We start from the raw sequence: 134391 nt of genomic DNA, 5'->3' as shown, positions 1-134391 counted from the left end.
CAGGTAATCAACCACACCAGTGCTGCAGTAGTAGTTTTCCTTGGTTCTGCCTTTAGCAATGTTAAATGGTAGAAGTTTTTTGTCACTGAAGGTGACTTTAACAGCCAACAAAGACAAACAAAACCCAAAGAGAGAGGAAAAAAGATCCAACTGTGGGCTCAAGGGATTGGGAGAGGGGATCCGTGGTATTAGAGGGTGCCATCTGACATTTTAGGGGAAATGAGGCATTGGTATAATCTAGCTCAGCAAACAGGATTTTATGAGAAGCTGAAATTAAAAAATTGAAAAAAGAAATGGAATAAGTAAAGAAATGCAAATCAAAAGGTTATATTTTATTTGCGTGGGCTGTGGAAACTAATGCTACCGCAGATGGAACAATCAAGCCTGGCGTCATTTAAACAGAAAAGAGGAGCGATAGCTCTTTTCAACCCCGCAAATAGGCCTGGGTAACATTGGCAGGGGGGGCTATGTATTGTGTGTACACTATATTCACACTCACATCACTGTACACACACTCCATACATGGGAGTTGCCCAGTATAAGCACAGTTTCACAAATACAGAGTAACAGCAACACTGACCAAATTACCTTACAACGACCAAACGACAGCAGGTGTGTATGATAGTTTCTCAAACTATAGGTTGAGAAAAATCTATATAATTGTGCCTTAATCAGTACTGTATGTATGACTCATATTTGATCTGTATATAAGGTCTAATGTTTGGTTAGTGAGGGTTAATTGCCCTTTCACCTTAAAAACTGTAATTAAAAAATAATTGCCTCCTATCCACACATATCTGACTGTACAAGGGAAGCTTTTAATAACACATGCATTAAGGTACAATGCAATCCCAACACACGATAAATAACAACAGAAATAAATATACAGTTTTAGCATCAGAGAACAATATAGCTCCGTTGTAATTTTGGCGATACAAAGATCAAATTTAGCTGACCGTGGTGATACACACAGATCAAATGTTTCTGCTTGTGGCACACAGGGACTTCCATTTTTTTTTTATGGAAAACAGGTGCTAGTGTTATCACTTACACCCAGCAGACAGCTGTACAACTGAACAGGCTACTTGATGTGAAAGACAATACCTTGATTTTCACTCTGAAGACAAGAGCCTTGACCTTGTGACCAGTGGCCTGAGGTATTTAGTAGTAAACTCCTAACACATTATCCTCAGGCATGTAGGCATATGTTTTCAAACTGTTAAACCAATATGTATGTCCTTATAAGGCTAATGTAAATTATTTTCACTTATATACTGAATTTAAAGCCCATAATGCTTCTTAATCAGTATATCATTATGATATTCATCCGTTAGAAGTGTGGAGGAACACTCGGTAAAAATGCATTATAAGAAACATTGATCAGGTTTGTCAGGTTGCACCTGCGCCATGTAACTTAATCACTTCAGTAAATCATATAGAAACGTATGATTTGAAAGTGAAATATCATTTGTTTATATTACTGACATGAACAGACATTGCAAAAGGAGAAATACTGTGGTAAAAAAACGACTTATTTATAGCGTAGTTTGTCATCATGGTTTGATATATCCTCATGACAACAGGTCATATACATATTTACATGATATAAGCATAGAAAAACATGGCCCATGTAACATAATTCAGTTCGTCCACAGCCATGTTTTGAATATGAGTAGAGTGGATTTTTGGTGGGGTTTGGGTTTACTGTGTGGGTAAAGGGGGAGGAAAAGGGTGTAGTTCATTTTAGCCCCCCAGCATGATGCCTAAACAGTGGTAAGTGAATGTGACAATGAGGCCCCAGGGCTGCTGCAGATGGTCTTGGCCTTGCTGTGTGGCCATGCATGCGTGACTGTCTGTGGGTGTGTTTACATGTGCCACCATGTTCTTGTGTGGATACAAGGAAAGAAGTAGAGCACATGTGAGACGATTCATGAACACTGCTCACCCCAGGTCGTGACTCCTCTGACTGTTATACTCACACTGGCATGGGATCTGTGCTCTGTGCTCTTTATTTTACTGCCAACTTCATCGTGAACGATAAAATAAGACATTAATCAGAGTAGAGATAGCAGTTATATCAGTGAAAGTTGCAGTATTTTAATTTATCCCACACAGCAAGGTAGAACTGTAATGTGTGAAATAATTCTGTGGGAAGGCTGTTGATGTCTGTAGGTGGATTCACTTAATAAACAAATAAATAAGGGGGAAGGATATTTAAGAGTCCATATGGTAAATCTACATTATGGTAGAACAAAGACGATGTAGATGAATTGATATACATGTAGATGAATTGATATAAGCATATTAAAGAAGGATTTTGGAGCAACTAAGAAGTGGATTGTGCAAAATGAACTGCATCTTAATATCTGGGAGGTTTTCTTAATCAGTGTATTGATGCTCCACCAGATGTGCAGTTTTGGGATAGGACATTATTATTAACACTGTACCTTACTGCATTAACTTTAATTGAGACATTTATTTAAAGAAAAAACACAGACAAAAGACACAAACAAAGCATATACTTTGACATATTAGCTTACATAAATAGTGTCTAGGCCTTGAAAAAAGTTTAATATTAAAGGGAAATTTTGGCTCTTATTCTCACATTTTGGCCCTTTATGACTATTAGTCATGGTAACAACTTAACAGCTACAGGGATTTCCAAGGAACTACTTTTAAAAAGTGTTTGAAATAATTCCTGTTACATTTTTGAAAAGCTGCAGCACACTTGTGCTCCTTGCCTCCATCAACATTACTATCATGAGCAATGGTGAAAATATGAGAATCCAACCCAATACTGTAAATTTCCCTGGGCACAAATGTACATTAAATATCAAAGAAAATGTTTAAATACACTGCTACCACGCAACTTCACTTTACACTCTATCATGTGCTATCCTCTACCTAGCTAATGAATTGAGATCAGATAGGTAACAACACAGTGCGCTTCAGTGGTCATACTATTTCTTACATATATACACACACACACACACACACACACACACACACACACACACACACACACACACACACACACAGAGTCCCCCCGCCCCTCCCTGTCCCTCTGGCCAACCCTGTCCCTGGCGTGTGTGCAGACAGGCTGGGTAATCCCTCAGGATGGGGCCTCTTGTTTTGACAACTCCTGTGAAGCCCAGTGTCTCTTACAACAAAACACAGACCGGCCTATCATCAGCAAAATGTCAACCCTCGCCTCACTCCTTCGTTACCCAAAGGAAGATCAGGTTGCCTTTACACTATGCGACCCATTAACTCAGAATAGAAACATTCTCAGCTCCGGTATAATGATCCCCCTTTGTTTGCTAAGACAATGACAATGATAAGAGACAATCCACGCTTGTGGCTCCTGATAGAAGTGTGTATAAGGTTACATGTTGCCAGGGCAGGAGTGATGTGGCTCCTAAACAGAGTGCAGGGTGGTGTACTCTTACCCTCTACTGGTCCCAATGGGATGAAAAGACACCTGCAGGTCAATCAGCATCAGGACACATGCACACTCTTTAAATTAGAACTGCTATAACAGGGTTGAAGAAGTTAACAGGTCAAAGGGACTAATTATAAAATACTAAAGAGGAGATGTGTGTCTGTAGAGGTCAGTGGAAAGAGTAAAGGAGTACGTTTCTGATGTCTGATTACCTTCTTTGGAGGGCCATCAACATCAACATTAAGGCACTACTCGATGGTGTGGATAAAATACTTGCTTTATAATTTGAGTTCATATATTACAGAAACATAACATCTCGAACTGTGACTTTAAAACTTTCCAGGATAAAATAGATACATTTTATTTAAACTTAAAAATTCATCTCTTGAGTGAAATAGTTTATAATTTTCGGAAATGTGCTCATTCGTTTTCTTGCCGAGAGTTTGATGAGAAGATCAATACCACTCAGCCAGTTAGCTTAGCTTAGCACAAAGTCTAGAAATTGTTTTCAGTCTTTATGCAAAACTGAGCTAACATAGCGTCACATATAAGGGCTCAGGCATGCTCTGTGGGGGAGGGTGTGGGTGCACTGTCAACAACAATTTATGTATAAATACTTGCGCAAGCCAAGCTCCTGTCACTCTGCCTCTGACACTGTAGTGGGTGCTGTGGACCAGTCTGCAGCAAGCACACGGAAAAGGCTGCTGTAAAAGAAGCAGGAAAAGCAGAACGTGACGGCTCTTAGTTAAAACATTTATAGTGGCTGCATATTGCCACTACAGCACATCTTCTGGTCTTTATAAATATGTCAGTTATCTGATTATCTGTGTTTTGGAAGGATGCTGAATAGGAAGAGATTGGGTCGGGGTTTCCACAGACTTATGAGCCAATCTTCAACAAGGAGCTAGCGCAGTTAATGTGGCTGCAGACATGGATGTTTCAAATTTTGAGATGCATGCGCTGGGTTTGCGGGACCTGTGCAAGAAGCATGCAGGCGATTTAAGAGTGGAATCTTCTCATCTAACTCTCAGCAGAATAAAACTAAATAAGCATATTCCCCAAAATGTTGAACTATGCCTTTAATTTCTTTCTCTAAATTACTAATTCTGTTTTGTGATTAACAATTTTTTATTTCTCATTTTTTTTAACATAATACAAAACATACAACTCACAACATGAACACGTCCCCCTCCCCCCTTCGTCATCGCCACCCACCCAGAGAAAAATCAAGAAAAGATGACACAGTAACTGCAATATTCAAAACCATTCAACAGAATAGAAACAAAATAGACAATAAACAACAAACCAAATATACAGGTATAAATGACAACACCATAAGCCCATCATACACATCTCTCCCCAGCACAAAGCTTCTTAGGAGTCCTCCAGAAAGTTCAGGTACTTTCCCCATTTTCTAGTATAGCCATCCAATCTGGCAAACCGTTTATATGACATTTTTTCAAACGCCCTCACCCTAGCCATCTCACGGATCTCACAATCTCATGGATTGACGGCACCCCTTTATTCTTCCATCCTCTTAAAATAAAAGTCTGGCTATCATTAAACTAGTCTGAACCCAGCTTTTTATGTGCTTATCCATCCCGTTTAGGATTGACCCATCTCCCAGAACAAATAATCTTGGGCTGAATGGAACCTGGGTCTCTGCAATCTGACATAGGTTATCCAAAATTCCTGGACCTTATCACAGGACCATAGGACATGAAGTAATTGGCTGTCCACTGTCTTACATTTCCAACAATTTGGTGTGTCTTTCAGACCAATTCTAAACAATCTGGAGGGAGTCCAATAGAAGCTATGCATAATCTTGAACTGATGAATTGCTAATTCTAATTTAGACCCTAACTCAAATGACCATTGAAAGATATGACAGGATTTCAGAGGCAAGCCATATCTGTAATACAGCCCCACATTTCCTGAATACTGTATTTTAACCTTTTAAGACTTCAATTCCACTCTGCCGAAAGGACCACAGTACATGCATGCACTACAGTAACCTTTTCCCATCTCCCTCTCAATTCATGATACCAACACCCCAGCCTGCTACAGCAACCCCAGCCACTTTCTCATTGGTTAGCCCCAAGGCACAGAGGAGCATATCTGTAGCCAACCTTGACGTGCTAAACTAGGACGCTGAAGGGGACAGAAATGGGAGGAGAGAAGAGGAGAGGCAGGGGAGCGAGCGAAAGGAGAGGAGAGGGGAAAAAAAGCATAATGAAAGGCTGGTGGAAGAGTGGCAGAAATACAGAAGTGAGGCTGGAGAGCTGAGAGGGTGATGGAAAAGAGGGGATAGAGAAAGGAGCGGTGGAGAGGGAAGAGAGTGAAGGTGGAGAGTGCAAGTAAAAAGAGGGAGGGAAAAGGGTGGATTTGGTGATTTGTACTCTGGCTGCATATGCGCCTGGTCTCCATCTCCTCCATTCTCTGCTTGAAAACTTGAAAAATCAATACCCCCACAGTCTAGTGTATCCCCACACGAACTGACTCATTAAAAATATATAATCAAACACCCCACTGTAATTTTTCATCACTTTTACCATAATCACGAATCTGAACAGGCATGGATATCGGTATATGACCAACATGGCTGTAACAATGTAATAACCCAATCAATGGGCATCTAATTATTTCAGTGCCTCAGTTAATCGTCCAGTTAAAGCAGTCTTTCAGCCTTGACTCTCAGAATGGCACACGGAGACAGGCTGCTTGTTAACAAATGCACAACCGAAGCCAGGCTGTTGTAATAAGAATATCTGACTTCTCAGCTTCACAACTCAATCCAACTCAGGGTCACAGTGTTGCCTAGTAACGATGGCACACTACTGACCTTATCTATGTGGTCATAAAAATGTATGAAGAAGCCCCCACTCCTCGCCTTCCAACCCCCTCCCTGCCTTCGTTCAGTCCTTCCTACAACCAAACTACCACGCTCACAGCCCTTATCTCCCCCTCTCTGAGTAGCATCTAGCCAGGGGGCAAGTACCCTCAACACTATCCAACCCTTGCCAGGGCAGCTCTGCTGTGGGTGTTATATTTTATTATGGAGGGGGCCAGGAAACATGTACACACTTGAGCCTTTCGCAAAAACACAATATGCTTATGTACACTGTATGCTTACAGTGCATGCACGCAGAACACAACAGATACAGCACTAGTGGGCGGGTAGTGGGAGGCTGGAAGGATGCAGATTGCATGCTATGAAACTGATAGATAGCTGTAAGAACAGAGGGACACAGTCAAGCGCAAAGGAGACTCAATACCACATCGCAAGGTGAGTCGGTGTACCAGCCTTCATGAAAATATTACTTCAGAGTGGAATTTTCATTCTGGCTGCTGTGGGAGCAAAGAAACATGGCAGAGTGTGAGAAAGCGTGCTCGTTTGTATGAGGAAACAACAGACATACAGTAGGCCAACCTCTGCAATAAGCATTACAAATATGCTGTATTTGTGAAAGCAATTTGCTTGTGAGAGATGAGCTGTATCTGATCTCTATCATCTCAGAAGTCCTAAGAGCCAGGTTCAGCTTTTCTAATTGGCTATCACCTTGGAGATGCCCATCCTAATGGGGAAACAAACTCCAGGTGTTGCACCTGATATAACCCCTGAGAGTCACATGGGGGAGTGTGACACGTACTGTATACACACACACACCTGCTCTCCATCTGCCTGCTCTACAATTAACACCGTCAGGCCATAATATGTCAGGATTTCAACCACAAAGTCAAAGCAAAGATCTGCAAACTGCTTCTATGTAATTTATTTAACTCTTGTTTGGAAGCCAAAAACCAGAGCCAGAAAGACCTAAACCAAAGTTACCCTATCTATTATTTTAGTTATTACAAACCAGAGAAACAGTCTAATCTGCAAAAGATAATACTATGGATGACCTCAGATGGATTTTTTTACAGGGTGAAATAAAAACACAACTGTCTACCTGTTGTGGTGAATAATTATAACAACAGCTGCATTAAACTGATCCCAGTACAGAATTCCCTAACTATATCGGCAAACAGCATCTCAACAATGAGAACAGCCACAGTTCGCCACCGCTCTCCTGCCCACTACTACAGCTACATCTGCTCTGTGGCACCCGACGCATCAGGTGGGTTTGGTGGTATTTAAACAAACACAGATGGCATATGTTTGTGTATGTAAGCCTTAGAGTAACTAGGGAGACTGGTGAGGGTATGAGTAGTGCCTTGAGGCGAGGAGCAGAAGGGGTGGCAGTGTTCCTGACTGCCACCGTAGCCTGTTTAGACACTAGCCTCTATGACTCATCTACGTGTCACTAATGCTTTTTTTATGAATGAACGAACAGATACAGATACACTGTAGAGAGGCAACGCTACCACCACGGGGGTTGGAGTAAGTGTGAATAGCCTGTGAGACTAGCATGAGCCATCCTTAGTCATACTCCCGCCTGTCTAAGCAGTGAGAGTTGCCATACAGTTACAAGTAATTGATCTAAAAAAAACAAAATAAATCAAAACCAGCTGTCAGCTGGAATGAGCAGTGTTGTACCCATGCACCTGTTGTCTGGCTCTTTCCTCTCATCTTATTCAGGCTCTCCTCATTTGGGCTGCTCACCTGCAGTAGCAGCTGTGAATATGTACACCTTGTTAGGAGGTTGACAGTTCTGGCAGAGGGAGAGACAGGAAAGTTGCTTGGTATGAAGAACAGGTTAACTATATGTCAATCCCTGCTATGCAGAGAGAGGAAACACAAAAGCAGACAAAGAATAAACAAATGATCTTCCTTTACATACGAAAACATAAAAATAGTCTTTTCATCTCAGTCTAAAGGAATTAATAAAGCAAGCTACATTATATCAATTTAAATATTTGAATGTACTGAGCTGAAAGCTAATTGACCCCAGCCACTCTGCTAATAAAACAGCATGGTAGACTGGATATCAAAATGAGATTTGCCTCAGAAACATGTGGCCGGCATGCTCATTATGACCTGCCCCTGCCGCCCATTCAGCTCTGTCATGCCTGTGCTGTAATTACACTGCATCCAATATCACAGGAATCACAGATCGACTTACAGTGATTGTGTCTGTGTGGCTGCTTATCACAGGCCTGTGTGACACTATAAAAGGCCGAGAGGTGGGGTCACAGAACTGGAAATCTGGCAAATTCAAGACTTCATAACACATTGTTTCTAATGTTAGACTAAACTTGAAAAATGTATTCCTAAATGTAATGTAATACATTTTAATGTAAAATGTAAATAAGTTAATTTGCTTTCTTGCTGAGAGTTAATTGAGAAGATTGATATCACTCTCGTGTCTCATGCATAAAGACTGTAAACGGGGAAACAGCTAACCTGGCTCTGTCGAAACGTAACAAAGCCACAACTTGTCATTTCTACACTTTGGATATGTGTTAATTAGTGAGCTTTAGAGGAGCTGCTATAGGTGAATTGTGTTAGCTGAGCCATGCTAGCTGCCCCCCCCCCCCGTTTCTAGTCTATGAAAATGGTATTGTTTTTTTTTCATCTTGCACTTGTACACTAATAAAACAAATGAGTGTATTTTGTCCAAATATTCTTTCTTTTTTAGTACAGCTAGGTGAGAAAGGGGAGAGAGGGGGAAGACATGCAGGAAATCGTCACAGGCATGCAATTTACATTCTTTTTTCACAAAGTTTTTTTTTGTCTTATTTTGCTGTTGTGGATCTTTGGTCTTTTTTCTTCCAGGTATACAGGCGTAATTGTCTTTCTGTGGATTATAGATTACATGATGTGCCCTTTAAAACACAAATCACAGATGCACTCACTTCATGCCGTAACACATCTGCAGTAAAACTGAAACAATAAATCAATTAATATTTTTTTTTTCAGAAACAGTTTTGATAATCTAATATTCACGTAAGTAATTTATCAAGAACAAAACCGTCTCTGGTAGCAGCTACTCAAATGTTTTCTGTGCTTTTCTGTCTTTTAATTGTATAAATAAATATATTTGAGTTTGGGACTGTTGGTGAGACGAAATAAGAAATTTAAAGATGTCGCCTTCGGCTCTGGGAAACTGTAATGGACACTTTTATTGACTAAAAGATTAATCAATGATGCAAATTATTAGTTGCATCCCTGGTTAACATTAGCATTAGTTGTAAAAAGAATTATACAAAAAGTATTACTTTTGTATTACTGCTGGAGTTTTTTGTTTAACTCTTACAGTTAAATAAATTATATTAGGTTGTGATATTGTGTTAATTAGTTGACATACTGTTTTTATTTCTTATTAAAATAAAAACAGATATTGCATCAGGTAGTAGAAACTCACTTAGCAGCTTCAAAATTAAACTCACACTGCTTGTGTTAAATTATACAAAACTCATCCACATTTGTAACAATGAGTGACCACAAAGCAAAAGATTGGAATTTATATTGATTAGGTGGAGATTTGTGTTGTGTTGTTAAGGCAAAAGTAGATGCATATGAGATAACGTAGAGTGCTCTCATTCTCTCTGATCAGCTGTAATGATCAGAGCTGTGAGGATTAAGTCCCAATGTCCCAGTAAAGGAGCTTTGCACTGACAAATGTAGGACCACTGGCTCTCCTAAGATGCCTAATTTGCTCACACAGACGATGCTAGTGTTGCTCAGAATGGATTAAAGGCAGAGAAATGGTGTGGAGTGCCGTGTAGTGGCCAGCAGTGGAACTGCAGAAGGAAGCTGATGGGTAAATACTGAATCAACAGATAAAACACAGGCACATTATTAAAATATAACCAACAACAAAAGCTACTGAGTAAATGAAAGTTGTGCAGAGACAATTGTGACATTTTTTCCCACATTTCTTCAAATATTTTCAGTCACCAATAACCCTTTGTTTCGTGAAAAATAAAGTCTTCTTGATCTATCTGATTAATGCTTGTCTGATAAAAACATTAAATATGTTAGTTATCTATTACCATTTATAATACATTTGCAGCTCTGTATGCACTAGAGAAAAACAAATGCATCAACCTCACAGGCCTCTAATTGCTGGATTCATAATCATTTTTTTTGTTACCTAAAAATGAGGTCGTGAGGCGCCCGGATAACTCAGTTGGTAGAGCAGGCGCCCGCATATAGAGGTTTACTCCTCGACGCAGCAGGCCCAGGTTCGACTCCGACCTGTGGCCCTTTGCTGCGTATCATTCCCCCTCTCTCTCCCCTTTCATTTCTTCAGCTGTCCTTTCAATAAAGGCCTAAAAATGCCCAAAAAAATATGTGCCAATAAATTGAGAAACCCTTTAATCCAAGGAGGTATAACACACATGATCCACCACTGGATTCACTTTGTTTCATGGGCAGTAACAGACAATTTAACAATGCATTCCTGCTTCCCCTTGTTTTTATACTCTCAGGCTAAGGAAGTATCTCAAAGTCACAGGGAAGAAAAAATAGGAATTGTGCTTAAATGGGTCATTCACAAGACCGAGTGCATGACAAGCAATACCCCGGAAAGATGATCATTTGTGGTCACAGTCGTTCCTCATATTATTCAGGTTATTGTAACTATAGTGATTAACTTCAATGAGCAAGTGAGACAGAGAGGGAGATGGGGTGAACATGTGACAGTGTAACTGTGAACTCATGAGGAATCCAGAGCGAGACAGTGGTTGTCTGTGTGTGAAACAGGCAGCATGGAGAAGGCCTGTGACATTGATCTCGCCTTACGACTGGGATCCTCTTCCTCTTTCTCTGCACTGTCTGTGGCAAATTAGACTGTCCTGGCTGAGCCATGCAAAGAACAAAAACCTCTGAGTTTCTAACTTGGAAAATGAAATGCAGTGTTTTCTATACCCATAACAACAATCTTACAAGAGCTGGTATTATTCCTCATATTGTAGTGGACAATTATTGACCAGCAGTTGGTGCTTGGGTACACAGTGCACTACAGCATGCAAGAAATGCATTTGATTGCTGTGTGATGCTGATCGGCATCATTTTTGGATGACTCATATTAATATCAAAATGATAATCCTATCTTCTAAGTTTACATGCAATGGGAGTAAATGGGGGGTTTAAAACACTTCTGCATCAGGCTTAATTAAATAACAGCATAGAACTGTGCATGTCATCATATTGTGCTTACGTGAGCATGTGAATTTATGAGAAATTTGAGACTTGAAAGGAGTTTGTCTTACTGGGTCTGTTATAAATATAATATAATAAACTGAATGTGTTTCGATAGATTTGAATGGATAACTCAAAATACAAACTGTAAATATCATCCTAATGGCCTTATGTTAATCAGTGTGCAATACTGAGTGTTTTGAAATCTCAATGGGGTTTTGGACTGTAATAGCTAAGAAACATATAAGCTACATGTTGTCTATGGGGATTGTCTTTAAAAATTCAAAAAGTTAAAAGCATAACACTCATAAATAAGAAAACCCATAGCATGGTCTACAAAAAAATTTGCACAATTTGACATATTTGGTCTTGGTAGCATTAACACCTGTATTGTAGCGTACCTGGAAAACATGTAGGCTACAATACAGAGATGATCAGAAAACATGCAGAGCACAACTTTTTTAACTTAATTATGAATATTTCATAACGTATGCTGATTGTAACATTAAGTCTCTGGGGCAAGCATAAGGGAACTTTATTTTTTGTGACTGGACATATTTAAAATACTGAGTATCCCAAGACGACCAAAGGCTAAGGGCAAATGGTAGAAGAATGGATTTGCACTGTAAATAAAAAAATACATTAAGAATATCAAAAACTTTGGAACACTGTCTTATTTGTGTAACGCTGTTAAAAGAACAGACACACTTCCTAGTTATCTGTCCGGCGTGTTCACATGGTGGGAAGTTATTCCATGGTTGGTTAATCTGTCACCTACCTAGCATCCGGAAAGGGGTCAAACAGCAACGTCAATGCAGTAAAAATTAGACCAACGGTTAGGCCACTTTTCTTTCAAAATAAAGGTTTTCAAAATAAATAAAAAAAGCAAAATGACACTAAAATACAAAAAAAGTCGTATAATTTAACTTAATTAAATAAAATGCTAAATGTTCACGTAACATACACTATACCCTGAAATATGAAGCAAGCACCAGAAAGCATTTCAGCAAGAGTTAAAGGAGTCGAATGACTTCTTCATTGACTTATCCTCATGCATTTTTTTTGGTATGATTGGTGACTGCATTTTGTGATTTTCTTTCTTTGTATAATGCTGTATGTGGCTTATATGCCTACATAAAAAGACTGCTCTGTTTTTACGTTACAAAAACAATAGCTAATGGTTTAGCTAGATTCAATTTAATTTGAAAGTGCATATAACCGGAAGTAATAATTCGTTTTTGAAGCTTGACCCACTTGGCTAGGGGAGCGTATGGAGGCGAAACATCTCGGAGAAGTATACCGACTGCTGTCAAACATTTGTTGTAGTTGTAGTCATATTTTGTTACCATGTCTGTATGTTTAGCTGCTTTTTGACGGTGGAGAGGCCGTGTTTCCATGGTGGCGGTTACCACAGCACAGGCGATTCCAAGATGGCTAAACTGAAAACTTAAGGAGAAAACTTTGAGCAAGGAGTTGGGAATCTTTTCCAAAACTTTCCCTTTTATCACTATAAAAAGTAACACCACCATGGCATACTCTACTTCTGTTTCGATTTGGGCATTTATTTTAAGTTTTTACTTCGGCGTGTCCAAGTGTTACTTTGCTATACCACTTAAAATATACACAGGGAGGTACAATGTATCCTCTGATGTAGATTTCACTCAGCGAGTCGTGTTAACGTCTGATGGAAACGGCCTCTCGTTGGCCTCTGATCCAACTGGTACCGTGAACTTTCTGGACATGATACATAACTTGCAAGGGGACTCTGGAAGAGGCTACTACATAGAAATGTCAATTGGTACTCCTGGCCAAAAGGTAATGTTATCACAAGACAAACCCTGTTACTGTGTGTATCTGTTGTTTTTGTTTGAGACCTGTATCATTTGTGCAGGTGGTTTTCAGTTTTTTAGTATTTAAGATTATTGAGCAGAATTACATTAAAAATACCCCTCTCTTTTCGTTTTTCTACTTTCCTTTTTAGTCATTGGATTGAAACAGGGTCATGTGTTATATTCAGTCAATTCTTTCAGGTATGGTGTGTCTGCTGTGTGTAGATCCGTCCACCATGTGATCCATTGAAGTGGGCTGAGTGTGTTTGTTTCAACCCAGGGCTTTGGCTACCTATTTTTGCAATATTTGATATAGCCTACTTAATGACTGTTTGCTATGACCCCAGAAGCAGAACAACAACTTGGGTCATGGTAAGAGTTTAGGATGCCATATTATGCTATCAATGTCCTTATAAAACAAAACCAGATGTTTATTTACAGGGCTGCCTGGGGCCATCCTGGCAGGATGGTAGCTTGGCTGTGGAGGGCAGCAGCTGGGTCAAGTCTTTACAGCCTTGGGGTCTGTAGGTAGACTTCATCCCCGCTCACATGCACTCACATGATGCAGCCTGTGAGGAACACTGTTTCTTACCAGGCAGCTGACAGGGATTATGAGGCTCCCGGGGAGCAAGAACAACTCCACAGTTCTACAAAACAGCACTAGCCCTGGTTTAGGCATATTTGCTGCTTATTTTCTTTTGGTTGCACGGAAATATGCCTGTGTAATTTACTGTCATCATTTTATACTGCTGGTTATGTAAAGTGCCTAACAAGATCATATTAATGATTAAAGCGGACTAAATGGTCCCGGAAGAGTTGGCAGAGGGATTCTCCTGTCACTATTAAAAATACATGACGCTTTAGGGTGTTGCAGGTTTAAGGCTATACGCTTTGCCATTGTGTTGTAAGTAGATGTGTTTTAAATGGAGCTTAAAACAAAAGTAAATTATCTCATTAGTGACTTGACCTGTTGTTCATAGGCCTCTCAAGTTAAACAGATTCAAGAATCTTGGGTGGCACAGCTGAGCTCAGTTTCTCAGGCTCACAGAGGCTTATCAGTGCTGCCTGCCATGTCACTGCCCTGTGTCAACCTCTGAGAGGATAAGGCAGCAGTTCCCACATAACTTTACAACCAGTCCATAGTTGTACTTTGGAAAATATGCTTCAAATCTGCTGTTCTAATCGAACACCACTCTTTAAAGCATTGCTCAAGGAAGGGAATTCCCCAAATGTTTGTTCAAACCGTAATTTATTTATTTTTATTAACGTTTTATTCCTGTGGACCATCCTCAGACTGCATAGGGATCAAGTGATACACTAAACTATACATGTACAAATACAAAAACATAAGTGTTTTATAATTAGTCATTTAAACAATTAGTTTCTATATATAGCTACTAGGACTAAAATGTTTAGTGATTTATGTATTGTTCTGTGTATGTAAGGCATCTGTGATTACTTAGTGTCAAAGTTGATTTCTGATAGACCTTTGTCCCAGCAGACATTTTTACTTGTCATATCATAGCAGGAAAAGAACGATGGCTCAGTTCCATTAAGTGTCCCAGTAAGGTAAACAAAGTAATTGTGGCAAAGGAAACAGTTCCACTTCTTGATATTGCTCTTCTGATATTCCAGCCGTTATACTCATGTTTCCTGTACATAGTTATTGTGAAACCTTTATGTCAGTTATTAATGGCAGCAGTCAGATCTCAATCCACTTAGGTTGATATTGGTTATGCAGTGCCAAAATGTCCTGTAACTCAGTACTATTAAGGTATACTCTCAATATTATTCCAACTAAATAATGATGTGATTATTACAAGGCCACAGTGTTAAATGAGGCACTATTCAAATGAGTCACTAATTGCCGCATCTGTTAGCATGTGGCACAGCTAGGCTGAGGTGTCGGCTGGAAAGCCTCACATGTGCTAATTGGTACAAACAGGTAGCAGATGCACGTTGCTGCCATGGAGCCACTGCCAATTAGACAGTGAACGCTCAACCGCAGGCTGCCACAGCAGCGGGGGTAGAGATTTGCCTGAGGCTCAGCAGCCGAGCTAAGGGAGGATAGTGTGACAAGAAAAGATAGGCGGTGTGGGCATAAGGAAATACCCCCTCTCCCCCTTCCTAACCACGAGGTTTCAGTATATCCAGTCTGGCCTGTTTGGCTGGTTCAGGGCTTGTGGACTGATGCCATCTGCAAGGCAGCAGTCCTAGTGATGGGACCAGGGCCTGTCCAATGAGGAGGAACTGATAAGCCTGACTCCCATGGACAGGCCAACTGGGGCTTCCCGTGCCCAACTGAACCAGTTGATAACACATTGTTGATAATTACAGGTTTTTTTCCCAATTGTTTCATAAGGACTCATGTACACCTGAGCATGACAGTGGCAGTTGCCTAAAAGGGATAACATACGATACTTTTGGCTTCTGAGGAAATAGTGCAGTGTAATGATGAACAGGCTCTAGCTGTGTTTGAAATCACATACTTCCGTACTGCCTTCTACATACTCAAAGTGTATGCACTGCATACTGGCTACTAAATAAACAATTAAGTATGACATGACCAACAGCGTTTTCTGAAGTATGCTCAAGCAAGACGATGGCCCAGCCAGCGGTTCTAACATCTGTGAAAACGTTGCATCAAATTCTTGCTGATGTAGTACTGTATACATCTTGGCATTTTTTTGCATACACAAAATCCACATATTATGCAGTGTGAACACACTAAATAGTACATTTCAGGTCATACTTAGTATAAATAGTGTGCTAGTATGCAATTGCAAACACAGTAATAATTTGGGTATAATAGGCTTGAAAAAAACAAGCTTGAGGAAGTGGATTTTTTCATCTAATTGTTAGACTTCCTTATTCCTTGCCTGTCAAACACATACATATTTTAACTCCAGTACTTCCTGCTGTTTTGGTCTTTTTAAAACAATGGAAGCCATAGAGGAGCCATGTTAGATTGATTGTTGCACTTACTGTTTGTGCCTGCATATTCCTATAGACTGTGTCATGTGATATCATTGAAAAGCCACTGTATAGACCTCTTTGTTGTTGAGTCATCAGGTCGTAATGGGGCATTAGCTTTATGACCCCGTCATGGTGAGGAATGCTTGCTAGTGTGTGTGTTAATGTGGCCACTGCTCAGTAGTGGAGGTCACAGAAGTCTGCAAGCTAATTAGTTCTCGTTGACTTGATGCCTGGAAGACAACATTATCTCAACTGCTGTTAGCTGGTCCCCACTGTGCCCATGACACATACCAGGATGGCTGGATAGGTCATTTAGTCCGGTTAGTAGCTAGAGGCTGTCATGTTTGACTCATAGATCACACATTAGAGAGCAATTATATCGGAGGTGCATAGTCATTTTTGCTCAATTGCAAAGCTCTTTACAGCAGTTTGTGTGACACCGAAATCTCTAGCAATGAGGGAAACCCCAGTCAGTTTTTTTTGTACCTGATCAATGTGAAATTCCTGCTTATGCCCATATCCGAAATGATGATAATTAAGGAATAACCAGCCTGCAACAAAACACGGACCAAAACGTTGACTGTTTACCGCATCAAACAAAACGCAGTGTCTGCTAATAGACATACAGCAGAACAAGAACAGCAAAGCTCATCAAAGTCAAATCAATTTCTATTGATATCCCTATATCACAAATCAAAATATTTGCCTCTAGGGGCTTCAGAATGTCTTCTGTACACCAAAAGACATTCTCTATCCTTAGACCCTCGACTCGAATGAGGAACAACTCCCAGGCTTTGATCTTGTCCTTCATCCTTCTCTCTGCAATGAGCTGCCAATCTGCCACAGCTTGTTGTAGAGAGGACGAGTAAGGTTTTCCAAGATGGCTTTGATTTTGTCCCTCATGCTCCTCTCCACCTCTGCCTCCACATTGTCCAGCTCCAACCTGATCACCTAGCTGGCCTTCTTTAACAGCCTGTTGAGACTGCTGACCTCAAAGCCTTGATGCCACCACCCCAGGCAGCACACACAGCGTGAAGAACAGAGCACTGGCTACAGACTGATAGAAGATCTGCAGGAGCCTGTTGCACACACTGAAGGAGCTGAGTCTCCTCAGGAAGGGATGGTCTGCTCCATCCCTTCCTGAAGAGGGCTTCAGTGTTGTGATTCCAGTCCAGTTTTTTTATTGATTTGGACTCCATGGTACTTGTATGAGTCCACCCACTTCCTCTCCCTGGATGACAACCAGGACAGGGGGGCTTTCTGTTTTTCTGGTAGTCCAGCACAAGCTCATTGGGTTTGCTGATTTTGAGCTTCAGGAGATTGTCGTCGCACCATGTGACAAAGCTCTATCAGTCCTCTGTACTCCTCTGTAAAAACAGTCTCTAAGTGAAGACGGCTGAAATTATTCACTGGAAAGGACTCCTACATGTCAATATAGTGATAACTTCCATTTCGCCAAAAGAATACACTTAATACCTATTTATTAAATTCCTTCAAAGTCCTGGTTGGCGGAGGCATACAACAGCAAGGCGGTGATTCTAGTTTGCGTCTTTTTTTGTGTGTCATCTTATGTTCGCTCCTCACTATTTCCAGTTTAATTTCCTGGAAATTATGTTGTTGTTCTCCCTCTACACACTCTGCTCTTCTTCATTTTCCTCCTCTAATTGTTAGAATTCATACAAACACAGCGACTTTAATGTCTTAGTGGCATTTAAAAAAAGCTTAAAGTCTCACTGTTTTACAGCTGTTACTTTGACTCTGTGACTCAGGAGCTCTGTAAGGTAGCGGTGGGGTTGACCTGAAGCAGACAACTGTTAATGGTTGTTAAAGCAAACACTGCCTTGTGTCATTACAGGTGAACATCCTGGTGGATACAGGCAGCAGTAACTTTGCCGTGGCTGCGGCTCCACACCCATTCATTACTCACTACTTCAACACTGCGCTGTAAGTGGCTGGGACTCATTGTTTAATAATAATAATAAAAGTAATAATAATAAACTAAACAAAAACTTTGTTTAATCCGAAACACAAACTCTTGGAAACATCATACCAATATTGAGTTTTAATTTATTTCTTGTTTTACCTTGAATGCTTTTCATAGTAGCTTTTTCACAGAAAGAATGGACATTCCTAGTACTACTATACAAATTCATGATCTTTGCTATGTAATGTCTGTCCACAAATTTAGCTTTTTTATCTACCTACCAGAGGCCTTTATAACTATTCACACATCTTGGCTTCTTCCCCTGTGTCTAGCTCCAGTACCTACCAGTCAGTTGGCCGGACTGTGGCTGTCAGGTACACCCAGGGTAACTGGGAAGGTGAACTGGGCGTTGACCGTGTCTCCATCCCCAAAGGCCTAAATGGGACCATCATCATCAACATAGCTGCCATCTTGTCATCTGACGGCTTCTTCCTTCCTGGGGTCAACTGGCAGGGCATCCTGGGACTGGCCTATCCCATGCTGGCACGGGTGAGAGAGATGCTCTTAAAGTTTAAATCTTACCTTAAATCTTAGATCGCACAGTAAGTAGAAAAAAGCTTACATTTCTCTCTCACTGATTTTACTCGTAGCTGAGTGTGATGTTAAGTATGAAAACAGCAGATTCACTCTAAAAAGATAATTCAACTTCATTAAAACAAGAACAAAAATGCATGTGTTGTCAAAAACAGTTTAGAAAATATGTAATCAATTGTGAAGCTGCTCTTTTCTCCCTTAAGTAGAAGTGATTACTGTCTGGTTACTGCTCATGACTTGACTACGGATTCTTTGTTTTTTTTGTTTATGATTAGTATTTAGTAAAATTCAACAATGAATAAATCAAATGGGGCTATTGTAATTCCATTGCTGCCGTTTAAAATACGCAAAATTAATTAAATACACTATTTTACTTTACAATCAATAAATACAGATACTTTTACACTACTTTATATTATGCTGCAAAGAACTAGGAGCAGTATATGAATTGTGAATGTATTGTGTAACTTTTAGATGCAGTTTATAAAACGTTACAGATGCATGTAAGAAACAGACACGTCAGTGTGGAAAATGCAGGGTGAACAGATCAGGTTTTATCAAGTTAATCAAGCAGTACTGCATAACTTCCTGCTGTCCCACATGTCTTTTACAGCACTGAATAACTTGAACGGAGATCTTATCTGGGTGTAGTCATGGACATTTCACATGACAACAGCAAAGTTCCGTGTTCATGATTTAGTTTCAGCAGCAAAGGTGTGATGCTTTTGTGTAATGGAAGTTTTTTTTTTTTTTTTAATATTCCCAGTTTAATGAAATTACACTGAATATTAGACACAAATTTAAAAAAAAAATATATATATACATATATATATATATATATATATATATATAAATAACCCATATTCTACTAATTCAGTAAATTAGTTTTGTCATAGGTAATTAATGAACTTAGAGCATTCATTTATTTGGATAAAAACTAATCTCATTAGAAAAATCAAAATCTCTATACCGTGAGAGAAGCACATTTTCAAAGTGCTATACTTTTTTCAGTGAATTTAATTCATTCACAAAAACATCCTATATAGTATGTTTGTTTGAAGTAGGACGGAGGCACAGAACCAAGGTGCTTCGCCCAATGGCTGCTTAACGTGATCATTTAGTGTTGATGGGACAAGAATAACGCCAGCATAAACCGGCACAATACATTCTTTCATTCTGTGCGGACTACAGTAACCTTTGGGATCAAATGCCAGTGAGTGAGGGGCAGAAACATGCTAACTCTGACCACTTTGTGCTGCTGGCGTCTCCCGGGTGTTCAGGTTCAACTTGCCTGAGGGCTGCTGTTTGTCATGCGTGACATGATAACACAGCACTGACAATAGAACCTATCTGAGGAAAAACCTGATGAACAATCTTTAGTCAAGGGGCATACCACTGCCTCATACTTACACCAGTCCACACACGCATTCGTACACAGTGGTCAGAATATTGTTAAAATCATAACCTTTAAAAAAAAAAAAAAAAAACATTTTCATCTGTTTTAAAATATGTCTGTTGCAACATTAGTAAAACAAATACCAGCAGTTAACTTTGCATTTCTCACATCTATTTAATGTAACTTTGTCCAGCTCCACAGGCTGATAGATAATGATTTAAGTGTTTTAACATGCATGGCTGCCTAATCAGGAAAAAAAGTTGTCTACGATTACTTACCATGAAAAGGGTTATGGTCATATCTTTTAGTATCAATTATAGTAGCAACCAGTGTACTTTTCCTTTTTGCTCCCATAGCATTGTAAAGCCTTGTTTTTCAGTCAGTTGTGTATTTCCAGTATTCACACAAAACAGTTATTTTTTTTAATTTTTTTTTAACATTTTCACGTTTTTATAATTTATGTTACTGGCTGTGTATACTTTGGCAAAGAGAACATTTAATTTATTCTAAGTTAGTCTGGATAATCTCACAAACGTTAAGCTTAAAATGCAAATGTATAAGCTCAGGTAACGATTATACATCTCCTGTCTCTCAATTAGCCTGACTCGTCCGTGGAGCCCTTCTTCAACTCTTTGGTGCAACAGCTGGGAATTCCTGACATCTTTTCCCTCCAGATGTGTGGTGCTGGACTGTCAGCCAGCAGCACAGCTGACCCCGCAGGAGGCAGTCTTGTGAGTAGTCAGGAGGGGCTGAGTATGATCAAATTAACTTATCAAAAAAGGTTGGATTGTAAAGTTAGCTCAAAGGCAAAGACCTATGTTCTAAACAGTCTTTGGGACCTTTTTTTTTAGATTTTGTATCACGTTTGCCTCTAATTCTGTATTCTTGTATAACAGTTTGTGCCTAAAGTTATTTAACATGCAGTATCAATTATGTGCTTTACTCATAGGGGACTGGAATGTGGTTGAGCAGACAAAATAAACCCTTCACTAGTGGATCAGACATAGCAGCTGAGTAGAGTTAGCTGAGTTAGAAACATAATAGCTGGTATCCTCCTTGTCAAATGGGTTTTCTCCATTGGAGGCCCATTCTTGTTAGAGTGGAGCTAATTAAGCTAAGATAGCATCCTGCTGAGAGCAGGTCTGTCACTGTTTCACGGCCTCAGTGCCTCGCTTACTGCATCTCCATCATGTGACCCACTGACACAGACAGATGGATAAGATGGCAGGGTGCTTGTGTGTGCGTGTGTATTTTGCCAAATTTTGAAAGGATGATATTAACCTTTGCTAGAGCATACTTTTTTTGGATATGGATATGTTGGCTATTCACGGTGTTGTTGTGGTCACAGTTGACTCATAGATGATTGATAAGTATTTTGGTTCCTTCCTCAGATCATGGGAGGGGCTGAACCAACTCTGTATCGGGGGTCAGTGTGGTACACCCCTATAGTAGAGGAGTGGTACTACCAAGTGGAGGTTTTGAAGCTGGAGGTTGGCGACCAGAATCTGGACCTGGACTGCAGAGAGGTAAACATGAAACTCTGCATTGCAACACCACCCATCACTATTCAAAGATGGTAATTAAAAGATATCTTTAAGTTTGAAGCAGAAAAGCGATACTAATTGGAAACGGTTAACATTCATTCTTAATGAGATGACTGTGTCAAGGTTACAACACGAAAATGAAACTTGAATTTGAATAGCAATACTGCAAGGGAATGTAATGAAAACCTTTCTTGTTTTACATTCTTCAATTTGCTCAAGGTCCTCCATAGAAAAATACGACTGCACTTCACTCTTTCTCCCTTTCTTTCAGTATAACATGGATAAAGCTATAGTTGACAGTGGTACGACACTGCTGCGTCTTCCTGTCAACGTCTTCAATGCGGTGGTAGAAGCCATCACACGCAGCTCTCTGGTAAGCTGCCTTCTCTCCACAGACAGTGATGAAACATGTTGTCAGAGCAAAGTGATGCAGGGGAGGATAGCACACATTCACTGCTCAAGGACATAGTTTTGAGAGGAAAGATCAGGAGTTTATAAAAATATGTGTGCACGCCCATGCTTCTGTTTGTTTTTTCCCATTCTACTTTACAAATTTTTCGTAACTGCACACAAACCGTACTCCAAGGTTAATTTAAACCTAGAAGCACAGTTTTCAATTAACATATGCACATCCTTGCAGATTAATCCCAGGTCGGGGAATGAAAGAGAACAGCAAAACCTGTTTTGGTGCTGTACTGACCTTCCTGTTTCTGTCTGTTGTTCCCTCTGCCTATTTCTCTTTTGTTTCTCTTTGGTTCAGATCCAGGACTTTTCTTCAGGGTTCTGGGATGGCAGCAAGCTTGCATGCTGGATGAAGGGAGAGACCCCCTGGATGTTTTTCCCCAAGCTGTCCATCTACCTAAGGGCCACGAACACCAGCCAGTCCTTCCGTATCACCATCCTGCCTCAGGTATCTGGATAAACATAAACACAAAAACAAGTCATCCCTCCTTCTCCATCAACCTAAGAGACACAAACACTTATCGAACATGCATCGAACAGTCATGGGTTCTTCTCTGTTGTTTCACAGCTGTACATCCAGCCAATCACAGATGTGGACGGCACACTGGACTGCTTCCGTTTTGGATTGTCTTCGTCAGCTAATGGCCTGGTGATCGGCGCTACTGTTATGGAAGGCTTCTACGTGGTGTTTGACCGTGCCCAGCGGAGACTGGGCTTTGCACTCAGCAACTGTGCAGGTGAGGGTACATACTGTACAAGACTAATGCTAAGACAGAAAGGCTGCGTGTCCAAACATTGTAAGTTAAGGAATTGGTTTACTGTGTATCTTAAACCATTAGTTAGGATAGTAATCTGCAAACAAGAAAGTATTTGTGCACAAAGTTCTACAGATTTTTATACCCATATTACTATTTGTATCAGCCTTATGGTAACATTTTGTATGTGGTTTAAAATGTGTGTTGCCAAGCTCAGTATGCTACTTTTAGTGTGGATGTTTATATGAAGTACTGAACTCAATAATTTACAGCAGAAAAGACAGAAGTTTGCACAAAAGGGCTTTGTTCATCAATTGTGCACTAAAATCACCAGAACACTTACGCCATCAGCGTCGCCAGGTCATTTTTCCGAATGTTTTGACTGTAGTCCCAAATGCAATTTTAATTGTAGGCAACACAAAGCTTAGGTGCGCAATAATAATGATTTTGTTTAAAGTTCACGTGACGTGACGTTACAGTTTATGGTTCAGGCTCAAACACACAGAGCTCTGAAGCAGACCGGTGCGTCACTTTGTGTCCACTTTCTCTGTAAAAATAGAGATGAGCAGCGCGGCTTCCGTGGTCTGTGCAGCTTCAGGTAATTATAATGGATGCGCTCTGCTGTGGGCATGCTGTGGCAGACATGTCGCGCTGTGTCCATGCTCCATGTATTTCTGTCGTTTTCCACCTCCAATGTTAAGCAGCGCACAGCCGCTTGCCTAAACTTTCTCATTCAAATGTTGGTGCCATCTCACTAACTAATCTACAAACAGGGCAGCTGAAATGAACATACACTGACTATTAACAAGCTGGGCAAGCCAATCACCATTTTGCATTGCATTCAGTTTATTTAAATGGGTACAGGCTAAGCCCCGAACCTCCTCAAGTCCTATAAACGCCCCTGACTTACACAATATCATAATTACTCAAAATCACTGTCAAATGTCAGTGTAAGCAAGTAGTAGGTACTAACATGCATATGAATGAGGCACCATTACATATACTCAGTTATTTACAAGGTGCTTATGTAAAAAATAAAACCTGCAGAGGAAAGATGGATCTCTCATAGTTGTTTAGAGCAGCACGTTACATATTTTATGAAAGGGCTATAGTTGAATCTCTTTTGTATTGCATCAGCTGGTGATAGAATCAGCAAGATGTCAGCAGATTACATTTATGTATAGCAAATGTTGCTGATGATATTGCTTCAAGACATTTAACTTTTAACACGGAAGGAAAACTCAGTCCAGAAGTTCGTAAAGTGCTGCCCTTGATTAACGATTACTGTAAAGTACAATGTATTATTTAACAATACTTGCCAGTTCACTGACCAAAACCCAGAGAATACCCTGTTCATCGTGACCTAAACAGCAAAGGTTAAACCTTGAACAGTGGTACTTTCCGGTAGTTCTGTGTAAATTCCCACTCCAATCCTAAAGTACAAAGATCACTTTTGTTCCGTATTAGGCAAACAGACTTGGAGCAGATGTAGGCTGAAGGTTAAGGATGCAGGCTTGTGACAGTAGGGTTGTCAGCTCTAATTTCTAAACTGGGTGGCTAAAAAAACAATACTAATTTTATTTTTTTTAAGGGTCATTAGGTTCATTATGAGTTTTTTGGCCGGTACATTGATATTTACATGATCAGGTGTGGGTTTTCCAGCACTTTGATATTTTACTTTTTACTTCATATGTGACTCAGCCAGTCAGAAGTGAGGTGTGCAACTATCTGTCTTGTATCTCTTTGCAGTAAGCGGTGAAGTGGCTCTTTCAGAGATCGCAGGGCCCTTCTCAGCAACAGACGTGGCGGCCAACTGCTCTGCCGGGGTGCTGAAGGAGCCTCTTCTCTGGGTGATCTCCTACGCCCTGATGGCGGTCTGCGCAGTAGTCCTCATCATCCTGTTACTCCTGCTGGTCCTGCCCTGCCGAAACAGAAATCGCTCCGGGGAGATAACCGACGAGTCCTCTCTGGTCCGCCACCGCATCAAGTGACTGAGAGGAAACAGACAGGCGGGCAGGGTGAGCAGGCAGGGGGACAGCGAGCAGAGCGCATCCACAGCGGTGGAGAAAGGGGTGAGGCTCAGCTTGCACCCAACAGTGACCTCTGAATGTCTGACTGACTCTAGACTGCATTCATCAGCCTGGCCCATGGAGCTAGACACAGGCAGATCAACTGCCTCTTGACAGAAAATCCACCCCAAAAACACTTGCTGTTGGCTCTTTCTTATTATCACTGATGATTGGTCATATCATGTCATATGTGACACAGAGGAAGGCATCCAGCATAGAAGAAAAAGAACAGATACCATGTAGCTACAGGGCAGTTTTCAGTAATGGGTATGACTTACTTTTCTCAACTCAAGACTCATTCTCTTTAGGGCTGTCAGAGGTATTCTAGGAAATATAGGACATCACAAACAGAAGGGTGAACCCACGAATAAAACACTGTATCACAAAATAAACACTCAACATCACACCAGCAATGATATTAGCGAAGGGTGGAGTTACTTCCTTACAGACAATCGCAGGCGAGCAGGTGGGGAGAACATAAAACAGTCAGGCTCAACAACAACCATTGATTCATTCTTGAACAGTTTAAAAGTTACTGATTTTATTTCCAGGCAAACTGTGTATTATTATTTTCTTAAGGCATACAACCTCTTAAAATGTGCCTTTACAGTCTGTGTTCAGTAAAGGAATGTTTTTTTCGTGCCTTCTTATATTTTGAAGTTGAAACGAATGCCTGTGTATGTTGAAGTTAACGGGAAAAGCTGCTGAAACAATCACTGTTAATAGGAAGACCATTACTAGAGGTTAAACACATGTTTACAGTGCCTGTGGTGCCTTTTAAGTCTCAGCTCACTGCTAATACAAACTGAAAAACAATAGCAGCAGTTTGAGACTTACTCTGCTGAATTGCACTTTGTTTCAAGTGTAATATAAAGCTAAAGATCAACATTTCTCGATTTGTTATGCAATTTGTTGTATTAATGTAATTTTACTAATTCTGTATACGTAAGTTTATATTTAAATCTCTTTGAATGTGATTGTATTATTCCAAATTTCTGCTTTTTAGACACTATATGTTCAAGGGTACATATTTCTACTGCACATTTTATACAAACACTAAATTAGAAGCCAAAGGACTTTTGAAGCTAACACATTGGAAACACGTGGACTACAGTTCTAGAAAAACTGACCGACCAGTTAGCATAAAAAAGAATCAGTGACTCGAGCTGCACAAACGTGTCGCTGTCTGACAAAATTTAAAGTTGTCAAATCGAAGGTACACTTGAATCTTAGAATGTTCACTTGTAAGTGTTTTTTTTTTTCTGTGCCAAAATTGTACTTACTTGCTGGAAATGCAAGAACTTGTGTCCAAATCAAAGATGTAAATCAATTTAAATTAATAAAGATTTTGTGAAAGGTTAATCAGGAACAAAAGCATTCTTTGGGAGTCAGTGGGAACAAGCTTGATGTGGTTTGTGAGTGACATCTTGTGTCGACACATGGCATCTTCATTTACTGGCTTTAAATATCACTATTAATTAAATAAAACATTTCAATAATATTTACAGACTAAAATAAAGACTTTATATATTTCACACCAAAACCAAAGTGCTCCAACAGTGATTCAAATCATGAAGACACAGAACAGTAATATCATGTAGGAAATAAGTTATGTAACTGATAAAGATATTGTTGAGGCATTGAAATAAAAATGTATCTGCACACTTTTGTACACACTAACATCTCACATGGTAAATCGTTGGTCCTATCATCAGTCATCTTGATGCTTCTGTAAACAAAAATAAATGAACAATTAGTTTTGTTTCATGTGATAATTGTGTTTTGTTTTTTTCACAGCCATAATTAAGATTATCCACACACTACACTATAAAAACTCAAACTGTACATCCAGCATGAGTCAATCAGTATTACTTGGAGCACCAGACAGATAAACCTTCTTATTGCATCTGGTCCTCCAAGCAGATTAAATCAAACGCTTTAAATGATCTGTACATGGACATTTTTCCATATTATTTGGAATCAGATTTTTGTTTAACTGCATTTACAACTCTAATCTTCCTTTATTTTTTACCCTCATCTGATGGTAGATCCAATCCAGAAAATAGGTGACGTTGCCATAAACACCTGGTTTATTCTGCTCAGTGCAGTGTTCCCCCCAAATACTGTCCCCTATGAGCCACCATACTCCATCCTTCAAGGACATCAGAGGGCCGCCGCTGTCAGTCTGAGAAAGAATTCAGCACAAAACTGAGTGATATTTTTATGAACTAAACCCTCTGGAAGATATATATATAACACTTATCAAGCTTCCCACATTTAAGGTCAAGAGCTTTACAATGATCTCAATGTCTCTTTTGGTGAAATGCAAACACTAAATGCTATTCATTCGATTTAAGGTCTTCCCAGGCTTTCTAAGATCAATAAATAAAACACATCATGGTCAGCTCAGCTGCCGACTCAGTGCTCTAACTTTACATTCATTGTTGACTCGACTGTATGGCTGGTTTGTTATAAGCCACAAAGCGGAACTGTTTATCTTGAGCTGTTACCATGTACCGAACATAATGCAGGTCTTGTTTGACTACGCCTCAAAGCAAGATACATAAGAGCATGAAAATGCTTTAAATTCTTAAGAACAGGAACTGCTCAATTTGTGCAAGAAAAATTGAATTGTACCGGAACATATCTCATTATAAAGTGTGTTTTTTGCTGCTTGTGTGAACACTCATTTCTTTGAGGAGAATGTTCTATAGGATCACTTGAGTATGTATTTAAAGAATGTATTGTCAGCTTAACGCCTGAACATATTAACCCTGCGGGCTGGTACTTGCTGTAGAATGAAACAAACTGCACTTAGCACTTCATGTCATTATTTATACAAAAAATATATATTTCATTTGTGTTGGTTTCAGCATTCAAATTTAATTTTCACTCTATGAGCGAAGACCGTGTGGTTTGTCTTACATGGCACATGTAGTCGGCTACTGCCTCCGTCTCTCTGGCACATAACATGTCCTGTGATATCCTGCTATTGTAAGCGATGGAGCTGTTGCAGTCTGCAGTATCTATAAGAGAAACCTGAGCCTCCATCAGGTGTGGAAAGCCAGAGTCTGTCAAAATCAAATCAAAAGGATGCAGTGTGACAATCATTTAATGTCATTTTAGAATTTGTTCATATTTATTGTATATGATAATAGGCAGTGGTAGAAAGTATCAAAGTACATTTACTGAAGAACTGTAGTTAAAAACAATTTGGAGGTGCTTGTTCTTTATTTACTAGATACAACTTACTTTGCAGAATCAGATTAATAATTATTATATGTAGTCCAGGATAAGACTTTACTGATCCCGGGGGGGAATTCATCCAGCAGTATATAAAGTCAATAGAATTTGCCAATGTGCCTTAAATTGATGTACACATTAATGCATCAATAATAATAATAATAATAATAATAATAATAATAATAATAATAATACAATCATATAATATACATTGTTCTGAAATGGACCATTCTGCATAATGAGTACATTTACTTTTAATACTTTACTGTAAGTGATACTTATCCTTCTGTACTTTTGAATGCATTATCTAGTTCTGTATTGCACTGTAGTATTGCTACTTTTACGTAAAAAAAATATCTGAGTACGTCTTCCATGCAAATTTTTATCAAGTAAAACAGAGTTAAAGTTAATGCGTGCAGGATGACACATTTCCAGACTTTGGTGCCATCCAGTGGCAGCACATGACAGTGGTCTTTAAATACTTCAAAAGTAAATGTGATCTTTGTAAATTGGTTTCAATTTCGTGATATCTTGATTTCACAAATGTCTTGAATCACAACAAACAACCACATGCAACCATAATTGTCTTACCTCCGTTTACTGTGCAACCATATCGTGTTATCCAGCCCTTCTGAGGATCAGCAATGCTTACACCAACATTTGGGAGGCACACAGGTCCGATATTACTGGAGACTACCAAACGAGAAGAATATGTCTGTAGTTATAAGTCATTGTGTTAAGTCTTACAAACCTATGTGTTCTCTTTACAAAGTATGCATGTATCGGCTGGTTTCCAAAGAGTAAGGGATGTAAACTCATATTCATTTGGTAAATGTTCAGCATTGTGCATGTAAATCTGTCTATAAGCACCTGTGATGTCTAGAGGTTTAGAGAGCCTCATCAGAGCGATGTCATTCCTGCAAGTGACACTGTTGAAGCCTTCATGGGCTATACTGTGGCTCACAGAGTAAGCAGGGTTGAACAGAGTGCCTAATGGATCCACTATCCCAGCATACACTGCCCAGTCTCCAGGGCTGGAGGCCCTGCAGGGGAGAGAATCAGCATAAAGTAGATTCAAGCTGGATCAGACCACAAACGCTATGAACCCAGCCATAAAACACTGCTTAAAGAAGTGTGATGAAAAGGCCTCACATGGCAACACAGTTTGCTGCTGTGAGTATCCAGTAGGGGGAGATGATGGCTCCTCCACATCGGTGGGAGCCTGAAAGCTGCAGGCTGACCTGCCATGGCCAGGCCCCTGGAGAGGCCAGCTGGCCACCAGACGCCCTGCTGGAGTTCATTCCAAACCCACAATCTGAGGACAAAAACTGCTGTTGGAGAGGATGTATTTCACTGCTACAGGGCTTTTATGAGCAGGTTCTTTTTTTTTTTTAAGATTATTTTTTGGGCATTTTCGGCCTTTATTTTTGACAGGACAGATGAAGACATGAAAGGGGAGAGAGAGGGGGAATGACATGCAGCAAAGGGCCACAGTTCAGAGTCGAACCCCAGCCCACTGCGTCGAGGAGTAAACCTCTATATATGGACGCCTGCTCTACCAACTGAGCTATCTGGGCGCCCGGGGTCACAATTGTGTATAAGTTATAAACACAGTCAAAGTATAAATAAATGCAGTGTAAAGAAGTTCTGTAAATAGGAGAGCGAACATACAGAATAATGCACTTATAAAACCTTATAATTATATTCTTGTCATGTTGGCAAGTGTGCAGAAACGTGGCCTTTTGAACTAATTGGACAACAAACTTGTATTGATAAATGTAGTTTCAATTGAAAGAGGGAACAGTATCCTACAAGAAAATAATTATTTTAAACCTGGAAACACAACAAAGTACACAACAAAGTCATTTCCTTTTTGCATTGAATTTGGTGTGGGCACAAGAACACAACATAGAGGAGACTAAAAGCATTACGTAGAACACTGTCCTGCATACAATGTCACCAAAAACAGAGACAAAATGCTTCAATATCTCTTTTTTAAATATTTACAGTATGACAATTAAAAACCTTCTTCCACTGCAGAAAATAATCAATACAAATGCAGACAAAATGAAGATGCACCCACCCCTTACACTTATGTCGTATTAACCTAGAAATTAGAAACATACCAGTACAATGCAATGTCACAGCATTGTTGTTGGGACAGGTACTGCTGCAGATGACAAAAGAGACATTTGAGGTGGAATTAGGTCCATGTTAATTCAGCAATTACAACTTCACACTGGCTTATGTCCACCGGTTCACTAACCTGAGCACAAGCTGTTGCAGTATGGATGCCTCAGGGTTGACGTCAAACTTCACAATTAAGAATCCATCACCAGAATCAGTCTTCTGTTGGCCTGATTTAAAATATGTGCCCCTGTCAAGCCACATAACGCAAAATATACGACTTCATTTAAACACACAAATCCTTCACATAGCAATAATATGGAGACAACAGACTGAAACACAGAAGCATCTTACCTGCTGTATCCAACATGCTGGCAGCTGGCTCTCCCCTGCTGGTCGGTCCAACCGTGAGAACAAACAGTCCTCCAGTTTTTGCTCTGAGTCGAGTAGATCTGGAGCAGGAAACTGGAGCCATGCAGCCTCACTGAGCACAAACAGCAAACACAAACAATAAGAAGTAGGTGCTCAAATTTAAATTATGTGGAACTACAAGACAATCATAAATAGCAGTGTGTATGATGATTAAACAGAAAAGCTGACAAATAGACACAGATGTGATCTTCCTCGATTTGAGGCTGCTTAAAATGAAGTCAAAATTATATTAAAGTGTCCCTTTTAGCTGTAAAAAATGTATGTAGACTGCATTTTATAAAGGGGAGTGAACAGACTGCAGGATCTTCAGGTGTGTTTTATCCTGCACTTTGGCTCCTGGATAAGATTGTTTACCGCAGTTTGCTTCATCCTGGCCTGCAGGACAGTCTGTCACTCCATCACACCACTGGGACTCCCACACACAGCTCCCGTTACCACACTGCATCCCGTGCACACAGGACGAGGAGTCTGGGTGACAAGAGACAAGATTTAATTCACAGAAAGGTTGTAGTAGCATATACAGTAAGTTATTACAGCAGACAGTGGTGATAAATCTGGCACTCACAGTAATAAGCGAGGAGGATTCCAGCCAGCAGCAGAAGGAGCAGCAGGCAGATCACAGCAACCACAGTGAACTTAAGACACCTCTGTTTTACACCTGACAAGTCAACACACACACACACACACACACACACACACACACACACACACACACACACACACACACACACACGCATTGTGACTGGAAGCCCATTTACACACAGTTGACCCACTTGTTAAATGTGTTTAATAAATGCACCTTTTCAACCAGGTTAATCTCATTTTAATTATATAAAACATCTGTATTGTTCTGTTCTTGACTGCATAAAGAATTCAGTATAAACAATTATATGAATGCATCTCTATGAAAGTACAGTTGTTTCATGAGGCTGACATTAACATTAAAAGAAGTAGAATCCATTTTAATTATCACAACAGTACGTAGGTATAAGTTATGAATTTATCCCATTTATTCTGTATCTTTAACATAAAGAAAGTTTAAAAAAAAAATGTATCAAAGGTGCTGTAGGTAGGATTGTGAAGATCCAGGACTTAGCTAAAGAATTTGAACATCGACAACTTCTCAGTTCCTCCCCCCTTTCTGCTAAAGCCCAAAACGGTCTCCTACGCCCCTCCCCCCACAAGGGAGAATGAATGCGTGTGCATGAGCAGTTAGACACCCCCCCCTGGCCCTGATTGGTGCATCTGAACAGGGAGCTGTGGATTTTTGCAAATCACACTACAGGCTGTAGGTGGTGCCAGAGGAGCCAGGTTTTTTTTTAAATTACCTGCTTCATGTAGTTCTACTCAAACATAGGGTCAGTTTCAGCAAATATGACAGAAAGTTAGTTTTATAAGTCTTACCTACTGCACCTTTAACTCTAACTATTTATGGTTGGACTAATGTCTAAAATGAATAGGTATTTTACATCTGAAACATATACAGTAAACATTGAAATATAAATGCATAGAGCTACAATATATTTTGCTTGCAATTAATCCTTTTGATAAAAATCTGATTCAATGCCTGCACTAAGTTCCTGTTTTAACAGTTATATTAAAACCACTTGAACAGTATGACATGCTAATTAAAAAGGAGACTGTACTACCTTTGTGTTTGGGAATGGAATAGCTGATCTCAGATGGGGGTTTTGGGGCCAGGTGATGAACATACTGAGGCTTAACATCTGATCGGCTGGGTAGAGGAATTTTCCTCTCGTCAACTTCATGGATGAGACAAGGACCTGAGTCCAGACACTGTCAGTAAAAAGCATACGTGATGAGAGAGAAGCTTTCAAACTCTGGCTGCATGTAAAAATGGTGATTTAAGAATTTGAGCTAAGGAAGAAAAATGCATAAAATGTAGATGTGAATTGTCCAGCATTTCAAATACAAAATCATGCACATCTTTCATAATTATAGTATGAAAAGGACTTACTCTACTTATATATACATTTCTATTTCAAGAAGTTCTTCAAACTGATACGAAATAAAATGAAAACTTACCGGATTGGTGGTCATTTTCTGTTTAAACAACAATATCTTACAATTTACTGATGTGGAAAAAAATGTCTTCCTGAGATAATTCAATGATCAAACTTGCATGTAAATAATCTGGTAAATATGAATGTCCACTCCAAGAGTAATTGAAGCTATAAGAGACGTTTTTTCACAGTTCCGCTCTTTGGAAAGATAAAACTCAGACCTCTAGCATCTCCTCTCACATTCACCCTGTTCTGCTCTCTGAGTTGTCACACCACAGTGATGAATTAGTTTATATGATCGTCTGAGTGGCCACTCCTCACACTTCACTGGATCGGTTTAAAGTCTCCCTCCTGAACACACAACAAGCACTATAAGGACTGTTGCCTAGTCTTAACATCCCACAAGCGTTACCTGCTGAACTGCCAGTTTGGTGAGCAATACTGTCACGATGAGCACTCAATGGAAAGGTACTACACTGCATGAAGCGTGTACAGGCAAACACATTAAGCTTTTATACTTGAGTCAATGATTGACAGCAAATGCAATGAGCCGGTATATCTGTTCATAAACCTGTAATGAATTAGCAGTGTCAGCTAAACTTAAATAACTAATAAAATGAAATGTTTTTTTACTGCTGTTTGTTTGATTTATTTATTGATACAGAAATCATGTTAAAGGGCAGAGTTTTTTTAAAGAACAAGCAAGTAATATAAAGTAGAATAAAGTTGCTGTTAAACAGTTGAAATCTGTACACATATACATTGCTCTAGAGATACTCTATAAGCTTTACAGCATGACATAATATTCACTCATTTTAATAGTAAAAGAACTGAACTAATAAACAGCTGAACTGAAACAAACCACCGCTGGATAAGGCATATCATACATTCTTAAGGCATGTATTCAAGGTAAAAAGCTTTGGGTATTCATTGGTAAAACTTAATAACGTCATACAACAGTCAACAGCATGAAAACATTCACAGCCTATGGGCTAACATACAGAAACAATCTCACCTTCACATATACATGTCAGGCTCTTCCCTTTCAGCACCACAGTTTATTGGTCTTTTTAAATTCCTTCAGGATTTTGTGATTAACAGATTACTGCAGCAAACAAAATGGGAATTTTATGGTTTGTGTTGCAAGAACTATTGCATGCAATCTGCCAAACTGACTATGTTCTGTTAAAGTGCAAAGGTAAGCAGAAATTAATAATTTAAAGAAAGAACTGTTGTTGATCTGTTGGTGTTTTGTCTGAAAATGGATGCAATAGAAGATTCCTGTTATTGAAGATAATCAAAAGCGGAATAAATAAGTAACCAAGGAACTTGTTTCACCATGTTTATATTCTGAAGCTCATTTGCATAGCGTCTGTCCACTAAACTATGTGTTGATTATATGCCTTCAATAATAGACAAAAACAGCATTATTTTTTTGCAGGGTAAAATCTGTTGCTATCCAGAAATGTCCATACACTTGTTGACGGAAGCAGGGACTTAACCAGCTCGATTGTACCTTCTCTCAGGTCTATACCCAGGCCTGCCAGCCTGGGAAGAGTCTGCTGAGGTTTTTGGGGTCCATGGCTTGTTGGATGAGCAGGTTGACCTGCCCCCCCACACTGAGCACCGTGCCCTCCTCCACCCCCTTTAGCTTCTCCTGTAGCCTCAGCAGCACCCGCTCCGCCACTTTGTTGAAGCTCTGGCTGTCACTGCAGGAGGAAGAGTATGAGGTGATGAGCAGAGCTTTAAGAGTTAGAAACACTTCTACAACATCACTGGAAGGGCTCTCATCTTGGAATCAAAAGATTCAAAACCAGTTCTCATCATCATCATCATCATCATCATCATCATCATCATTATCATCTACTGTAGCACCTGGATTTACGGTGGTTGTCTATGTCATCTCCCCCCATGGTGGAGCTGAGCGTTGCGTTGAGCTCCTGCTGTTCGTCATGCTGCAGGTAGAAGGCCTTCAATGGATTCATGGTCCAGTCGAACAAAGGGTCATACAGCAGCACCTGAACAGCACATTAACACATAGACACACACAAAGGCAATGTGGTAAAAGAAATGCCCGGGATTTATTCAAGTGTTTGTGTGTGGGTTGTCCCGTGTTCTTACCTCTACAATAGTCAGTAGAGCTTCTTGAGAGCTCCTCATCACCTCCATAGTCTTCTCACAACATCTGAGCCGAGAAAACAGGTGAAGTTCATTCATTTTCTATATTTAGAGTGTCTTTGAAGGCACCACAAACCAAACTGTTTTATGACTGATTTTTTTACACTGTAAAGAAGAATCAAATAGTGGCTGACTGGAAGGTATGAAACCAATCTTAAAATGTATGGCATGTTTTGGAAAATAGTCAGGAATGTCTAGTGTGTACTTTGTAGTTAATTAGTACTTAGGTTTGTAGTTAACTAGTTATGTAGTTAATGGGCTAAAGGTTTCATGACAAATGAACCTTCCTATGATGGAAAGAAACACCATGTTGAAAACATTCTCAGGTTCGACTTCCCATTAGTCTTTGTTTACAGATATTTAATGACATTTTTGATCATATCAGAGAACAACCACGATCTCCTTCTCACCTCCTGAAAACCCCCTCCACTCCAGTGATGCCCATCCCGTCCACAATGTCTCTGGACAGTCTAAAGGGGACAGTCTCGGGGGTGGGGAGGATCTTCCCCTGCTCAAAGGCCACACCTAAAAACCAACAGCAATGGAAAGGAAACAGAGAAAGGGATGTGTTAGGATGCATGTTACACCATGTATTCACAATGTCTTGATCTTTGAATTTAGAGCTTTAAAGAGTTGCATTTTGTAGCAAGAGTCCATATATGATATATGATTTTGTTGATTGTAAGAGACTCGGATCAAACTCTTCCAGATGTTGAAATGACCTCCTGAAAAGTTACACAAGACTGCTTTGTGTTGCTTGAATTACAGCCAGCTCAGTGCAGTCAGCAGTCACCTTTTCTGAAATGAAGAGATGTTTGCATAGAAAAAACTAATGAGAATAATTTTACCTAAATCGATGTGCACCAGTTCAGCAGTCTGCTCATCAACCAGAATATTCTGGATGTGTCGGTCACCCAGGCCTACGATGTAGCTAACTGCAGGCACAAAACAGAAAAGTCGTGATTGATTGGTTGAATCTAAACTGGAGTGTATACAGAGGAAGTCAACAGGTCATCTACAATTTTTTAAATTCCCAATCCCAAGATGTGTGAAATAATCAAATGTGTAGGATCCGTTTACTGAGTTTATCATATATATTTAATTTAAAAATGGCTTTAATAACTGTAATAATGTGTTACGTATCCATGTCATAATTTATACCTATCTTAAGATGGCCTGAGAGGCAACCTGGTATGGAGCTGAATACAAGACCTGGGGTGAACATGCAGTACTGTCTGTACCTATAGAAGAGGTGGCCACACTGCGAGTGTAAGCCAGCCGTTTCTCCATCCACACTGCGGGGTCCAGGAATCTTTCCATGCAGAAATACCTGAAGACCGGCCTGAAGTTCTTGCACACCTCGCTGTAGGCCTGGAGCTTCTCATCAAACGCCAGCTTCTGAGCCTCCTGCAGTTCAATCAATTAAATACAAAGACGGATAAAACACTGAAATTCAGAACAGTACCCGCGATGAGCAAACTGAGACAGCTGTGGTTTATTAGAGACAAATCCCTCAGTAATTGTGTATGACTGCGTTTTCCATAACAGCGCTGAATATGCCCGAGCAGTACCATCATCTTCCTGCGGCAGGCAAGGTTGGTCCAGTCCCGGGGTCTGAAGCGTTTGTGGGCTCCTTTATTGGGATCCACCAGAAACTCCCCAATAGGCACTGTGCCAGAACACCACTCTAACACACCGCTACGCTGTGAGAACGGCACCACCTGGAATGAAGTAGACTAAAAGTAGGTGATGCAAGTATAAGTGTTTTTTATCTTGAACTGCTTTGATGGTTTCTTTAAAGAAAATATGGGAATTACAAGTCGATGACACAAAGATCAAAGGCAATATGCAACAGAACAACCTAGTCCTTATTCATAAATCTCTTTGAATTAAATAACAAAGGAATAAATACAAGATCAAGTGAAAAAAATGATTAAATAATGTGTGTAACCTTGTATCGTCTGATGTTGAGCTTCCTCTTGCGAGTGTCCGTGTTGCGCTGCAGCAGCATGGAGCACATGCTAAAAACCTGCTGCATCACTGCATCCTGCCGCAGGTCGTCCTGACCCTGTTCACACCGAGAAGGCAAAGGTCACTGGAGAACATAGAATGTACCACAGCACCCAGGAACACTGAGAAGCTCATTTTGAGCCTCAGTTGAATTCTGTGTTCTCAAAATGTAAAAATCACAGCGATGGCATATTAATCTATTTAATGAAGTTAAAGATCGGAAAAACTGTTATTTCACCATGACTCTCCCAAGTATCGAAGTGGTGAAAAGAAAAGAACTGTTAAAGTTAAAGTTAGAAGTGAGCGGGTCCCCCGTCAAGGCTGATCAGACTTTAATTATACCTGACAGCAGCTTAAGCTTCAAAGAGAGGGGATTTGTTTAGTGAATAACACACACATACCCAACAGAGAAAAAAATGTCTTTGCACATGTTTGTAGCTCAACCTCACTTATGTCAGGGAATCAAAGGCATACTTCTGACATTGTCCGAAGTTTCCCTTTTACAGATGTAGCACACAACAAAAGATTGTCCGTGTTTGGTTGAGGCGAGGAGTGGCGCTGGGTAGAGCGTGCAGGAGGCAGGACATGATGTGGCGGTCACGTAGCCGGTTCGTAATATGGTCATAAACAACCCAGTCTCTTGTCGCCCTTACAGACAGAAGATCCCGAGTCTCGTCGTCTCTCCAGTTAAACATTTTGGGTGCTGTCTTAGTGGAAATGACCTTTTTTCTTCACCCTCTCACCATTAGGTTTGTTTTTTTCCGCTTTCAGCTGGCCACATGATAGAAACGTTGTCAACACGCCCACTTGCTTGCTGTGAATTCTCCAGACATTGATACTCTATTCACACATGGGCTCAATTGGAAATTACACAGACTTTGTACTAGGGAACTGGCAGCTTGATGTCCGATCCAACTGACATTTGCGTTCTCACATACAGCTCTGTCAGATAATGTCTAGATCATTTTAGGTTTGCAGTGCATGTGTGGAACAGGCACACATTAGACACACACACACGTCACTTACCTTGACCAGTTGTCTCCTGCTCTTGCCGTCAGAGCCGACACAGTCAATGATCTTGGGCAGGTTGACTCCTCCAGCCAGGTGATACTGGGGCAAGAAGGACCTGACAGTCACCAGGTTGTCATAGCAACCAGATGGATCCACCTATTTGCATGAAACAACACTTGTTATCTCACAAAACAGTTGTTAAAAGATATTGTCCTAAAAAATAAAATATTGAAATGCACATCATCGATGGAGCTGGTTTGGTCTGGAGGAGTTTTTTTGTTGTACTGTTGTTTAACATGTGGGACAGGAAACAAATGATCAAACACTGATTTGATATCACAAGAAGGGAAGTTCAAATTTAAGGTTTGAGATGTCTGTAAGTGTCATGAGTGATTTACTGCCAACAATGTTCAAGCAACTCGAACAGAAAATCTAAGATCTATTTTTTCACATGAACAAAAATAAATTAAAAAAAGGGAAATCTTCACATTATTTGACATTCAACTAGAATATCAGCCAAATAAAATCCACTGGGTCAATTGAATTAAATCAAATCAATCCCATCGTTCCTTGTAAAACTTAATAGGAACTCCCTAGCATCCGTAAATATTTGAGTAAGTGAATGAAAATTGAGAAGTTTGATCACCTCTCACCTTGATTTCCATTGTGGGGATGACAACCTCATTCAGGTCTTTGATTTGCATGATGGGCTGATCAGCAGGGATGGGAATAGCCTCTACAATAAAACAAGGACACAAAGGATGACTTAGCAGCTAGACATATACAGTAATACACACATTCAGGGGTAAGGAAAAGAGAGGCGTCCTTCCCCCAATTTTACTCTAATCAAACAGAAATAAAGTATGTAGGATCAATGTTTGAATTTCTTGACATTTAAAAGGACAGAAAGCCTTGAATCCTTGAAATGCCATCCGCTGTGTTTATATAAGTACATCACTGTGCTCTGACTACTCACTCTTCTCTGTCTTGTGTTTGCTGGCGTCCATATAAGCCAGAGTTATGTAGGCATCACACAAACGCTCGATCCCTCGGATCATCTCGCCTCTCTTTTTCCTGATCGCACTGATGATCTTCCGGGCCACATCGGAGCGCTCCTGCAAGAAAAAGAAAAAATTCACGTGTAAAAATAGAACTGATGGTGTTAAAAAAAAAGCTCTGCAGAGAATTAATTTGGAAAGGTGGGTGAAGGACAAGGGTGCATTTTCTACTTCAAAACAAGACTGGTATAGAATAAAACTAGTGTAGAATAAAACTAATGGCTACATAAACCTTGGAGGAGCCTCACTTTTCTTTGTATTCCAACATCATGAATATGTGCAACGGAGAATTATCTAATAAGTCTCACCAGGTCAAATGGTGAGGGCTGCCGGGGAGCGCTCTTAGACAGCCGGGTCTTGCAAAAGTTTTCGTCTTTGTTGGCATTCACCAGGGCGAGGATGATGAAGAGTGTGTGGTGAGGGTGCTCCAGAGACGCTCGGTAGATCAGCTGTGAGGAGAGAAAACAGCAGGTTTTCTTTTTATAATTCCATTATATGCATCAAGCTAAAATATTGTGTTTGCTACAAAGTTGGGTTTTCTCAGGAATTGAGGGACACTGGTTGGACTAATTCTGCAGATACACGAAAGTCATCATTGAGAAAAGTCAGCTGTAGATGGCTGCCAATAAAATACAGCTGTTAATGTGTATTAATAAAAAAAAATTGCATTACATCGATGAGAACATCATGGAAGCCCGTGTCCTCAGTGATGCCAGTTACCATCTTGGTTCCCATGCGAGCTGCCAGCTGATACATGAGAGGCAGAAACTTGTAGGAAGGAATCTGCTTCACCCCTTTCTGGAACACAAAATAAGTGAAATCTTAAGCATCGAGCTTCCATCTTACAGAGTGGCTTTTATCCCAAACTTAAATGCAAAGCAATTTGGGTGTGTTTTACCAACCTTCATCATGACGTTTATGGCCTTAACGTCGGCATTCTCCAGCCAGAGTGAAGCCAGGCGGAACACCCAGGTGTCGTGCTCCTCACCTTGCTCCAGACACTGGATGTAATTCTCCACCGCCTTACACAGGAAACGCTGTCTGTCTGCCTGCAGGTTGGACAGGGCCTTCTCATCCAGCTCTAGCTCTCTCTGCACCTTTATTGTGTACCTGTGAAGTCAAAAAGAAGAGCACATCTAAAATGTTAAGTCTCTTAACGGAAAGGATCCGCCGTGTAGCAAAAAACTGTGTTTTTAAAAATTGTGATTTAAACAAGTAAAAAAAACAAAAAAACAAGTAGATGTTTTATCACAGACCTGTTGGACGTCACTTTACGCTCCTTCATCAAGTCCACTTCTTCTTTGGCCTTCTCCAGCAGCGCCTGCTTGTTCTCAAACTCAGAGGAATTCATGTATTTGTCGATGCTCTGGTACTGAGCGTCAGAGAAGCGGGCCAGTGACAGGAAGGCCTCAGTCCGCTGACTCTGCAGCCTGGAGTCCTGAACTCCTGATTCCTGCTCGATCACCTCCACGGCCTGAGAGAACAGCACATGAGAGACTTTTACAGCAGTGAAAAAAAATGAGGTAAAGGTGTCAATGCAAAAATGTAAAAACTGTGGGCTACTACTTCCACTAGAAGCACTTAAAAAGCTCAAGAAATATCACTACAAAAAAAGGTTGGATGGCAATGTATAGAGACACACTGGTACAGGCAAACACAAACACGCACATGAATAATTTTATTTTGTCCATATGAATCTGCCATAGCCCGAGGGCATAAAATGTAAACTCACAGAAGTTTAATATTTATGTCTTTGGGCCTGCTCCTAATTTATCTGGACATAAATAATTAAGGTCTGTATATAAGAGTGTGGGTGGTCAGACACTGCCTGGCTGATGGGTAATAACTCATTCAGTTCTCTGAGGGAGGCCTGCTGCGTGTGTACGAATATGTGTTACAGAGATTCAATAAGTTACATGTATTAGGTATTTTGAGACCTTTTAGTTTCCTGTCTGCCTGATTTTGCCACTCACATGAACATGAAATAAAAGGTCTTGGCAGAAAATAGTTCTGCACTGAAGCTGATTTTTATTTAAGCACTGACAAAACTATTTTTAAATCTGTACAACCCCTTTCATGACATCTAATGAGTTTGTATGAAAACAGTTATGTTTTGCTGTTGTCCTAAGCAGATATCCCTTAACATATAAGTCATACAACAAGGCTTGCCCATTAAATAGGGTCATTATCTTTTAGCTTCCTCTTACCCTCTCCAGGTACTTCTCCAGTATTACTCCGGGGCTTTCCAGGCAGGTCTCAGCCAGCCAGTTACCACACAGCCTGAGGCACTCGGTGTAGACCGGGACCAGAGCAGGATTCAAGTCCACCTAACCAACAAAAAACAAAACTTCTTGTAAGTGTTGATTTTACTTAATTGTATTGTTCCGATGCATGATGATGAAGTTAGTCATGTTCATAAACTGCTCAATCTCACTGCGTTACATGTGTTATAATGTGGAAAATAGCCTCAGGGGATAGCATTATAACATTTAAGTATGTTCCATAATTAAAGTAAGGTTTCTGATACAACACAGGTGATACATATCTTCTAAAGCTGTGTTTGTGTCTGACCTTTTCTTCAAGGTTGCGTATCATCTCTCTTAGCAGGCCCAGCGCCAGTCCCTGCTCTCCTTTTGCCCAGAACACCTGGGCTTCTTCCAGTTGCCATGACAACACAGGGGATGATGCCCAGGACCCTCCACCACCATGCTGCTTCATCTGGAAGACTGCCCGCTCTGCCAGCTGGACAGGAATCACAACACTGTGAGCATTTTGTAGTTAACCGTGCTGATCATATTCACTTAGAAAATAAAAGACACACACACACACACTCAGATGCTACCTGTGTATTCCCAGCCTTGCGAGCCAACCGGCAGAGCTCCATGAGGTGGTCACTGAGCACAGAGCTAAGGTACTGGGTGCTGTCTGGGTTTCCCACCGTGGACATCAGGGTGTGCTGGGCCACAGAGCGGACAGCCAGAATGGGCTCCACCAAAGCAAAGTCACTGTCAGCGAGCAGCTGGGAGTGCTGTCGCCACTGGCTGCAAACTTCCGTCAGAGTCCCATCTGAGAAGGGCCTGATATTAAAAAGTACATAAAACAAATATACTGTATATTAGGGTAACGCTTCTAAAAAATTCACTGCAGTAGACATCTCCATCAGCACAACCCAAGATGACAGGAAACAAATAAACCCGCAAGACTCTTTTCCTGTGTTAATGACTATGTTGTATGTTGTTACGAATGTTTTACTGCTAATGTCACCTAGAAAAGAGCTGTTTAACACTCTCCAGCTCCCTGATGCTCTGCAGGTTTCTGAGAGCCGGGTACAGAGAAGACACAGCCTCTAGACTGCCTCTGCACAGCTCCTCCACATCTGCACCCCTGTGAAAGCACACAAGCACATAGATTGGTGAATTATTTTACAAGTGGAGAACTGAAGTAAGAGTTCAAAATTGAAATTCCAAGAGTGTCCTAAATGTCTACTATACCTGGCCTGTTTCATAGTTTCATCAAATATGGAGAACTCTTTGTCCCTCAGCGCTTGCAGGGAACAAAACACTGATTCGTGGAAGCCTGGTTTGGATTTCTCACTCCTGATACAACAAATTAGATTTGGAGGAAAATGTAATAAGTGAGAGATTGCCTCTGATTCTCTGATGGGTTACAGTTGTGTTTTGTGTAGCAGGCACCGCGCTCTCAGCTATGCGTTTATGTCCCCCTTCGCCTCACCTCTCCAACAGCTCACAGTCCCACTGTGTGTTCCTCCAGGCGGCTTGGAAGCGAAGCTCTCTCAGCTCGGCTCCCCACTCCACCCCTTCACTCTCCAGACCCCTCATGTAGGTGGCAAGGATGCTGCACAGACCAAAGTTCTGCAGGCCCTGTTGGTGCAAACATTACAACTGAAGAGGCTGAACTACACTGCATTAATACTTGATATAATTAACAAACTATGGGACGCGGACCGGCACCGGGCCGTGGAGGAATGCTGGGCCGGGAATCCCCAAATACATAAAATAAATCTTTAGAGTTATTGATGAATACATAACGGTGCATGGGCTGCTGTGGGACCGCTGTATTAGAGTCTGCACAGAGAGGATGACAGGGAGGCACGCTGGTGCCGAATGTTTTGATTGTACCCCCGAATGTAATTTTAAATCTAGGTAATACAAAGTTTAGGTGTGCAATAATATTGCTACATTTTGTTTAAAGTTCCCATGACGTGACGTTTACGGTCTATGGTTCAGGCTCAAACACACAGAGCTCTGAAGCAGACCCGTCCGTCGTTTTGTGTCCACTCTCTGTAAAAATAGAGGTGAGCAGCGCGGCTGGTAAGTGTAGCAACTTCAGTTAATTCTAGTGGACTCGCTCTGCTGTGGGCAGTGATGCGTTGCATCCATGCTCTACCTCCGATGAAGAGCAGCATACAGCCACTTCTCACGTCTCTTTGTCAGAGACCAGAGACCCAAATGGGCCTCTGTGTCTGTCAGACGGTCTGAATGAGATACTACTATATCAGCGGAGAAATAACATGCACAGCAGACTATATTACAACTCTCCAAATCTCGGAGAACACAGATGGGAGGAGTTATATTTTTAATGTGCACAAAGTTTTAAACATGAGCAGAAGTCTTGCTGAAACACATCTGAGCTATCCAGGGGTTTATGTATGATTCACATGAATAAGTGCCATGTGCACATTTAAAGAGGTTACTTCCCCAACAAAAGACGCAAAAGAGGAGGGAAGAGTAAATTAGGCCTACATGTGTGTTGACTCTGTCTCACAAAATCTGGAAACAAAACCTATGCAATTGGGTTGCCAGGCCAGATGTGACTGGTCCAGATGTTTGTACCAGCTCACCAGGGGGGCAGATACTGGGAAACTTTGGGCCACTATTGTGCTTTTCTAACCTCTGTGCATCTCTAAATGTAAGTGTAAATAATTCATTAAATGTTCATAAAATGAACAAATAGTCTTTCCTTTTCCCAAAAAATTACGTAAGTGGGGCACAGAGGATGAGGGCCAAACATTACTGGGCCTTGGCGCAAAAAAGGTTTGAGAAAGGCTGTCATATAACACATCAGAATCTAACTTTCTTATTATTTTACCTCCACAATTCCCACTTGTCGAGTGACTTCAGGCAGAGCAGAGTGAAGGTCGTATGAAGTCAGGGCCTTCCCCCACATAGCCTCATGTTCATAGGTTCGAATCCTATAAATTAATGTGACAAAACAACCTTTTGTAGTTCTGATAATGACTGAACACTGCAGGTAAGAAGTGATAATGTGAAGGGATGCAGGTCTCATTAATCAACATATTGATTACCTTGTCAGCGGACTGGTCATCGTCTCCCCGCCGCAGCCATACAGACTATCAGGCTCTCCGATGCTGCGATACACCTCAATCAGCAGCTCCTACAAATAGTAAGAGAGAGTCGTACACAGAACGAATGAAATAATTATTTTAATACACATGACAGAATGACCGAATAAACTATTTTACAGCCATTTATATTGTTGTGCCCAACCCCTGTACTTTACAATGCATGTTGAGCTTTGGTGAATAATTTGAGTTTGAAGTTGGTGGTCATTACACTACACATCAAACTGTAACTGTTACTTCCAGGGGGACATTTTTCAGAAATACGTTTTTACATCAAGGAGAAATCTGAATGAGCAATTGCTTTTTATTGTTAATTTACAAAACAAAATTGTTACATAAGGAACTGACCTGTAGGCTGATATTAGTGTCCTCCCTACTCTTCTCAGTCAGGCTGGAGATGGTGAAGTTCTGGCTGTTCTCTTCAAAATTTATCTTACGTGTCACTCTGGACTTGGTTCTGCAGATTTGGTAAATACATGGATAAAAAAAAAAAAAAGGAGAATTGGATAAAACTCTCAAAACACAAAAATTGATCTAGATTTAGTTTTTCTATTATAACCCAGATTAAAAAAAAACATTAAAACTGCAAAAAAAAGGAAAAAAATTATATACATATTGTTTAAAGCACGTAGAATACACATTTAACATGTAGTAAAAGTTAACTTAAAATAATATGTAAATGTCTTAATCCGACACATAACTAGACATTAATTAAAATCCCATGTTTAAAAGTTAAACTCTCTGCATACCTTCGACTGTCCTCCATGTTAGCTTTGATCTTGTCCACATAGATCTCAGTGTACAGCAGAGCGGTGAAATGTGCTGAGCAGGACTGAGCAGCTTTGGCCACCTCCAGATAGTTCAGCTCCAGCCAGAAGTTTGAGTCGCACACTGTGCCACAGGAGTTGCTGGAAGAAGGATACAGTGTTTATTTCAAAGACACTCCACACACTGCGTGTCATTTTACATGCACCTACATTAGCGGAGACACATCTTGCCGTAGCATGAGCAAATCAGGGAGAGAGCAGGTCCAAATAGAAAATGCAGAGTGCCTGAACAATAACTTTTATATAAAACAAATTTGATTACAATAACAGTGCAAACCTATCAGCGTCCAGTGGTCTCTGTTGGTGTCTCAGATAGTCAATAACAGCAAGCATGGTACGAAGTGAGGTCTTGTCGTACAAGCCCTGGCTGGCAGCGTCTGACTCTGTGAAGAATGATAAATGCTAATCACAAACAAAGAAAACCATACAGTTTACTGAATGTGAGTAGATGAAAAGACAGATAAATTATGATTATTATTATTTGCCATACTCTCAAACTTACCGGAGTCAGAGTTGAGAGGTGTGGCAGAACGACTGGAGGCCTGAGCGCTTCTGGAACAAAAGCTGAAGAAGTCCTGAATGTGGGAGGAGAGCAGCTCCCTCCACGAACCATTAGAGTCTTCCAGAAGGATGGAGTGGATGATGAGGGGCAGCAGCCTCTGACAGCAGTCCACCCTCACCTGGAGACAGACGGGGGAAATAAGGTGCGCTAAGATCTGGAGCTCTGCTATGTAACAAAATGTGGACCACAAATTCTACAAAATGCTCCAAAGCACAGACAGAAATTAAACACAATCCAAGATGTGGATACTTTTAGGCACACGGATCCACATGCAAACTGTGGATGTGTAGTAGACAGTCCAGTTATGAAGGGTAAGAGTTCTCAAGGTATCTTCCGTGTGCTCACCAGACACAATGGCCGTGACAGCAGCAGAGCTTCACTCCTGACTCCTCCGCTGTCGAGCAGGGCGGTGCACAGAGCCTTCAGCCAGGCTTTGTGGCTGCCCGCCTGCGGAATCCAAAACTCCTGACTCTCCAGCTTCTCCCTGGCCTCCGAACTCCCCTCAGCACTCACAGCTTCCCCCTAATCAGGAAGACACAGACGTTACATGTGCGTACACAAAAACACATTCATACTTGTATTTATAATATAAAAGTGTTTTTTAGAGCAGAGTGGTAAAAAAGTATTTGGGTTGATCTTTTTTTATTAATTAGTATACGTACATACTGTAAATACGACATCTGCAACCCACCTTTTTCTTGGCCTTTCTAAAAGGATTGAGGTAGGCCAGCATGGGGTCTCTGTTGTCTTTGTGTTGCTCCCAGAAGTCGACTCCAGACTGAGTGGCGAGGATGCTCATCACACACTGAGCGGCTGCCTGCCTCACCTCAATACTGGCACACAATAAAAGCACAGAACGCAATCAATACAAACACAAACCGCTTGCTCCTTCATAGTCATAGCCATGTACAACAAACTTTGGATTAATAAAATCTAGGGTTTAGTGTACCGCTGTTGAGTGAGTGCATCATTCATGCAGTTGAGGATGATGTAAAGACACTGCGACTCAGTGGAGGTGAAGAGAGACACAGCCTTTTCATAAAGGGGGTCTCTGCCATGAAGTAGGGCGATGGTGGAGAAATCCACAGGACCCAGTTCTCCCAGACAGCTGCCTGCTGCCTCTGCAGGAACAGATTTGTGTTAGTGATTAATGTGTCCATACATGGCCAAGAACACAGCTGCTGTCGCTATAGAAGTTATTGGATTTCATACCTAAAATGTTGGCTCCTCCCTGGTGGTTGACTGCTAGCTTACAGAGCTGCAGCAGACTGAGAACCAGCTTCACCAGCACACTGTCAGTGGGTTCAGCTGCAGGGAGGACAGCGAGAGACAGAACAAGCTCATTAGACATTTAACATGCCACAACTTTTGTTTATGCATAGACCTATGTTTCCACATCTGGCATTGTACCCTGGCACTCTTTGAGCAGCTCTCTGATCTGTCCCTTGTTGTCATGCAGCTGTCTGGTGAGCTCCTTCAGCCCCTCCAGTCTGGTCAGAGGTAAGGAGTCACAGGACGTCACTGACAGGAAGTGGGCTATCTCCTGTAAAAGGAAAACATGGAGGATGTAGGTCAGCAATGAAATTTAGTATTGTTCCTTTTCCTTGATAACTATGACCCACCCCTCGATTTACTGAAGAATCAGAACTACATATGCATTAAAAAAAATACAAGATAGTAATACTTGGATATTAGTTAGGCCATTACCTGTCTCAGTGTAAAGGTCCCAGTGTTATGTTTGAGCTTATGCTGTACAGACCGCAGCTCTCTGAATTCAGGGAGGTCAGGAAAAGGTTCCAACCTGCTGATGGCTCCTTTTAACTTCTGTTGATTTTCTATCACGAGAAACTGCAACAGACTAAGCACCTAGAGGGCCAGAGAGGAAAGGAGGCAGACATTTCTCACAAACAGTTCAAAATGCAAAACAATAATAAATGTCTTAAGGGGAGCTTGATAAGTGAAAAACAGTACTACCCTGAAATCTAATTTTTATTTTTTTATTTGTGTTTTTTTAAGTAAATGTTTTGCACTTTGCTTTGGATGTAAAAAAAAAAAGTCTCTAAAATGGTAAGATATTTAGAAAAATGTTTATTCAAGGGCCCAAATGTCCACTTGTGAAGGAAGTGGGCGCTTTTGTCCACAGCAGTGTTGCATAACTGCTTCTTAAATGCAGAATTTTGTTGCATTGGTCTCCATTCATTAATAATTACATATAATTGATATTGAACTTACAAAACAGAATCCCTGTCACTTACCTGCTGTGAGATGGTGGGCCGACTGGACACCAGAGCTGTGAGAGTCCCAGTGATGACCTGTAGGTGGCAATCTAGAGCATCATCACAGAACTGCAGAGCTGCCCGACACACAGCGTTCAACAGGTCACAGCACAGGGAGAGGCTTCGGTTAGAAACCTCATCACAGTGAACTGGTCTGAGGGTGAGAGAAACACAGACCTTCTCAGGGAAGTGCATTGTTTGTGTCTACACAGCATGTGTGACACTGCATGTATGTTACCTGTGAGTATTTGTGTGCACCAACCTGCTGTTGATATGGTGAATGAGTGTGTAGATGATGTCTCTGAGGACAAAGGCCCAGGCTCCTCCCAGGCCGTCCTTCACCTCTCTGAGCAGCAGGCTGACAAACAGGTGATACATGAGGAGGATGCGATGGCGTTCATAGCTGTTGGTCGTCTCTGCTGCTCTTTCACACACCGCCAGCAGAATCCTCTGGATAGAAATCTATAGCACAAAGAAGGGACAACAATCAGGACAATAATATAGAACAGTAAAAACACAAACAGTAAAACAAGAAAGCAAAAAAAAAAAAAAAAGTAGTTCCACATCAGGGCCAACTCGACTGTCTTACCGGAGTTTTTGACAGAATGGCTACCAAAGTTTTGTGGTTTGCACTATGGCACATGCTGAGGTAGTCCAGTGTAGCTTTAATGACATAAGAGCTGAAGTATGGTGGGTTTGGTACAGGGTCCAGTTCCCTGAGGAGCATTAAACAGTTATTTAGTTATACTTTTTCTTTAAAAAAAATTGATTGATGGATAGACAATTATTAAAGCCCAGGGTGAAACTGGGGTTAACCAATACATGGATAAACAAATGAACAAATAAATAAAAAAGGACTAATAAAAAACATGGTAAGTTTTAACTACCATTACCCTGTAAAGCGTTTTAGGTCTCCTTTGTCCCCTTCAGCTCCACTTCCTTCATACAGAGTCATCAGCAGTTCCACCACTATGTCCGCCAGGTTACTGTGGATCAGGTTGTCAATTTGCTGCAGACACATGAAAAAAACATGGGAACAGATGTGTAGCACAGTCAATTCAATTTGCCATTCAATTAATGGATATTTTTTAATCATACGTGGCACATACTGCACACACTCATTTGACCCTGGGATCCTGTATAACCTTTTGTACAGATCTCAGAACAGACAAAGACCAGTTTAGCAACCGTTTTAGACTGGGGCAACACATTCTGAAAATGTAAGACACATGAGAAAAATGTGCAAAAGGTTTCTGACAAATGCCATGTTACAGAACATTATGGAAACCTCACAATAGTCACACGTCTCTGTCCTTTTGCACTTCAGATGTACCTTATACTTTCTTTCTTACTTTAGATAAGTGTACTATATGTCCACATCTGGTCCAACAATGAAATGTACTTGTTTTCCTTGTTGTCTCTTTCACGGTTTTAAAAAGTGAATTATTGTCATGAAGCTGCATAGAATAAGAAATCTAATTCCCAGATGTAGGCTGATGTTAAACAGCTGTGCTTACCTGTTTGCCCAGACAGTTGGCATCTTTGAGCAGGTCGTACACTTTGTGGGCCTTCTCTCTCTGCTGTGCGACCTGTGACTCCTGGCCAGGCAAGGCAAAGTATGGCAGGATGTTGACCATGATCTTGGGAAAACAGTTGGCCAATAACTCTTTCCAGTCCTTCTCAAGATACCTGCCAATAGACTTCACCTGCTCAAAGTCATCGAGGAAGACCAGGTGAGGGATCAAGACCTGGTAGGAAGACCTTCAAGGGCACACACGATGTGGGATTTTAATATCAACCATTCCTTCATAGTGTTTTACTTAATGTCATATCATTGGATCATGGATTTGTGTGACATAAAAGGAAAATAATAGAAGTTTAGTTCCTCACTTATAGAAATCTTTGACTGTGTCGTGGTCTAGGAGGGTGTAGGGAAAAGATCCAAGAGTGTAGCGATCATCAGACTGTCTCTGCGCGAGCCACTCAGCTACCAAGTAGTACAGGTGAGAACTGACAAGTGTTTTCCCGCTCCTGTAGCCCAGCGCTCTGGATACACTGCACAACATCTGTAACAAAAAGAAGGACAGAAACAGTTCATCTTACTCTGCTCTTTCTCTACTTTGTTGTTTTATAGGGAAAAGGGCAAGATTTTGCTAACTTTTTAGGGCATACAGTGATGCATAAAAATAAGCTCTAACTGAAAAACAAAAGATCACTCAAGTATCAGATTAGTTATGCAAGTAAGATTTATTTTATTTTTAAAATGTAAACGTTATTTTTTATTCAATTTCCACAATGCACAGGGCCCAGAAATCATTACCTTTTTGATGAGCTGTTCCTCTATATTGTTCTCCTTGTAGGACTGGAAGAGGGCAAACAGAGACTGTTTTTCACAGACTGGGCTACAACACAGCACAACAGACAAACTCTTCAACAGGGTGGCCTTGCGGTTAAACGACTCGTCGCGCTGGTCCTCTGAAGAGCTGCTTCTCTATGGATGATCACAGAGACACAAGAAGCATTAGGAAAACAAACAGAGGTGGAAAACGCATGCATAATGAACTATTCCTGATTTATGACAACACCTAATGAACTTACTTGGAGCTTCATTCCTTCCTGAGCCTTCAGGTAAACATTCTCAAAAGCCGCCTGCTGGTGTTTAAGCGGCAGCATGTTTCTCTTATCTGGATGCTCTGGTCTTAGCTCCAGAAACAACCTTGAGACGCAGGAGAATAATGGTGACAATCAGCTCCATGATTTACCATGTTGAGATGTAATGTGACATCTATTGTGTAATGTACATTTTACTTTTTATAAAATGTACCCTTCCTGACACATTATCAGTCCCCGGCTAAAACGTACCTCTCCACTGACATGGCTACCAGCATGCGGACTTGGTGGTGGGCATCTGCGAGGTGAGATGGAAGGATGACAGATACTGGGCGATCTTCTTCTCCGTCAGGCCCTCTGATACTTAAGAATGCCCACTTACAACACGGGTCAGCCTGTCAGAGGGGAGAGAAGTCAAAAACACAAAAAGAGGTGCTGCTAATAAAATTAATAGATTGATTTTTAACTGAAACCTAAAGAGAATATACAGAATAGTTGAGAAGAGGGTGAAGGTTTGTGGTACATTTTTTATTCTCCAGTCTTGAGTGTTAAGATATCGACTGAAAGTGTTGTTCTGAAACAATTCAGGCACCTAAAATACTGAAAGCAGCTTTAATCTTTTGACTAAAAAAACAAACAAACTAGTCAATAAAGAAACCAGTTTTATTTTAATAAACTACCACAAGGTGTCTGGCTTATATCATTCATTCAGAATCAGATATAAAAGAAAGAAATACAAGATTTCATTGTGCAGATACATACAATAACTTTGCAATAGTATTGCCTAAACCTCTGTGATAGCTCACCTCCAGCAAGGCAACCAGACATCTCACTAAAGCAGCTCGTACAGCTGCCATGCATTTGCCTGTTTGGCTCAGGAAACTGAAACACAGCATAGTGATTGAGTTAATAAGGGAAACTAAATGAACTACAAGTTGCAGACAGATTATGACTGAGATAGACATGAACAGAAAACCGTGATTCATGTTTTCAAAGTCTAATACTGTAGCCCTTTCATCAAAGTTTAATTAAAATAACTTTTAGAAAAGACTTTGCTTTTCTGTGACAACCAGAGGACACATATTTTACACTTGATCCTCCTCCTTCAAAGACTGAAGGCTCCTTGCCACAGACAGAGGCTTCATTTTAGGGACATAATCTCTTACAGACCAACCCTGCATCTGTTTATATTGTAAAAAAAATACACAGCTAACCAGAATCCCGACACCACTTTTAGCAGAGATCCCTGAACATGTCTCATCTCCTCTGGCACGTGGTGGGTTTTCCCGAGGCTCTTGATGGAGGGTAACAAACCCAGCAGAACAGCAGCACAGATCTCTTGGTCCTGACGGTACAGAGAACACAGGTCCCTGTAAACACAGCATAACACACAGGTGAAATACATTAAACGTGATTAGATTTTTTAAAGACAGAAATGGATGCATTATAAGAGCAAACATTCATTTGTGTTACAGAAAGATTTCCCTACGCTAGAGGACGAAGCAGTGAATCAAATTCCTCCGGAGAGAGCGAGTCCTCAGCAGGAAGCTTCTTCAACAGGACGAGATACTGGAAGAGAACCAGATATTAGTGTTCATCAGCTGAACCATCATTGCCACAGCAACCATGACGCTCCACAGCAGCTGCTACCCACCATGTTGAGGTGCAGGGCTTTGTTAAAGTCCATCTGCTCAACCAACTGCAGCAGCCTGCGTCGCACATCCTGCGGTTTAAAAAGTAGACCGTGGACGGGCTGGATGGAGCCACACTCACACAGGAACTCCAAGACTGCAAGGAGAGCCAGGTCCTGTTGGACCAGATAATCGTCGGCTAACAGACTTCTTGCACCTGACGGAGGAAAGAACCAAGATTCTTTTACCTGTTATCCACTGACAGGAAGATCAGCAACTAACAACCCAACAACAAATCATAGTTTTTTTTTTTCCCCAACTACTTCTGCTATATGTAAGCAGACTTGGAACTACATGTATTAACACACTGTATTCCTCTTACAAGTGAAATTCCACCTTTGTTTACCATATAATATTTATAACAGATGCTCAATGTATGGTGTAATTTAGTGGACACTCTTTTCAGAAAATGGTCCAATTTGTGTGGTACTTGTATCTGCATAAATTATACAAAATATTTATAATCCAAGGAAAGGCACTTATTTGAAGAGCAAAGGATCCCTCCCTACCTGGCCCACAGGAAGTGTCACTGTTGTCTCCCTTCTGTCTGTGGGTCCCATTGGTGCTGCTGTGGGACTCTTCGCCCTCATCGAACAAGTCAATGTCGTCTCCTTGTTGAGTTCTGGTCACGTCCCAGTCATCATCCATATGATCGTCTTCATCCACAACACTGACTCTCTTAGAAACACTGCTTAACTGAAGAGATGAGAGGAAGTGAGACTAATTCAGCACATCAGCTCTGTGCTTGAAAATAAGGATTTTCCTGTTTTATCCTCAGCCTACAAGCATCTTGATTGTACTATATTTATAGTATATATGTATATGTCACTTACCAACAGTTTGCAGATCTCAGCTAGTTCACTGAGGAGACTGGCCGGCAGAATCATAATGAACAGACTGGAGGAGATAGGATGAATATTATCCTGCAGAAAAAAGGACAAAAAGATGAACTAACTCAAATTCATTTTGAATGTGTGAGTGCGTGCAAGGACTGCAGAGAATGGTTGGCCTGGTGTCTGGTTCAGACTTAATGTCTGGATTGTCCATACATTGTTAATTGTTAATCTAACTGCTGTATTATTTCAGCTTATGCATGTTGTCATGATGTCACCTTGTTTTTTCTGCTGGCTGACTGTGTGCAGAGCTTCATGACGGATCTCAGTGTGCTCATGGTTCCTTCCTCTGTCATCTTCACTTTCACACTGGAAACAAAACCGCTGAAGTCCTGAGCCAGGGCCTGGTAATAAAAACACACCAACAACCTTAAATTCTTCTATGCTTTGACGTAATGTTTTTATTTTATTTTTAAGAGGCTGGGACGAATAATCACCAAAGGATGTAATGACAACTCTACTGCAATGCATCTGAATGATACCTTGGCTTTAGTGAAGAGCTGTGAGCGGCAGGCCTCCTCCTCAGTCAGAAACCCAGCGGACACGTAACTTGCTAGAACACCAGTCAGCAGACTGAAACAGCGCACCAGACACTCTGGAGGAGTGGACTGAGACTGTGGTAGTGGGAATCAGAACAAATACCACTTGGTCACTGTGATGACTACACAGACACATAAACACACAAGTATTAACTTCCACTCACATCAGGAGAGTAGCAGTTGAGCAAGTTGTCAGCCACACAAAGCAGGGATTGCTCCAACTTCTTTCTGAGGCAGGGGACGGCTGTAAATTGGCCTCCAGATGAAGCCGTCGTCACTGACTCGTCAGTCTTTTGCGTCGCTGAGTGCAGCGCGTTGAAGCTGAACTGCAAGTAAAGCCTCTCGATCTCTTCCAGGTCTTTGGCTTTGGATGAGGTTTGTTCTTGAAAAAAGGCACTGAAAAAAAGTAATTGGCAGCTAAACGATTTCTATTCCAAAGTGGCAATTGACACTTGTATTGTGCAAAAAGGGGGTGAAAGGGGGTGGATTCGTCATCATGTCTATGATTTTGGTACTCTGTACAGTGTGTGAGACTTGTTAATTTCCCTCACCTTTCCATTCCTTTAGTACCCAGCAGAAACTTCAGGCCAGTTCTTGTGTCTTTCAAGGTCAGGGAGACCAGGATGTTTGCTATTAGATTGAAAGGAAAGTCTCTGCACACAAGATCAAAATGAAGCATACATTTACAGACCGTTATCGTAAAATCAAAGAAAAATAGATGCATCTTAACAAAGAGAACAGTTTTGAAAAAGGAAAATGTAATTCACATTTGGAGCTAAGGTTTTCTGTTTCTATACATGCAGTGTATCCCCTGGAGAACCTCAGTCTGTAACTGTAGCAACCCATCATTTAACCATTATGGCAGATAGTCTAAAGATATTACAATTTACAGCATTAAATAAGCAAGAACTGAACCAGGATACAATTATCTACAGTCAAAGTCTGATAGTTAACATGGAAAAACAACACAGCACCAACCTGCAAATGATAGGGTGAGGTCTGGAGCTATCCTCCATCTCCTCGCTCTGATCCGTCATCAGCAGCCAGGATATGAGGGTCTCCTTCAGGTTAGGTGAGGCAGATCCCTCTGTGACCCCCACATAGTCCCAGCCTGAGCTGGAGATGATACTTTTAGGGGCCGAACACTTTAGTAGGGCCTGGGCTAGACAGAGAGCACCACCCCTGTGGATAGAGAGAAAAAAGGGCTACTTAATGCAAACACAAAAACACACACATTGATCATAATGATTTTTAGTATTAACAAATTAAACATTATACATTGAGAAATGGCAGAGACTCACGTAGATGGTTTACATGCTGATCCAGAGAAGAGCTTCCAGAATTCTCTGTCCATATTGATCAGTCCACCGTGGACAATGGAGCTAAGCAGGTCTAGGCTGAGGGCCTCTGTTTGTGGTGAGCTGACCCCTCGCAGTGCCAGGGTCCACACCCGACCCCACATCCGGGCCAGCTCCGTCCTGTGGACTTGGGCTCTTTCTGGGCAGCGGGCCTGGCACTGGGCCACCTCCCTCAGACAACGCAGCACGTACGGCCCCCTCTCTCCTCTCCGCTGCTCTGCCAGGAGCTGGTACAACACTGACAGCAGTGGGATTACCTCCTGGCTGGGCACCATGGACGGGTACTTAAAGGTCAGCACTGCAGTGATCTGCAGCCTGAGAGGAGAAAAGAGGGTTTGAATATCTTTACATGACGCTTGATCTTGAGTGAGAACTATCAGAGAAACAACAGGCTACTTTGTGTGTTTTTCTACCACAAATTAAAAAATAATCTAAACCCCAAGAATATAAATGTATTGATTTTGCTATACTACAGGCAAAAAGGAGTATAGCTCTCATCTGGAAGAAAATGGAGGCACCTACAATTGGTGCTTGGATCAAGAATATGGAGCAATGTACTATATCTAAATCTAATTTCCTTGCGGGAGTCATCCCAAAAGGATCAATAAAGAGAAGTCTATATGTCCATGGAGAGACTGACATATATACAGTATATATTGAGAGGCAAATTGGGGGTGTATGAGAAAATCTGGAGACCATTTGACCGGTTTGTAAAAGAAGACATAGGGGAGCTGCAACTGTGATACTGTCTTATAATTTGCTTTTAGATTTTTGATTGCTGTAGTACGGCAGAAGTTGCGAGAGCGATTTTGTTGTGGGCTTAATAATCTAAGCAGCCATACTTAGTACTAACTTATTTACCTTCAAAATGTTCTTATATTAATTGGATTGTGATTTTCATACCATGGTATGACATCAAAGTCATTATGCTGAGGCTGCAGATGGTCCCGGAGGACCTCCCAGCCTAGTTCGATGCGCCGTCGCTTGCTGGCTGCTCCATTGGTGGGACTGCCCATGTGGGTGGCTCTGAGGGAGGTCTGGGTCACCTCCAATACATGGGTGTCATTGTTATCACTGAACAGCTACATGCAGGTAACACAAGATGGAGAAAATAATATTGTCAAGACAGATGTACAGCATGTTATATTAGCTAAATTGGCTGTACAATTGCATAAATATTAACATTAAAATGAAATTGTGATTTTCTGTATGCATACTTGAGACTTGATCTGTATTACCTGATGACAGATGTCAGCTGTGAGCTCAATGAGATTGTCTTTGACAGCAATGTGTCGTGTCCCTGTGACGTACTTCCCTCTGCTGCCTATCTGGCTAATTTCTCTGATTAAGGCGTCATACAGGTTGTACAGCAGACTCCGCCACCTGGTCCAGTCCTCAGCATGAGCACCTAAAATATGAGAGAGGGGGACTAGTTAATGGTTGTTTGTTTAAGGTCATACTTGTGGTTTAAATGTTTTAGTTCATTAACTTTGAAATAATGAGTTTTCCAAAGCAAACCACCTGTTCAGCCACTGGTTTTCAATAATTTCATGGTATAAAATTGTATTTTATGGTTAGTTTTAGTTTGTTCAGTTAGTTTAGAAATTTGCAAAGATTGCTTGATATTGGAGTTCCTGAGTACTGGAATCTTACCTTGGTGGTGCAATTTGAACTTTAAAGATGAAATTACTCACAGCAAGTTGGTGAAACTGTATATTAAATTTAATTGTATTCATAGTCACAAATCATAACAGAATATCTCAGGACACTTTCCAGATAGAGTAGGTCTAGAGTCTAGACCACACTCATAATTTACAGAGACACAACAATTTCCCCAAGAGCAAGCATTTGGTGCGATGGCGGCAACGATATGGAACTATACATAACCCACAATAAAGCCTGTCTACCATACTACAGACAACCAAATATATCACATACACTAGAAACAAAACTGTTTCAAAGAAAAAAGAAAAGGTCAATGTACCTGTATCCTGTGTCTTGGCTCCTTTGGGGTGGTGAACACAAATCTGCAGGTTAAAGAACTCCACAATCTCCTCTTTGAGAGCAGCGCTGGGCCTCATATCCGCCCAGACATACAGTATAGAAGGAAGAAGCTCCTCTCCCAGGTGACACACCCTCATCCGACAGTTCATGGCCGCAGATCTCAAGAAGATGTTGAGACCAGAGACAAGGTGCTCCAAAACAGTCAAGTGTTTCTCCTGCCTAACAGGATCACAGAAAAAAGAAAACAAGAAGTACATCTATTTATTTAGCTGGTGTACATTATGTTCACAGTAAATCATGATGGATTTTCAAGATAGCACCAACATTGTGTTGAGTGGAATTATTAGATCCAGTCAATTTAAAATGTTGGTTAAAGTCTTCACCTGGCATTTAGCAGTGCTTTGGAGAAGAAGCTGAACAGATAGTCGTTGAATCCGTCAGTCTGCATGCAGCAGCCCTGCACCACCGTGTGGATCACCCTGCTCACCAAAACACGGTTGATGGACTTGGATGAAGTGTTGAACAAGTTGCAGTACAAGTCCAAAATATCTAAGGATCACAAATATAAACAAAGGGGATTCAGTAAACGGATTAAACTAGTTGGTAATACAATATCAGACAACAGTAATAACGCTGTGTAATGCAAAACAACAAATAAAATTAGTGCTAATGAAATTTTGCTAAAAATCATTTATCTAAAATACATGTAATTGAAATGAATATCCCACGGACTGTGCCACTGCTGTGGAGGGATGTCACACCAGTACTTGCGGACAGAGAGGATGTCCTTTAAAAGGAGGCTGCTATAATCTTCTCCATAGGCTGAACAGCTGTATGAATTCTGCAGGACGTCCATCACATGTTTCAGCATCTCACTGCACTTTAGACGAGGCCCGCCTGCAGACAGAGAGACACTGTAACTGTAATCCCAACAATATGTTTAACTCCTCAAAATTGTTGCTGTTTTCTACTCAGATGAATGAGTCACGTGAAGTAGAGAAAGCTATTAACTAAAATGTCGAACAAAACACCCTTGTTATATGACAATCATTTCACCTAAACTGCATTGTACTGTAACCCACTAATGGATCTCGCAAAGACAGGGTCCTTACGTTTGTTTGCGTAGCGAATGAAGTATTTGATCAAGCTGCACATTTCAGCCATCTTCTTTCGCCGTGTGGCCAGCGTAGTTGCTGTGACAGATTTGCTTGATTGCATGCTTTCTGTCTCCTTCTGGACATAACGCTGCAGAAATCTGACATTGGGGAAAAAACAGAATAGAAAGTGCTTATTTATCAAGCTATTGCCTCTAAAAGATAACTGAACCCAATAAAACCCAAACTATTGAAAACACAATTTACAGGTATCTTCCACAACATGGAATAAGAACATTCTTGTGGAACAAGTTGGAATAAATCAGAAATTCTAAATATAAAACCAATCATATTTACTGTGTTGTTAAGTACAGTAGGTCAAATTTCTATTTGATTACACTGCGGGCACAGTAAGGTTCCCAGAAGTCAGCTAGTATTCATTTGTGAGTGATGCAGAGAAACAAAAGTAAAACTAAACTGATAAGATGGAAACAAAGGCATATAGTCTTGGCATGCAAGGTACAACGAATTAACACCACAGTTGCAAGCTCAAGTAAAGATTTGCAGTGTGCATAAAATCACACTGAAGATAGACATGACTGGTATTATACTGGATAACTGTATATGCATTTTTGTTGCACATGCACAATTATGCAAATTCCGATTACCTGAAAACAGCATCCCATGTGAGTTGCTTGGAGCCTTTAGCTTTAGGTCCAGATGTACGATCCAACTCCTGCACAACCTCTGAAGCTCGAATTAGTCGTCTGAAGCGTTCAGCTTCTTTCTGGAGGCAGGAAGAGAGGGGACAGCTATCAAAGTGTAGGATTTACACTTCACCTACTGGTTGGCTTGGTGCAATGCATCCAATTTCATTGTGTATACGCAGTTTATATGCAGGTGTGATTACCTTCCTCTCTGTAGCTTTATCATTCTCCAGCCCCTTGCAGCAGACCAGGAGTTCATGAAGAGCCAGACTCATTTTGCTTAACAGTGGATGAGTGCGCAGCTTTCATCAATGTAGATTCGACTATTCTACCTGCCAGGGCAGGATGTTGACAAGAGAGGATGTTGTCATTCGTCCACATTATGCATACACTGAAGTGACTTACAGTAGCATAGCTCTCTTCTCCAAAGCACTCCTGACAAACTTGACATGAGATGAAAAATAAAATACATACCAGTTAACCTAAATACAGCAAACCACTCTATATTCAGTCTGGCCTTGTAGACGAGCCACTTTGGCAACACAACATTGCAAGACTAGTTTTGAATTCGATTCACAAACGTCCATTCAAACACTCTGTTCACTGACCTCTGATGGCCGTACTGATTGTAGATACGGCGCTGTCACGCACTGAGATGCAGTTAACTAAGGTGCTACGCTACTGGGGTAGCTTGCTGGGGTTAATGTGCTCCTGACAACTTTGCCATCTTGACGTGCATTAACAGACACGCACGCACACTCAGTCCACGCAGGAAATTCCCGCCCCAGCATCAGCAGCCTAAAGGCCATATCACTTCCTGGTCATGGCTAGAACCGAGTGTGTCCGGTCACTTTGGTGCCAACATTAAAACAAATTTATTGTTTAGTCGCCCGCAATGTTATTAAAGTGATAAATTGCATGTATTAGAAATGCAAGATCTACTACACGCATATATATGTTTAAAGCAGCCTGTAGAGTGTAGTGGAGTTTGACGTTTCGGATTGGACTACAACTACCAATATTCCAATTGCCAGATATATTTTGAAACTTCCGGGTTACGTGCTTTAGTTCCCCGCCTTTTGAGTAAGCGACGGACGTCGCCTTCACAATAATACCACGAACGGTTTTAATTAGACGCTGTATAACGGCTTTATGAGAGACTTTTCCTGAACATGGAGCTACCTAACGTTAGCTAACTCTTCACTCTTTATATCAAACCAACAGGCAGCCATGTTGCTACCGTCCGACGTCGCCCGGCTTGTTTTGGGTAAGTCTAGCTAGCTAGTGTTGTCGGACGAAGCAAAGCTGTAAAGTTAGCTGTACGTTGGCGTTAGCGTTAAAACCTTACTTGTGCCGTTTGAACTTTGGTGGGCTGCTCTTACTGGCTGTTGGTAAATGTCTTTCTCCAGGGTACCTTCAAGAAGAGGGACTGTCCGCTACAAGCCGAACTTTCATCCTTGAGTGCCAAAACCTGAAAGAGTATGCCGAACACACCACAGAAGATGGGACTATTCCTGCTTGTGTATTTGTAAGTGTGCCTTTTGTCTCTGAAAGCCTCCCTCACAAACTGTTAAGTGAATGTCATGCTCATAAATTTGTGATTCATTGAGTTTTTCCCACATAGTCTATCTTTGGGAAAGGCCTAACTACCATCTTAAATGAGTATGTGTCTGCCAAAACAAAAGGTGAGCTTATCTGACATTGTTCCCATTACAAAATGTAGCTACTATTGTATGTTCATATATTCTTATTTATGTGCCCTGCTTGTGTTGGTAATTTTTTTTAGCAGAGTCTTGTCATGAGGTACCTGCCATGATGACTTCGTTGTGGAAAAAGCTGGATTTTACACTCAACCAGATCAAGTAATGAGCTTCAAATGTCACCCTTTAAATCACTGCAACCATTTTAACATGAAACTGACCACAATCTAAACTCTCAGCTGACACTGAGTTGGGTCTTCATCACTGATAGTGTTCCATTATTCTTCTATGTCTTTAACTTAAGTCTGAATTGCCTTGTTGCTGAACTATGTGTTTTACAAATAAACTTGCCTTGTCTTGCCTCAGGTCATTGCAGAATTCCCCCGCTCTATCAGCAAGTCAAAGAAGTAAGTCTGTTATTAGTTTTTCTATTTCAATTTCACATTTCATTGCTATTGCAGTTGCAGTCTCCTATAAGTTTTTATCGATACCCACCCAAGTACATTTGACTCAGCCATCAAGATATTTGTTATGATTTGTACCTTTTCAAATGTATGTGGAAAAGCAGTTGAAAGTGTAATTGTAGATTCTGTTAGGATGATACATTTACAGCATAAGCAGCTGTACATATTGGAAAAATCTGACTGGCTGAAAAATTGCTTCCCTAATCTGAAGCTTATTGTGTTTACAGCGTTATATACTGGAGCCTCTAGCACCAACATATTGAATCCAACTGACCAGCTATATTAGCAAAATGTGGGAAACACTGTGGTAATACATGTGCAAATAATCAGCATCAACTGTTGATTTAAGATGTAACCATAAGTACTGTATGAATTAGGTTGTCTGAGTTCTGTGTTTGCTTAGGGTTTGTATGTAGGCCTTTTATTTATCAGCCTCTGTTCATTGCAGCACGTTCACGCATTGGAGTGGCAAACATGGCTAGACAGCGGGTCTTGACTGTGGCTTCAGCTAGCGGTGTTGTCTGCTCATCAGTTTCTGAAACGAGCTCCATCATCAGCCCTGCACACATCTCCCACAGCATGCTCGGCCACTCCACTCCTGTGGGCTACACGGCCACGCACACCCGACCAGTTACCGGCAGTGGCACACACCAGCAGATCCAGGATGTCAATCAATCACTAAATACGCCCAGTCAGTATCACAAAACATGCAGTACTTTCTGTATTTGTCGTTTTATTTACAGAGTAGTTGAGCTGACCGTTTAGAAGGTTGTGGTGTTTTTGTTTTCACATGTCTTGTTGAATTTAATCTAAAAGAATCTAAAAACAAATAGTCACATTTATTTTATATTCTCAGCAGTGGTGGTCATTTCCCTGTGCTGGTTTAATACAGTAGAGATGCTAAAAGAAACCATGTCGTGTTGGAGTTTTTTGATTTGAACTAAAGTAATCTTGTGTTTTTTGAGATGGAAAAAGTTTAGTGTATTAGCTTGTATTTTGTCATGCTTGCAAGCTAACATCAATCACAAAAAAATTGCTTTTGTATGTGTGACATATGTGCCCATACAGGAGATTCACCTATACAGATAATTGTTTCGGAACATCGGCTAAACCCAGGTCCAATGTCTCCTGGAAGACGGAAATGGTAAGGATGATTATTATTGCTAAATTGCAGTTCATGTTCATAACCCATTAAGAAGAGAGCATTAAAGACGGAGTCTGTTGTCCTACTAACCCCCATTGGCTTAACATTGCTGCTTTCTCGGTGCAGAACTAAAGTACAGAAGTAGATGTTAATAAATAGGCCTTTTTCGCAGAAGACACTTTGATGTGTCATGACATAAAAATAAAAACACTTCACTAGAACAACACCATCATTATTGTTAATTGTCACACATGTGCTTACTATGACAAGTCAAAAAATGTCCACCGTGAGAAATGTTGATTGGCCTGTTAGGTTGAAGCTTCAGTTTGTGGTGTTTCTGTATGAGACTGCGCTTTATAGTGCTCTTTTGTTTTGTCCATGCCTTATGCATGTTGGCAGTCCCCTTTTATAATCTTTTCTGCTGCCTTCAGGGACACCCCCAGGAAGAGAGGTGGTGCTCAGAGTGGGTCCAGTGCCCCTGGCAGATGTGCCATGGCTGTCAGTGCCCCCAACGCAGAATCCCAACCTGAAGAGGCCGTCGATGAGAACTTTCCTGTAAGTAAATCTGTATGTTAGTTGTTGGGTTTCCTTAACACTAAGACATTTTGAACAAACAAGCGTTTTCAGTCATACAATGATCTTGGACCATCTGGTGCAGCAAATTAGGGCTGAATTACCTTTTTTAGATTGTAACTGTTTTAGGACACCTAAAATAAATGTGTTTTTAATTTTTGATTAAGTATGGTGAATAACAGGATGCTCCAGACAGAGCAATAAGGCTTTAACACTGAACTTTTAATGTGATTGAGCTGGTTTTAGCCAAAACAGTAGGTGGCCTAAGAATTTTCAACATTATCTCTCTGTATTCCTAAAAGCAATACATTTCATAAATTTGGTGACTTCACAACACATGCTAATCTCCACAGCAACTTGTGATACAAAATGCACGTGACAAGATATTGGGGGACAGATCGTTACAAGAGAAGCTTGCTGAAAACATCAACAAAATCCTCGCCAAGTAAGTGTTGAGTTGGACCGCTGCATTACCTCACTGCATATGTATTAAGTTGTTGTGATAGATGATTTTCTCCGTGGGATTCAAAGTTGTGACATTGCTGCAAGCATGTTATAACATGGCTGTACTAATTTCTTCTCTGTTTCATCTCTAATATCAGTGAGCCAACGCCCCAAACATCTAAGGCCCCTTCCAGTACAGTGGAGGCAGACCAGTCTATAGATGAAATCCTGGGATTACAGGTGCTGAAACACTCAAATACTAATATCATAACAGTATGATTCCTATTTTGTCCTCAAAGATGTTCCTCGTGAACAGTTATAGTGATCACTCACATTTTCCTGTATGTCGTTACATTACTTCCTGACATATATCCTTTGGTACAGGGGGAAATCCACATGAGTGACGATGCCATCCATGACATTCTGGAGCAAACAGAGTCCGACCCAGCATTTCACGCCCTCTTTGAGCTCTTCGATTACAGTAACTATGACCTACTTTGCTTTTTTTTTTTTTTTTTTTTCCCATCTAAAGAGTACTTTTGAATCACTTCTTTGTAATTGGGTAATAAATAGAAAGTCATTGCAAAACAGACTTTTTGCAATGTGTTTGCAGATAAAACCCGATTCACTGATGGCGATCCAGGGGAGGGAGATATTAGCAGTAGTCCAGAAGAGAGCGACACTGCTGGACCTTCATCTACAGTCGTACCCCTTCAGAGTGATGATCCAGGTATTCTTACAATCTAATGATGCGTTCCAGTTGAATGGGAAGTCAGATTTCCCACTCGGAAAGTCGGGAGAACCTCACCAAGCCCGACATCACAATCCAACATTGCTACTCCGAGCCTCAACAGTAGTGAAAGCTGTATGGATATACTGTTTTCAGCACCTCTGTCTTATTTGTGTCTTATTAAATCAGCCGTACACACAGTACTGTCCATCTCCATCTGTGGACTTGTGTGACTACGGCGTTTGCACGCACAAAATACCACAAAATGGTATTGCTAACAATGGCTAACTTAGCTAGAGTCCCCCTACCCCTGTTTTCCGACTTGTAATTGGAACGGGGTCAACTCGGGTGTGATGTCATTCCCAGTTCCAACCTCTGACTTCCGAGGTAAATGGAACACAGCATAATACAATAGTAGGCTCTCAGAAGAACACACAGATGTCACCTTTGAATATCTGTCTGTCTCACACAGGTCAAGGCAGGTTTCTTGAATTCAAAGTTTGGAAGGAAGAAAAAGCTTCATGTTTTATTAAAATACTGTCAGATTTATAATTCATTGTGAAAAGTCGGAAGGAGGGTGTAAAGGGTGTAGGGTGTGGTTAGGCTTAAAACAAACTTGTTTTTCTAACATGTTGTCAAACCACTTGTTTCGAATGGCCACACTGGAAGGCAGAGTGAGAAGCAGGCTGTCAGTGGTTCACTAAATCAATTATTAAATTAAGATTTTGGTGTCAAAAATCAATGACTTCTTCCAGTTTAAACAACTTTCCTTGTAAAGTGTGTGTATGTGTACATATCCATCCATCCATCCATCCATCCATCCATCCATCCATGAGTTTGCAGACAAACTCATCCATCCATCCATCCATCCATGAGTTTGCAGACAAACTCATCCATCCATCCATCCATGAGTTTGCAGACAAACTCATCCATCCATCCATCCATCCATGAGTTTGCAGACAAACTCATCCATCCATCCATCCATCCATCCATCCATGAGTTTGCAGACAAACTCATCCATCCATCCATCCATGAGTTTGCAGACAAACTCATCCATCCATCCATCCATCCATCCATGAGTTTGCAGACAAACTCATTCATCCATCCATTCATCCATCCATCCATCCATCCATCCATCCATCCATCCATGAGTTTGCAGACAAACTCATCCATCCATCCATCCATCCATCCATCCATGAGTTTGCAGACAAACTCATCCATCCATCCATCCATTGTTGGTTTTGTGTCAAATACTAATTGTGGATGTGGATTTTTGACATAAATTATACCCCTATTAAAGAAAGAGCTGCAAAAATACACAGGTGGGGACAGAATACTCATTCAATATTTTATTTTTTATTTTTCAGGCACTACACACAGAGATGCAAAGGCTTTGGCTACAACACCAGTGAAGATGAGAGCTGGACAAGAGCGTAAGACCAGAAAGTCTACTGCTCCCACCTTGTTAAAGAAGGCGGTACTTGGCCCCAGCGTCAAAACATCCAGAATTGAAAACAGTTTAGCCAAGTTGTTAGTGAGTCCATGGGAGCACCAAGGTGTCTCATCTGCTGCAGTGGACTCGAACAGAAAAGAAAAGGCCTCACTTTTAAATAACAGTGTTTTTGTAACACCAATGGATATTGATGAACCGTTAAATACACCTCCCCCTCCTTTAGACGGTATAGACACTACGGAGCCTGCCACAAACGACAGCACCCCCATCACAACTGCCCCCAGTGAATCCAACATTCTTCCCTCTCCTGCATTTGCACAAGGATCTAAAGTGCCACTTGCTACAGCCCCCCCTGCTTTTTTGTTTCCTTTACAAGTTGAACTAATCAACACTCCAATGCCGACTGCTGAGCTACCTCATATGTCAATTCCAAGCAATGGAAAAGACACTCAACCAGGGTCTACTCTCTCAGTCACACCTGAATCTGCCTCTTGCACATCTTCTTCTAGCAGTGCCACAGTTACAACTCTGCCTGCCTCGCCTTCATCTACATCCACTGCTGTACCATTCACAGCAACACCTATCTCACCCACATCTGCTTCTACCTCTGCAACTCTTACAGCTACACCTGCCTCATCCTCACCTGTCTCACCCGCATCTTCCTCGCCGTCTTGTGCCCCAGTTGGTGCAGCACCTAATCCTCCAACCACCAACCCCACCACCCCAAGCAAGGCTGCAGCTGATTCCAGTAATATAGTTTCTTTGAAGATCATCATCAGCGAAAACCAGGATGAGGATTCTTCCAGTGACACAACTTTGAATCAGGCAATTTCTAGCATTTCCAGAGACAAGATACCCACTATATATCTTTCCTCGCCAGCTAAGTCCTCTGGAGGAGGCCCTGGCACACCAAAGGCCAACTTGGATGAGGCGGCACAGGCAGTTAGTGGCTTACAATGCGCTGAGGCACATGCTAGTCCTCTCAGCTGCAAGGCTGGGGCTGTAGTTGCATCCCCATTAACAGGGACATCACAGGCCCAGCAAAACTACATAATTCAACTACCCCTGGACACCACTAATCCTGCCCTCCAAGGAGCCACTGCCAGCTATTTCCTTGTAACTGAACCCCAGACTACAGATGCTCAAACTAGACAGGTGCTACTGTCTGCTGGTGTCGCAAAGGGACAGCCTTTGCCTGCCAACCAGTATGGGGTGACCACACCAACTCGCTCTCGAGGCTACTCCACCGGTAAGAGACAACAGACAGTGGGTCATCTCAATAAACAAAAGTTCATCCCCATCCCACTCTATTATCACTAGCTGGGTTTGATTTTTGTAGTTGCAGCTTTTGATGTTTAGTTCATCATTTTCGTTTCGTCGAATTTGTAGTGTTGCTGTGAAGGGGGCACTCTTCCCCTTGAGGGACTTTGGGCTTGACAAAGAATAGACAATGATGCTTCTGCCCCATTTGTGAACATGTGATAATGTGTAATGATAATGAGTTATGTTCCTATGAAGCAATGCACAATTTGGTGCTCATCCACATGAACACAGAAAATTCATGAAAACACTATGGTTGAGCGAAGTTCAGTTTGTTGTTTTGGACTTTAACCTCTGAGCTGACAAGCCGAGTTAATTTCCATCATCTATTGTGTGTTGTCCCTGGTGCAGGGGGGATGGCATGTTTAGTTAATCTTTGTTGTTCATTACCTGCCGCCTATCAAGCCCATTAGAATTATCTATTTTTTTTTTTGTGCAGGGTCAACGTTCATCCTACCATCACCTGTTAAGCCCATGATGCTTCCTGTTTCTGTTATGGGTCAGAATACTCTGGGCAAGGTCCAGATGGTGTCCAATCAGGTAACATACCTTCATCTGCAGTTCGTAAGTTGGTAGTCAAAAAGTATTACCTTTCTTACCATTTTCACCAGAATAAAAAGATGATACCTGATCATTCTGGTGTGCCTCCAACCTTTCATCTATCATTCTGTCCCTTGGAGGAAATTTCTCTTTGACCAACACTTTGGTCCATGACGAGGTATCTTGAGATCTAATGGGCAGATTTCCATGAGATTAACTAAGCGCATGCTGCTTAAAGCATAACTCTGCTATTTTGGACAGCTTTGTGAGCTTTCCTTTAGCACCACTCTTAGATGTATCTGTCACCTTTAGTAAACAAGATGTCCAAAGCAAGGGCAGCATTTATGAAATTTGGTCTCCAAAAGAATGAATCCAAATGTTGCTCACCCATAAGTGCCACTCTAAGGCCAAAATGTGAACATGAGCACAAGACATATTATTGTTGATTTGGCAGATTACCATACAATTTACTAAACATTTATCCTTCCAAAATAATAAACACTTAAAATTTTAAAGATGCCATGGCCTTTTTCCTCAGGACAAAGCAAGATTGCAAAATTGTTAGTGTGTTTTTCAATCAGTCCAAGACTATTGTTTTGTAGTGTGTGGTATAATGAACATTGCTGCGTCAAGGGGTTGAAGACTTTTAGCGATCTCCAGAACAATAAAACGTATCAACATTGTTATATTTACAGCTTGTTGCCATACCAAACCCAGTACTGGTACAGCAGTCAGAAGATGTAAAGCCCAAGTCTCCCACAATGGCAATAAAACGGTCTACACCTGCTGGTAAGTTACAAGTTAACTTGGAACAGTGCTAGCTAGCGGTATATAATGACTGAAAATGACCTAATATCCTTTTACTTTGTTACAAAAGGATGTCCTCTGTGTTAATCTGCTTTATGTTTTAATGTCACTGCCTTATTTCCCTGACATTATTTCTTTGAATTCCAGGCACTGAGCAAAACCTGGTTGGTAAGTTGGTTCCACCTGTGTTGGCTGAAAACGCAGGCCAGCAGGATACGGCAAAGGATGCCAGACATAGGAGAATTTTATGTTTTGACTCTAATGCAGAAGTTCAACCACAAACTGCTAAAACAACAAGAACCACCAAACCTCCAGCTACAAACACATCTACATCACAATCTGTCCAGCAGACTGAGAAAGCTAATACACAGTCAGTGGCTCGAAGAAAACCTACTATCTTGGGTGGCAACAAGCCCAAGAGGAGGATAGAGACTGTCAGATGCTCAGCCGATCCCCAGACTGGAGGAGGCTTCATGAAGGAGGCAGAAAAGGCCATGCCTCCACAACAGCACCAGAAAGATCCTCTCAAAAAGAACTCTCGCAAACAAGATCATAGCATCCATAACGAAGAGTCTCAAAGTGCAAGTACCAGCAGGGTTGATGCCTCACAGCCTGAGACTTTGAAAAAGTCAGAATCAGGAAGGAGGTCAAAATCTATTGACAGGAAACACAATCATGATAAGGATGGTAATGGAGCAAAAGCTAAGGATTCTCATACTTCTAGGTCATCTTCAACTGATTCTGCACTGAAAGCAGGAACTAGAAAGGAGAAGGAGGAGAGCTGCAGGAAAGAACCTGCAGAAAAAGCTCCTGTTAAATCATGTGAGGGACGTACAGAAAAGAGAACTCCCTCTCAGGAGATGCCAAATGTTACAGCTAACAAGGAGAATGAAATTAAGGGTAGCTTGCAAGAGCAGCAGCAACATTCAGCACCCTCATCCTCAACATTAAGAGACTTTAGCCCTCCAGCTGTCACCCAGCCTGCATCTAATCCTCAGTCCAAAGCTACAAAAGCAACCTCAAAGACCAGCTCTCTGGCTAAACAGGCAGCTGAGATGCTGCAGGACATCCAGGGCCTCAGCTCTCCTCCTACCCCCATCAAGAGGCCTGGAGCAGGCAGTTCAGACAATAGTGTTCCCCGGACCCCTGGGACTGGGCGTAACCAGGCGGAGTCAGCTGAACGTCCCAGGACTCCTTCCCGACAGAAGAAAGGTAGAGATGGAGAGGGGACTCCCAAGCATCTAATGCCCCCCAACACCCCAGATGTCCCCACCTGCAGTCCAGCCAGTGAGGCTGGCAGTGAAAACAGCATTAACATGGCTGCTCACACACTTATGATTCTTTCACGTGCTGCCATCGCCAGGACAGGCACTCCACTGAAGGACAGTTTGCGTCAGGAGGAAGTAGGAGAAAATTTGCCCGCAAGCTCAAAGAGCTCTAAAAAACGCAAACCGTCTTCTCCCACAGCCAGCCCGCCTGCAAAGAAAAAGTCTAAACAATCTCCCAGCAAAAAGACAGACCGGGTGAGTACAACACAAGGATTTGCCATTCAGTAGACATGTTTAAAATGTATGGTGTTAAAACTATCCCTGTTTTCTATAATAGACAAGTTCAGCTTTTTCAGCATTATTCTGTTTTCACACGAAGTTAGATGTAGAGCTGTAACTAACAACTACGTACATTACAGATTAGGGCTTGGCACTATATTGACGTCAATATGTGAGGTTAGATATTGTCTTAGATTTTGGATATTGTAATATGACACAAGTATTGTCATTTCCTGGTTTTATTAAAGGCTGCATTACAGTAAAGTGATGCAATCTTCTGAACTTACCAGACTGTTCTAGCTGTTCTATTATTTGCCTTTACCCACTTAGTCATTATACCCACATTACTGATGATTATTTATCATAAGTCTCATTGTGTAAATACTTTGTGAAAGCACCAATAGTCAAACCTAAAATATCTCCTCAATATCAATGTATTTGGTCAAAAATATCGTGATATTCGGGGCGGCCTCTAGCTCACCCAGTAAGAGTGTTCGCTCCATGTTGGCTGAGTCCTGCGGCGGCACGGGTTCGAATCCGACCTGCTGCCCTTTGCTGCGTGTCATCCCCCATCTCTTTCCCCATTTCATGTCTGTCCACTGTTTCTACATAATAAAGGGAAAATCCCCCCAAAAAATAATCTTTTAAAAAAAAAAAAAAAAAAAATATCGTGATATTTGATTTTCTCCATATCGCCCAGCAGATTATTTTTTCAATTAATTGTTTTGGTCTTTAAATTGTCAGACAGTGGGAAATGAAATCTCTTAAAGCCCAAGGTGACATCTTCAAATTGCCCATTTTGTCTTAACCCCAAAGATTCAGTTTTCTATCAAATATGACAAAGGAAAGCTGCAACTTCAAGTCTTCATATGTAAAAAAAAAAAAAAAAAAAACTATAACAAGGTAATGTTTGATATTTTGGATTGAAAAACGACATTCAATCATTAAAAACAATCGATTTCTTTCAAAATAGTAATATTTTTTGCCCCTTTCATTAAAAACTATACCATCCAACCTGTGTTTTGGTGTGTAATGAGCATCATTTTTATGCTACCTCACTGCCATTTAATGAATGGGAATTTTGATACATGTTTTTGTCATGTAATTCTGACTTTTGGTTTAAATTTGCAGGAAAGGAAGACACTAGCAGATTGCTTTCCCCGTGACTTAGATGTGGATAAGTTCCTGTCTTCACTTCACTACGACGAGTGAAACCAGACACACCAACAGAAAAGGACCGTATCACTACCTTCTTAGGTTACTATCCAGGAATAGAAAAAGCCATCTGTTGAACAAGTGCTTGGTTCCTATTTGTTAACCTTGCCCGAGACCTTATAAGCTGTAGTGTCTTCAGCCAATGAGGGACTTTGATTTGATTGATTAGTTTCCAGTGTGAGGGAAATGCATACAATCCTGTTAGGTGCAGCGGCAGTAGGGCAACCATGGCACTTTGTTGTATTTTTTTTTTTTTTTTTTTTTTTTTTATCCCCATGCTCACTTCTGTTTATATTATCATTGTTAAGTACTACAACAAAAACAAATATAATGTGTGCATGTTGATAAAATGAGTGACTCAAAGCATTTTCTTGGTCAATATTTGACTCTAGTTTGATAAATCCAGATAACAGACTGATAGGTTGGTATGTAAAAATAGGTTTTGGAATTATGTCTAGTACTGTTTAGTAACACTGAATGAAGAGCTCCCACTGATTTTAGTTTTTCAATGTGAAGATTATATTTTATGGCATACATGTGTGTTTTTATATATATTTGTTCTTTGTTAGATCAGACAAAATGGCTGCAACTTGATACATTGCATACTCAGGCTTTATTCAATGTTGTAATAAAACAAAGAAACATCCTTGTGTGTCTTTCCTCAGTGTACGCAGAGCTTTCTTTGGCCACAAAAGTGCAATGATTATATGCCATGTGTAGCTCAATGAATTGAGTGTTTGTTGATCACTCTCTGAATATAATAATGGCCTATAGACTGTCTGCAGAATTGCAGACTTGTGAGGTAAGGGCTCAAAAGGAGAGATCCTTTAAGCATGCGTAACTGTTTCTGACCGTTGATGGACATAAAAGCAAACACTGGGACTGAGCAACAATGTTATGCATTGATTTAGGGGCAATGCCATCATCTGATTTAAGACAAATATTGCTAAATGGCTCACGGTATAAATTAACCTACAGAGTTTCCTCACTTTGTTGGCAAATCTGGCAACCTCCGATTGGACCATAAAACACAGTTTACGGAAATACGTATATATTCCATTTTCACAATAAAAGCATCTCTTTTATGAGTTAACTCATATTAATTGCATTTGATGGTAAGAAAATGCTGTATATGTTGCGTCTTGCTTCTACGTTTATACAATTGATTATTTCTCCATACCAGGTTAATAACAAACTTGGTGGAAGAAAAAAATATGTTTTGCTTACACACGTCCAACGTTTGTTTCCGGGTGAAGAGGACAGGAAAGAGGTCCGAGTGTCATTTGATTTTAACAAACATCGCTTTCTTTTCCTTCTCTTTAGCGTATGTTTTGTCAATAATATAACAGCACAACGACAAGGAGCATTTTATATATCTCTCCACAAGTAAGGCGACTCGTTATTGATTTAAAATCCTTTTTTGATGCAGAAACTGCCTACGTCCCTATTATCCGTTAGCATGCTGGCTAACCGGTTAGCATTTGGAAAATGATGTGCACGCATTTGGCGTCATATCTTGTTACAGATTGACCTACAGAACGACGGTTATTTCGGTTAACCATATAACTACGTTATTGTCGTAAGGCAGTCACAGTCATATTTTCGTTGTATCGCTTTGTATGATGTTCTTTTTATAATCGCCATGTTATTTAAATCTCAGTTGTGTGTTAACGAAATATTCGCATTTACAATCCGATATTGTATTGCTTAAGAGTCGCTGATAAGGATTTCATGAGAGTCCCACAGCGACTGTCATATTCTCTTGGTCAGTAGGAAGCGAGACAACAGCGGGGACAGCACTGTTGAACGAGAGACACCAACTTGTCACTCTCTTTCCTCCTAGACGGCCTGACCTGCTAAATTCTTGGTTGACATGGCAGCCAATGGAGCAAGCTGTGAACAGCCACAGAAACGTGCAGGAGCCAAAGACAAACAGAATGGCAAATCGACAGGTTGGTAAACTTACAGTAAAAAAGTCAAAACTCATCTCTAAAGTCTCCCAGAAAAGTTTAGCTTGTTTTGTGTGTGTGCCGGTATATGGATGTGTGTATGTCATTGAATGTGTATTTAGGTGTCTGTGTGTATAGGTAAGTATATATTCATTTATTTTTCTCTCCTTTCTCTTGGTTATGTGTATGTTTGTGCATATGTAAGGTGAATGTATCTGTATGAATGACCAAATATATACATATAGATGCACACTATGACAGTAACATCTATGCTGGTACCTACTTTATTGTTATATATGCACTGTGTTTTCTGTTTTGGTGAAGCACAACGAAATGTAAAGGGTTTAAAAACTGTTAAGATGTTGAAAATATGAACTGGGCTAACGGTGTGTATCGACACAATAGAGTAAAAAAGAAAAGTTTCCCTTATGTTATCGCTGATGACACAGAACGATAACTACCACCACATGGTTTGAACAAGTCATAAAAACCCTGATTAATTTGATGTTACTTTCAGTCTTCAAAGGTGCAAACAACTTGGCCTACAATAGAATAAGAACCAGAAACAGATTTGTTAATGTCACATGTATCATGTATTTAGCATTACCAGTTCAACAGAATGCAATAGATACAAGTATTACAGTATGTGAGGGTGATTGCAATACCGTTTGTTCTTCAGACTCTTCAGTAAGAGAGAGGCGACAAAAAGATAAGGAGGATCGCTTGTCTCTGGTGGTATGGAGGAGGCCAGTCACCACACTACATTATTTCCTCCTGGAGACCCTTATCAAGCTAAACGAGTGGACTTTTAAGTAAGAAGTTAAACAGGTTTTTCTAGTGTGCCTTTATTGTCGCACTACGTTTGCCAGGATGTTTGTGCTTGCTCATGCTTGTGACCTTTAGTTGTAATTGTTTTTTGTGTGACTCTGTATTTCTCACCAATTGGTGAAACATACCTAAATATTTGTTCCCTCAATGACATTTTGTTTGCTTGTCTTCCTGTTCAGGCTTTGGCAACGACGAGGCACAGTGTTCTTAGTTTTGGTGTTATGTTCTTTGTTCTCCATCGCCTACTCCACTGAGGGAGCACACCAACATGTAAGGCTTGACTGATTTTGTTATTTTAGTGATGTTAATAATCAACAACACCATTGCTCTATTACCAGCCTGTTTAAAGGTTAAAGATAAGTCACTCTTTATCCACCTTAAAACATTCCCAGAAGAAAGCTTATGTTGGGAGATAGTGAGATAGTGAGGACTGTTGTCAAGTAACCCTTGATCATATGGTTGAAAGTTATGTTTACGAATTCCTCTGTGCAGTGGTCCATTACAGTTCAGTTAAAACACAGCCAAGCCTCAATATAGAATTAACATCTTCCTAGATTACTCACATTTGTAATATTAAAATGTATATTTAACTGACTACAGGTAATTTAGGGTATACAATGATGAAAAAAAAAGTAAATGTAAATTTAAAAAAAAGTCACTAAAATCTTTCCCTCTTAAAAACAGCTGATATTAATTAAGAAATAATAAAAAAGTTATTTGTTTGGCCATAATCATACCAATGACAAGAGCTCTTAACTAAAACATATTAAATATGAGTACATTAGAACATTCTGTTATAAACAGACAGTGAGAGACTCAAACTGTAATTAACTAATGAAGAATTGCCTTTTAAAAACGAACATAATTTAATGAGCATTTCCTGTGTCCTTCGCCTTCTAATCAGTTTTGTTTTTGCTTTCTTCACTGAAGTATGTTAATTACCTGGAGAAGAGGTTCCTATGGTGTGCCTACTGGGTAGGCCTTGGCATCCTGTCCTCAGTAGGCCTTGGGACTGGCTTGCACACCTTTCTCCTCTATCTGGTAAGATAAGACTTTTTTATGGTTTGGCAAAAGTGTACACACCAGTTCTTGAGCTGGGTTAGTACAGAATACAGAGACACTCTGTACAAAAAAGATATGAAAGGCTGCACTGCATTAAGAAAGTGCTGCAGTCCCAGTAGGGCACAAGAAAAAACATTCAAATAGGAGAAAACCGCCTCATTTGGAAGGCACTGTGGCTATGAAGAACTATTGCATTTTAAGATAAGCAACATAGTAGTAGTGTGAAGCCACCTACTATGCTGGCTCTAAATAAAGTTTAGATTAGCTTGAGCATGTGTTGATGAAATATTTGAATGAGCATCATATCTTATCTTCCTCATGTTTTTGTCATGAAGGTACCCTACCTCTACATTTACATATTTCCAGGGAAAACTGACTCAGCTGGCCCACATGCCACCCATATCTCAACAGTCAAAATGCGGCAAAACTGATAATGGCTGTAAAGAAAAAGTGGTAACCATCATTATCTGGTCGCCTGTACTCCTCATGAGTCAGGATGTCCTGTTTGTATCTACAGTATGCAGGTTTTTTTTTTTTAGATGTAAATTACGTCTGATTCACCGCACAATATTTTCTTTGAGATAAACCTGCATAAATGACATGAAACTCATTTAGCATTTCTTCAAAGCCCATGTGTGTCTATCCCTGTAGTTGCCAGAGGATGGTGTCACAGTCTTCTACTTTAAACTTGTTCCATTTTGTCACCCATCAGTCCAAGGCTAACCAAAAGTTAAGTGTAATTTTTTCCCTGACATGCAGTCACAGAAAGACTGTATGACTGAGTCACCAAAATGTGTCATTTGTCTTGGTTGTGGTAAAAAGGAGAACTTAGCAAATAAGAACCATAGTGCAATATAGTTGCTTTAGGCTGATAATATGGCTTCTGTTCTGTAGAACTTGTGCAGATGTGGGCCAGCTGGGTCAGCAGTTTCCATCATAATGAAATAATGGGAAAAGAAGTAACTGATCTTCCTGTTTTTCAGAAAGATGATGTGCACTTCTTCCATTAATGCTTTCCAGCTCACCGTGTGTTTGAGCAGTTACACTGTCTTCTATTGTCTTGTAGTCTTCAGTTACTTCATATACTGTGTCCAACAATAATGCAATAGTAGTGGTGGTTCATGCTGTATATTGTGTGTGTATGTGTACTTGTGTGCATACGTGTCCTCTGTGTGTATTATGAACTGAAAAGATGTGACCTCATCCGCTCTCCCCTCTCTGTGAGGGAGGTGTCTTACTATAAGTAGGCACCATCATCTCCCCCATATGGAACAACCTGGCATTTGTTTTTCTCATTTATTTTTTACAATGATCAGCTTTTACTTTTGCGATGGAGACTATTTAAAAGCCATTTTTTATATATATAAACTCCTTTTTTTGTGTCCCATAAGCATTTGATGGCCTACTGGAGGCTCATCTGATGAAGTCTATCTCGTGTTACTCAACCCGATATTGCGCATTTGGAAATTGTTAAAATTCTCATCAGGAATATTGTGTCTAAAATGGAAATCAGTCCATCCAAAATGTTAGTGGCTCCTACCCTCATGTTACAGCAGAAACGCCTTTTTGTTTGGACACTTAGGTAAACCCATTCTTTTGAAATTCAGGAAAATCATATGTCCTATGTCTCATTTTTGCCATTGGCGGAGGGAGGATTCTTGTGGTTCAAGTAGCTAGAATGTAGTGCTTTGAATAACTATTAACTTTACATCATTAATTGACCAATGATGCTGTTATTTCCAATAGCATGTTCAAGGGGTTGTAGCTGTGGGGCAATGCTTTCGGAGAGGTTGAGGACTCGGAGTCAAACCTGTTGAAAAACGGGTTCAGCTCTCTTGTCTTTTCCCACTTCCTCTCCGTTACACCTCCTGCCATCTGCCCAAAGCTACTGATCTCTCTCTCTCTCTCTCTCTCTCTCTCTCTCTCTCTCTCTCTCTCTCTCTCTCTCTCTCTCTCTCTCTCTCTCTCTCTCTCTCTCTCTTTTAGATTGTTCAAAATAAAGATCTCATTCATATCTTATTCCCCTCAAGATTATATACAGTAGCCTTTTCTCTACCTTCCATTTTCGATGCCCTTTTAAAACCATCCCTATCCCATGTCAGAAAGGCATGTTTCTTAAGAGCCATCAGGTTGCTGTTAATCCAGGGTGTTGATGTTCAGGATATGGCGTACCTCTCTGAAAAAGAGAATGATGTGTCCCTCCAAAAGTTAATACATGGAGTGACAGTCTGTCAAGCTGCCAATGTCCTCTTTTGTGTGACTCATACTGCATATACCGATCCGGAACTTCTGTGACCAACCATCTCTCAATTTTTCTCAGAAAAGTAAAACCCTTCTTTCCATTGTTGGCCACATAATGTAAGTTGTCTGCTCAAAAGGAGAATATTTCCTGTAGCCCTGTTCATTATTACATTACATTGCTATATATATATATATATATATATATATATATATCAGAGGTCACACGCCTCTGGAGCAACTAGGGGTTAAGTGTCTTGCTCAGGGACACATTGGTTGATGTATCGCCATGGGAATCGAACCCGGATCGCCCACACCAAAGGCATGGGTCATATCCACTACGCCATCACCCCTAAAAACTTACTCACTAAAACTTACTTCATGTTCACAGCTCCCATCACTGCTGCCTACTCAGTGATGATGATCAGCCATATACAGAACCCCCCCCCTCCCCCAAGTGTTAATTTTGAAGGAAAAACCACAACTCCCACCTGGAGAGTTGCACTGTGATTTTACCTCAAGCCTGAAGCATTAATAGATAGACCCATAGAGAGGATGAGGTCATCATGCTTGTGGGAAAAGGGGGATTCACTCACCAGTACGATCTCATGATTCATCATGATGTTTTGGAGCTTATTGCCATGCATATAAATACTGGATTCTAGCGAAAATAATGTGGTTGAAATAAGAGAAGATACATGCTCAGACATTGTTGCTTTTGCTTGTTTACTTGTCTTTTTGATTAGATCACCTTTTTAATTAAAGCTTCTTTCAGATTTCTCCCTTTAATGGTGATGTTGATCCACCCCTTTGTCCATTCATCTCTTTGGATGACTTTAGAACAAGATCTCTGGACTATTAATGTCCAGTGCGTATGATGCACAGAGGAGGATTCCTAAATTTGGTAACCAAATGGTACTATCGGGTCAAAATGAAACTCAACCAACACACGGTGTTTTTACTATGTGTAGGATTTCCACAAAATGTGCTCCGGTTGTTCATAATGCCTAGAGGATTAGATCTTAACATTTTTGGTGATACACAGGAACCACACCCAAGAACTTTCCTATTACGCCATCCACAGGTCAAAATGTCAAAGCATATTGCTGTAAAATTTCCTGATCTCATTCATGCTGCTAAGGGGATAAACCATTTTAACACCCTATAGCCCTTCCTGTTGCATCACCTGCCCAACAACCTTTACATATTTAGATTCATTAGGCTGCGTTCACTCAGGGTCAATGGGGGTAGTGCGTTTAGGTCTGGCCGGTGGGGGCCACAGGGGGGAGCTGAAAAACTGCAGCGGCCTGCAGCGAAAATATAGACAGATTCAACTTTTGGAGAAACGCGACCCAACGTCACCCTTTGCGGTAGCCATAAATGTCTGTTTTGAGGCGTTGTGAGAGAGTGTCTCTACGTCGCTGCCACAAGAACATTTTAAAACACTATGAGGGTAAAAAACGAAACGCAAGGACTTAAAGGTTCTCTAAGCGATGTCACGTGTTTTTTAGGCTACAACATTTTTTGTCACATACAGCAAACATCTCCTCACTATCTGCTAGCTGCCTGTCCCTGACCACACTGTAAAAAAAAAAAATGCGGTCTCTTGTAGGCAGCACAGGCTCTACAAACAGCAGCAAAAACAAACTGGCCAACTTGCACAACGAAATATAACAAACCAGCGTTCCAGCCAGTAACCGACAAGAAGGACTTTGGGGTGGCGGTTGGGGGGTTAGTGCGCGGAAACACGGAAGGGGGAGGGGACGGAGGAGGGAGGGAGGGAGGGGAGAGCTAGCCTCGTTTTGTTTGACAATACTTCGAACGTCAACAAGAAGTAACGTCACCCAACATCGCTTAGAGCACCTTTAACTGCCCAAGAGTTTGTGTAACAGCTGACTGTTTCCTGCAACAAACTCCAGCACAAAGCACAGTCCCTCATCTCTTTTCTTTCTCTCTTTCTCTTTCTCTTTCTCCGTGGAATTAAGCTTCCTTCAAGTGCGGTCGGAAGTGTCAAGATTATAAAAATTATTTGATGGAAAACTATAATTGTGAAATTATTGTTATTATTCAATGCTACATTGGGGGTTAAAGAACACCACAGGACATTATACAAATGAGCCATTTAAGTAACACTCCCACCACCGCACAACTGTGTGGTAAATCGCTGGACCGACTGATCTAGTGTGAATGAGCCCTTACTTCTTACTGGTATGGCTCTAAGAACACTACAATTGTCAGTATGTTGATAGTTCTAGCCAATAATTTAGTATTGTGGGTTGTAATAAACTTTGTAGCTTCAGGGGACCACGAGCTGGGCATAGAAGTGGTTTATTTGCCCTGAATGCAAAGAGTTGTGCTTTGCTGACTTTTTGGTTAACAAAAAAAGTTTTCCACAGGGCTAATGTATTGCCTATCTGTAGTTCTGAGTAATTCTGAGTATCAGAATTTGGTTTCAGAGTTTGACTCACAGCTTAGTCTTTTGTTGTAAACACTGACTTGTCGTGTCATGAAGAAATACCATTATGTGAAGTTCTGTTTGGTTTGAAACAGACTGTGTTGTGTAAACGAAAGAAGCCTCCTGTGTGCTCATACTTAGTGGGTGGAGGGGTACTATGGGGGAGCAGTTGCAGTCAACCCAGACTAATTGTGTGCTGTCCATCTACTGCCAGTGTTGCCACTGTCCCCTTAAGGAGGCATAATGGAGTAGCTGTGTTGTAGTTACAGGTGGGCTAACTGTTATTGAGGCCAGGTGGCTGGGCCTAACCAGACATCTTTACAATGATAAATGATGACATACCTACCTGTCAGAGACTGTGACTCAGCTACTTTTGGTGTGTGTCTGTACCTGTGGGCAGATGAGTCTGTAAGCACGCAAGCTGCGTTTAATCAAGAGACAGCAGATTCAATTTAACATATACATGTATACGGCTGTGCAAAATTTAAAGCCCTAAATAAAGCCCTTTCTGATTCTGATTCTGAAATAATCATACATCATTGTTTAAGGTTCAACAGTTACTTCATACTTGTATACACTCAGTTGCCAAGTACACTTGCCTAAACTTAACCCAGTCTAATACAACAGCCAACATGCTAGATGTACCTAATAAAATGGCAACTAAGTGTAAGTAAATTATGACATACAGTGCTGGCAATATTTAAACCTTTATCCATTTGAAATGCCGGCTGCTAATAATCATAATTGTTATATATATATATAACAGTCTAAAATATCCTTTTACCCGTGACAATTAGAGATGGCCCGATACCATTTTTTGCTTCCAGATACCGATTCTGATACCTGAACTTGCGTATTGGCCTATACAGAGTACCGATCCGATACCAGTGTGTCATATATTTTATTATGTTTTAACAACTGTATACTACTATCCCTGTATGGATGTGATATGATTTCTATCTTTGTTGTCGGTCTGGCTCAGGTTAAACTCTTTGTGAAACATGAATGCCACAGAACTTTCTTTTATTAAGCAGTTTGACAGTCAGACTGTCAGTTATAACGGAAAAAGAACATAATAAACTACTTTAACGTAGATTTTCTTTAGGGCTTTATTACGTGGTATCGGATCGGTGCATAAACTCCAGTACTTTCCTATCAGAGCCGATACCGATACTGGTATCGGAACATCTCTAGTGACAATTGCAGACTCTGTGTTTATTGTGTATCCCATTGCTCAGTTCCCCCAAGCTACAGAATTTGCCACATTTACAATGAGGGCACATGTCCATGTGTTTCATGACACACGTTGGACAAAATTATTGCATGTGCCAGTATATGTCCCAGTGGTTTCCAGTCCATTAATGCAGCTCATCCTATCCGTCTGCCTCACCTCTCTTAGGGTCCTCACATAGCATCAGTAACCCTTGCAGCATACGAGTGCAGCTCCATAGACTTCCCAGAGCCTCCGTATCCAGACCAGATTGTCTGTCCCCAAGGTGGAGGGGTGGAGGGAAGCATCTCCCTCTTCTCAATCATGTCAAAGGTCCGCCTGGAGGCCTGCATGTGGGTGAGTCGTAGTTTGAATAATGATACAATACAATGATCCACACAGAAAAATGGCAAGAGTGTTTGGCAGTGCCAGCAGTGGGTGGCATTGTGATAGCTGGAAACATCATTCACTCTCATTTCAACATGCCTATGCCAGGACAAAAAGGTCCAAAAAGCTTGTCTTGTATCTTACACTCAGCCGAAGTATGCGTTCCTTTACACAAAGCAGTCGCCTGTACCAAAATCAAAAGTTTGTGATGACATGAATAAATCCCTGTGGGTTTATGTGGGAAATAGATAAGCAAATACTAACATAGAACTTTTCAAATGGTGCTGATTTAGGGGGCAGGCACTGCCATCGGAGAGCTGCCTCCATATTTCATGGCCAGAGCCGCTCGTCAGTCAGGAGCTGATCCAGAGGATGAAGACTACGAGGAGTTTGAGGAGATGCTGGAGCAGGCCGAGGGTGCACAGGTCAGAGTTTCACACACATCTATTATGAGAAGCATTTGCTTGTTCATTTCCAATATTATAACTCCTTTTTTAGCAGGTCAAATACATGGGGAAATAAACATTTAAGAAGCATTACTCACCCCAGATGTGCTTTTCATTTGATTTAAGTGGAAAAGGTGACACCTTAACATATTGTGTATTATTTTTCATTCAGTATAAGAATATCCAAAGAGCACAAACACAAGAAAACTGAGAATTTCTTTATCCCCCAAATTTGTCACATTTAGTGCGAAGGGTAGCCCAGACTCAACCTCCTGCCGTTCTGTTTAAAACACGCAGCACCTACACTGAATATAGTGGTATCTATCCCTCTATTTACTTCCATTGAGCACAGGTGTTTACACATTACCAACCCTCCCAATATGAGATGATCATATCTGATTTGGCCTCATCTTTATAATGCACAACTGACCACGGAGCCACTGTCCAGTGATTAGTCTTAAAGTGCCATGTGACTTTAGTGAAGCCCCTCCCTCCTTAGACTTCCAGTAAATCTGTGTGTTCGTGGGTGAGTCACCCTGAGCACAGCTCCCCCCTTTAATCATCCCTCGGGCTTCGCTCTCTCTGCCTCCCTACTTCTCTCCCTCTTTCTCTCTTTTCACCACCCTCTAATTTGAATGACAGAGAGTTCTGTTAGGAAACATGCTCACATGACTGGAGATGGCTGAGAACAGATGCTGAGTCAGCAGCAGAAACCGAAATCAGAGCAATCGTGTACATTGTCTCTATGATCGAGTCTCACTTCACTGGTTCTCAGATGAATAGGCTAAAAAGGCCAACCTTGCATGACGCGTCTTTCATCATTCGAATGTATTCAGGATGTATCCACATGTGCATTTGTCATAGGTTTTCTAAGCAACCATCTCATAGACGAGTCAGAAGCACTTTTATTAAAGGACAATTCCGGCGCAAAACGAACCTAGGGGTTAATAACAGATGTGTACCCACTCCGTCGTTCTCTGGGACATGTTTTCATGCTAATTGATTGTGTTTGTAGCTTGAAACAAGCTAGCACGGACCGCTGATTAGCTTACAACGCTAGTATTCGGGGCACAGGGAAAGTAAAAACAAATCGCTTATTATACCACTAAAAAGGCTCAAAATATCACCAAACTTCAACGGTAGCATAATGAGGGCCCCTAAATGTAAACCGAAGCATTGAGAACATTGTAATGGCGCTTTTCCATTACACGGTACCTGCTCGACTCGCCTCGACTCTACTCGCCTTTTTTGGTTTTCCATTACGAAAAAAAGTACCTGGTACCTGCTAACAGGTACTTTTTTTAGTACCTCCTCAGTCGAGGTTCCAAGCGAGCTGAGGCGAGCCGAGGCGAGCCGAAAAGGTGACGTGAAAGCGACAGACGGGGTGTCCTGAACAAATGCGCTATTTTTAAACAGTTTAGCCAGCAGTGTTTTTTGTTGCTGCCTCCAGCTTCTTCTGAAACAAAATGTGTCTTCTGGCTGTGGCAACAACAACACACCTTCCACGTTCTGTGTTAGGTCACGGCAGTTTACTGCGGCGCCGCTTGTTTCAGTTCTGCGGAGGCTCCAGGCAGAGCTTTCGCTGTATCCTACATACACACACACATGCTGGCTCGACGCACACACCAGCTGACAAATGTATACATCAGGCCACATATTACATAGGCTACGGCGAAAGCTCTGCGTGGAGCCTCCGCAGAACTGTAAAACAAGCTCAAGTGGCCTGATGTTTATACTTGTGCGCTGGTGTGTGCGTCGAGCCGGCATATGACCAGCCACGCTGAGGCGGTACTAAAATCTGCAATGGAAAACGGACGCACAGTGTGCCGAGGCGAGGTGAGTAGAGTAGAGTCAAGGCGAGTCGAGCAGGTACCATGTAATGGAAAAACGCCATAAGTGTACAGACAGTTTATTAAAAAGATAGATTAGAAAGACAGTCTCTTCTCGTTCTCGTATACAGGCGGCCACCTTCTTGGGAGCTACTGTCTTTCTAAACTATCTTTTTAATAAACTGTCTGTACCCTTACAATGTTCTCAATGCTTCGGTTAACATTTAGGGACCCTCATTATGCTACCGTTGAAGTGTGGTGATATTTTGAGCCTTTTTAGTGGTATAATAAGCGATTTGTTTTTACTTTCCCTGTGTCCCGAATACTAGCGTTGTAAGCTAATCAGTGGTCCACGCTAGCTTGTTTCAAGCTACAAACACAATCAATTAGCATGAAAACATGTCCCAGAGAACGACAGAGTGGGTACACATCCGTTATTAACCCCTAGGTTCGTTTTGCGCCGGAATTATCCTTTAAGACTTGAGGACAGAATTTCGTTTGACAGAAAGGAAGAAATAATTTACATAAAAATATATTGAGATTTTTTAATTGCACTTTTCAAATATTTATCAATGAACTACACTGATGATTGTTAAATTTTTAGTGGCATAGACGACATTGGACTAAAATGACTTGGCCTCACTGGCAAGGAATGAGATGCATTAAAACAAACGTGAAAAAAAAAAAACTAATCAGATCTTCTGTGTTTTGGGGGGATATTTAAAAATTCTGAATAAAACATATGCACCACAAACATTTACTACATAAATAATTGACTTAACTGAAATGAGGCAGGTTTGAAGATGAAAACTCAAATGTATTTTAATTGTGGAGACTAAGACTGAACTAAATTTTCAATTGCTTCCAAAATTGGCATTGATAAGATGCCAGATTTTTAAACTGCCTCTTAATCTCCCTTCTGCATCGGCTGTGGTCTTCACAATGTAACCACAGACATGTCAATTAATCAAAAGATCCTCTGCACTTCTGTACCACACAGTTTTCAGCTGTAATGCCACCAAAGAAAATCTTACAGTACTTATTATTTTTACCACAGTACTCTCAACAAGACTCTTGTTTCTTGTAATAATATTGCAGAGAACACTTTTGTTTGGTGGAAAACCACACATATGTGAGAAGTACAGCATGGTTATTTTAAGAAAAGAATAAAAGGGAGATATGTGTTTAGAGACACAAAAAGTGTTGCAGTGTGGTAGAACAAGTCTCTACAAACCATGCATCATGAAAGTCAAATTTAAAATTTTAATAAAACAAAAAAACCTACCCATTGATATCTGACAGCAGTAATGTGTGTTTGAATATATATATATATATTTTATCTGTTTGCAGGATTTTGTTACAAGAGCAAAACTGGGAGTTCAGCATATGGTGCAGAAAGTGGGATTTTTTGGGATCTTGGCTTGTGCCTCTGTAAGTTGAAATTTATTGGAGGTTGTTTATAATGTCCTTGCAATTTTTCTACATGCATGATCAAAGTTGAATGTTGTATTCAAGATGCCTTTTCTGATTTCAAGAAACATTTGTCACTGTTGATGCAAATATACATTGAAGGAAATTAACCTGTAACCTGACACCTGTAACAAGGCCAGTTTATAAGACTGTGAATCAGCAATATTGTCTGATGTGTGTATGTGTTTCAGATCCCTAATCCTCTCTTCGACCTGGCTGGAATAACTTGCGGTCATTTCCTGGTTCCCTTTTGGACCTTCTTTGGAGCAACTCTAATTGGGAAAGCCATCATCAAGATGCATATACAGGTCGGTAGCCCAACTCAATGGTTTATCAGAGTTGGTTAGAAACGAGCGAAGGACCAGTTCACATTAAATTACACCAGGTTTTTCCATTTCACCATAAACCATACAGGCACACAGCATCTTGGCTTCGAATATGACTCATCTTTTGTTTCATGTCACCACAATTATCTCTCCACATTCTAATAATGCATGTCAAAAAATCGACTCATAAGAAAAAAAGGGTATGCACCGCTGACTGATTCACAATCCCCCACAACCTCAAAATGTGTGTGAGAACTAAGATTAAACCTAGAAGCTTAGATCATGAGTTGGTGGCTGTGAGAAACTCTTAATTGTGCACTTCTGGTTAACTCTTTCCGACGGTGCTCTGGTCCTTCGGGGATTCCTTATTCTGGTTTTAGCCTTGGGATGCATCCAGACCATATAAACAGGCTCCAGATGAAAGGAGGAACGCTTTTAAGAAGTCTTTAACGAGAGTTTTTTTTTTTTTTTTTTAGTCCACTAGATCAAATAAATGTGTTTCAATATGGAGTGTGTTGTTGAGTCTGCCACACCAGTGACTAATATAAGCCTATACTAAGAGAGTCTGTCTGTGCCTGTGGGTGAGTCGCTGAGTGTTTGAACAAACTAAACCTATCCGTCTCGTGGTGGTATCGGCCAGTGATCTCACTCTAAGGCCTTTGAGACAAAGGGGCCCGTCGTGCAGCAGGAGTTATGGAGGATGTAGAGTGGACATGAGAGGGTAGACATTAAAGAAGGAAATTGAGCACACGGTAAGAGGCTGCAGGGGGTCTCTTTGTATTATTGTTCATTTTTTGTACCTTGATCCTCTTGGGCATCACGTGTCATATCCTGTCTGATTTTGTCCAGGGGGGCCATGTGTCATGCTGTTTTAAAGCTGATCAGTTTCAGGACTGGAGAAAGAATATTGTGGTTTTGCCCCCCAAGTTTGGTGCTTTGCAAACCACACAAAGCCCTTCGCAGCCCAAAATTGAGCTTACTGCCAGATTTGATTTTTTGTAATTAGTGTGTCTGTGGACAGATGTGGCCTCAATTTCCCACAGCTGTGCCGCTAAAATTAATAATCTAAATATGTCTAGCTATCAATATATGCTTGTCGTATGTGTTTCTTAAAGACACTTTGTTGTTTTGTGAATAATGTAATAATGTTCCTCCTAAACTTTTCTGATGTCCTCTCAAACACTTATACTGTTATACAAAAAATATATAAAATAATTGTAATTATTTTATATATATATATATAATTTTATTTATAGAGAAATGTTCTGTGTGTTGTATACCTCTGCATATAATCAGAAAGCATTGGGTATTAAAGCTTATTAATCTCTCTTTTGTACCTACAGAAACTATTTGTTATCATTACCTTCAGCAAGCACATAGTGGAGCAAATGGTGTCACTCATTGGGTAAGTGTGTGTCTGTGTGTGTGTGTCCGTCCGTCCGTCCGTCCGTCCGTCCGTCCGTCCGTCTGTCCGCATTAATCAGGTACTTTGTGGAGTCATTGTCTTTCCCCTGATTTTGTGGTTGGCAATGCATTTGTAAACATTTTAAGCACTGATTGGAGATCCTGTACGAATAAATGCTTTCACAGCAGGGGTGAACGTGCATGCATTTTTCCACACAAATGTTTTTCTCCCACCCCCACATGCGATCCATATCTGCAGTATTGGTGGTCAGGCGTGTGAGGTACCATACGAACATGTTGATCTGACTCACCAAGTTCAGCTTTGACTGGAAGATTTGTGTCAGTAAGGCGGGAAACACAATCCTAGACATAGAGCGAAAAAACCTTTCTGACTGTTAAACTAATTTCAGGTTTAGCCAATTTATAGGAATTAAATGGATGGTAAAATTAGCTAAAGTGTGTAAAAAAAAAAAAAAAAAAAAAAAAAAATAGATACAGATTAGTATTGTTTTTTTTAAGTCAATTCACGAATTGTTATGAGGTGACATGTTAAGAAAGCCAGCAAAGAGTTTAGACTTCAGACTTAATGTTAAGTTCATGATTGACTTACATGTCCATAGGAACTGCTTAATCCTTATTGAGAATTGGCTGATGAATGTTCACTTCTATATATGTCCAGTTAGTAACTTTGACCATATTTGGACTTGAATCTATGATCATACTGACTGTCCAATTTCCTTTTGATTAAAAACTAAAGTGCAAGATTCTTTCCCATGAAATTCAGATCGCCTTGATGGGTGCTTCAGTGTTGATACAGAATGTTTTTTTTGGCACTTGCCGTGTGTATATTTATGTGTGCTTGCATGTAAAGTGGGAGAGATAACAAGAATGAGCCAGTCGAAACTAGTTAGATTTATTTGAAATCAGCAATTACCCACTTCCCTTTTGCTTTTTGTTTAGTAAATTGTCCCCCTTTTCCCCTGTTTTTTTTTTTTTTTTTTCTAAACTAGACAACATGTTTATAAGTCATAAATTTGGACAGAATGTATTCAGTGGGAAGGCTGTGTTGTGAGTGTATTTTTCTTTTCATGGAAATGATGCGTTTTGCATCATATAGATTCCTTTCAACTGTCACCACTGCTGTCTAAATGGTAAAACTATAACACCAATTCCTTTGCATGACATGAATTGATAAAATGGTATCCATTATGATTGGCCCCCTGGTGAGCTAATCCACACTGCCAAATAAGGACATGAGCACGCCCTGATTAGATATCTTTCTACCGAGAAGGCAGCAATGGTGGTAAAGGTGATGACATAATGTCGACTCACTTCCTGACTGAAGGGGGCTGACAACGTCTCCTATAGAGGGCTGAGGAGTATAAAAGGAGGGCTGAAGGGTTTCTGCTTCATTCCTCTCTGCTGTCTGCTCCTGCTCACAGTACAAGTAGAGGAGGAGGAAGCTCCAGGATGGGCTTCAAATGTAGGATGGGGCCTTCAGCAACTGTTACAAGGATGCTGGTTGACTGGTAGATCAGTGAGGACCTTCGGTAGTGTTTGGGGAAAGAGAAGACTTAATGAACTGCTTTTTGAGGCTCTTGTAGAGAATGTGTGTTCAGGGTCTAAAGCTTTAGTTTTTGGCTGCATGTCAAAGGAAGGGTTCTTAAAGGGTAAGTGAATTCATGTTCTTCCTCCCTGTGTCTTGTGTTTTGTTTTCTTTTATTGCCATTCTGTGTGGATGTATGTGGGGCCGTGATGTCAGGTCTGTGCCCAAAGTGGGACCCTCACTCCAGAAGCCCTTCAGTCAGTACCTGGAAGCACAGAGGAACAAGCTGCATCATGCTGGAGGAAGTGCACCAGCGGTAAGAGCAATTATTATTATTATTTTACAATGCACCACTTTTAAGTGACAGCCTTTTTCTAAATCACCACAATGTGACTTTTATTGATGGATTTATTTAAGATTAACAACAATATGTATGTATGTAAGCCTTTTGTACTATAGACAAAAAATAAAGTTGGGATCTTATTTTAGTACAGCCCAACCAATACTTGATTTTTGAGGTTAATTTTGCCTTGGGAATTGGGAGTTTAGAGAGTCAGATAACCATACATTGGCGGGTTTTTTTTTTTTTTTTTTTTTTACATAATCGCATAACATACATTTTTTATAAAGTTCCTTAAATTTGGTTATTAAAGAATTGTGACTAAGATACGTACTGAGCGTATCATTTCACAGTTTAAAATGTATATAATTATCAGTGCTCTCTGGTGGACAAAGTATGTAACTAAGAAATAGTATTTTGAAATGACCTCAAACATATCTTTGGCATTTCTGTACTGCAATTTCTTACTTATAGGCCAACATATGCGCTGATACGAAATATATTTGCAATAAAATAGTATCAAAGGATTTTGTCAGTCTAGCTCTGGTTTTTGGTTAAGATCAGTCTTCATGGGTTGAATTCTGCAAAAGGGGAAAGTTTGTCTTTATATTTGAATACCATTTTCTTCATGTACTACTGACATGTATGCAGGTTGCCAACAATATTCACAATAACTCATCATACCTGGATTTGTGTGCTCATGAACTGTAATATTCCAGTATGGTTTTATGATGATAATGTATAGCATATGCACTCTTAATGTTGGGTTTCCAGGATGAGAACTGGCTATCGTGGGTGTTTGAGAAGGTGGTGCTGGTCATGGTCTGCTACTTTGTAACTTCCATCGTCAACTCCATGGCTCAGAGCTATGTCAAGCGCCTGCAGCAGCAGAGGCACTTGGAGGAGAAAACCAAGTGATGATGACACCAAGCAGTACAAACATCCAAGTGACTGTGTACCTGCTGCCGCTGAGAGTCTTTCACTCAGCCACAGCCACTCACAACTTAACAACAAACCTCACTCCCATCCATTCTCAGAGGTTGACCACTCAAAAACCTGGCACTATTTGTTGTGTGTGTGTGCGTGTGCGTGTGTGCTTTTGAGGATGTATGTGCTGTTTACTGTTTGTCCCTCTTCAGGTTTTGTAGTTCTTCCTCTCATCTCACTCTCTAGGTGTGTGTAGTGCGATTGGTTCTATTGCTGATAGCTTAACATGTTACTTTAACGTTAAATTAACCATTAAATCATTGACCTCAGAAGTAAAGCAGCGTTTTGGTGGTGACTGCTGTGTTCGTGCAGTGGCCATCAGATGCTATGCCTTATGCAAGACGGGAATGTCGGACTTCCCTTGAATATAGTTCTTGACTTATTAACTTGATTTTTATTTAATTTTGTAACATTTGTGTATGGATGGATCTTGACTTGTTTGTACAGTGTGCAGGTAACTGCTACAGATGGTTTTTCTTTTCAGGGTTTAATTTTCCTCATGTTTTTGTCCTGTTGAATAGTAAGACCAATTTGTCTTTTTTTTGTATCTGGACTTGTCAGTTAAAATGGTGGAGGATAAAAGCAATATCAACTTAAAACAGTGTGGTATTGATGGTTTGCACATTGTGTAAATATCTTAATGTTTTTGACCGTATGCGCAGATGTATTTCTATTCTAATAGTCTGTGTGGACATGAGTTAACTTGAACCAAAACAAAAAAAAAGAAAAGGTGATATCATTTGTAAAGTGACATTGTACTCTCAGCTAACTACTCCCATTTCTATTCTGTACATTTAGGTTGAACCTTGGATCAGATCATATATAAAACATGTAAATCATGGCACTTGTTTCCAAGTCTGAGTCTGTCATTTTTTTGTCTTCTCTTGTAGTTGAAGATAATCTCTTAAGTGTTGTGATGTTTAAAAACTGTTTTGTTTTTTAAACCATCATGACAGATCAAATACTTAATTTTCTCTGAGAAATGATCATCCTTAAGGTAAGTGAACAGTTTAGCACTCATCAGTTCTTAATAGTTCTTGTTGTAGTTCTTTTTCTGTGCTGGACTTTTACATGCGACTATTTCCCCGACTCCTAAATACCCTTCTCCCCATGTTGGGAGGAAGTTCTGCCTGAAACCTTCTTGGCAGATTCTGGTCGAACCAAGCTTGTGGATAAGATCACCTTCTATATTCTCAGTCGTGAACACCTTGACACCACTACCCCACCGCGTCAGCTAGCTTATCAGACTGGTGTTGGCTGTTAAATTAGCACGGCAACAGCGGTCTGTAAGCTGGCTGAAGTGTGGGCCTTCTGCATTTCATTGGTTCTGCTTGGCTCATGCCAAAACTGCATTTCAGCTGGTCCATTTACGCCGACCATCCCACTTCTGGAAATACTATTATGGAAAATATATTAACAATAAAGTGCTGAAAATCATATTAACTGATGCCCTTGTCACTTTTCTTTGTTCATTATTACTAAGCATGCCAAATTGAACATGAGCCGCTTTCCGACCGGAGGGATTTTTGCAGTTCCTAGAACATAACATTCCTAGAACCGTTTTTTTCTCCTGTTCCGACTGGACCAATTTGGGGATTATTAAGTTCCTCTGGCCACAGTTCCTGTAACTCTTTCAGCTCCTACTTCAGGGCAGGGGTTTTCCCTTTTCCGCATAGTGGTGGTTAGATGGCTGTGTTATAATAACAAAAGGTCAGTTCCTATGGCCACTTGGCCATTGTAAATGCAAGTGGAAAAACCGGTTTTGGGGGAGAGTAGTTAGAACTGTTTAGAAGTGGATTGTTCCTATAACTACGTTCCTGTAACTACTTGGTCAGAAAGAGGCTATGCGTTCACATTTTCTATAACTATAACAGCTCCAGTTAGTCTCACCACAGTGTCCATTAAGTAGCTGTTTTGGAACTTCCTAAGCTGATGGAGACACTCCGCTGTCAGGGAATTGGAGATGTTGAAATGTCCATTTCTCTGAGCGCTTTAAAGGCTTCTCGTCTTGGTGTATTGGCGTAAAAGTTCAGTCCGTTCGAAAGCAGTAATTGACAAAACAATCTGATCACAAAGTATAATTTAATAAAATAGCTCCTACGTGTTTGCCTTGAAGAGACACTAAATGTGTGGCCCAATGATACTTTCGGTGAAAAGAAATTACCACTTCAGATGTCCGAGCAATTCTTTTAGCTCTCAGTAAGACAAATAATTTTGTTAACACAAACCATTTGTTTTATTTACATGTTCTTTTTTTATATATAAAAAGCATCAGGAATGTCCCCCATAATGGTATTTTCGTATATCTACATACAGTCCCAAGGCCAGGTGGTGCTCGTTAGTTTTTCCCATTGCTAGCTCAGTTGACTGTAGCTGGAGATGACTTGCTCAAGAGATGTAAAGCTGTCTAGAAAGTCCTCCTCTGAGATCCCAAATTTAACGTACTGATGGATGTAGGCCCTGTAAAAAAAGAAAACAAAAATGGGAAAGAAAAATGACAAAGACATTTAATCCGGAAACAAAACAACTGAGTACTGGTTTCCAGGTAAACTTTACTTTGTCAGCCTCAGGGATTAACGTTAAAACGAAATTGTGTTTGGACCCAGCTTTTCCTAAAAGTGATATTTAAGCATTTCTCTTTTGAGTTATGGGGCTGACTCACCTGGAAGCAAACATATTCCAGGCTTTTCCCACCATGTTATCCAGAGGTCTGAGCAGAGCCTGACTGTTACTGACAAGCGTAGCACATTTTTCATACTTATTAAAAGGCACTGGGGATTTCCACAAGTTGAAAGCTTCTTCTGATGAGAGCCAGGAGGTGTACAGGGCCGGGTCCTCAAAGCCATCTGTGGACAGTACATCATTCACATCTCTTGTTCTGCACTCTGAAGAGTTAAAATATTGAAAACTCAAAGCTGTTGATTCTACAAGACATTTTGTAACTGTAACTGTGTTACATGCATCACACCACCTTTACTCATTTATGTCTTTCCAAAATATCATCTTCTTCATGACTTTTGTGGATTTCTCAGGTGAATAAAAAAAAAAAAAAAAATATATATATATATATATATATATATATATATATATTATATTATATTATACATTTCAACCAGTTCTCTGACCTGTCTCTGCGCTGTAGACCTCTTTCCCTCTCAGTATGAGCAGATTGGCCAGAGAGGTGTTAAAGCTGGGTCCTGTGAAACTCCTGGCCCGCTCAGAGCCAGCCGGTGGGCGCACCTGCCAGTCTATACCTGACACAGGATGGACAACAAGGATCCTCATAAGTGTTTTATAATTTCCATTGTAACTGATTACCCGTACTTTCAAGCCATACAATAGCTTAATAAACTAAGCTGAAGTGCCAGATTTTGACAGAACTTGCCTTCCTCCATCTTGGTGTTGGAGATGAGCATCTGTCGTAGGTGTTTGAGCAGGCTTGGCCAGCTGAACGTGCTGTAGGCCATGGAGGAACTAGGCATCTGAGGGATCGTGCACACACTAAGCAGCTTGTACTCTGGGTGGCACGTGAGGGCGCTCACCAACTCACCTGAGAGATGTTAAAGAAAATAACCATTAGGGTTAAGACATGCCAGTTTATGAGGACGGCACAGAGTACATGCAATGCAAAGATTGAATGTATGAAGGATTGACCTGATGATATTGGCAATTTTACTGACTCAGACATACTTTATTGATCCCCAAGGGGAATTGTTCAATTGGTGTGACTGAATCAGTGGCAAAGGGATTAGAATAACAATAATGAGGACATTTGTTTTGAGTTACATTTTCCATTTCCTTTTTTGATAATTTACCAAATTTCCCAACTTTACTTGTTTAGACTACACCTCTCCTTATCCAAATCCAGGAAATCCATGCCTTGTGGGAAACTGGCCATGTGTGTTTGTGTTTGTGTGTGTCTTGGGTTCTCTCACCCAGAGGATTTCTGCTGTAGACTCCGTGGGAGTCGGCAGTGAGCGCGGGCTGCAGGATGCTGCCCAGCTGGTGAGCGATCACCCCGTTGACATCACCGAAGGAGATGTGTTTGATGTTGAGCAGCTGACTGCAGATCCTGTGCACTGTGTCGTTCTCATGCACCAGGATAGCGTCTGACAGCTGGTAGAGATGAGCCAGCGTCAGCACAGAGTTGTAGTTCTGGACAATCACCTGAAAGGACAGGTGAAGGGAAAACAGATTTAATAGAACATTATTCTGTAGTAATATTAAAGACTAGCCAATTAAGAGCACTCGACAGCCGTCTCCATACCTCCCCAGTCCCGTACGGCCAGGTCAGATGGTTGAGGATAAAGGACTTGGGGTAGATGTCTCGGAGACACTGAGTAGCATAAGTACCAACCCCGGAACCCGTTCCCCCCGCCACACTCATCATGGCCATGAGTCCAGCCAGTCTGTCACAGCGCTCCACCTCTCGCCTCACCAGCTCCTCCACCACGGCTCTGTGGCGAGGCCCGTGGACACAGTACCTAGTGGAGTGATACAAGAAGCTCATTACCAGCTTTTCCCATTTATTTCTAAAAACAGGATGACTTTTTTTCCTGTATTTGTGTCTGTAAAAAATACACATGCTAAGTTACATTTGTCATGATGATGATGATTCGATGCTTTTCTCTGTCATTAATGATACTAAACTAACATGACCTTGGGCTCTGACAGAATATACAATTTTCTAACAGTTGTCAGACAAAACGATTAATCGACTGATCGAGAAAATTATCTGCAAATTAACACATAATGAGTCATTTATATTTTGAAAGTCAAAACAAACGATGTCGTAGTCCTTAAAGTGCCACTGATTAAATCTTAAGAGCTACTGATCCATCTGAGTAAACCAACCACTGATATGTTTGAAATGTTGGTATTGTTTTGACATGATTACAAAAATGACATGATGAGGTGATTGCCAATGTTTAGCTTTGCTGAACTGTAGTATTCATACCATTATAACAACAGCAGTGTATTTTAAGAGATTAGGAGCCACTAGTTTTTTTTTTTTTTAAATACAGAAAATGTTGGGACAATGTCCTTACCCATTAGCCCAGTTGTTCCCAGAGCCCTGCTTCTGGCTGAAGTGTGAAGACTCTCCATACCTCCACCTGCCAGATTTTGCAGCCCTGCTGATACTCTGGTTGATCACTTTGGGCTCCATGTCAATCAGCACCGCCCTGGCCACAAGGTCTGGGTTTTAGACAGGGAGATATGACAGGTAAACAGACAGGTGTGTAGTACAGACTGGGCCCACAGTTTTTTTCATTCAGAAAAGGGGGACATAGACATAAAACAGGTGTGTTATACCTCCATGTGTAGTTTGGTGGAAGAATCGCTCACAGCTGGCTGTGCTGTACACTTTCCTCTGTCCCTCCAGAGCATCGCTGCAGATGATATCAAACAGCTCGTGACCCACCTGGTTACCGCACTGACCAAGCTGAACTGTTACTATGGACATTTTCAACCAGGTGTGAAGAGTGGAGACTTTCCAGGAGGATTGCTAGTCTTCCGATCAGATCAGGGTATGTGAACATCCAGTCGCTGTGAGTGAAACGTCTCATGGTCATGGCAGAGTTCACGGAGCTGTCAGCATCTTGTTGTTTAATAGCGTAAGCGGGTGGCGGTATCCGTACTGTCAAAGACCCTCTGTCTATCATAGACGGTAAAAGAAAAGCTGTCTATCTATCTGCCGCCACGAGACGTATGGCGTTTCCGGCCCAAACTGTCAAAACTTCCAAAATAAAACTCCTATTCATATGTGGTAAATGGTTGAGTCCCAAAGAAAAAGGAATAAACACACACAGAGACCGGAATAGTGCAGTCAATAATTATTCTGGATCCAGGTCCTTTAGATTGGGGCCAAGAACTAATGTATTTTTGGAGAATTTTAGATTTTCAAAATTATTTAAATTTAACTGTATTGTTGGATTTCTCTAAATGTGTCTTGTATCTAAAAGTTGGTGAAACGTCTTGCTATGAAAGGCAATGGAAAGATTTAACTTGTAATGAATATATTGTTGTTTATGACAAAATGAAAGCGAATGCTCAGGTTACCACCCCTTTTGTTGAGTTGTACTGCGCATGCTCAGTGTAGTAGCCGGTTATGGCGGCGGTGTGTGTTTGTCCATGAGGTGGGGGACGCCTGCTATTCTTGCGGTCTGTGACAGAGCGATCCGAGCGAAGCGCTGCCATGGCTGGAGTGTTTGACATTGATTTGGACCAGCCGGAGGAAAATATCTCCGACGATGAGAATGAGGAGGTACTTTAATGGAAGATGTTGAACGTAACTGCGAGAGTTGTCACAGCAGAAACTCTTCACGTACAGTAGCAGGCGGTTAGCCTGCCAGCCACCGCAGGCCTGCTCCTGCAGCCGGAGCTCTAGGCCTTCTCAAACTGGGTTAGCAGAGGCTAATGCTAGCCCTCCACCATTAGCCTGACAGCGATAATGACAGAGCTGTCACTTGTTTTGTTTTTTTATTTTACTAGTAGCGATAGCTAGTGATGAACTGCATGCGTTGCCAACGCTGTCTCGTTTAAAATCCGTCGCTGTCATGTCGGAGTTCTGCAAGCAGAGCCTTACTTGGCCAAAGGTGCTGCAGTGATAAATGTGGCTCGGTGTGCAACAGTTTATTTTGGCAAGACTGTTACAGAGTGAGACTTTATGGACTGAAAGCTGGTGTCTGTGTTTCTGTTCACAGTTCAGGCACCGAGCCTAAAATGCAGCGGCACAACACTAGTACGGATTTGCACTGTACATTTAATAAAAAAAAACAATTACATTAAATGATATTAATGAATTATTATTATTATTATTAAATAATGTGTAAATACTGCTTTATGCAATTGTCAAACTAGAATCTTATTACAGCAAAACAATCATCGCCTGCTATTATATGACTAGTACAGTCATTGAATATGAGATAGTAATTAGTAATGATCTGCACACACATATGCTCATTTTTTTTATAAAGATAAACAACTTTTGTATAATATCTTGCATTATGTGGATGTCCATGTAGCATGGATTGGGCAACTGTTCGATACAGCAGCTCTAGTTTGTCACTGTCACATCACAGCTCCTTTGTTAATGTGAAGTCAAACTTTTAAACAGGCAGATATTTTGGCTAAATCTATTGTACAGTATGATATAATGTAAGTTGGGCTACAACTAACAATTATTTAATAATTGATGTGACAGTTGTTTTCTTCATTAATCCATTAATTTTTTGGTCTGTAAAGTGACAGTAAATTATCAAACTAGAGAAGCTTGAACAAGAAAATGACCATTTGAAAAGCTTGATTCTATATTGCAACCATTATACCGTTTAAAGCTCTTTATTGTATAGGATGACAAGTATGATAAATGCTTTACTACCATAGTATTTAAACAGACATAAAGCCTTTAAACACAATAAGAAAAGAATATACAGAAATGTCCTCATGAGGTGAAAAAACTCCCACAGAGTTGTTTAATAAAAACAAAAAAAAAATAGTTATTTAAGTTATTAACTTAGTTATTTAAGTTCATTTCTGTGTGGGTTTTCAGCAGTGAGCAGTGCTCATGTTTTCTTCCTCCACTTCCTCATGAAAACCAAAACGTGTGTTTATGTTGTGTTTTCTACTTTTCCATCCAGGTTCAAATCAGTGATATCATGGACCAGTGCAGTGGGTTTGAGTTGTAAGTATTCAATATATCCTTCTGCGCTTGTGTTCATGTATGATTTGATTTTTTTGCAGTGAAATCAGTAATGCATTGTATGTTTCTCTGCAGCAACATGGACGACTGTGAGAAGATTGAGATATCGGAGGACAACGTCAATCAGGGGACAGAGAACATCAGACCGGAGTGCTTTGAGCTGCTCCGGGTGCTGGGGAAAGGCGGTTATGGAAAGGTACTTATGGCACCCAAGTAGCAGCAAGCCTTGGGAAAGTACACACAACATGCACACACTCCTACAAATGCACCCCTTTGGATTATTTTCTCTCTATAATGTGAAGATCTGAGTTATATTGACTTGTAATTCTTTCAAGTCTTGATTTGATTATTTAAAACATGTTAATCATTTCCCCTTCTGTGCAGGTTTTTCAAGTTCGAAAAGTTGTTGGAGCTGCATCGGGCAAAATATTTGCCATGAAAGTCTTAAAAAAGGTATTTTTTTATGCTTAAATCACTTCAATTAGAGCAATGTACAGCTGCTCTGTTTGTATCCTATGAACATAATTGCTTGCTCGTCTTGTTCTTACAAATAAACATTATGGTGCTTCTATCCTCTGTCTTCAAAGCCAGTGGTGGGGTAAGACTTCAATGCTTGTTGGAAGAGTGCCATCTGTGCTGCGCTGCTGCAGCCTTGGCACTTACCACACTCTGCCACAGCCCATTAGCTTCAGCTTGATATTCATACAGCTTCTGCTTGATTGGCCCCAGTGACACGTTGAAGACCTGCCATTTTTCCACCGGTCGTTTCAATCATTCAGCTACAAAGTGGCAGGCAGCTTTGATGAAGGCTAGTAGTTTTGGGGCAGAGCCCAGGGTCCGTATTTATGAAGCATCTCAGAGTAAGAAAGCAATCCTGACTTGCCCACAATTCTGTGAAACATATGCAGTCCTGCATTTAGGCTTTTCCAGGTTTCAGGAGAGCTGCAGAACTGCCCAAACCTGTTAGACAGTGACTGGACAAATATGCAACATATGCTTCAGCAGCTGTACAAATAAACTATGTATAACATTTGATTTAAGGCAAGGCAGCTTTATTTGTATAGCACATTTCAGCAACAGGGGAATTCAAAGTGCTTTATATAAAAACGATTAAAAGAAATTAAAAACAGATAAAATACGAGAATAAAAGTTACAGTGCATTATAAGAAATTAAACATTAAAGAGCAGTTAAAAACAGTTAAACATATGAAAGCAGATAAAATAGGAGATTTTAGGCTGCTAGTATGGAACAATGTATAAGCCGTTGCTCTATACACGTAATCTAAGCGCAGTCCTTGCCGTTCCCAGAATGGGCCGGTCCCACCGGTCTTACTTTTTAATTCTCTTTATAAGCTTATATAGATTGTCATACAGTTTCTACAATGCAACTTCAGTATAAGAAATGAACAATTATTTAAAGAAAGGCAACATCAAAAAGATAGGTCTTCAGCCTTGATTTAAAAGAACTGAGAGTTGCAGCAGACCTGCAGTTTAGAATAACATAACATTTTTCAAAGATTTAATTGGAGTAAAATTCTGAATTTTCCTGCTTCACAATAATTCAGCGTGTTTTGATAGTGCTGATTGCACATTGAAACCACTGAGAAAAAAACCTAAAAGTCATTGTTAATCAATGAATAATTAATTTATAGTGGTCATATACTAATCATCATTCACTCTTAAATGAGAACTTTGATTAATTACTGCTGTGTTTGTGTATGTGTAGGAAGGCTCATAAATAAATCCCACTCTGAGGTTGAACCACAGTGATCCTCAGATGCTTGATGAACACGGGCCCAGGTTAAACAATGAAAGTAGTAGCCCATGGCATATTAGAGCAGCTAGTGGATGACACTTAGTTAGTTTTGACAGTTTTTTGTTGTCCAGTAAAGTGAACAAAAGCCCAGTTTGCGAGTGAGAAGGGGCTTAAAATTCATAATACAATGCATGATTCATAATCAGTCTCAACAAAAAGTGAAATGTCAAGAAAGTCAACAAGCATGTTATCATAGAGCTTGTCACAGCCTCAGTCTGCCTGTTGGAGCTTCATCTGTTGTCGGAGTTCTGACACTCAAAGCTGAGACAACATTGCTGCTGACTGGCAGCTCTTTGGCTTTCTGACAGAAGTGGTTTGCAAACATAAACAGCACCAGGAGGTGAAGAGTGCGGAGAGCTGGAGGAAAAAGAAGGCACTCTACATATAAACCACAATAGTGCCCAGTCTATTGACCTCATTATTCTCCATAGAATATTAAAGCGTCGTTTTCATTGTAAAGCTTTCGTGTTGCATTTCTTTGAGCAAGTAATAATTAAGGACTGTCATTGTAGCCTGTTTACAGGACAACTTTGTTGTTAGCATTTCACATCTGAGTGGATCAACACCTGCCCAGTGTTTCACCTCTCTATCTTTCTCTTGACTAATGTTGATATACTTCTTGGGGGTGGGGACACCAGGCTATGATTGTACGCAATGCCAAGGACACGGCCCATACCAAGGCAGAGAGGAACATCCTAGAGGAGGTGAAGCATCCCTTCATTGTTGATCTCATCTACGCCTTCCAGACAGGAGGGAAGCTGTATCTCATCCTGGAATACCTGAGTGGTCAGTACGATAAATGCAGGGATGTATGTGTGCTGTATGTGTGACCACCATGTGAACAGCATAACAATGTGTTCACCTGTGCAGGAGGAGAACTGTTTATGCAACTGGAGAGGGAGGGCATCTTCATGGAAGACACAGCCTGGTGAGTGTTTTTACTGTAAATAGGGAAGGGCAAACTATCAGTATCATCTGTTATGAAATCACCATAGAAAATGTATGTAAAACTGGTATGTCAGGACACCTCAAACATACTTTATTTTTTTTAATCAGCACACAAGGTATATGATTCTACAGTTAACTATAGCAACCATTGTTAACCCCTCACAATGGGTTAAACTGACTACAAACATATGGTTTATTGATATCATATGCATATCAGACGTTGGATTTTTTTATTTAGAAATGAAGCGCTATTTATTGGCATGAAGTTTATTGTTTTCAGTAAAATGTTTTCTTTCTCTAGTTTCTACCTGGCAGAGATCTCCATGGCTCTGGGCCACCTGCACCAGAAGGGCATCATCTACAGAGATCTAAAGCCTGAGAACATAATGCTCAACAACCAAGGTGTGTGTGTGTGTGTGTGTGTGTGTGTGTGTGTGTGTGTGTGTGTGTGTGCATTAGTTCAAAACGATGAAAACAATGATTTGTCCCAAAAAGAAAGGTCTTTGTATTTGACCTTAAAACATAACCATCCATATGCACAACAAATATCATGACACATAAATAAAAATGTTTGTTTTCCTTCCAGGCCATGTAAAGTTGACAGACTTTGGACTGTGTAAAGAGTCAATTCACGATGGCACAGTCACCCACACTTTCTGCGGTACCATCGAATACATGCAAGTTGTGCTCTCTCATTTTCCTCCTCACTCGTTCAATCACGCTGGTGCTATCCCTTTGTTACCCTTGCATAACGAAACGTGCAATTGCTCTCCTTCTTTAATGCTTACTGTTGACTCATTAACGTTAATTCGTTAATGAGAAATATTCCCTCGCATTGTTGCAGGGCCCCAGAGATCTTGATGAGAAGCGGACACAACAGAGCAGTGGACTGGTGGAGTCTGGGCGCTCTGATGTACGACATGCTCACAGGAGCGGTCAGTTAAACCCCTTTTCAACATAAAAAAAAAAGCTTTCTACTTCACTCTTATTAGTGTACTTTTATAAAATAGGAATCAGGATTTGGTAATGTTTGAATAACCTTCTCTTTTCTCACTGCAGCCACCATTCACTGGTGAAAACCGAAAAAAGACAATTGACAAGATCCTGAAGTGTAAGCTCAGCCTCCCACCCTACCTCACACAAGAAGCAAGAGATCTCCTGAAACGGGTATCTCCTGTTTGTTTAAAGCGTATACTCTGTGTTTTTATCCAAAATAAGTGTGGAGTTGTTGTGTATAGCTTTGACATTTGTATGCTGGTTGTACAGTTGCTGAAGAGAAACGCCTCGTCACGGCTGGGAGCGGGAGCAGGAGATGCCACAGAGGTGCAGGTGAGAATAAATAGTATTAACGGATATTTTCATCAGTGCTGCCAAAATAACCGGGGGATACTACTGCAAAACATAGAGGGGCTAATTGATTTAAGTGTAGCTTGGTTACTGAAGCACAACTTTGCAAACCCAGAGACCGTAATATGCACATACTGAAAGAGTCCTTGTCCCAGAAACCCTCTAAGGACATACTGGTACTAACACTCTCATACATGGTTGCCGTGGTTGCATGAATGGCAGTTTGTTTCCCAGACTTAGAAGCTATGTTTAATGGCCCTCTGTTTGTATTTGATATCCCATAGGCTCATCCCTTCTTTAGACACATCAACTGGGAGGATTTGCTGGCTCGGAAAGTGGAGCCTCCCTTCAAACCTTTCCTGGTGAGTATCAGAGGAGCAGACCGCAAGGCGTTCTGAATTGGTTACTACAGTACGACATGTAGTGTGAGAGTGGCAAATTTGAGAATGTTAATGAAATTCGGTCTTTGTGAATATACTGAAGTAACTAATGTTACTTGAGTAGCTTAAGTTTTTTTTGTGAGATTGAGATTCCGGCTACATGCTCAAAATAAACCAACTGAACTTCTCTTGTTTCAGACCCAAGTGTTGTTAGTTGACACATCTACTCATGTTGCCGCACCTGTGTTTGTCTTCCCTTCTATCTGAGCAGCAGTCCGCTGAAGACGTGAGTCAGTTTGACTCGAAGTTCACCAGTCAGACACCAGTCGACAGCCCTGATGACTCAACCCTCAGTGAGAGTGCCAATCAGGCCTTCCTGGTAACTTCTCGAACTACATTTCCCCATTTTTTTTGCTTGTTTTGTTATCTCTTGATCACAAAAGAAAGACTCTAAACAGCATTTTGCCAGCAAGCAAGTTAATTGCTTACGCATTAATATTAGTTTGTATTGTCTTTAGTGCTGTCAAACGATTAAAATATTTAATCGCGATTAATCGCATTAATGTCATAGTTAACTCGCAATTAATCACACATTTTTATCTATTCTAAATGTCCCTAGATTTCTTTTTGTCCAATTATTTTTTTCCTCATTTTAATGCTCTTATCAACATGGAAAAGTGGATCGGCTTGCTTTGTGCTTTTGTCGCCTGGCTTTGACGAGGGGGCGGAGAATTGGCATCAGCTGTGTGCTTGGCCATCAAGTGGTATTTCAGACTGGACGTGCTGCGATGATAGCTCAGTTCACAACAACAAAACACACAGATCACTTTGGTCTTGTCAATGGAACAATTTGGCAACTTTTTAAAAGTAAACTTTCCATTCAGAATCTTATTGGCATCCATTTTGGGGTCTCACGCTCGCCATCCACTCAAAACGTAACGGTAGCCTACTACTCTTTGGCCGGCTCGCAAGCCCAACAGGCACCTGTTGTTTTGTTTCTGCTCTAGCTAGATCCGGTGTGGTGTTGTAGTTTTTCTAACGTTACTAGTTGTTGCAACAGCATGTGAAAAAAACTACAAAGTTTGCTAGGACAAAAAGAACGTTAATCTGGCGATTAAAAAAATGGACGCTGTTAAAATGGGTTTGCGTTAACGCCGTTAATAACGCGTTTAACTGACAGCACTAATTGTCGTATATTCAATTTAAAAGATTGTCGCAGTGCAGCACAAAGCAGTATAAATAACAAGAAACCAAATCAGTCAGGTGGAGCCTGGACATTTAAAGTCACTGCATTGCTGACTCACACTTCTGCTTCTGACCGTGTAATAAATAATGTCTTCCTGCCCTTTGGATGTGACTGTGCACCAACTGTATCTGCTGCGTCTTGGTTTATGTAGGGTTTCACATACGTCGCTCCGTCAGTCCTGGAAAACATCAAAGAAAAGTTCTCATTTGAGCCAAAAATCCGCTCACCTCGACGGATCATGGGCAGCCCAAGAACACCTCTCAGGTATGTGTCTGCAGCAGAGTTAGCTAATGAGCTATTTTTCATCTATCGTCTGTAGGCAGGTTATTACAAATGGCCTAATATTATTAATACTACAGTACAACACAATGATACAATAAAAGAAATAAATATGGTTGACATCCTTGACTGGTAAACCCCATATTCCCACAGTGGGTCTAATGGGTGTAATTCCTGACATTTCTCATTTAGAGGCCTGGCCTGGACTTTCTTGCATTCAATTTTTGTTATGCATTTAAACATTTTCCAGTTTCCTTCCCAATTATACATAAAGATAGGTGGGTATAAAGAAAAAAAAAAAAAACATCTGTCCATTTCCATTCTCTCCTTTTAGCCCAGTCAAGTTCTCAGGGTCGGACTGCTGGGCCCGGAGCCCCCTTCTCCCCGGCGGAGGGCCAAGTGTCCTCCAGTCTCCTCAGGACCAGGCCATGGAGCTGTCCACCCCAGAGCAGATGGACGTCACAACAAGCTCCGAAGCCTCGGCCCCTCTTCCCATCCGTCAGCCTGCCGGGGTCAACCTGGCTCAGATGAAGCAGCAAACCTATCCCGTCGTGGCCAAGCGGCCCGAGCATTTACGTATGAACCTATGACCCAACGGGCCTCTTTAGGAGAGTTTATTTCTTGATTTTTTTTTTTTGTTATTTTTTAAGAAACAAAGCAAAAAGATATGGATGCTAGAGACAATTAAAATCAAAAATTGCACATCCGCACACTCCATATACTGTCACAACCTGGAGTTTGTGCGTGGGTCTGGGTGTCCGGCTTGCTGCAGGTATTTGCTACCGACGACATCACCGCCTCACCACTTCTCCTCCGAAACCTTTAGGTCTCATGACCTGTGTCTTCTGACCCTCCTTTTCTGAACTGGACTAGTAGGACTGGAAACCCTTTGAGGAGCCACAGCTTTTTGTGCGACCTGGAAATCAAAGGTGATAATGAATCACACAGTATGCAAGCTATTTACTCTAAAATACAGTCTGCTGTACAAGATGACGTCCAAAGTGCTTTGTGCTATTTGAATGAATGCCAGTGAGAAAATTGCTTCCATTGGGAGATTTTGACAGTTCTTATTAGATACAAAATGTTTCCTGGCTCTGAATGAAATGATATTAATTAGGTTTATTATTGAAAAAGATCAAAGGAATGATCATTGTGAGCAGTGGACAAGCAGAGGTTCTGGTATTGATGAATATAGCTTTGTCTTACAATGTTTTACAAAATGGATGCATTAACTGCTATACATCAATGATGAATCGGAGCCTAAATTAAACAAGAAAAAAAAAAAACATGACTTTTTACATTCTTTCAGCATTGGTGTAAAGATGACTGGTTGATTTGATGAGGGAACCATACTTCAATTGTCTGCTCTCCAGGCGTACTACACTGTGGGATGTATCACTGTATTAGTTGACACATCACTATACATAATTCTGCTTGATCACCATGACTACCCAAAATGTCAAACTGATTTAGGTGCTGCTTTGTGTGACCCCACTCCGGCCACCCAGGAGACTGTGGGCCTCGGTGGTGACGGGACGTCACACCCCTGAAGTGAACTCCTACTGGAGACTGTGGCACCAGTTGATCTGGACACTGTCTGCAGTTGTGGGGTTTAATGCTCCAAAAAAAAAAAAAAAAAAAAAAAATCGGGGCAACATTTACAGCCTCTTGCATCAGCGTTCACTTGTTTAGGAGGGACATTTTAGAAGTCCCGAAAAGCAAGGAAAATAATAAAATGTAAAAAAAAAAAAAAATGCAGTGTCTTTTGTGTATGCCGATAATCATCTATATTCAATGTTTCAGATAAAACATCTAGAGACCTTCAGGTGCATTTGTTTTAAAAAAAATTTTTAATTTCAAATCTCTAACATTGCATCCTATGAATGTCAAGGTTGTCTGCTGCTAGCATATTTAAATCTCTCACGATACTGTCACCCTGTGCTATCCTTTTCCTTTATATGATTGAGGATTTGGATTCGAACAGAAATTGTGCAAAGTTAAAAAAAAAAATCTAATTCAAAACAAATTTCAATTAAAGGGTTATGAGGTAACATTGTGAGATAAATTAAACAATGAACTTTCTGCTGCTGAAATAAGTAGTTTACCACCACCTAAAAGCCAATTTAGCAGAGTAAAGTCAAAAACCCTGATTTAAAATATAAAAACAAATGCATATATACCTGAAATCAACAGTCACATGGTCTAATGTTTGTCAAAGAAAATCAAAACAAACATGGTGCCCTGTTAATGGCAAAAAGGTTCTCAGGAAAATGCGTCATATTACAGTGATATGCTGGTACAAATACAAATGAAAGGCCCAATAAACATCAAAGCAAAGTCATGTATAAAGTGAACTAAACTGATTAATTAATGTGCAGTATAAAAGAAACATCTGTGCATTTCTGACAACTGCTACCATGGTAATCTAAAAATGTTTGACCTTTTACATATGGTTCACAAAGTTGGTATAAGACATCAGAAACTATTACTACTAAATGCAAAATGAGTTAAAAATTAAGCTTTTATCCTTACATGAACCCTGATTGTGTATTTCAACATTTGACAGCAATTGGACTTTCAATGCTGGCTTCAGAGAAAATACTGTAACATTCAGTTCTATGTACAATATGCAAAACAAACAGGACATCTGCTTATCAAATTTCTCACTGAGGCTGGGATCTGAATTGTTTTTACTTACATACTTTTTAGGCTGGTGTTAATGTCCCACTCAGTTGGGATCCACGGAGAGATTCTTGATCTACACTGCAAAACTTGACTTTATAGATGTTAAAATGTCTTATTAGGACTCCTGTAATACATTGTTGCATTAATAGTTAGTATACCGCATAATGCATCAATAAAACTGGAAAATGCTGCAAGACCTACTAGGGCCTGATAAAAAAAAAAAAAAGAAAAGAAATGTGCATATTATATTTTGAATTAGTTTTCTTCTTGCAACTTAAATAATACCTTAGCAAAAAACAATTTACTAACCAATTGATAACCAAGAGATTTAAACAGTTTAAAGCTGCACCGTCCAATATTGCTATTAAAGATTCAAATTGGTCCTATATCGGGTAAAACTAATCCGATTTAAGGAACGTTTGGAAAAATAAAACATTGCTTCTACAAAAAAACATTTCATATTTTAGACATCTCAGTTCATTTAACCATTGATATTGGTAATAATAAAATGATTCATTAGGGATGTGTGCTCAGCATCATATTCTAGAGTATGTAAAAAAAAAAAAGAAATAACTGAAGTAGTCATGTTTTGTGTGATCTACCAAACTACAGTATTACAGAAAACAGTGTTACACAATGGATGTTTATCAATTTAACAACCTCATCTTCAGATGACACTAACATTCCCTGCCTTGATAATTTAACTCAAACAAGGTTGGCTTTAAAGACGTTGAAACACTAAACAAGGCATAAATCACCTCAGAGCAAAAACATCTAATTAAATAATAATTATAATAATAAAAAAAAATATTGGTTCAGATTTGAGTCAAACAGCAATGAAAGATAGTCTTCACACTGGGTTTAATTTACTTGGATTAACCAGCATCAGGACACTTGGAGGAGTGCATTTGTATGTTTTGCCTGTCTTTTCCCTTTAGTATCCTTTTAATATAGATTAAATGGTGACTGGCCGGGAAGGTAAACAAGAGTCTGAAGTGCAGAGTTTACTAATGTTACTTTACAAGATTTCTTTTATGTGGATGGGGATCAAGTTATTTTATTTCACATTTGGGGCAAAAAGGCACAGAATAACTTCAATTGTACTTGTACACAGTAAACTCAATAAACTGGCTATCCAAGCAGGTAAGAACAAACTCAGAAAGTTATTTGAAAATACTCTTTGTCCCAGCGATCGTTTGGTTAGGCTGTTCTGAGCAGCAGGATGGTTTAAAAAAAAAAAAACCTGACCTGTTTGTTGTTTTACTATTCACAGCACTGTTACAGTTAGCACGAGTAACAATGAGAAGGATGTTTCCCTCCAGAGAGACAACGGCATCTTTCAGCAGATGTACAGTATGTACTTTAAGGTGACAGGGGTGAGAAAGTGTAAGAGTTTTCGGAACGCAGCAGCTAGAGCAGGACCGGAGGGACTAAATCAGACGATGAGAATGGAATAAAAGTGTGTCCACCATTCAGCAGTTTTCAGAGCACAGTATGCGGAGGTGCAAGAAAATAAGAGTCAGTGGTACTGATGATACGGTCATCACTGATTAGCTCTGCACCTCCATGCAGCGGGGCTCTGTTCCTGCAGCCGCCTCATCTTCTTCCCTAACCACACCCACCAGGCTAAACCAATCACAACACACACCACTGACTCCACGTAGTAGCCGTCCAATGTAGTCACACAAACGCCGCCCTCTTTAACGCACAGCTGGAGATGGGAACAGGGACAAAGGAATCAATTTACCAAGTTTAGGTAATTACTTACACAACTCTGTACACAACACCCCCCCCCTCCCCCCTCTCGGCCCTGCTTACTTACCCCGGCCTCGTCTGGAGAGCCACAGCTCTGCCTGACAGCACCCTGACACTCCTTTGAGGTCAGGGGATCCACCATCCACAGAGCCACAGTGGAGGGCCAGTTTCCACCAAGGTTAGTGACTGTGTTCAGCAGGGTCATGTAGGTCCCGCCGATGAGGGGGTCACTCACTTTGGCATGGAAGGCCATGCAGGCCACGTACATACTGTACAACGCCACCTGAAGTAGCAACATGGGAAATATTTGTTAAAGCTCAATTGTCACACTTCCCATGATATTAAAAGACTTCATTCGTATCACATCAATACAATCAACTACATCTTTTTTAAAGTGGGTTTCATATCCTATTGAAAGACAAATTAACAGAGATGAAAACGTAACCTCCCTCACTCAAATATGCCAGAAATGTAAAAAATAAAGAGAGAGAGAGAGAGAGAGAGAGAGAGAGAGAGAGAGAGAGAGAGAGAGAGAGAGAGAGAGAGAGAGAGAGAGAGAAAGAAAGAAAGAAAGAAAGAAAGAAAGAGAGAGAGAGAAAAAGGGGTTAAATATTTTCCCATCCCTGATATTTTAGATTTTCTTTCTGTTGCACAGTGACATCTGGGGGCAAAGACAGGAAATGAGACAAGGTATAGCTGAGGCTGATGGGAATGTCATTAGTTTTGCAGGTACAGTACTTGGTCATAAACCAAAGTACCAGACACATTTGAATTTTAGAATCTCAATCAATCATAGTCATTTGAGCTCATTTCAGGCTGTTTCTATTACCCATCCTAAGCGCAGACTTGGACAAACTGTGTAGTAGCAGCCTGTCACTGTCTGCACGTTGCTGAGATCCTGTCACCTGGAAAACTATGATAAGGGCTGGGCAAAAGGCAGTAAAGTGGAGAAAAATAACATATTAAAGAACGTAACATAAATACAAACCTGATGAAATGCGTAGCTAAGCAGCACAATGGCATAGTAGTAAACAGGGAAGCCTCCTTCTTCTTTCACACTGGGGGTCCACCACACCAGCAGAGCGTACAGCAGTCCTATTAGTAACCTGCAAGCACAAAACAGCAACAAGGTTGGCTTTTGGTTTATTGAATGTGTGTATGCATGGGTTTGTGTGCCTGCGTAAATGTGTTCCAACCTAAAAGGGAAGGCCTTGTAGAAGACATCCAGAGGTCTGGGCCCTGCTGTGTATTTACTGATGATCACAGGTAGTAGGATCTGCAGAGGCACCATGGGCACTGCCAGCAATGCCAGCTGCTCCTTGGGAACTCCAGCCTCCACCAGCTTCAGACCTGTCACTGCATCTGCTGCAGAGAAGCCAATCTGAAACACAAAGAGAAGACACGTGAGAAATCTTTTATTCAAAGCAAACGTGCAAAACAACACCTTTAAAGTTATAGTTCAAGGGTAAACCAAATAGTTATCAAGTTGTGGTCAAGTACTTTAGCAGTGAGAAGCAGGGCACAAAAGGTGAAGACTGTGGGCATCTTGATGATAGAGAACAGCAGCTTGTAGGTTTCCATGACGCCCTCTGTCTCCTCATGGACTTTCCTCTTTCCTTTGCCCTGCTCATTTTCCCTTTTAATGATGGCTACCAAAGTCGTGGACACCAGGAACACCACTCCCCAAAAAAACAAGAAGTCTGCGGCAGAAGAACAGAAAACGTTACAAAATATACTTTATTCAACCCAAATTCCTGCTCTGTTGTAAATTGTCACACAAATGACTGTTTTTCCGGTTAATCTATAGTTCAGGGATAGGTCATACCTGATAAGGTGACGATGCCTGTGTCCTTGGGCACTACTCTGAGGTATTTGTTACAGAAGTCTGCAGACTCTAGAGCCAGAAAGAGTACATTCCCCAGGAAGTATCCAGCTGTCTGGCCCACAGAGTTGCATGTAGAAGCATATCCCACATTCTCTCTGGATAACATAGTCAGGGCCCAACCGTCCACAGCTATGTCCTTTGAGGCAGAAAAGGTACAGCCATTGGAGGACAGGAGAGAAACTATCTATTTGAATGTATTTATTGTCCTGAATGTCTTACAGTGTTAATGATTACCTACCTGTGTGGCTGCCAGGAACTCAAGCATAAAAAAGACTGCAGTAAGTGTTACCACCTTCGGTCCTCCCTCACTCTGCAGCAGTGAATCGACCGTCCCAGAAAGGTAGAGCATGAAGAGGCCCAGCAGGAACTGCGTGGGCACCAGCCATGACTTTCTGCACAATCAGATGGGAGGTGGGATGGCATAGAAATGATCAGGAAAAAAATACACAGTGTTGGGAAAAAAGGGGCAGCAACAATTATCCACACAGATTTAAAAAAATCAACATTATCAGTATACACGTGCCCTTCTTACCTTCTACCAAACCTGCTAAAGTAGAGAGCGTCCACCAGAGGCGCCCAGAGAAGCTTGAGACTAAATGGCCAGAAGACAAAGCTGAAGAAGGCTTGGTCTTTGTAGCTGACGCTCTTACTCTGTAAGATCAGAGGGATGCTACCAGCCAGTCCCAGAGGAATCCCTTGCAGCACGTACAGGAACAGAAGAAGCGACACGTTCCCCAACTCGCCACGGATCCCAGGCCGGACTCTGTGCCTCCTGTCCTCAGAGTCTGACCCTCTGATAAGACCCTCTGCTTCCTCTTCTACTTCTGGGTCAGAGGAGCTCTTCTCTTCTTTGTCCATGTACCTCATGTTTTCAGGTGGGTTGATGGCACCCGCCATCTTCCTCTGCCGCCCGTTCTTGTGTGTTATCAAATCTGAGAGCGCCATGTTGGAGCAGTGGGCATCAAACCTGTTGTGCCCTCAGCAAATCTGCAGGCAAAGATGAGAGAGAAGTACTCAAACAGCTTAACTGATTGCTAAGTAATTACTAACTGCAAGTCTCAGAAGCTACCATGGTTTTTTTTTGGAAAGCATAGCCATAATGGCAACGATACAGAAAGTTACAGACAGACGAGGCAGTTCATAACAAGAATAAAGATACAATAGGCTACAAAAATGGAACACAGTGTGCTACAATACAATTGATTAGACAGGTTGGTGTAATGCTAGCAAACAACCAACTGGATGAGTGGAAACACATTCAGTGAACTACAAGCGGTGAAACATTGACTATACTTTCTTTTTTTTCCCCCCCACCTTTACACATTGAGAACAATTTCTCATTTGCAAAGACGACCTGTCACATTTACACATTCATACCTGGAAGCTGCCCAGTACAACCACAGTCTGATCTGCCACTGGTTGGGGTTAAGGGCCTTGCTCAAGGGCACCTCAGTGGTGGTAATGAGGGAGGGACAAACGCTGCTCTTTCACTTTCCCCCACCCAGATTGTATCCTGCTGGTCTGGGGATTGTACCGGCGACCTCTGGGTCCCAAGCTCACTTCTTTAACCTTTAGGTGCCCTAAACTTGATCAAAAACAGTTGGCAGATTGGCCATGTGAATTTCTGACTTAATGCTGACTAGCAGACTCATATAATATAAACAGTGGATGTACTGTATACTGCACATGACAGGAGAAAGAGTACAAGCGACACCTGTGCAAATGAATTAAACAATTGTGGCAATCAGTCATTATTGGGTTGAAAGGTGAAGGCGCCACTTCCAGGGACTCACAAAAAAGATCAAAGATTGTGTTGAATTAAAAATGAGGGCCCAGAATTTATAGAGCTTTGTAGTTCATGCTGTAGGTTATGGTACAAGGGAAAGAGACAACCTGACTGTCCAGTGTGAAATAAGTCAAACCATTGCATGTGTCCACACTCACTGCTTGGCTCGCAATCAGTCTCTGACAGAATATGAGAAGACTTACGAAGGACATGCGTGAGATGAAAAAGTTAAATCACACAAGCAGTAGCTAGATGATTCATGCATACCTGGTGATGATGACTGCATGCCAAATAAGAAAAACGGAACTCAAACAGCTGAATTACAGAGGAAATCAACGGGAAATCGATTTTATTCTATGTTAATTTAATCGCAAATTGATGGCATCTTAATGAAGGTAAGAAACACAAGAAAATTACTACCGTTTAACTTAAAACAGGTTACATCTGTGAACATCAACACGGAAGAACAAGGAAATGCGGCGTGTGCGACGTCTAAATGTGTCCGGCACCTACAGCTGACGTGTCAAAGCCCAACTGAAAGGAGTTCCGCTTCAGTGCAAATGCACAGTGTTTCATACGGGGAAAATAAAATAAATTCAATCTCAAGTGCACTTTTAAGCCCAAATCATAAAATTCGAGCCTGAAATTACTTTCAAATTGTCCTCACAACAATAGTGGACTGCTAAGACTTGGCACGCACGCGCGCTCCTGCTCCTGATATGCACACATGGGTCATTCCAGAATTGGATAATTTTTAAAAATTGGCCCTTTATTTTACCATTTTTTATTATGTATTTAATAAAAACAGGTAATATACCATTAAATAATTTGATTCGTCCAGCTCAGGTTTCAAAGTAAAAAAAATAATTTCGAAAAATTAGCGAAATGTGAGGAAAGTGAACTAGCTAAATAATCAAAATATATTAGCTATAAAATTGTATCTGAATTTTTACATCTGGCACCCCATAGTAATACATGAATAACATGAAATTTATGCTAAATTATAATCAAAATTATATTAATTATTTAGCTGAACTATTGATAGATTGTCCTTTATGAGTGGATTGAAGGAGTTCAACCCTGTTACTCTAATTATGGTAACAGGGTTGCAAATTAATGCTAACGTTAGCTTTTTCTCAGCTCTTACTGTCATCTTTAGGACAAACTAACTTATGTAAAAAAAGAAGAAAACCTTTAAATTAATTTGTCTTATTCTGATAATAAGTGTAATATGTTTTGGTAACAGGGTTGCACGTATGTTGTGGGACATAAATTTATTGCAAAATTTCTATTATTTGAAATATTTCTATCATTTAAAAAACATGTTTTAACAATTAAAAGAGGCATATATAAACAAAATCATACATCATCATACAATTATACAAAAAACATGGCACTTAAGTGGGTGATAGAGACGTATTTTTTATTTTCAATAATATTTTTGAAAAAAAATCTTCAAGTCTATTTATATTTAGTCTCAGGACAAGTGTTTTTACACAGTGACTGTATTTTTTGTATATTGTACATAGATTATTTGAAATTTCATAGGTGGGACATGAAATGTCCTCCAATTCTGGAATGACCCACATACATCAATGACTAGTTATGATCCTTTGGGGCATGCTTAGTAGAAGCTGTATCCTCAGAGGTAGGAAATATCCCACCAATAATTACACCAGTTCCAGAAAACCCCCAATTAACCAGCACAATTAAAGCATAAATTAACAGAGTCGCGAAGCTTTAAAAGGCTATCCTTTCATTTGTATGTTATGTTACATTCACATACAGTTAACACACCAAGCAAACCAGTGAACAAGAGATCTTGCAAGAGACCTTGCAAGTATTAGAGACAGACAAATGGTAATTTGATCTGTTAGCAAGTCTTTTTGGCTGAAATGTACTATTAACCTTGTTGCATATAGGCCTAGTGTATGGCACTTTATCAGATATCTGAGGTTGCCAGCTAAAGATAACATTCAGTCAAATGTGATGGACATGACAGAAGTAATTTAACTGAGGATTTCCTATACCTAAACAGAAATGATGTTTTACTGGAAAAAGTTTTGCTTTTGGTTAAAGTGATGTTTATATTGTTTTCTATATAACCCAGGCATCGTTATAGCATGCTTTTGCATCTCTTGGTATTATTTAGTAATAATCAGCACACACATGTCATGGACATCATTCCCAATTACATTTTTGATTCGGAGCAGTGAAGCACTAAAGGGTGACTTGTGACTTCCTGGTGTTAGTTTGTAACTCAAAGGATCAAAATTAAAGTGTACACTAAAAAATACAGTGAAATAAATTAAGAAGGAAGTAATGGATCTCAAATCCCTTTGGCCACCACCCCCGCAATTGTTGAACAGAAACCACACTGAAACATTCTCCTCCATCAGAAGATCTTTTGTTAATAGTCATGATGCACCCATTACACCACATTTGAGTCAGGCGTAATGAATAACGGCATGCTCTGCCTTGTGGTTGCTATGAATGCACGTGAAGCTGCTTATCCACACTGATGGCATGTGACAACACGCAGGTATATTTAGGTGGATCAGCATGTGATAACAGAGCACTGTGAAGCTACAGTTTTAACCATGTGAGAGGGTGTCAATCTACCACAAAGTGTCCTGATATAGGAAAACAATCTTATTTGGTTACTATAGACAAAAAGAGAGGCTACGCTCAAACCATCCATGTTTAATGTTTGTTAAAGTTTCAGCAACTGGGCATCTGTTTAGGGCCCCCAAAAGCCCCACATTGATTATGTCTGCAAATTTGTTTGTGAATATGCACCAATAAAATCCCAATATTAACTGTAATTACATGGACCTGCATTATCACTTGCCTTGTCTACCTGTCTTGTAGAGATGATCTGTGTCAAAATATACATGCTGATATTCCTAAAATAATATGACCAAGAACAGAGATTCACTGATGGATAAATCCAGCCATGTTCATTGTTAACACTGTTTCACCAATGAGTTAGCGCAAACTGAAGAGGAAGTAGGCCTACTGTTACTATGGGTACATTCATGTTTTTTGTGCACTGGTTTAGTAACGTTATAGTTTAACTTGTTTTAACAGACACCTACCAGCCAATCAGAAATTAGCATTTTCCATGGCCATGTTGTAAAGTGTTTTTCATTACATTTTCCACAGGATGGCGCTGATATCATCACATGAGTATGGTTCTCAAACTCTGATGTTGCGCCCTAAAATGTTTTACTTCTTAGAGCAGTCGTTTCCTAATTGTTCCCGAATTAATAAGAATGTAATACTTTATTCACAGAAGATATTTGACTTATCATAGCAGTGGATGCTCAGGTGGAACTAATAACATTAATGATGGCTCTGTTCCAGCAATTATTGAGATGCTATGCCACAATTGGTAATGTAATTAGTTGCACCTGTGTGTGATTCGTCCAAACGCCTGCTTTGAAAAAGGTTTATATAACTGTAGCCTATTACACATTTTCCCCTGGTAATGTTTGCCAACCCCAGGTTGAAAACCTTTGCCTTACCTCTTTTTGAAAACATATTTTGACACAATCATAGTTTTTTTTTATGTATCTTTTATACATGGAAATAATATTTAATGTTTAAAGGTTACTAAGAACTACAAACTTGCTCAGCAACAAAAAAAACACAATAAAAAATTGATCTAAAAACAAAAAACAAAAAACTTACTGACATCTGTCTATTTGATACCTGAAATTGTGTTTTTCCTGTGAAACGGCTCTTTAGCTTTTGGGGAATTACATGTTGAAGGTTTCTGAAAGCACGTAATAATCGTTATGTAGAGAAAATAAGGATATTGTTCTACATTATTACTAGCCAAAAATGAAATATGTCAATGGCAAACACAAAAGCCACATATTAACAATGAGGCTGAAGGTAACTTATGTTGTAATTTATTTTATCTGGAAAAGACATGTTAAGAGGAAAAGTCCTGGGACATATAGTAGATGTGTTAAAGTACAGGGTGTTTCTCTCACATACTTGGTGCCTCTGCCTGACAAGAGTCTGAGGCATGAGGCTCTAGACTCATTTACTTGTAGATTGTATATTAACAGGCTTTCCTTATCACTGAACCTTTTTTTTTAACATAGTGCAGTCTCTATGTGATTTGACAACATAAAGTGAGAGTATACACATTTGTCAACTGTGAAAGAGAGAACTATCCCTTTAATACTGCCTGTTTGTATTAGGCTGTTGTTTGGCAATATTGCAAATATATGAGCAGGACTGTTTTATGCTAATACTGAATTTAGATGTTTAGATGTCAGATGTTTAAGTCACTGGTCAAAAACAAACATTGTCATTGTTTTTTTTTTATCCAAAGACACTTCATTTAATGAGTTTCCAAAAAATATTACATTGATACTGCAATCTGAAATTAATTATAGTGTGATACAAGATGTTTATCCATATCACGTTGTGCCCCTGTCCTAACCCACGATTTTGTCTAAGGAAATCGAGATATGTCAGCATTGTGTAGTGGATCAGGACAAATTCCTATATTGTTCAAAAAGTGTTTAAAAATCTATTTTATTTTCATTTAGCTTCGGACGCTCCTAACTGTTGGGGGATAGCAGGGATTGGCAAATATCCTGGGAGATCCCTCTGGACACCTCTGTGAGAATCACTGGCATACCAAGTTACTACGAATGTCCATCTCGTAAAAAAAAAAAAAATGACGCACCTATCTAACCATATTTTAACATGATCAGTCAAATTCTACAATGCTCTCTAAGCCCAGCCCTTTTGGGGCCACTCTCATTTTGTGGATTTAACTTTGCGCTCCACCCATGACACACAGACACGTTTATTTAGTCTGCTCACACACTGTGAAAGTTATTCCTAACCAGTGGACAGACTGTGACAGCCCACCTTCGACCCAACAACCTAATCTGCTTTTGAAACAGTAGTCGGCGTGCTGAGCCAGGAGCTAACCAGTAACGCTCTCTCTATCTCTCTCTCTCTCTCTGAGACCTGGGACACCGAGGCGAAGGGGAGAGCTCATTCCACAACACGGCAGTCCTCCATGGCTCTGTGCAACGGAGACAAGGTCAGTGGAGTGGGGAGTACCCGCTGCTCTGGTACTGGGCAGCCCGCTTGACTTCGTGTTAGGACCCTGATTGCTGTTGTAGTCCTCTCTGTTAATTACGGCCTGCGTGTACCTCGGGGGGGAAAGTTAGAGAGCTCGGTACCACCAGTTCCGCTGAGGAGCAATGAGTACGTTGTGTATGCCTGTTGCAGTATAACATTAACATGTTGCTCATGGCTGCTAACTAGCCGTCAGGATATCTTAATTATGTTTAGCATAAAGCTTTCACATATTTCACACTAGACGTGGCTGTTGTCTTCTTATGATCCCTCCCAAGACCCTTTGCCTCCAAGCACCGCGTGGGTTGTAGCATAGCTCCGCTAACTCAACCAGCTGCTCGCAGGACGTGCTGCTACCAGGCTAATGGTGATTAGTTACTAGTTTGCCTAAAAAAATCCTAGGATGGCGAAGATATGACCCGCCCTACTCTCCCTCTGATTTGCTAGTACTAGTTGCATACTCTGGTTGGGTTGGTTAGATTTAGGCAAGAGGAGTGGGATTGGTTAGGTTAGGGTAAGCCAACTAGAGGCAAAGTAGGGCGGGACATGCCTTCGCCATCCTAGGAAAAAAATACTCTCCTACTGTTTATAGTATTCGCAAGCTAGCATGCTACATAGGCAATTGATAGCTAGCTTTAGCCGGGCGGTCCGAATGTGTAATGATGGCACTAATAACCGAAAGTCTTTTATTATGAATGCTTTGGCGTTCATTTTGGAAAGTGACATTGCGCTTGTGGCAAACTAATCTATTATATGCGGTTACTGTCACACGGAACGTTATCTGACAGGTTTGCCAACGTCGTCACTAAGCTAGTATGAGCCAACTTGCGGTTACCGGTTTGACAACTAGAGCCACTGCTGCTGCTATGGTACCCGCTGATTTGGTAAAGTTTGCTATACAACTGTCAAGTATTTTTGTCGTGATAATAATGCTAGAGCTGCAGTGATTGAAATCGAAGGCGATGGGTAACGTTAGTATGCCTAATGCAAGTTGTTTTCTAAAAACATCTACGGCGGAAGTGTTTAAGCAAACCACGTGGGATCATGTTGCTCTTCTTGCTCTAGCTAGTGTACCCAGTTTGTGGAGATTAATTAGCTGTCAGTGATCTAACTGCTCTTGAATTTTTGTTTCCCAAACTTTGATCTGCGGATATGTTTATTATAATAACCAAACATACAGAGTTGTGTCAATGTAAAACTGTATACTGTTAAGTGCTTTATGTATTTTTTTTTTAAAGTTTTATTTAAAATGTTTTTTCTATTTTATTTTTTTTTAATTTATTATTGATTCATTTATTTTTTAAGTTTTTTTGGTCTTATTTTTAACAGTTGTGCTCTTGAAAAGCACTTTGTGATTTTGTTCTGTAAAATGTGCTATATTAAATAAATTAATAATTATCCTGCTCACTGATAGTCAGGCTATCAGTGAGCAGGATAATTATTAATTTATTTATTTAATATAGAATCACATGAAACCCACAAGTTAGTCAGGCTAACTTGTGGGTTGATTCTACTGGGTTACTGCACGTTTCACAAGAGTAAATGTTTGTCTGTATTGAAGCTCACATGTCCATAATCATGTTAGGCCTTATTAAGTCACATTTTCCATGGGTAGGTCAGAAGTGAAGCACAATTATGTTGAGGAGTGGGTTACCTTACACCACTTGTCACCCAAAGCACCACTAAACTGTTGAAACTAGTCAAATTAATTTGGTAAACAGTAGTGTGCAAAAGCGACTATGAATGTATACTTTTCTGCCCGCTCAGCTCAACAGAAAGTGTGTATTTCTGAATGTGCATGCCCACAGCTGGAGATCAGCAGTGCAGAGCAGAATGGATCATGTGAGGGGGCGGTGGCGATCCTGGATGCTGGGGCCCAGTATGGCAAGGTGATTGACAGACGGGTGCGAGAGATGTGCGTACGCTCTGAGATCCTCCCTTTAGAGACCCCAGCCTTTGCTATCAGAGAACAGGGCTACAGGTGAGCATGAGAAGCACGTAATTCAGAGGGGATTGTTCTTGTTTGCCTTGTAGCATTGTTATTACATCATTATGTCAATATGAAAGTCTTTTATAATATATTTTGCCTTGGTTGTTTATTTCTCCCTTCCACTTCTCAGGGCAATCATCATTTCAGGAGGTCCAGCCTCTGTGTATGCAGAAGATGCCCCCTGGTTCGACCCTGCCATTTTCACTATCGGAAAGCCTGTCCTTGGGATTTGCTATGGGATGCAGGTATCTATGCAGATACATACACAGTAAAATTCTGTGATGGGAGGCTTTTATAGTGATTGGGTAGACCATCCTTCTTCCACAAGGCCTTTGTTCAAGGAAGCATTTATGTTACACACATTCACTATGAGTAGCTACACTTTGCGAACAATCTACACCATGCTGCTGTTCAGCTCTCCTGGGCCAGCTGGGACTTCAGCACCTTCTTCAAGGGCACTTTGACACTGGCTGAGGGAGATCAGAGCATTACTTGCTCAATTTTCCCAGCTGGCCTGGAAATTAAAACCAGCCATCCATTCTCAGTCTAGCAAATTTCTCTAGACGCAGTTGTAACTTCTTTGAAATAACATCTGTGTGTCTGTCTGTCTGTGTTACAGATGATGAATAAAGTTTTTGGTGGAACCGTACACAAAAAGAGTGTAAGGGAAGATGGAGTGTTCAGTATTGGACTGGACAACACTTGTTCTCTCTTCAGGTAATATTGCTGCTCAAGTGGATCACAAGCAGAAAAAATTGTCTTTTATGTGTTATTATATAAAAAATGTGTCAATATAAGCAGTAGTTCAAATTGGCTTCTCGGAGCTGCACATCCTTGCATTTTTAATTTTATAATCTGATATATTTGGCGAGAGAAGATGACATACTGAACATCGCCCCTTCAGCCAGTGTTTGTTTGCCAGTGCATTCAGCAGCAGAGGGAAGGCGAGCGAATGGATACCATTTGACATGAATTTAACCTATCTGTCTATCTGTCTATATATATATATATATATATTATATATATATATATATATATATCTATATATATATATATATATATATATATATATATATATATATATATATATATATATATCTATCTATCTATCTATCTATATCTCTCTCTCTCTCTCTCAACCGCTGCTCTTGTCCCAGTGCCATATTTGCTAGATAAACTGCAGAAGCATTCCAGCAGTCACATATTTTCCCCTGGCTGTTACACAAATACTGCAAAGTCTAAAATAATTTGCTAAAAGTCCTTTTTATTAATGTCTGTCTCCCTCACACTTAACTCGCATGCACCCAGTGAAAGGCGGGCCTGTAAACATAATATTACTATATGCAATGTTATTGAACACCACACATCTTCCTCTGACGTCAGCATCTGTGTTTATCTTATCAGAGGGCTTCAGAAGGAGGAACTGGTCCTGCTGACCCATGGGGACAGCGTTGATAAAGTGGCTGATGGCTTTAAAGTGGTGGCCCGATCAGGCAACATCATTGCCGGTGAGCAGAACGTGAGATGGGTTGTAGCCCTCAATAACATGATCAAAAATAGATGGTGGTCGTACACTCACATGCAAGTTCCAAATAAACCGCTATATTTGTTTGTGTTTCTTAGAAAGCCTCTGACTGTGTATGTATTTACATCTGACACTCTTTTGTCTGTTTTATTTTTCCAAATCTATCTGAAATCCTGATTTTATTTATTTTTTATGTTATAATATTTTCTTGAATGTATAAGTGGCATTCAAAGAGGATAAATGGCAATGGTAACAGTTCTTCGCCACATCTGTTTTCCCCACCAGGAATTGCTAACGAACAGAAGAAGCTGTATGGGACACAGTTTCACCCTGAAGTGGACTTGACTGAGAGAGGCATTGAGATGCTGCGTAACTTCCTGTTCGAGATTGCGGGATGCACAAGTAATTTTACCGTACAGAACCGCGAACAGGTGTGCATCAACGACATCAGAGAAAAAGTAGACAAGTCTAAAGTCCTGGTGAGTAAAACTGCACACAATTTTCATGAAGAAACAACATCAGAAAAGAGAACAAAATATTTTCTCAGCACATTTGAACCTATAATGGGAGATAATTTGCCTCACATTCTAAAGCTGGGGTAGTGATAGCCACTCAGGAAGTGGTGACAGCAGCAGTAGTGGGAAGTAAAGGAGAACCAATTAAACTCTCAAATGAAACTCTGTTTTATCTGAAAAGAGGTAGTCGACTCCCTGAGTGGCTTCAAACTGGGCTTCATCTCAGGGGAGTGTAAGGGCGATAAATGAGTGTAAGAAACGGGCTCAAATCACAGGATTTATATTTAAAGAAATACATGCAGCCTCTGTTTCTTGTTCCTCTACTAAAATCTGAGGGATATGTCTTTCAATCTTTGTTACTATACTCTTGTTGTAGGTTGTTCCTGCAGTAGCAATTGGCAAGTGTGGCATTGTGGGTGTATGATTCCCAAGAGTTGGTAGTCGGCTAATTATAAGTAAAGAAGTGTCAAGGCTGTAGTCATCACGTTCTTTTTGATTGAGTTCATAATAGGTAATATTTATATATATATATATGCTAGCAGAAAAAAACACCAGCTATTTCAAAGGCAACATGACTAATACATTGGGAGGCTAACATGAATAGAAATTAGACATACAGCTGATTAGAGAGCAAGACAGAGTAAGTGCAAGAGGTTTAATACTTCCTCCTTAATCTAGTAGGGTCACAAATGTATCTCTAAAGCAGTTGGATGTCACTACTCAACTATCTGGCTGCACAGTTAATGACTGACTGTAATGATGTTTTTCAGGTGCTGCTGAGTGGGGGGGTAGACTCAACAGTTTGCACAGCTCTCCTTAACAAAGCTCTTAACCAGGACCAGGTGATAGCAGTTCACATCGACAATGGCTTCATGAGGAAGAGAGAGAGTCAGAGTGTGGAAGAGGCCCTCACCAAGCTGGGCATCAAACTCAAAGGTAGGGACAAAAGTCCTGGTGGTCTAAATGAAGTAGGGGTGGTACAATAAGACGTCAAGTGAGTACATCCCATTGTACTTCCTTATACTTGTTATTAAAGTCAGTCCCTCCAGGATTTCGCGGCCTTTTTTTGAGATTGTTGCGGCCCAAAATGCCTGATTTCGCGGGAGCTTTTGTAAAAAATTGCGATAAAAGTTGCGATGTCTTTTGTATGTTTGTTGCAATGAAGTTGCGGGAGACAATGAAAGTTGCAAAAAAGTTGCAATTTTTTTTTTTTTTGTATAGTTCTTTAAAAGGAAACTTGTTTTGGGGAGAATAAAACTACTCTGGGCTGAGATTTCCTAGTAACCTTACCAAAAAGGCTCAGGATGCTGCAAATGTTGGTATAATATGAAAATGGCTGGTGGATTTAAGACAAAAAATAATAATTTATTGAATGAATCATTGCACTTACAATAAGGAGCGTAGCTGTCCTCAATTTAGGTCATCGTGTCGTCTCATCTCCTTTTTTTCCTGCAAACGTGTGTTTGTGTGTGTGTGTCTGTGTGTTTGTGTGTGTCTGTGTGTTTGTGTGTGTGCAAGCGTCAGTCGCAGGGGGTATGGAGCAGTAGCCCCACCCGCTGCAGAGAGCCGACAGCCAGGATTGAAACGGCAGCAACTTTTAAATCGTTATAGCGTACATTGATGTTTAATACAGGTTGGCAGGACGATCTGAAATGTTTTGCACGGTCTTTCGCTGTATGTTTTGTTGGTAAATGAGTCACACACGTCTCGTCTTCATATCAAAAACAAGGAAATGATCAACCCGTTCTCACTCCCGGTTGGTCATTGGCTCTCAGAGTGCACGTGGGACTGCTGGGATTGGTTGAAGTCGTGGAAAACTTCAGGTTATTGGTCAAATGTGCGGAAAAGTTGTGGTGATTGGTCAAAATTGCGAGTTGCACCAAATTCACGGTGAATGGTTGAATTCGCGTGAATTAGAGCAATCGCGACATCACGAAATCCTGGAGGGACTGTAAAGTTTATATTGCCATGTGATGGGTAATTCCCCATTATTTTTTTGACATTTTATAGACCATATGACTAATTAATAATAAAAAAAAAACAGTTACAACTTTGGATATTACAAGGTACTGAAGTATTATATTTATTTAGGCTTTGATGTTATCTTGGAGAAGAACATTTTTGTGTTGCTTGTGACCCAGTTGTGTCTTCTGCCTTTCTCTTTTTCTCCTCTAAAATGTTGCTCTATTTAGTGGTAAATGCAGCTCACACCTTCTACAACGGAACGACAACCCTCCCCATCTCTGAGGAGGACAGGACGCCACGAAAACGCATCAGCAAGACTTTGAATATGACTACCAACCCAGAAGAGAAAAGGAAAATCATTGGAGATACATTTGTCAAAGTGAGTACTGGGTTTTAATCATTTATGTTGTGGAAAGTTTTTGTTATATATCACACTTTGATTTGAACCTGCAAGCTTGTCTGCCGTGCAGCGTTGTTACCATAGAATACATCTGACTTTGTGATTTATGTTGCTTCACAGGTGGCAAATGAAGTGATAGGAGAGATGAATCTGAAGCCAGAAGAGGTTTTCCTGGCCCAGGGTACCTTGCGGCCTGATCTCATTGAGAGTGCCTCTCACCTTGCCAGCGGCAAGGCAGAGGTCATCAAAACACACCACAACGACACTGAACTCATCCGCAAACTCAGAGATGAGGTACTGCACACATGCACAATACCCACACAAATACTAACTTATTATATTACATTACATTTAACTGACGCTTTCATCCAAAGCAACTTACAATTGCTATATATGTCAGAGGTCGCACACCTCTGGAGCAACTATGGGTTAAGTGTCTTGCTCAGGGGCACATTGGTCGATGTATCGCAGTGGGAATTGAACCCAGATCTCCCACACCAAAGGCATGAGCCATCACCACCCTATTAGTTTCCCTGATACATACTGCTGCTTCAGCGTGTGGCCATCATATTCAGTAAAATGGATAGTTATGAATGCATACATTTATACCATTAGACAAGAAGGATAACAAGACATTAGACATTAGACAGAATAACAAATCATTTTACTGTAGTTGAATGCCAAATAGCACTAAGACATCTGTCAGACATCGTTTACAAAAATGGCAGAATTTGGCAAACATATTATTAGGTGCACACAGATTCTGCTAAATGGCATGGCTAATCACCACAACTAAAGTTATTTGAATTATACAGTACAATATGATATACTGTATTTTTGCTGTGGGGATGGGACATCACCATTGCACATAGTTTTCACATCCACTAATATGCTCATATCATTACATCTACACAGTGACTTCTGGCCACTACTTCTTAAACTAAAGTTTGCCTTTTTAGTTTAGCTAACCTTGTACCTTAAATGGTACAAGCTTACATTTTGAGCAGAGGAAATGAGTCGCCTCTGATAAGAATAGTTTTTGTTGCAGTCTGCACAGACAGTTTGATGCAGTGGTACAGACAGATTATCAAACTTTGCTCTTGTGCATCTCATAATGCTTTGAAGGACTGCATGATACGAGAGTGACATGGACTTCTGCTCAATGCTGTAAACCGTAAGTCTGTGTAAAAAGAACATCTGCTGTTGCAGTTTAGAGCAGAGATTATGAAAGTCACAAAAGCAGAGCAATAATGCAGTTACCCTGACTCCTTGAAAAACAGCTTCTGTTTCCACACATTTAGGAAATATTTCTTAAACACTAGGAGGACGCAAAACACCTAAACATTGTTTATTATTATTATTGAAAGTGTACATTATCTACATCGTCCTTCATCCCCTAAAGAGTGTTTCCTTCTTTAACAGTGGTATTAGACTACACTTGAAAGGAGCACTGAAGCTTCTTTGAAGAACATTCACACTCCTGTTTACTGCTGTTTTTTGTTGTTTTGCTCAGCACTTTTTATATATGAACGCACAGCTATGCAAGTTAAACATATGCCTTACTCCCACACTGTTGCAATGCTGATTCCACTCCTTTGTGATCCTCCAGGGAAAAGTAATCGAACCACTGAAAGATTTCCATAAAGATGAGGTCAGAGCGCTGGGGAGGGAGCTGGGCCTGCCAGAGGAGATTGTCTCCCGACACCCTTTCCCTGGCAAGTACATAAGCACATGCCTATGATGTGACTGCTCTGAAAAAACTTTACAAAAGTGATTATTAATATAATGCTTAGTGATGATTTCTTTCTACCATTGTCTCCTTTCTATATCTCTCTCTTTCCCTCTGTACCTATTTACTTACTACTATTCAATCAGACAAACTCAAAACTGTCCTCAGGTCACTCCTGTATTTGCTAAAAAGTGCACCTCCTCTCTGCTTTGCCTTTTAGGTCCTGGTTTGTCCATCAGAGTGATTTGTGCAGAGGAGCCCTACATCTGTAAGGACTTTGCTGAAACGAACAACATCCTCAAAATTATCACAGACTTCTCTGCAAGCGTCAAAAAGGTCAGAACAAAACAGATGCAACAAGAAAATCTAATGTCACTGTAACTGAATCCTAATTCATGTATTTGCAATGGCAATATGTTTAATACGGTGAATATCAGTCCTTCCAGAAAAATGCGGAGTTTTTTTGTGATTGTTGGGGGCAAAAATCCTTGATTATGCAGCACGTTTTCTTAAAACATGCGATGGAATATGCACGATATTTATGCAATTTTATGCGATGAAATTGCGGGAACTTGCAAAAAGTGCGGTTTCATCATGGCTTCATTGCGGGGTTTGCAGCTTTTCGATTATATTCACGTTGCGTAATTACGTCACTTCATAACGTTCCCATGGCAACAGGGGAAAATGGCTGCTCTTGTGTGAAGTAAACGCAACATTTTTCAGATCAGAAATCAGCAATTTATGCGGCGAAAGTGCGGCGTATTTGAAAAAAATTGGCTGATTATGCATTGAATTATGCAATCGCATAATCGCGTTTTTTTGGAGGGACTGGAATATGCCTTTTTTTTCTGCTAAGTTTGGATGGCAATCCCGCAAACAGACTTTCAACAGTTTAAATACACCACTGTGTGTGTGTGTGTGTGTGTGTGCGCATGTGTGTGCTTTTCAGTCTGATGATTTAAAGAAGATGTTTTATGTCTAGTTTGTTTTGGTACCTTGTTTTTCACTTTGCAGTTAAGGGCATCACCCTGAAAAACAGAGCCCATATACAGAAGTCACACTACATATGGGCTGTTTGCTGCTGGTTGTCTGACAGTGGAAGTAGTAGATTTTCTACTTTTGACATTGTGAATCATAGTTTTTGTGACAAAGATGATGGACACATTTGAAGCTGGTAAATGAGAAGTGTTCCAAAAATGAGTAAAAAAGGTAGTCACAACATAGACAGAGCTATTTCTGAGGTCTCTGTCCTTTCAGTTCCAGTTCTGTCGTGTTTCTTTAAAACTCTCTCTCCTCCAGCCCCATGTCTTGCTGCAGAGAGTCAAGTCGTGCATATCGGACGAGGAGGAAGAGAAGCTCATGCAGATCACCAGCCTTCATTCACTCAATGCCTTCCTGCTGCCCATCAAAACTGTCGGCGTCCAGGTAACCCTTTTGGTCAATCAATTCATCAAACCCAACCAGTTCCTCTGTAAACTGTGTTGTCTGTGCAGTGACCCAGCAACATCTTGTTAGATGGCTTTACTTACAATTTTAGGGTTTTAAGGTCTACATATCATCTTCTATCTGACATGATGCTGTGAATAATGCTTCCAGTGATGTGCAGCCCAAATGTGTTAACCTGCAGTCAAAATACCCAAATAAAAAAAAATTGTTACAGGTTAATGTTTCAAAAACATAATGCTTGCTTTGTCTCCAAAACAATGAATGGCTACAAAGCTTGTTTGTTTAGGAGCTGTTGCATTTACATGTATGTGTAGAATTTAAATGTCTTTACCACTGCTGTTGAATGTCCAGAGGCAGGGGAAGCTTGAAACAGTGTCTCACTTTTGCTGTTTTGTCTCGCTGTGTTATAACTATAATTTAGTGGTTAACCCCGGGACACACCCACCCACACAAAGCCTCTCAGTTTCTTACTTGTTGACTTCTCTAGGCCTAGCCATGGGAGGGGTCTGTTGTTAACCATTGTAGCACATTTTAGTTTCTTCCTCAGCTTCACTTATGTTGACCAATGTTAGTCTGACATACAAAGAGTGTGTTCTGTAGAAATGGTTAAACATGTCAACAAAAAAAACACATCACTTCCCGAGTAGTTTATACTGACCTTCAGTGTTGCCTGGAGAAAAGGATCGTCATGACTACTTTCCTCACCCAAACATTGCAGTCAGCCTGTGTGTGGGTGTGTCCTATTACTTCCTGTTTGAGGCCAGAGTTTTAAATTTACCCTAAACCTCAAATTGTGGGGCAGACAGGAGACATTTGACAAACATGGGCAGCGTTTATTGCCTGGGGAATTTGTTGGAAGTGAAAACATACAGATATGCAGACTCTGTTTATAGAAATTTGACTGTTTATTTAAATGAAAAAAAGCACTGTTTGGAAAATGACAAATGCATATTTGTGTTCTGTTTTGTTTTCTTTGTTGCTCTGACTGTAAAAATAACATAAAAATACATCTTTGGTCTCAGGGTGATTGCCGGTCCTACAGTTACGTGTGCGGCATCACGAGTAAAGAGTCTCCACACTGGGAATCTCTCATGTTCCTGGCTAGACTCATCCCTCGCATGTGCCATAGCATCAACAGGTAATACACACTCTTTGCTTACAGCTGTACTCTTCATTGGTCGTCAGTCTTATTTGGTCCTCACATTAGACACTAAGTGCTGTCAATGATCAGTAGAACACACAAACACACCCATTCATTCCTGTCTCTCCCTTTTCCAGAGTTGTGTATGTGTTTGGGTCCCACATGAAAGAGCCGCCAACAGACATTACCCCAACTTTCCTGACCACAGGCGTTCTGAGCACGCTCAGACAGGCTGACTTTGTAGCTCACTCTATCCTTCGAGAGTCTGGTAAGTGTGTGTGTCCAAGTGATTTTAGACATTTTAATTTAGCCCTATGTAATGAAGCATTACAGATTATTTGGGATGGATTTATATTTGGTGAGTATGTGTGAGCAACTTGAGTAAATACAAAAAGTATGCAACCACAGGATTATCTAACAATACAGTTTCTCTAAAACCATTCACTCCTTTTACAAAGTCTGGTATTAATATACCTACATATGTATCCAGGAAAGTGTACGTGTCTGCATACTTTCACCCACATGGGGAATTTAACGTTTCCTCCAGAGTTTCCACCAGATATTTGTTCTCCAGTGAGAAGAATTTTCTTTCGTGATATGTCTGTACTTTCCTGACTGTGGCCATGGTTTCTCTCCGTATCCCATTGTGCTAATTAGCTCTCACACTAAATCTTCTTTCTTTTTTTTTTCTTTTTTATTATTTCGCCTTTTTCTGTACCGTTTGTCGTAGAAACTTTGAACGTCTTCAGCGGATGTATGCTATTTCTTTCCTTTATACTAATGTTTCAGTGATATTATTTTTATTTTTAAAGTATTAAAATGTATAATGGGCAGTCTATAGGAGTAATGTTTGAAAGCTGAAATCTCAACAACTACAAGTGCTAAAGTATTCATACTTCATGGACAGCTGCCCCATGGGCAAATGCTTAATATATTAAATCATTGTACCTATAACGTCAACGTGTATTCAGTTATGTGTTTCATGTTTTCGCTAATAACTCACAATATTTGCACAGTGTGTTCCTTGGATGAAGTGGAATCAGTCAATCAGCTCTCGCATGAATTTTCTAGTGTAAAATGTGATTAACAGGGTGGATTTTAAGATCATTTAGATCATTTTGCCCACATTTGATAGCCTATAAATAGTCCATATAGTATGACGCAAGCCTGTTTGCTTGATTAAGTTATTTTTAAGGTCCTACAGCCACGTGAGCAAACTTTCCAACTTTTTTTAGTGATTGCCACAATCCACCATACAGATAGACATGAGTTAATTTCTAAAATGGTTTTCAGATTCAGTCTAAGACCATGAAGCAACTTTTATGTCCACTGATTTTTGTTATAGCAGCAATAAGAACTTTACTCTCTGTCTGGCTCCTCTTTCAGGCTATTCCGGTAAGATCAGCCAGATGCCGGTCATCCTGACCCCCCTGCACTTTGACCGTGACCCACTGCAAAAGCAGCCATCCTGCCGACGCTCTGTGGTGGTCCGCACCTTCATCACCAGCGATTTCATGACCGGCATCCCCGCCATGCCGGGCAACCATATCCCAGAGGAGGTATGCCACGATTCAACCTCTCAACTTGGTCTTAGTGTTTTGCTAGACTTGGTGGCATCATCATCATTGATACTAACCTAGGTTCAGGGATTAAGCATTATCGGCCCAAGAATTATTTGAATAATATAAAAGGAGCATCTCAATGTATTCTTTCTGGTTGTTCAGTGTTTCAGGAGTTATTTGTCTTATCTGTTTTCCCAGGTGGTGCTGAAGATGGTAAATGAGATCAAGAAGATCCCAGGCATCTCCAGAGTCATGTATGATCTGACCTCCAAACCACCTGGCACCACAGAGTGGGAATAAAACCCAACATGATGTCATATCGATGGGACTCACACACAATGCACAAACACACTCGACAGATATCAGAGAGGGCTGGTGAACTCCTCCTTGTCTGTCCTTTCCTATCTCCCTACTTTTCCTCACACCTGACCCTCCCTCATGTACCTCCACCCCTCTCTTCAACATTCCCACGGAAGGCAGACCGTACTGTGACGGGCGCACATGCAAAGGCGCTACTACTCTGCTCTCCCTACCACTCTTCCCTGGTCTTAATATTTTTGGCAATATGGATTGATTAATGTTGGTTATTGATAATATATTGTCATTTTTGATCCATGTACATCAATGTATTTCCTCTTATGATGAAAAGATAAATTGCTGCTTCCTTTTTGTAAGGTCAACCATTAAAGGCAAGCATTGAGAAGCTGTGAAAGTTCCGAAAGTAGACTTTCATGTTGTGCCTCAGGTTGCATTATGGGACGAGCTAAACATAAAAACAAGCAAACAAGTGTCATGAAAAGAAAGAACAGAAGGAGAGTTTCAGCAATTGTTTTCCTTCCTTTTTTGTCAGATGTCTTTTGTTTCACTGTTGTAGGTCAGAATACTATTCTCTCTTTGTCCATTTTCACTTTCTGCCTGTATACTGTGCTATGAAGAAGGTTGTTTTTAAACAAAAAACTAAAAATGCAACCAATGTGACCAATCAATTTTTAAGCTTTTTGTTTTGCCAAAAGTAGAATATGCTGTGGTGATATATAACATTGTGGGTTTATCTGACGATCTTCTCCAAGCTACGTTTGTTGACCAGAGCTCTTGACTTGCTGCTGTAGCACATTGTGGACAGCAGTCAACTCAAGATTAGCTTCAGTATGATGACTAGTGTGCAGGAGGCCAATTTGATGGGTAACTTTGTATGTGCCTGTTCTATTGATTTTGTTTATTTCTTTGGTGTGACCTGACCTGGACTTTAATGTTTCCAGAAAGGAGGATATAACATAGTTTTTCCTCATGCTGCAATATGTATGCTTTTTATGAAGAATAAACATGACAAGAGGACTAACTAATGACAAAATTATAAGCACGGTAGAGTTATAACCACATTCTGTAAATTGCTGTTGTCATTTCATCATTATTTGGCTGTTCTTTTGTTGTGCAGTGGTACATTTTTGCACGTTGCCTTTTTTTGTTTTTCACTCATAGCTCTGTAGTGTTAAACGTCAGGTTAAGAGCACTGTCTGTTGGCATCTCTAAGGTAACTTCACTTTGTCTCAAAAAGGCATTGACTGCTTCATTTTTCTGATCTCAAAACATGCAGCACATCATACTCTTTAGTGTCTCTTGTGGTTTAGACCTCAGTGAATACAGTGCTCAGGTTTAACTGAGATTTAAAAAGTGTATTGTACCCCGATAGAGACATTTCACTTGGTTCTCATGCCTCCAGTATTTGTCTTTGTGCCTCTCATCCTCTGTTATCTCCTTAAGCTTTAGTGGCAAAAATACTTCTAATGCAAAATGAATTGTTTTCCTAACTTGTCTTAACTGCTATTAGTGTTTCTCCCTCTGTTCTGCATTTAATGTGTATTTTCTGTTACATGTCTCCACAGAAAAACAACTTAATAAAATTGGACACGTACTTTTGTAGTTGAATTTAATTGCAATATCGATAAGATTAAGTTATGCAATTTAATGTCTTTTTTGTTTTGTTTTTATTTTAAATGTTTGTTCAATGCTCATTCTCCTTAGTAACGTGCCTCAAATTAAGCCACTGCATGCAGTTTCAACTATGATGACATTTGTACAATGGAAAACTGAGCTTTAATAAAGATCTCCATGTCGAAACTTCTCACTTCTATTATAAGCAAGTTATAATCTGCTTTGCACTTCACCGAATAATTGTTTGCCGTTTGGATAACTTTCTTTGTAATAATTTTCATTTTGGTATTTGTGTTTTTCTTCTTGTTTTCCACAGTTGAACAGTATCAATCTTAGGAGTACCTATTGGCTTAAAATAAGCACAAAGGTAAATATTAACCCCACCAAAGTGAAAGTAAATGCAGCTTGCGTTAACCCTGCTCTGTGTTTAAGATATCCACACTTTATTTTTTCATTAAACAAAACAAAAATGTACTTGAAGCCTGTAAATAAAAGACAGATTATTTTAATATAAATAGTTGTTGTTAGCACTGGAAGCCAGGAAGTTGTTATTCAAAAGCTACACAAAGTAGAGTAGCCTATAATTGATGAGTAAAATACACAAAGAGAGACAAAGACCCTTTTCCATTCAATCATGTGCCTCTTTACAAATGTCTGCACGGAACACGCATTTGTAATGAGAACATTAGTGTTTTTGATGGCTGCATAATTGATTTCTCGCAGAACTCATCAGTATCAGTCAGATGTCTTTCATCAGCCTGAGACAGATCACAAGAGCTCAATCACACGCACACACACACACACACACACACACACACACACACAAGGTAATAATTTATCAAGAACTATACAAGGACTACATCAAAATATCCTTTTTTTTTTAGATTCCAGCTTTCTGTGTGACAACTTTTCTTTAGTATAATTTCATGTAATAGCAGTGACCGTAAAAGACGTTTTGACTGTAGCCTCTTTGTGTGCAGTTGGCCCTTATTACCCAGCAGAGGTCCCTCTGTGTGCCGGGGGGTTCAGGTGTGTGTTTCTCCCTGCTGACTGAGAGACATGAGCAGACAAGTTCAGTCACCCATCAACACACACGCAGACCCACAGGGGAAAAGGCCCGATGTTGGAACAGTAGCCGTGCTGTTAAGATGCGTAAGGACAAGTTAGCACATGCAGCTGCCAATTAACTTGTGGCCTGTGGCAGTTTATCCTCTGCAGCTGACCTGAGTGCAGACTGATAAACGGATTTGTATTTACTGGACAGAAAAAGAGAACAAAATGACTGTGTGTGTGTGTGTGTTTGGTGATCCAGTTTGTGCTCAATGGAGACAAAAGCAGTGTAACACTTTTTGAACCAAACTACATTTTACACACCATTAATGAAATCATAATGCTTTGGTATTTACTGAAAATTACTAAAATTAGCAAAGGCCTTCCTGTTTATTGTTCAATGATGATTAATATGCCCTCATCCAGTGTCCTCCTCTTCACTTTTGTTCTCAGGTTACCTCGTGCAGCACATCTCCCTTGAGAGAAGATAAGACACCTGTTACACTTTGCTGTTTCCTTTGCTGTCTGCCACAGCTAGAGCTCTCCCGACTCCTTTCTGCGTCTGCATAGCATGGAAATCTCTCGCTTTTTGCTTGGATTATGCGCCTTCATCCACTTTTACAGATCTGTTTCAGCAGAGTCCACATGCAAACTGAAGGCCAAGTTCAACCTGAACGGCTACAAGAATGTAGAGAAGAAGACGGTTGTTATTGGGGGGATGTTTCCTGTTCACAAGCGTATTGCTTCCAGTGATGGCAACACTTCAAGGGTGCCTGTGTCCTCGGGGTGTGAGGGGTGAGTTGAGCTGCTCGTATGTCTTTTTTCCTCATTGTGACTGTGTTGGCTTTTACCTTAAATTGTTGTTAGAATGTATTACACTAAGTGACCCTTAAATGAGAAATAATTTGACTTTAGTATATGTTTCAGCCACACAGAGTACTTCTGAGAACTCTTCACCGCATGGTTTTACTATACAAATCAAGACAGAGCAGGGCAGCACCTCTGGGCCCAATTAGCCACAGTAGCTCATATTATTATTATAGGGGCAGGCTTGTACAGTGTATTATGCAACAATAATCAGCAAGTCTGCAAACTGTCCTCTTGTGGCTAATTTAGGTAACAACAATATAAGATTAAGACATCTTCCAGTCATCGGGTATTTTTTAATTTTGCACATACTGTATGTACAGAGTTTTTCTTTCTTTCTACAAAAGCTTTTGTACTATGTGTACCTTTATCTCATCACTCTCCCATCATCCTCCAGGTTTAACTTCCGTACCTTCCGCTGGACCCAGACCATGCTGTTTGCCATAAACGAAATTAACGAGAATAACAACCTGCTGCCTGACACCGACCTGGGCTACGTCATCTATGACTCCTGCTTCACCATCTCCAAGGCCGTGGAGGGCACTCTCACCTATCTGACGGGCCAAGATGAGGCTGTACCCAACTACCGTTGCGGGACTGGGGCCCCTCTGGCTGCTCTGGTGGGTGCTGGGGGCTCCGACCTGTCCATTGCCACGGCTAGGATACTTGGACTTTATCACTTCCCACAGGTAGGCCAGTGCTGACTTAGATGAAGACAGGGAGAAACGAACAAATGAACAAGTTCATTACAACAAAAGTAATGTGGGTCTCCTCTGTCATTTTTAGGTCAGCTATTGTTCCACTTGCTCCGCCCTGGAAAGTAAGTTCCAGTTCCCCACCTTCCTCAGGACCATTCCCAATGACAAGCACCAGTCTACAGCTATTGCCCAGCTGGTGCTACACTTCGGCTGGACTTGGGTGGGCACCATAGCGGCCGATGATGATTACGGCAAGTATGGCATCAAAGCCTTTAAGGAGCAGGTGGAGGAAGCTGGTGTTTGCATCTCCTTCTCTGAGACCCTGCCCAAGGTAACATCTCAATGTCAATGTTTCACTATCCCACTCTGGCATGTCTGTCTTTTCTAAAGATGTATTACAATTCATTCCTTTTGAAAAATGAATATTATTTTTCTTAAACTTCAGGTCAGTTCCCCAGGGGTCATCCAGCGTATTGTTAAAACAGTAGTTGAGGCCACAGCCAAGATCATCGTGGTCTTCTCATCAGACGTGGACCTCAGTCCTCTTATCCTCGAGCTGCTCCAGCACAATGTGACCAACCGCACCTGGATCGCCAGCGAGGCCTGGGTCACCTCTGCTCTCATCAACCAGCCTGGGGTGAGTGCTCAGTCCAGTAAGGGGGGAAATCTTATTGATTGGTTGACTTAACGGAAATGAAGCAGATGCTCCAGTAGCTCTAACCAGTCTGAACAAAATGTGTACATTTGTAAACAATTTGAGCTGAAGTTGACAGTGTGCATGTTTTTACCCAGGTGAGCTCCTTGCTGGGTGGTACCCTGGGCTTTGGGGTAAAAAGGGCTGACATCCCGGGTCTTCAGCATCATCTACTGAAAATAGACCCCTATGTTGACCCGCTCACGGAGGAATTCTGGGAGACGGTGTGTTTATTAGCTGACTAATTGGCCAGAGTAGCTTTGGGGTGATGAATTATCCATATTAATCTCCACTCATCGATTAGCCACATGTAAAATCTGATTGTGACAAAAATGCAGCTAGTAATCACACATCTTGGCTTTGACTGACAGTTGCTGTGGCAATTGATTGTAAACACAAGATGATGACTATTCAGTGG

General features: G+C 40.6%; 10 protein-coding genes across 22 annotated transcripts in view; 6 read left to right on the top strand and 4 right to left on the bottom strand.

Annotated features, from left to right (window-relative positions):
* Nucleotides 1–12761: 12761 nt before the first annotated feature.
* bace2 (beta-secretase 2) lies at nt 12762–26833 on the top strand. The gene is made up of 9 exons (XM_031290868.2): nt 12762–13343; nt 18189–18277; nt 18590–18806; nt 20847–20978; nt 21639–21773; nt 22063–22164; nt 22552–22701; nt 22822–22990; nt 24758–26833. The coding sequence occupies exons 1-9, from the start codon at nt 13056–13058 to the stop codon at nt 24997–24999; spliced, it is 1524 nt and encodes a 507-aa protein (XP_031146728.1). The 5' UTR covers nt 12762–13055; the 3' UTR covers nt 25000–26833.
* Nucleotides 25725–33521, bottom strand: LOC116043869 (transmembrane protease serine 2-like). Of its 3 annotated transcripts, none has more exons than XM_031290870.2 (13): nt 32926–33521; nt 32529–32676; nt 31445–31537; nt 31234–31347; nt 30802–30931; nt 30587–30697; nt 30447–30490; nt 29473–29635; nt 29191–29363; nt 28912–29013; nt 28003–28148; nt 27110–27262; nt 25725–26806 (listed from the first exon to the last, which is right to left on the bottom strand). In XM_031290870.2, the coding sequence occupies exons 1-13, from the start codon at nt 32938–32940 to the stop codon at nt 26789–26791; spliced, it is 1410 nt and encodes a 469-aa protein (XP_031146730.1). In that variant the 5' UTR covers nt 32941–33521; the 3' UTR covers nt 25725–26788. The 3 variants fall into 3 exon arrangements, with proteins under 3 accessions (XP_031146730.1, XP_035860379.1, XP_031146729.1); XM_036004486.1 differs by having other exon boundaries at nt 27163–27262; XM_031290869.2 differs by having other exon boundaries at nt 25725–27262.
* A 67-nt stretch (nt 33522–33588) lies between these two features.
* Nucleotides 33589–59892, bottom strand: atm (ATM serine/threonine kinase). 3 transcript variants are annotated; one of them, XM_036004484.1, is made up of 63 exons: nt 59713–59888; nt 59308–59547; nt 59066–59184; nt 58416–58558; nt 58036–58200; nt 57687–57852; nt 57284–57522; nt 56538–56707; nt 56203–56381; nt 55243–55614; nt 54920–55123; nt 54493–54594; nt 54106–54337; nt 53885–54016; nt 53621–53746; nt 53343–53432; nt 53019–53205; nt 52473–52666; nt 52308–52387; nt 52033–52188; nt 51625–51700; nt 51071–51213; nt 50807–50924; nt 50529–50699; nt 50099–50274; nt 49726–49969; nt 49102–49217; nt 48798–48924; nt 48471–48670; nt 48188–48362; nt 47640–47798; nt 47343–47475; nt 47145–47240; nt 46882–47053; nt 46624–46765; nt 46278–46454; nt 45873–46050; nt 45648–45753; nt 45293–45451; nt 44892–45000; nt 44487–44575; nt 44270–44372; nt 42893–43041; nt 42652–42756; nt 42425–42544; nt 42003–42237; nt 41732–41902; nt 41368–41487; nt 40417–40634; nt 40063–40270; nt 39833–39958; nt 39469–39609; nt 39079–39217; nt 38756–38838; nt 38118–38258; nt 37033–37149; nt 36653–36802; nt 36323–36488; nt 35930–36016; nt 35492–35606; nt 35025–35088; nt 34779–34921; nt 33589–34612 (listed from the first exon to the last, which is right to left on the bottom strand). In XM_036004484.1, the coding sequence occupies exons 2-63, from the start codon at nt 59377–59379 to the stop codon at nt 34432–34434; spliced, it is 9276 nt and encodes a 3091-aa protein (XP_035860377.1). In that variant the 5' UTR covers nt 59380–59547; nt 59713–59888; the 3' UTR covers nt 33589–34431. The 3 variants fall into 3 exon arrangements, with proteins under 3 accessions (XP_035860377.1, XP_031146731.1, XP_035860378.1); XM_031290871.2 differs by having other exon boundaries at nt 59308–59436; XM_036004485.1 differs by lacking the exons at nt 33589–34612; nt 34779–34921; nt 35025–35088 and having other exon boundaries at nt 35488–35606; nt 59308–59436; nt 59713–59892.
* A 251-nt stretch (nt 59893–60143) lies between these two features.
* npat (nuclear protein, ataxia-telangiectasia locus) lies at nt 60144–71685 on the top strand. 2 transcript variants are annotated; one of them, XM_031290873.2, is made up of 17 exons: nt 60144–60371; nt 60514–60632; nt 60729–60789; nt 60894–60966; nt 61171–61211; nt 61717–61959; nt 62337–62412; nt 62844–62967; nt 63339–63430; nt 63588–63669; nt 63814–63910; nt 64043–64159; nt 65527–66861; nt 67372–67472; nt 68168–68261; nt 68427–69802; nt 70958–71685. In XM_031290873.2, the coding sequence occupies exons 1-17, from the start codon at nt 60335–60337 to the stop codon at nt 71036–71038; spliced, it is 4149 nt and encodes a 1382-aa protein (XP_031146733.1). In that variant the 5' UTR covers nt 60144–60334; the 3' UTR covers nt 71039–71685. The 2 variants fall into 2 exon arrangements, with proteins under 2 accessions (XP_031146733.1, XP_031146732.1); XM_031290872.2 differs by having other exon boundaries at nt 60891–60966.
* A 515-nt stretch (nt 71686–72200) lies between these two features.
* vmp1 (vacuole membrane protein 1) lies at nt 72201–90368 on the top strand. 4 transcript variants are annotated; one of them, XM_031290874.2, is made up of 12 exons: nt 72201–72427; nt 72885–72993; nt 73670–73802; nt 73998–74088; nt 74749–74859; nt 80973–81140; nt 81464–81595; nt 84796–84876; nt 85107–85223; nt 86585–86646; nt 88408–88507; nt 89306–90368. In XM_031290874.2, exons 2-12 carry the CDS (start codon nt 72915–72917, stop codon nt 89447–89449), a joined length of 1218 nt encoding a protein of 405 aa, XP_031146734.1. In that variant the 5' UTR covers nt 72201–72427; nt 72885–72914; the 3' UTR covers nt 89450–90368. The 4 variants fall into 4 exon arrangements, with proteins under 4 accessions (XP_031146734.1, XP_031146736.1, XP_035860380.1 ...); XM_031290876.2 differs by having other exon boundaries at nt 72268–72311; XM_036004487.1 differs by having other exon boundaries at nt 72273–72427; nt 72815–72993.
* Nucleotides 90369–91581: 1213 nt separating this feature from the next.
* Nucleotides 91582–95237, bottom strand: tubd1 (tubulin, delta 1). Its single transcript, XM_031290737.2, has 8 exons — nt 94832–95237; nt 94567–94714; nt 93786–94002; nt 93454–93685; nt 92904–93068; nt 92644–92772; nt 92181–92364; nt 91582–91978 (listed from the first exon to the last, which is right to left on the bottom strand). Exons 1-8 carry the CDS (start codon nt 94980–94982, stop codon nt 91873–91875), a joined length of 1332 nt encoding a protein of 443 aa, XP_031146597.1. The 5' UTR covers nt 94983–95237; the 3' UTR covers nt 91582–91872.
* Nucleotides 95238–95574: 337 nt separating this feature from the next.
* rps6kb1b (ribosomal protein S6 kinase b, polypeptide 1b) lies at nt 95575–104882 on the top strand. The gene is made up of 15 exons (XM_031290736.2): nt 95575–95783; nt 97159–97202; nt 97296–97416; nt 97605–97673; nt 99675–99822; nt 99907–99964; nt 100286–100386; nt 100571–100661; nt 100829–100919; nt 101044–101151; nt 101251–101313; nt 101616–101693; nt 101983–102090; nt 103109–103221; nt 103571–104882. The coding sequence occupies exons 1-15, from the start codon at nt 95715–95717 to the stop codon at nt 103824–103826; spliced, it is 1518 nt and encodes a 505-aa protein (XP_031146596.1). The 5' UTR covers nt 95575–95714; the 3' UTR covers nt 103827–104882.
* Nucleotides 104883–107321: 2439 nt separating this feature from the next.
* Nucleotides 107322–112029, bottom strand: slc33a1 (solute carrier family 33 member 1). Of its 2 annotated transcripts, none has more exons than XM_031290733.2 (9): nt 111768–112029; nt 110094–110548; nt 109800–109953; nt 109502–109697; nt 109177–109376; nt 108873–109057; nt 108665–108782; nt 107744–107959; nt 107322–107632 (listed from the first exon to the last, which is right to left on the bottom strand). In XM_031290733.2, exons 2-9 carry the CDS (start codon nt 110504–110506, stop codon nt 107465–107467), a joined length of 1650 nt encoding a protein of 549 aa, XP_031146593.1. In that variant the 5' UTR covers nt 110507–110548; nt 111768–112029; the 3' UTR covers nt 107322–107464. The 2 variants fall into 2 exon arrangements, with proteins under 2 accessions (XP_031146593.1, XP_031146591.1); XM_031290731.2 differs by having other exon boundaries at nt 111615–111871.
* A 4147-nt stretch (nt 112030–116176) lies between these two features.
* Nucleotides 116177–130854, top strand: gmps (guanine monophosphate synthase). 4 transcript variants are annotated; one of them, XM_031290823.2, is made up of 16 exons: nt 116177–116421; nt 118268–118440; nt 118580–118694; nt 119069–119166; nt 119854–119957; nt 120260–120453; nt 121260–121425; nt 122682–122833; nt 122975–123148; nt 124464–124569; nt 124804–124919; nt 125883–126008; nt 127052–127167; nt 127308–127438; nt 128557–128729; nt 128931–130854. In XM_031290823.2, exons 1-16 carry the CDS (start codon nt 116398–116400, stop codon nt 129030–129032), a joined length of 2070 nt encoding a protein of 689 aa, XP_031146683.1. In that variant the 5' UTR covers nt 116177–116397; the 3' UTR covers nt 129033–130854. The 4 variants fall into 4 exon arrangements, with proteins under 4 accessions (XP_031146683.1, XP_031146684.1, XP_035860196.1 ...); XM_031290824.2 differs by lacking the exon at nt 116177–116421 and adding an exon at nt 116807–116826; XM_036004303.1 differs by lacking the exon at nt 116177–116421 and adding an exon at nt 117094–117328.
* Nucleotides 130855–132285: 1431 nt separating this feature from the next.
* The window catches only part of LOC116043844 (vomeronasal type-2 receptor 1), a 6616-nt gene continuing 4510 nt past the window's right edge, over nt 132286–134391 (top strand). Inside the window, exons 1-5 of the mRNA XM_031290826.2 lie at nt 132286–132509; nt 132979–133270; nt 133368–133610; nt 133725–133916; nt 134072–134197. Of these exons, the coding sequence (XP_031146686.1) occupies nt 132286–132509; nt 132979–133270; nt 133368–133610; nt 133725–133916; nt 134072–134197 (1077 nt within the window). The remainder of the gene's footprint in view (nt 132510–132978; nt 133271–133367; nt 133611–133724; nt 133917–134071; nt 134198–134391) is intronic.

This window comes from Sander lucioperca, chromosome 8 (assembly GCF_008315115.2).
Source record: "Sander lucioperca isolate FBNREF2018 chromosome 8, SLUC_FBN_1.2, whole genome shotgun sequence".
Classification (NCBI taxonomy): domain Eukaryota; kingdom Metazoa; phylum Chordata; class Actinopteri; order Perciformes; family Percidae; genus Sander; species Sander lucioperca.
Note: the sequence above shows the minus strand (reverse complement) of the source record. Positions and strands in the feature narration are given on the sequence as shown.

Bases quoted from the DNA above. Each gene is read 5' to 3' on its own strand.
- bace2 (XM_031290868.2), top strand. From the start codon at position 13,056: ATGGCATACTCTACTTCTGTTTCGATTTGGGCATTTATTTTAAGTTTT. The intron at 18,807-20,846 runs GTGAGAGAGATG...TCTCTCAATTAG, and splicing joins CCTATCCCATGCTGGCACGG to CCTGACTCGTCCGTGGAGCC. The intron at 22,702-22,821 runs GTATCTGGATAA...GTTGTTTCACAG, and splicing joins GTATCACCATCCTGCCTCAG to CTGTACATCCAGCCAATCAC.
- LOC116043869 (XM_031290869.2), bottom strand. The intron at 30,932-31,233 runs GTAAACAATCTT...GTTTGTGCTCAG, and splicing joins CCAGGATGAAGCAAACTGCG to TGAGGCTGCATGGCTCCAGT. The intron at 28,149-28,911 runs GTAAGACAATTA...TGATTTTGACAG, and splicing joins TGGTTGCACAGTAAACGGAG to ACTCTGGCTTTCCACACCTG.
- atm (XM_036004484.1), bottom strand. From the start codon at position 59,379: ATGAGTCTGGCTCTTCATGAACTCCTGGTCTGCTGCAAGGGGCTGGAG. The intron at 50,925-51,070 runs GTACGTTTTAGC...CTGCGTCTCAAG, and splicing joins GTAGCCATGTCAGTGGAGAG to GTTGTTTCTGGAGCTAAGAC. The intron at 40,271-40,416 runs GTCTGTGATAAA...TTGACTTCACAG, and splicing joins CGTAAAGTGACGTCCAACAG to GTACACAATAAAGGTGCAGA.
- npat (XM_031290872.2), top strand. From the start codon at position 60,335: ATGTTGCTACCGTCCGACGTCGCCCGGCTTGTTTTGG. The intron at 60,633-60,728 runs GTAAGTGTGCCT...TTTCCCACATAG, and splicing joins CTATTCCTGCTTGTGTATTT to TCTATCTTTGGGAAAGGCCT. The intron at 60,790-60,890 runs GTGAGCTTATCT...AATTTTTTTTAG, and splicing joins TGTGTCTGCCAAAACAAAAG to CAGAGTCTTGTCATGAGGTA.
- vmp1 (XM_031290874.2), top strand. From the start codon at position 72,915: ATGGCAGCCAATGGAGCAAGCTGTGAACAGCCACAGAAACGTGCAGGA. The intron at 84,877-85,106 runs GTAAGTTGAAAT...TATGTGTTTCAG, and splicing joins GGATCTTGGCTTGTGCCTCT to ATCCCTAATCCTCTCTTCGA. The intron at 88,508-89,305 runs GTAAGAGCAATT...TTGGGTTTCCAG, and splicing joins CTGGAGGAAGTGCACCAGCG to GATGAGAACTGGCTATCGTG.
- tubd1 (XM_031290737.2), bottom strand. From the start codon at position 94,982: ATGTCCATAGTAACAGTTCAGCTTGGTCAGTGCGGTAACCAGGTGGGT. The intron at 94,003-94,566 runs GTAAGGACATTG...TCACTCCACTAG, and splicing joins GGGAACAACTGGGCTAATGG to GTACTGTGTCCACGGGCCTC. The intron at 93,686-93,785 runs GTATGGAGACGG...CTGTCCTTTCAG, and splicing joins GGCCGTACGGGACTGGGGAG to GTGATTGTCCAGAACTACAA.
- rps6kb1b (XM_031290736.2), top strand. From the start codon at position 95,715: ATGGCTGGAGTGTTTGACATTGATTTGGACCAGCCGGAGGAAAATATC. The intron at 97,417-97,604 runs GTACTTATGGCA...CCTTCTGTGCAG, and splicing joins GGAAAGGCGGTTATGGAAAG to GTTTTTCAAGTTCGAAAAGT. The intron at 100,662-100,828 runs GCAAGTTGTGCT...GCATTGTTGCAG, and splicing joins TGCGGTACCATCGAATACAT to GGCCCCAGAGATCTTGATGA.
- slc33a1 (XM_031290733.2), bottom strand. From the start codon at position 110,506: ATGGCGCTCTCAGATTTGATAACACACAAGAACGGGCGGCAGAGGAAG. The intron at 109,377-109,501 runs GTATGACCTATC...CTTCTGCCGCAG, and splicing joins AGGCATCGTCACCTTATCAG to ACTTCTTGTTTTTTTGGGGA. The intron at 108,783-108,872 runs GTTGGAACACAT...TTGTGCTTGCAG, and splicing joins TACAAGGCCTTCCCTTTTAG to GTTACTAATAGGACTGCTGT.
- gmps (XM_031290822.2), top strand. From the start codon at position 117,275: ATGAGCCAACTTGCGGTTACCGGTTTGACAACTAGAGCCACTGCTGCT. The intron at 122,834-122,974 runs GTGAGTACTGGG...GTTGCTTCACAG, and splicing joins TTGGAGATACATTTGTCAAA to GTGGCAAATGAAGTGATAGG. The intron at 126,009-127,051 runs GTAACCCTTTTG...CTTTGGTCTCAG, and splicing joins TCAAAACTGTCGGCGTCCAG to GGTGATTGCCGGTCCTACAG.